General features: G+C 39.4%; 13 protein-coding genes and 1 pseudogene across 15 annotated transcripts; 3 read left to right on the top strand and 11 right to left on the bottom strand.

Moving 5' to 3' along the window:
• Positions 1-2,958: 2,958 nt before the first annotated feature.
• Positions 2,959-12,262, bottom strand: LOC140948188 (uncharacterized). The gene is made up of 7 exons (XM_073397410.1): positions 11,984-12,262; positions 10,869-10,950; positions 9,508-10,385; positions 5,725-5,826; positions 5,488-5,544; positions 4,446-4,531; positions 2,959-3,931 (listed from the first exon to the last, which is right to left on the bottom strand). The coding sequence occupies exons 1-7, from the start codon at positions 12,245-12,247 to the stop codon at positions 3,880-3,882; spliced, it is 1,521 nt and encodes a 506-aa protein (XP_073253511.1). The 5' UTR covers positions 12,248-12,262; the 3' UTR covers positions 2,959-3,879.
• A 214-nt stretch (positions 12,263-12,476) lies between these two features.
• Positions 12,477-14,597, top strand: LOC140947564 (uncharacterized). The gene has a single exon (XM_073396703.1). It carries the CDS (start codon positions 12,565-12,567, stop codon positions 13,765-13,767), a length of 1,203 nt encoding a protein of 400 aa, XP_073252804.1. The 5' UTR covers positions 12,477-12,564; the 3' UTR covers positions 13,768-14,597.
• A 403-nt stretch (positions 14,598-15,000) lies between these two features.
• On the bottom strand, positions 15,001-21,973 carry LOC140947565 (transmembrane protein 33-like). The gene is made up of 9 exons (XM_073396704.1): positions 21,729-21,973; positions 20,109-20,203; positions 19,591-19,675; positions 18,900-19,002; positions 18,276-18,343; positions 17,802-17,842; positions 17,393-17,503; positions 16,763-16,846; positions 15,001-16,542 (listed from the first exon to the last, which is right to left on the bottom strand). Exons 1-9 carry the CDS (start codon positions 21,825-21,827, stop codon positions 16,386-16,388), a joined length of 843 nt encoding a protein of 280 aa, XP_073252805.1. The 5' UTR covers positions 21,828-21,973; the 3' UTR covers positions 15,001-16,385.
• Positions 21,974-22,083: 110 nt separating this feature from the next.
• LOC140948283 (L-lactate dehydrogenase-like) lies at positions 22,084-30,268 on the top strand. Of its 2 annotated transcripts, none has more exons than XM_073397515.1 (9): positions 22,084-22,256; positions 23,541-23,704; positions 24,645-24,762; positions 25,035-25,145; positions 26,223-26,285; positions 27,029-27,202; positions 28,131-28,248; positions 28,374-28,497; positions 29,778-30,268. In XM_073397515.1, exons 2-9 carry the CDS (start codon positions 23,576-23,578, stop codon positions 29,940-29,942), a joined length of 1,002 nt encoding a protein of 333 aa, XP_073253616.1. In that variant the 5' UTR covers positions 22,084-22,256; positions 23,541-23,575; the 3' UTR covers positions 29,943-30,268. The 2 variants fall into 2 exon arrangements, with proteins under 2 accessions (XP_073253616.1, XP_073253615.1); XM_073397514.1 differs by having other exon boundaries at positions 22,251-22,378.
• A 1,693-nt stretch (positions 30,269-31,961) lies between these two features.
• On the bottom strand, positions 31,962-36,925 carry LOC140948096 (uncharacterized). Its single transcript, XM_073397322.1, has 9 exons — positions 36,888-36,925; positions 34,270-34,993; positions 34,108-34,135; positions 33,869-33,955; positions 33,311-33,394; positions 33,030-33,095; positions 32,839-32,913; positions 32,594-32,659; positions 31,962-32,157 (listed from the first exon to the last, which is right to left on the bottom strand). The coding sequence occupies exons 1-9, from the start codon at positions 36,923-36,925 to the stop codon at positions 32,015-32,017; spliced, it is 1,311 nt and encodes a 436-aa protein (XP_073253423.1). The 3' UTR covers positions 31,962-32,014.
• Positions 36,926-40,771: 3,846 nt separating this feature from the next.
• LOC140948235 (uncharacterized) lies at positions 40,772-53,477 on the bottom strand. 2 transcript variants are annotated; one of them, XM_073397459.1, is made up of 9 exons: positions 52,978-53,477; positions 43,677-44,400; positions 43,494-43,521; positions 43,264-43,350; positions 42,595-42,678; positions 42,314-42,379; positions 42,123-42,197; positions 41,879-41,944; positions 40,772-41,404 (listed from the first exon to the last, which is right to left on the bottom strand). In XM_073397459.1, exons 1-9 carry the CDS (start codon positions 53,349-53,351, stop codon positions 41,265-41,267), a joined length of 1,644 nt encoding a protein of 547 aa, XP_073253560.1. In that variant the 5' UTR covers positions 53,352-53,477; the 3' UTR covers positions 40,772-41,264. The 2 variants fall into 2 exon arrangements, with proteins under 2 accessions (XP_073253560.1, XP_073253559.1); XM_073397458.1 differs by having other exon boundaries at positions 40,772-41,407; positions 52,978-53,473.
• Positions 53,478-58,744: 5,267 nt separating this feature from the next.
• Positions 58,745-60,197, bottom strand: LOC140947806 (BTB/POZ domain-containing protein 6-like). Its single transcript, XM_073397003.1, has one exon. It carries the CDS (start codon positions 60,162-60,164, stop codon positions 58,848-58,850), a length of 1,317 nt encoding a protein of 438 aa, XP_073253104.1. The 5' UTR covers positions 60,165-60,197; the 3' UTR covers positions 58,745-58,847.
• Positions 60,198-63,140: 2,943 nt separating this feature from the next.
• On the bottom strand, positions 63,141-64,776 carry LOC140947923 (BTB/POZ domain-containing protein 6-like). The gene has a single exon (XM_073397150.1). The coding sequence runs from the start codon at positions 64,728-64,730 to the stop codon at positions 63,426-63,428; it is 1,305 nt and encodes a 434-aa protein (XP_073253251.1). The 5' UTR covers positions 64,731-64,776; the 3' UTR covers positions 63,141-63,425.
• A 2,838-nt stretch (positions 64,777-67,614) lies between these two features.
• Positions 67,615-68,836, bottom strand: LOC140948139 (BTB/POZ domain-containing protein 6-like; annotated as a pseudogene).
• Positions 68,837-71,522: 2,686 nt separating this feature from the next.
• LOC140948095 (coiled-coil domain-containing protein 138-like) lies at positions 71,523-83,033 on the bottom strand. The gene is given in 19 exon segments (XM_073397321.1): positions 71,523-71,811; positions 74,128-74,177; positions 74,179-74,267; positions 74,418-74,469; positions 74,714-74,782; positions 75,423-75,478; positions 75,997-76,126; positions 76,626-76,682; positions 77,226-77,351; positions 77,729-77,890; positions 78,040-78,068; positions 78,691-78,790; positions 79,314-79,391; positions 79,484-79,603; positions 80,324-80,476; positions 80,571-80,645; positions 81,166-81,251; positions 81,657-81,949; positions 82,866-83,033. Coding segments are annotated over 18 exon segments (1,863 nt in total). The 5' UTR covers position 81,949; positions 82,866-83,033; the 3' UTR covers positions 71,523-71,672.
• Positions 83,034-84,322: 1,289 nt separating this feature from the next.
• On the bottom strand, positions 84,323-102,928 carry LOC140947317 (protein dachsous-like). Its single transcript, XM_073396382.1, has 4 exons — positions 102,776-102,928; positions 94,062-98,033; positions 87,792-92,043; positions 84,323-87,507 (listed from the first exon to the last, which is right to left on the bottom strand). The coding sequence occupies exons 2-4, from the start codon at positions 97,737-97,739 to the stop codon at positions 85,406-85,408; spliced, it is 10,032 nt and encodes a 3,343-aa protein (XP_073252483.1). The 5' UTR covers positions 97,740-98,033; positions 102,776-102,928; the 3' UTR covers positions 84,323-85,405.
• Positions 102,929-105,335: 2,407 nt separating this feature from the next.
• Positions 105,336-121,818, bottom strand: LOC140947320 (WD repeat-containing protein 17-like). Its single transcript, XM_073396385.1, has 30 exons — positions 121,613-121,818; positions 119,989-120,658; positions 119,011-119,318; positions 118,737-118,850; positions 118,584-118,638; positions 117,444-117,535; positions 117,248-117,330; positions 116,868-116,954; positions 116,696-116,784; positions 116,288-116,363; positions 115,916-115,943; positions 115,526-115,650; positions 115,332-115,381; positions 114,735-114,887; positions 114,308-114,438; positions 113,716-113,841; positions 113,342-113,491; positions 112,688-112,752; positions 111,825-111,900; positions 111,395-111,567; positions 110,855-110,954; positions 109,964-110,100; positions 109,731-109,842; positions 109,177-109,318; positions 108,503-108,605; positions 107,926-108,027; positions 106,751-106,846; positions 106,460-106,521; positions 106,149-106,255; positions 105,336-105,908 (listed from the first exon to the last, which is right to left on the bottom strand). The coding sequence occupies exons 1-30, from the start codon at positions 121,739-121,741 to the stop codon at positions 105,789-105,791; spliced, it is 3,861 nt and encodes a 1,286-aa protein (XP_073252486.1). The 5' UTR covers positions 121,742-121,818; the 3' UTR covers positions 105,336-105,788.
• A 2,322-nt stretch (positions 121,819-124,140) lies between these two features.
• Positions 124,141-130,680, top strand: LOC140947319 (uncharacterized). Its single transcript, XM_073396384.1, has 8 exons — positions 124,141-124,215; positions 125,991-126,072; positions 126,549-126,572; positions 127,229-127,438; positions 127,810-127,832; positions 128,448-128,562; positions 129,149-129,163; positions 129,660-130,680. Exons 2-8 carry the CDS (start codon positions 126,018-126,020, stop codon positions 130,193-130,195), a joined length of 978 nt encoding a protein of 325 aa, XP_073252485.1. The 5' UTR covers positions 124,141-124,215; positions 125,991-126,017; the 3' UTR covers positions 130,196-130,680.
• Positions 130,681-131,427: 747 nt separating this feature from the next.
• LOC140947318 (protocadherin-1-like) lies at positions 131,428-140,809 on the bottom strand. The gene is made up of 2 exons (XM_073396383.1): positions 139,346-140,809; positions 131,428-134,232 (listed from the first exon to the last, which is right to left on the bottom strand). The coding sequence occupies exons 1-2, from the start codon at positions 140,354-140,356 to the stop codon at positions 132,253-132,255; spliced, it is 2,991 nt and encodes a 996-aa protein (XP_073252484.1). The 5' UTR covers positions 140,357-140,809; the 3' UTR covers positions 131,428-132,252.
• Positions 140,810-141,063: the final 254 nt, after the last annotated feature.

Here is a 141,063-nt window from a genome sequence, read left to right as displayed (position 1 = left end):
AATTTCCACAAAATATTTCTTGATAAGTGCATAAGCAACAACCCCTTCTTTGTCAGTTGCCTGGTGCTGATTGCAAACGCAAATTCAAATATTATCCAGCAAAGTCAGGTTTTGTAACTCTGGCATGCTTGCAGTTGCACACAGCGTTTTCCTCGATGAATTAGGTGGGGGAGTTCTTAAGTCGCTCTTTGGTCAAAATATATAAGAACTATATATTTAAAAAAAAGCAAAAAAAAAATTAATGTAAAAAAACTAACTGCTCCGAATTAGGAAATGATTCAAAATCAAGTGACTTCTTAAAGATAGTAAGCGACAACCTGAATCAGTTAGAAGTCTTGTCTAAGGCCACCCCTCTTATTTTTCTCCGTTTAGCGTCGTCCCACCGACCCAAATTTTTGGCATTTTCAAAAAAAAAAAGTGATGATGTAGTTCAACCATTTATCATTTGGAATAATTCTTTTAATCTATCTGAAAAATGATCATAGTAACAGCATAGAAAAAAACAGGAACATTTTTTTACAGCAAATTGTACATTTTGTTACTCCAGTTATGTGAAAGTTGACTTTAAATGTCGTCCCAGGGTACCAGGGCCTCCTATTCCAAGACTTGCTGTGATTTTTTTTAGCCTTTTTTTTCAATCCGACCGACCGACCCAATATCAGGAAATGCATTCGACGCTAAGCGAAAAAAAAAAGGGGGGGATGGCCTAAGACAAACTTAAAGGATTTGAAAACGTCGGCGCGACTTGCTCAAGATTAAATCAGTTTCCATCATGGCTATTCATACCTACTATATTATTTGCCACTGATGAAAGAGGTTCATATAATGTTACTTCGATGAAATGACAACTTCCCTTATTGAGCAGGACAATGGTTAATATTGGTGCAGAAAAATGATTCAAACCTACACTTTTTTCAACGTATGTCGGGTTAACATGTCGAATCACCTTAATCAGACCCTGAAATGAATACTCGTTTGTGAAGACCTTAAAATGCATGCATCTCATTCAAAGCAACTACCGTACGTCCGAAGCCGTGTTATTTTACGAGGATTCCTGTGAAAATTTTGTGTATGTGTGAGGTACTTTTCTAAGTTAGCCCAAAAAAAAAACGCGCGCGAGAGAAGGAGACCCCTCGCGTGTCTCCCTCGCGCTTGCCCGTTCTCTGTTTCGCCCACTACTTCCAACCGCCTGCTACGCAGGCTATTCTAAGTGAAAGTTGTAATCTTGTGGTTTTGTTTGTTCAGTACTATTTTTTTTCGAGATAATTTTTTACAGCTTTAAATCTTTTTGAATCTTCGTCAATCGTCTGGGTCTTTAAAAAGTTGGTATGTATCGATTTTTTACTCAAACGTTCACGGCAATTCCAAGTCCAATTTAGTCTCATACTACCATATTCATTCTGCAGGGTTACCATCTGAATGTCACAATGCTTTCTACTATCGATTTTTGCTGGTGTCAGTAAAGAGTTTACTGAAAATAACACGCGATAATCGTAATCTCGTTTGTAACAAGTTTCTCGCTGTATCGACGCTGTATGCCAAAACGGCATACGTATTTATATATATATGTGTATATGTTGTCTTATCAACTTTTAATTGTATTTAGCGCAACACTGAAATACAAAAAGTCAAAATTTCAGGTGATTAGATTCTACCAATTATTTACTTATATCGCTCTGACAACTTAAATACATCAGTTGAGCGAACAAAAAACCTTAAAAGAATCGTTGTAGGGAATTTTTAGTCAAAACACCTCGAGTGTGAGCAGTGGCAGAGCCAAAGATGTTGCGAAAACTATAATTGCATACTTTCCGGGGTAAACACTCGAGCATTAAAACATTTCCTGATCTGCAGTTAGACAAAACAGAGCCAGTAGCTAAACAGAACTAACCTTTTTTCCGTGTGACCTTTCTCAGACTTTTTTTCTCAAGAACCCCTATGGAAAATTAATTCTTGCAAATTTTGGAATTACGAGGAACAAAACCCCGAAACAAGCCAGATGCTCACTTGCGAGAAAAATTATATTAGTTTCAATTTTCCGACCAAATTTCTTTTAAAATTAATTAAACTCAATGTTATCAAAAAACTGCCAGGTTATGTAAATTTAAACTCTTAACAGATGGTGAACGCTGCTTAGAAGTTGACAGTTAGTCTACAAAACAGAGATTTGATCCCACAAACGTGAACAGAGTTTACGTGCAATCTAAGAAACATTTAGAAACTTAATTAATAACTTAGTTTTATGGTAAGATAAAGCTAGATTTATTTTAAGACAAACTCAGACATTTTAATAACTTGGGCTTTATTACCTTGCAAAGTTAAAAATGATTTTTTTTATGTGACAAGGAAGAAAATCTGGCCACAGTTATTTGACGTTGATTGTCACTATGAGTGGTTGTTTTTTTTCCTCGACAGGATTTGCGTTACTTTTTTGATTCAAAGATTCTTCCTATTTTTAGGGTTATCTTCCCGTTTCACCCAAATTGCTGATAAGGCTCCCAAACGTGCCTAATTGAATCATTTCTAAAAATTGCCCATCCGGTACACTATCAGCTCTTGTTGTCTAGACAGAAATATATGGAATAAAATTACAGTATTCTTATACTCAAGCACTTTTAAAAAAAATTACTAATGTTACTTTAAAATTTGGTGGGATACCAGACACTTTCCGTAAATTTCGTAAATAAGAAAACACGCCTGATCAGATGATAAATACCACAGTTTTTTCAAACTGTCTTCTTCTCCGTTCGGGGGACCAGAGGGCCCTGGGACCTAAATAGAATTCACCCTCGTTTTTCCCCTCCTTGTGGCTACTTACGTAAAATGCAGACTGCAGACTAAAGGCAAAATGCGGACTGCAGAGTATTTGGTTGGTTACGTTTTTTCCGGAAGTCTGCATTTTATCGCTGGTTTACAGGCTGCCTCTTTAGAGATTCTGTACGTGGTCAAGAACACTGCTTAAGTTTCACACCTGAATTTTAATGCATCATACCTTTGTTCAATTAATGTTGTTTGTTACACAGCGTCTATATGAACCAGTCATTCTGTTCATAATTGCTACGTTTAAACAGCCCTATAAACTTGCGGGCTTTCCAAATGCTATAGTTTTTCAGCCATTTTGGCGCCTATTTTAGTGTGGAGTGTAAACGATTGATAATAAGCGTCATTAAAACTGATGAATAATTAACTATGTTTCCATTGCCTCCGTTCTATCGCATTACTACTGTGGCCTGTGGCAAAAGCTCAATCTCTCTTGCCTGTAGAGATAGGATTGTGAGGCCGGCGCGAAGTACAAAACGCAGCAACAAACAAAAAGAAAAGAAATGAAACAAAGAAAGAAAGGAAAAAAAACAGAACGAATGAGATGAAGGTCCGCTCTGCCCCCGCTTTTTCCTTCCCACACCACCTATTTTCGCCCCGTTGTGATTCTCGCGCCGTTCTTATCAACTTATGGGACAGGTTATATATATAACTATAAGTTTGACTAAAGTAACTAATAACTTACATATTTACTGTCTTATGCTAGTTTTTTCATTCTATATTTACAAAATTGTTATCAAAGTATACGAAGTGAAAATTTTCTTTTACTTTTCACGTGCAAAAGCTTGGGTATTTTACAAAAAAAGAAACCCACTGAAAAAATCCACTTGAATTAAATCAAATGAATTTAACTTTGAGTGGCGCTAAATTCTCGCTAGCTAAGCGCTTAAAGACTTGTCCCATGACTTAAATCATATCGTTCTCGGTTGAACTAGTGATATATTTCGTTCTTTGATAATCTAAGAAACATGCCAGCAGAGGCTACTTTCTTACTCTATGCAAAAGTGGCGAGAAGTTGTTCCGTACAAAGTAAACTCTAACTAAATAACACCACGCTGATTATTGGAAGACCTGAGTTGTTAAGACACAAGGAAGCATATCTTTGTCTTTCCTAAAATAAAAAATAAAAAGACGAAAAAAGTGTTGATCAGATTTTAAACTAGGAGTGCATTTTAACCTTAAAGTCTCAAAAAGTAATGTAGAAGTTGTCTTTTCTGAGTTTAAATTTAAAGAGTAGGGCTTTATTTAAGTTATAAATACTCTTTGGTGTATAAAGATCAAGTCACTCGGAAGGAAACTCGTCCGAAACTAAATCGTTTTGTTCTCATGGACTGTTTTAACAAGTTAGGGTGCAATACGGAAAGTTTAGCAAAATCGTAAGTTCACTCTCACTTCCAGCGAATCACACCGAAAAAATTAAAGTCAACGCCCTCTTAACTGACACCTCTAAAACGGAGACTAAAACGGACACCTAGAGTTGTTGCCTGCCTTACTTTACTCCTTTCATCAAACACTCTACAAGATAAACACCTTTCTAAGACGGATACATTAAGTGCCGGTCCTACAGATGTCCGTCTGTGAGAGAGTTGACTGAATTAATTTGTACAAGGATTACTGGTTCTCACCTCAGAAATTCCAAAAGTTCGCTTAATTCTGAAAACTTTCTTGAACTCTTATGAAGGTAAATTTCTCCATCTTCTGTTAAAGAAACCTGAAAACAAAAACATTAAATCGATCAAAATGGGCTATAAGTCATTAATAATACATTGTAAAGTGTTACCACCTCTGAACCCATTCAAACAATCTTTACATTCTCTCACATGTGGCATATTGCAGCCAAAACGTACAAAATGACGCACAAATCTGCTAGACTTTCAGCAATTTACACTTCCATTGTACTGGAAACTGCATTCATTTCCATCCCGAGAATAAAATTTGAAAATTTCCTGTCGACTCTGAATTCACCCAGACAGAGAGAACAAACTCTCAGAAACAACGGTCAGATTCCAAGCAAATGATACACTCTTCCGATCAGTCTCATATGCCGGACTTCTACAATCTATCCATGATCAAACTCTTTGGAAATCCTTCCCTTTACAGCAGCAGTACACAGCCACAAAGCTTATATAGAGCCTTTTCACATGACATTATGTGCGCGATGTTGGTGTCCCAAACCAGTGCCATGGAAGTTTGACTCTTTTCTTACGTAAACGCTTTCTTTTGTTGCCATATATTTGCACAGCTGCTACTGAGCAACACGAATGAACACGCTCTATACCGGTAACTCTTTCTTCATAGACACCTAGTCTATAAAAAGGACATCTGAGCTGGTCGCTCCCATCTTTTGTTATTTAATTTGACTTTCTATAAGGTAGACACACCCCTTTGGACCCCTATTGCTGGTCCCACCCTTTTGTCACAGAGAGTTGAATGCACGAATGTAACTCTCCTTTCTTCCCTTAAATTTTTGTTTACCATTCTATGGGGTCTTCAATCCTGAATACAACACAGTATACACTGTACCAATAGCGGTAAACATAGTTTAACACGCACTCTCTCTAGGAAACAATTCATTATATTAAGGATGTTCCTTGAATTGGTATTTGTTTCAGAGTTAAAAGAAAACTAAACTAGACCAACTAGATGAATATCATGCCATTTATTAACCTTGAAGTTATAGAGCTCTTTGTTTGAGTCTGGTTTCCAGCAGTACAAAGTCAGAACCTGCAAAAAACACACAAAAAATAACTAATGCACTGCTTTCTACTTTAAAGGAACTACGAGTAATAACATAAAGATAGATCCACAGAGAAGTTGCTTCCACACGACAGATTGTTCTCCTTTGTTGTTTGTTTGTTTGCTTTGATATATTTCAGTAAATTACTGCTGTAAATTGCACCTCACCTTTGAACCAGCAGATGAAACAGAATCTCGAACAAGAAATGTCCCATTCCTTTTATTTGCAGGCATGTTCCTCACTTTTCCAAGTAACAATTCTTCAAAATACTGCAATTAAAATAAGAATCAAATCTACTATATATATGTTTTCGCTCTGCATACTCAAAGTTAGAAAACATGTAACTGTATAGTCCCTTTGGGCTAGTCCTCTACAAGCATTATAATAATAATAATAATATTATTATGCTCAACTGTTGTGACTTCCATAAGTGACAAAATTGTTCTGACACTGCCCTCAAATAAAGAAACTTCAGAGAAGAAAGCGATTAACACCCCTCCTCCTCCCCTTCTTTGAAAGTTGGGGTTTTTGCTGTTTCCTACAGATAGCTCAAACAGTTGTATGACATTAATATCTAAGTATAAACTTTAAGCTTTAAGGCTTCCTACAAAAATATTACTCTTTTCATAAACGTATCAGACCAAGGTCGTCAAAACGATTTTAAGTAGTAGGAGATTAAGAGAAAGTGACCAGCATGTGTTTCCCGGCGGGGCCGGTAGGGGATATGTATTTCCCAGATAGGAATATGTGTTTCCCAAGTGGGGGAACACATATCACTAGGGATATGTGTTTCCCAGGTAGGGGAACACATATCACTAGAGATAGGTGTTTCCCAGGTGCAGGAACACATATCACCAGAGATATGTATTTCCTAGGTAGGGGAACACATATCACTAGGCATACGTGTTTCCCAGGTGGGGGAACACATATCACTAGGGATATCTGTTTCCCAGGAAGGGAACACATATCACTAAGGATAAGTGTGTCCCAGGTAGGGAAACACATATCACTAGGGATACGTGTTTCCCAGGTGGGGGAACACATATCACTAGGGATACGTGTTTACCAGGTAAGGGAACATATATCACTAGGGGTACGTGTTTCCCAGGTGGGGGAACACATATCACTAGGGATATGTGTTTCCCAGGAAGGGGAACACATATCACTAGGGATACGTGTTTCCCAGGTGGGGGAACACATATCACTGGGGATATGTGTTTCCCAGGTGGGGGAACACATATCACTAGGGATACGTGTTTCCCAGGTGGGGGAACACATATCACTAAGGATATGTGTTTCCCAGGTAGGGGAACACATATCACTAGGGATACGTGTTTTCCAGGTGGGGGAACACATATCACTAGGAATATGTGTTACCCAGGTAGGGAAACACATATCACTAGGGATACATGTTTCCCAGGTAGGGGAACACATATCACTAGGGATACGTGTTTCCCAGGTGGGGAAACACATATCACTAGGGATACGTGTTTCCCAGGTGGGGGAACACATATCACTAGGCATACGTGTTTCCCAGGTGGGGGAACACCTATCACTAGGGATATGTGTTTCCCAGGTAGGGAAACATATATCACTAGGGATACGTGTTTCCCAGGTAGGGAAACACATATCACTAGGGATATACGTGTTTCCCAGGTGGGGGAACACATATCACTAGGGATATGTGTTTCCCAGGTAAGGGAACACATATTAGTAGGGATACGTGTTTCCCCGGTGGGGGAACACATATCACTAGGGATACGTGTTTCCCAGGTGGGGGAACACATATTATTAGGGATACGTGTTTCCCAGGTGGGGGAACACATCTCACTAGGGATATGTGTTTCCCAGGTAGGGGAACACATATCGCTAGGGATACGGGTTTCCCAGGTGGGGGAACACATATCACTAGGGATATGTGTTTCCCAGGTAGGGGAACACATATCTCTAGGGATACGTGTTTCCCAGGTGGGGGAACACATATCACTAGGGATACGTGTTTTCCAGGTGGGGAAACACATATCACTAGGGATACATGTTTCCCAGGTGGGGGAACACATATCACTAAGGATACGTGTTTCCCAGGTGGGGGAACACGTATCACTAGGGATAGGTGTGTTCCAGGTGGGGGAACACATATCACTAGGGATATGTGTTTCCCAGGTAGGGGAACACATATCGCTAGGGATACGGGTTTCCCAGGTGGGGGAACACATATCACTAGGGATATGTGTTTCCCAGGTAGGGGAACACATATCTCTAGGGATACGTGTTTTCCAGGTGGGGGAACACATATCACTAGGGATACGTGTTTTCCAGGTGGGGAAACACATATCACTAGGGATACATGTTTCCCAGGTGGGGGAACACATATCACTAAGGATACGTGTTTCCCAGGTGGGGGAACACGTATCACTAGGGATAGGTGTGTTCCAGGTGGGGGAACACATATCACTAGGGATACGTGTTTCCCAGGTGGGGGAACACATATCACTAGGGATATGTGTTTCCCAGGTGGGGGAACACATATCACTAGGGATACGTGTTTCCCAGGTGGGGGAACACATCTCACTAGGGATATGTGTTTCCCAGGTAGGGGAACACATATTACTAGGAATACATGTTTCCCAGGTGGGGAAACACTTATCACTAGGGAAATGTGTTTCCCAGGTAGGGGAACACATATCGCTAGGGATGCGGGTTTCCCAGGTGGGGGAACACATATCACTAGGGATATGTGTTTCCCAGGTAGGGGAACACATATTACTAGGGATATATGTTTCCCAGGTCACAGGAAAAAATAACGGGTTCCCATTTTTGGGTATTTAAAAAATACCCACAAAAATCCCAAATTTGGAAGAGTGAGACAAGTCCCAATCTGGGAACTTGGTTGGGAATTCCCTGGTTGGGACTTGTCTCACTTTGCCAAATTTGGGATTTTTATGGGTATTCTTTAAATACCCAAAAATATCCAAAAATGGGAATCCGTTATTTTTTCCTGTGGGTGGGGAAACACTTATCACTAGGTATATGTGTTTCCCAGGTAGGAGAACACATATCACTAGGGATATGTGTTTCCTAGGTGGGGGAACACATTTCACTAGGGATATGTGTTTCCCAGGTAGGGGAATGCATATCAGAAGGGATATGTGTTTCCCAGGTTACAGGCGGCAAAAACCTTAAAGTAGCCGGTGATAGCGAGAGTTGCCGGCGCATTTTGACAACCCCGCAGACTATAAGTGTTAAGTCAAGTGAAGAATAAGACAAGGTCAGAGGGATTTACTCTTTAAACACAACCAATGTAACCTTTGGAATTGTCCAAAGAATGTGAAAGAAGGTGCATACACAATCCTAATATGACTGAAGCTGGATTATGCAACTGCAGCTTGGGACCCATTTTTAAAGAAAGATATGAGTGCCCTGGAATGGGTTCAAGGTAAAGCAGCACGGTTCTGCTCACAGAATTATAATAGATATGTTAGTGTTACGGACATGATTAAAGACTTAGGGTGGGCCACGCTGGAAATGAGAAGAAGGCAGACTAGGTTAACACTTACGTATAAAGTAACTCATGGTCTTATTGATATAGATAGCCAAAAAATATTTAATTTAACACTCTGAGAGTCGCACGAGGGGAAGCCATCAATTTAAATTTTGCGTGCGATATGCAAATAAAGACATTTTAAATTTTCGTTTTTACCAAAAACTATAGTGGACTGGAATTGCCTCTGTGGGGCCATTGTTTCATCAGCCTCCTTAGAAACTTTTAAATATAGGTTATCAGCTTTTCTTAAATGATAGTAACTTTTATATCATTATTTTATATCTTGATATATCTGTATTTTATTCATTTATTTCTTTGTTTTTATTTTTACGGTTGGTGTGATATCTTAATGATTTGACCGACCCAACACATGTAAATATAAATGTAAAAAAAAAGACAAACTTACAGATCTTGACTTGGCAACTGATTTATCTGGTGGACTCACACTCATCTGATCAAAGTCTTCATTGGACTGAAGCAAGCCTGCATTTTCATCCAAACTTCCATTCTGTTTGGGTGGAGTAGGAGGAAGCACTGTAAGATATTTGTTTTGCAAAACAGGGCTGCCCTCTGTGTCAGCGGTTGGCTGTTTATCATCTGACAGTAAACATTGTTTCTGTTCTCTTATTGATAGGTTTTCTTGATCACCTTTAGATGCGTAATTATTAGTAGGGTAACTATCATTAGGTGATGTGTCTGGTAAAGGTTCCAAAGTGGCATACTCTGGTGATTCAGTGTGCATATTATGATCATTTCCTAGAATATCATCAGTGTCAGCTTGTTCAGCATCCTCATGTTCGGCACTGAGCCCACCTACTGCTGATGTATCAGTTAATGATGGCTGAGTGTTATGTTGTTTGTTACCTTCCAGTTCAGACTGTTCCACGTCATCGTACACATGATTTTCGGGTGTACCAGAGTTTGCATCGTACAGCACTTGCAGCCTGGGTGGTTTAGCTGGTGGCATATCTTTAGGTCCAGCCTGTTTCTGGGGTTTTGGGATATTTGTCACGACATCAACAGAGTCATAAAACTGTCCTCCCTGATCTACAGATTTTTCCTGACTATCAAGTGACAAGCGTGATGACCTTGATGACCTCCGTGGTGGCCCAGTAGACTGATTAACTCCATTCCTCTCAGCTTTATTTGCTGCTGCATTACGCTGATTCAAAGAAACATCATCGTAGGTGGGAATGATGCTTGCCCGACTTGATGCCACACTTGTAGTGTCCTTTTGATGGCTTTGTCTGTCACTCAGACTTGCTGTGGAAGCATGGCTTGGTGCTGAAAACAAAAAAAACATACAAAGCAAAGAAATTGGCTTTTAAAACAAAAAGGGCATTTTGTCTGTGTATAGATCATGTATTCTTTACATAAGGCACACATACAAACCTTATTGTCACTACAAATTGCATAGTTTTCTTAATTATTATTATGCTTTGCATTTTCTTTTAAGTATTTACTGAGACACTATGTCTTGAATGAAAAGTTATGGGGCTCATTCAAATGTTATCATTACATTATTTCAGTTTTGAACTCACCAAAATTGAGCACTGATTTTTGCTCTGGTATCACCATATGGTATCGCCTAGTATAATATTAATGTTCATTGAAAGCCCTGTAATTATCTATTACTAAATCTTGTGGCTGTTTTTAGTAACCAGCATCTGACCGTACACTGTTTGTGAATAGCAGTTTTACTCCTTTAACTAAAAAAATGTTGTAAATATGATAATCTCAGCATTCACTTCACTACGTGTCACTCACATCTTAAAGCTTGTCGCTCCTCTGTACCACTGTCTATAGCTCCATAATTGGCAAGTCTACCTTGCCCACCACCATGTAGAGGCTGAAAAAAAAAGGTAAAGTGAGGTAAAGTAAAGGTGCATACAAGCCAAAGGCACAAATGGCTGGAGCTTATCCCAGTTTCCTTAGTATGAAGCATAGCTAGGAGTATTGCTACTCCCCCCTGGACGGGATGCTAATCCATCACAGGGTTACCCCCCAGCAGTATGTCCCAAGTACCCATTTGTAAACCTGGGTGAAGAGAGACAAAGTGGAGTAAAATAAACTGTTGATTAATCCATGACTAGATCAACTTTTGGTCAAAATAACAAGGTAAAGAATCAAAACTGACAGGAGACAACCAGTTGGCCATTTACAAGCATGACAAGCATGACATTTTAAGCCGATGTGCGACAAACGCAGACTGCAGACTTGTAGACTGGCAGACTTGTAGACTGGCAGGTAAACGAGGAAAACTTTGTTGTGGAATGCTTTAACAGAGTCCCTATCCCTAAAGTTTAAGTCATTTAAAAGTTTAGTTTAGGGAATCTGTTAGAGCATTCTACAACAATGTTTAATTCGTTTATCTGCCAGTCTGCAGTCTGCATTTGTCGCACAGTGATTTTAAACTTGGGATAAGCAAGAAGAAATCCAGCTAGCAGGTTGAAGTGGAACTTGAACTTGGGACCCCAGGATTGTGAGTCTGATGTACTGGCCACTTGACAACACTTCTTTCCCCTCCTGTTGTAATAATTATGCAAATTTACGGCGAGCTGTTAAATGGCCATTTAGCTTCCGTCAATTAAAAAGAAAACCTGGAGCATGACTTTTCCTGACTACAAGGCTAAAAGCTTAACTTTTAAGAGTACTATGGTATTTTTTTAAGGAAAGGGCTGTATCTTTTAACTCAGGCACAAAGATGTACCGCTGACAGCACCCCACTTCCCCTTGGAATCAAGAAGCTATAGAAGGGCTGGAGGTTTTTACTTTTGATGCAACTAGCACTGATGAATCTCTTCTTGAACATAAATACCGACTGCTCTTTAAAATCAATGCAGGAAGTGCTCTACACAAGGTTGTAATGTTATTAAACCAACCTGGTATGGATATGCACCAGAGCTCTCATAACTGGTACTGCGTGCAAGAGCTCTTGCTCGATGTTTATTCTTCACTCGCCTCTGCACGTAGCAAATAAAGGCAACAAATGGTATTGCCGCAATAATTAACGCAACTGCTGCAAACACAGCGTATGCCCAATTTGTGTACGAGCATCCCACCACGTCATCTTTGACGGTTGGTGTGGTGAGTGGAGGACAATGTGTATTTGTTCTGTTTGCCAGTAGAGTCAGTAGATCCGTCATGATGCTCTTACAGCAAGCACTGGTTGAAAAATAAACAGATCAAAGGAAGCTTTCATTCTTGTTACTGGAAATAGCCTATGACTCTTTCATATTCGTAAACAATTTCATGCTTACATGACGCTATCACTCTTAACAAAGCCGCTAGGAATTTGCTTGCGGGCACAACGAAAGGACTCTCATGTAAGACAGCATTTTATTGGTCAAAATTATCCAATAGAAACTTCTTTTATATTCCCTGCGCGTTTTCCTCTCTCGTGTTCTGAAGAACAGAATCGTCAAAATATCAACGTATCGGTGGGGGAGTCGCAAGTTTCAACATGTATAGTAAGAAAAGTCGAAACGGTAAAACGTTACAGAGTGGGAGAAAAGTTGGCGTAGGAACTGGGGGGTTAAAAAATCCGAAAAGAACGAGAGATTTGCGGACAAATCTATCTCAAACAAGTAGGGTGACGAACCAAGGTCCAAGAAACAGTAGAAAGACGCAGGGAGGAAATATGGTTGATGCAAGACAAAAAATCGCCACGAAGAAAAGCCAGAATAAGCCTCTTGTACGGTCAATTTCTTTGCTTGAGGAGCGTAGAAAGGAACAAAGGCAAAAGTTACACCAACAAAATCGGTCACTGACACTTTCTGCTGGTGGTAATATTCAAGTTACTGCTCGACAGGAGGTACCTCCTGATCGCATGGCCACAATGATGGGAGATTCCATCCGCATTACAGCAAAGGTGGAGAGACGTAAAGAGGACATGGATCGACAGGCAAATGTGATTGCAGGATTTCTTACCATTACGGCGAAAAACGAAGATGCACAGCGGAAAGAAAAAGATCACGAGACGAGAAAACGCGCGAGACAAAACGAAGCTTATAAAAGAGAGCGAGAGAGAGATGCTAAAAGAAAGCAAAAAGAAGCCGAACATGCACTGTATAGTCAAATAGCTGAAGAGAGCGTCATCTATGCCTCAAATGTATCTCAGCTACACAGAGATAGTTTTGGAGACGGAGTTTATGAAGGAAATTTGGATCATAGTTTGCGGGCAAACACTTCACAGAGCGGAAAAACCTCATTGCCTGGAAAAGAGGAAGTAGCTTCATCAAGCACAAGGGTAACAGTATCCAATCTGCATCCAGCAGTTACTCAACAAGATGTTGAGGAACTATTTGGTGTAGTGGGTGGATTGAGGAGCTGTAAAATGCTTGGTAGGGGATGTGCCGAAGTAGTGTATGCACAGAAAAATGATGCACTGTTGGCGATTAGGAGATATCATAACCGCAAACTTGATGGCCAACCCATGGAGTGCAAGTTAGACACATTACCGTCAGCATCTTTATATTCCCCTCCTCCTGCCAGATATGCTCCACTTGCTCCTCTGCGACCCCTGGCAAAATCAACTCTCAAGCCGCTGCCAAGTAGTGTCTCTGCAGGGGCAAATCACAGAGCACCCATCCAGTCTACCATGAGTGCCAGGACTCAGAGTACCTCACAGGCTGCAAGGCCAGTTGTTTTCAAAGTCAAGATTTGATAAAACTTACACTTGGAATAAAAATTTTGGTCAACTCTCTTGAAAGAAGTTGCATCTTGTGCTAGTTGTCTGTTCCTGGCAAATAACTTCACTTAACACTTATCAAATAGGACAATATCTGTGCCTTCTAATTTCCATCTACTCTCATTTCATAATACCCTTCAAACAGAGGCTCTCTGATCTGTTCATAGGGTAATTCCAAAACAAAGTTTAAGCATCCTCATACCTCCACACAAGATGAATTCTAGTTTGTTGTTGTGGCTGGGAACTTATTTGATGGGGAGGACAAAGGAGAAAAAAAGAGAAATACTGTTGTTCCTTCTTTTTTACCTGAGCTTCAAAGAAAAGGAACTATTTGTGTTACATGTTAGCAGCCCACATCAGCATAGTCCACGTCAAAATTCATGCAAGAATGATTCTTACAAGTACGCTGGCATTTGCACGTCTTTCCACATGATGTTCATTGTTTACTTGTCAGGTTCATATCATACTGACAACTGTACATAGTTAAAGCAGTACTGTTGTTCTTTCCAAAAGTGCTCTCACTTAGAGACAATCAAATCACTGTCAATTTTGTCATGAGTAAAAACAGGTTTTCTCTTGATAAGCACAGTCTGGAGAGGAGATGCAGGGACAGCAACCAAGCAGAAACTGCCTTTTAAAAAGTTTGATAAATTTATATATATTTTTGGAAGACTACCAAGTAATAGTGTTGAACTACCTTATTAAAGTTCTTGTTGGTTTTGCTGCTTTGTTACAAAGCAATGTTGTTTCCTTTTAAGACAATAAAGACTGATGAAATAAAGTCAGAACAATCTTTTTAAAGAATATATTCTTGCCTATAATGGAAAAATATGTCAGCTGGGTAATATTTTATTTGCAAAATATAGTTATTTTTCCAAATGTTGGGATTATGGATAACTACAAGACAGTGGTCATTCATTTTCCACAGATTACAGCAAAGTGATTGGCAGTCCTTTTGTACTGTTGTGTTGCATAGGAAATCTTCAAGTCATTTTGTCACCCACAGTAACCTCCACATATTAACCCTTATTTATCTATTACCTTTATTCCCTCCACTGAGTTGTGTTGGTATTGTTTCTAACAGGTTTGTTGAACTTGCCAATGAAAAGATAGGGGTTTTTAAACAGTGATCACCCCTTACTCTCTGGGTCAGTGAGTTCCACCTTAAAAACTCCAAAATCCAGTCAGGAGAATCAAGTTTGGGTGAGGTTGAGGTTAAAAATGAATTTAATACAAAACACTTAAAGAATAAGTACTCTTACAGCAAAAAGAAAAACAAAACAATGGTGCAAGCTATGGTCTGCCTAAAGCTTCATTTAGCTTGAAATTCTCATTACAAGTTTAAGTTTTACTTTTGTCTTAGAGTTCATAGCCTGCATAGCTGGTGGGTTTTTTTTTTTGTTTGTTTTTTCTTTTGTGGTTCATAAAGTAAGAGATAAACCACACGAAAGCTGAACTGAGGTCGAACCAGAAAAAAAATGGGGGGCAGGGGAGGGGCAAGGAGAGAAGGCATCGTTTTTTTTTTGTTTGACCTTGTGGGGCTGTATAAATATGATCTACAAATGAAAATCTCACCCAAAAAACCACCAGCCACACAGGCTAAAGAATTCAATACCATAATATGGAAAAAAATTTATACAACCTGTTTTTGAGATCTCAAAATAAGGAAAATGTTTTCAAATCTGTTTTCTATTTAATGAAACTTTCAAATACAGCATGTATAAATAATAACAACTACATTTGTCATTTCAAATAAAACACAGCTGGAGAAAGGGTAAAAACCAAATAAAATGTTATCCACAAAGATCCTTTAGCAGGCTGAAACTTCCTGGGTGAAAATTATTCTCCTACCCAGTACTGTAGAGATGCTTTACATTGGGTGGTAGCATTAACATGGGTTAGGACATTGCTAATGATTTGGACTGATAAATAAATTATTTATTAGTTTACTCAGAATGTTTACAAGAACAAAAGACATAGCATTCATTTCAACACTATGAACTAAAAATGCTGTTTATGACAATGTTCCTATCTTAAAACTCTGACACTGTTGGACAATTTTTGTGGACGTGGTGGTTCAATTTTATCCTTGACTCGAATATTATTTCCCTTTCTCTTTGGGCAAAGTTACTTATAATACCAATGATGACTTTCAAACAAGGGAAGAACAATTTGATTTAAGGATAACACTAACCACAACATTGACAATAATTTGGAGAGTAACTTCCATATTAACCATTCGGCAGGCCATTTACAGTGTACACAAAATGTAAAAAAATGTAACCAAGTATTGTACTACATCATTTACAACCTGCAAAATCAAGGCAAGTGCATAATGCCTTCTTATTTTTCAATGATTTTATCAGTTAGGAAGCTTCAATAGTCAGACTGACTGGCCAGACAAAAAGAAATTACTGACCTGCCTACTTTTTTAGAAATAGACTGATCTGGTGCTGGACAGTCCTAAAAAATAGTGACTGGCCGCGGACCTGACCAGCCACTTCTGACTAATAATTGAAAGCATCCTTAACTTAGTTGATGAATATTTAAGGAACAGCTTATTCAATAATACATGTATTATATTATTTTCAAGATTATGAAGAAGCCTGAGGTGGTGGTGCTGTCATCACTGGAGGAGCCAGATTTGCAATGAAGGCAGTGACTCTGAACACCAGCGAATGTAAGAAACCAGGACAGCGAGGATGACTTACAAGCTGTTGAACTGATTGCCTTAGTTCACCAAATAGATGCCTGCAGAAAAAATCAACAGCTTTTTAACTCGAGTCTGAATGATCAAAACTGTATGCACATAATTGCTAACTAATCGCAAGCAATGTTATTATAGGGTTTACTACAGTGACTTCCAGGCCATTTTAAACATTTCCTGTAATCTGATTGGATAATACATTTAATGGGCCCCTGTAAACAACACTTGCATTATTACTCTATTATTTTCATGTCATCTACAAACCTGGTGTAAGGGTTTCGTCTGGACGCATATCTGAGTCCAAGAAATCGATAGTAAACAAATGGAATGATAATGCCGACTTGACCACTGAAACGAAAAAAAAGAAGTAGGAAAACTGGGAAGCTGCCCACCTACCCCTCCCCTAAGCCAGCATTATCACTTACTTCTGACTTAGGGCAAAATGTTGGCTTAGGGGAGGGTTAGGTAGGCAGTTTCCCAGAAACCTAGATTGATCCGTAGTCTTCTTCATCAAATTTCATCACTATTTAGAATAACAAACATAGCAGCAGCACCATAAACTTTCATAGCAATCAAAATTTGTTAAAAATACGCAATTGAATGACTTGACTTAACAGCGGTAACACCACAGACCAGCCAGTGGCAAGTGCTTAAAAGGGGCCCCCTTGTGTGGTTGGGGGGGGGGGGGCGGGGGTTGGTACATATGTCCCTTGTATGAATGTCAAAAATGGTCATTTCACTTTTGAGGAGTTAGGCCATGTCCCTGTCGGTATTCAATTTACCTTTATGTCATTTATATTTGCCATTTCATCTAGTCTTACGTCCTATTTCAAGGTCATGTCGCCTGCTGGAATTTTACCCCAGCAGAGCTTCTTCAAACAATGACATACCTACCTCAACATCATTAAAACAACAGCAGGCATTAACATGATCTCTGTACAGGCAATGAACCTCAGAAGTCCTTGCTGATGCGTCTGTACTTTCTGAATAGCTGTTTGAGCTGACCTACAGACAAAAATAACAAGAATGATGCAAAGCTCTTCCATAGCTCAGTGGTCAGAGCACAGAGCACCCAGCTGGACTTGTGAGATTTGGAACTCAGATTTGTTTCTTTGCCCCAGTCTTGTGAAATGATGAATGCACAAAGATCTCTGATAATGGACACTTCTCTTAAACTGACGCCTCTCCAGTAATTCTTTGAGTATTGACTCTATCTTTGAGGACTGGTCAATGAAAGAAGGAAAATTGAACCTGATTGGCCAAATTAAGGACACTAAATTTAAACACAAAAAGGAGTTTTTACCTCACAAGTGACATGTTTAGCATACCACCACTTCCAAGAATCTATTAAAGTAAAAAAATTATATAATGTAAAAATAACTTATATTACTAAAAGGGAAGATCTTGCAACCACTCTTCTTTACTGCAAACTCTAGAAAGGTTTTTTTTTCTCTTAAATTCCCAAATTTTCCTTCTTGTCCCCAAAGCATCCTTATAGGGGAGGTGGTAGGAAAACATTCTCAACAAAAGAGTTAAGTGTGGGTCATTGTACTGCATAATTCAGTCAGTGCAGACGAGCAAAAAAGCAAATGAGTGGTGAAAAAGCGAGCAAGCATCGTCTCTCTTCAGCGACCACATAACTTTTACTCTAGTATTCTTAATTTGCCTTCCCTAATATCTTCAGGCTTGGAACAGGCTAGGAAAAATCTTCCAGAAGAATCAAGAGTGATGAGTTCTGTCTCTCTGAATTTATAGGGTAAATGGTAAATCCACTTACATCTAGTAACTTTTTAGTAAATGACACAGTATGGAGAAGAGCAAACAATGCAACAGGAATTAAGATAACTGCAGAAGAAATGTGTTGTCAAGGAAAAACTGAGATAAGAATGTAAAATTTTATAAAAACAGTCAGACGTCAGTGTCTCAGCTAACCAATTCAAGGGCTGCATGAAACATGTTGCTTAACTTACCCTTGATATTTCTGTTTTTTAACTCATCAACACTTCATGAAAAGAAACAAAGGAAATCCTTTCTATGATGGTGGTTTGGATCCATTAATATTAATTGCCAAAAATCTTTCAAATAATTTTGAAAAGCTATATCCTTTCACTAGTCTTTCATCCGACATCCAGACAGCAGAGACAGGCTGAAAATTTGGGCATCATGTTTGTTATGTTATGTCAGATTCCCTCATCAAAACACAACAAAATTTGAAAGGAAAATCTGAAAGATTAATACTAGTAACTGATGTGTTTTTCCAGGTACCCATTATGTAGTGAACTGGAAATGTGTTAAAACCAAAGTCACACTTGGACCTAAAAAGGAGGACAAATTAATACAACTTAGCTGCAAGCATCTTTTTTCAACTTTATCTCTTTTCTGAATTAAATAAAAAGGATACTTGTAACTGGATGAGAGCTGATAAACATAACACTGAAGAGAAGGTAATGACAGCTGTCTTCAGCAAATAACAATCCCAAATATTCCCTTGAAAACTGGAATCTCTGCAAATAAATGAAAATAAAGAAAGAAAATGAAAATGACATAATGTAAACACACTGTAAACAAAGAACTAAGTCTGAGAGGATTACTTAAAAACTGAATTTAAATAGTTACAGGATCAGACCAAAAAACAAAATTTATTCTGATTTGATTCAAATATCATCAAACCTCTATAATGGTCACTTAGGCACAAGGCTGTTGTACAAGTAGAAGATGGCTGTAATGAGGAAAGTGTAATGGGATGACGAAAAAGAGTGATAAAATACATGCAAAAATGCCCAGAAATGGTTCTATGTTTTAAAAAATTCAAATCTTGGGGGAAAATGGACTAAATTCCATACAAAAGCACAGAAAAGATCAAAATTCAATTTTATCCAGGACAATTGGGTGGCTCAAATAGGTGAGCGAGAGATAGGTGCTGGGAACAAGGCACTATTATATGGATCCATGTTTAATCACCTATAATACATGACCATTTAAGTGCATTTTGCATGGTTGTCCAGGTTCAACAAGAAAAATTTTGTAGTCGTAAGAAAATGGCAAACATAATGATAAAGCAATGATGATGATGATAACGTTGATGTACTTACTGGAAGCCTTTGGTGCAACCTTAACGCTGACGTCGCCGCTGAACTTATTAGAGCTCTCTTATAGCAGTTATAGCTAAACATGGGGCTAGAGGAAAAAAGCATCAATAATCATAGGAAATAAATAAATCAAAGGTCAATAGAAACACTTCAAAGGAGTTTGCTTACATGAGATTTTTTAAAAGACTTCTGACTTTGAGTCAACTTTCCAAGGTCAAAATGTAATACCACCCTTTCTTTTTTATGCAAACATTGCTTTGTTTATAATAAATCAAAAAGTACTGGTGAATGGGAGTCTTAAGCCTGTGATTTAAAGAGTGTTAAGGTGCAGTTTCTTATGAAAGTTCCAGCACCGCTGTTTTTCATGCTGTAAAAATAACATGTGGGTTGATAATTCAGTTGACAGCTACTGAGCAGTACAATCACTGTATGCATTTAATAAAACTCAATATTTTGCCAGAAAATGATACTGGTATTTTTTTCTGCTGTCACTTTAAAATTCAAGAGGAAAACAGGCATACCTAAAGAATGGCAGCAAATAAAGAATTGCACTTATGATGGTAAATACTCTTGTGAGCCATAATGCTGAATCAATCTTGTTGTCCAAAAGATATCTCTGCAATTAATACAACATACATTTGTTAAACCACGAAAATAATTTTTAGAGAGAACTGCTTCATAGCCGGCTGTAGAGTAGTTAAGCACTATGCTGTTCTCTGAGTAACCGCCCTCTCTTTTGAGATTGGAAGGAGTGATACAAAATTGAGCATTGCCTATTAGACTTAAAAAATACAATGTATCTTGATTTTATTTTAGGATTAACAAGAACACCCAATCAAACTGGACTAAATCTGTCACCTCGTAAGAAGTCAATAAAAGGTGATAGATGATGGTAATATCATATATATTTTTCCTCAACTAATATCCCATTAAGACCATTAAATGTGGCCAATAGTAGATATTTCATTCCATGTCTCAATACTAGATGCACAGAAAAAATATTTTAGAGGATAATAATTTTTGCAAAAGGGGGATGGAAAAGTCAGCCTCAATAAAGTCAAAGTACTTCTTCCAAATTAATCAATTTTCAATACACCATAATGTTATCTTTGTGGCTTATTCAGGAACATCACTTAACATACAGGGGTTTTCATTGGTTGCTCTTGGTAGCAGTACACCTTTCCACTATACAGTCTTTTACGATGATAGCTTACTATCAGTAACAATAACACAATGCCTGTAAAAATTAACCCATTTTAGAAATCAGCCTTACAGTCGACCCAAAGTTTATTCAGGATCTGCTAAATTTAGTTGTTAAAATAGGGTTTCCTTAGAACTATAAAAAATTAATGATTTGGCTTAATGGCAATATGTTCAATAGGGAAAAACTGAGTTAAAGACAAAGACTAATAAATTTATTTCCCTAGTGGGACTCTGACAAGCAAACTCCCCATGATTTACTTTCGTAAATTGTCGTCAATTATAAGTACTATGCGTCTCAGTAGCTTTAGCTCTCTAATCGAAAACAGAAACATGAACTATAGTGCTAGATAAAAAAAACAAGGTCATTATTTTTTATAAAATAGCACACTTGAGAAAAAGAATACAGCACTAAAACCACCAAAAGTCATTACTTTTTCCATTATAAAATACAAAAAATATATACAGTTAATGTCAAACTTCGCATTCGATCAGTTTTCGTAACAACTGACACTTTGAAATGCTGAAGTTTGCATAAAACAGATAATATGATGACACAGACAGTGATTTTATGTGCAATTGTACGCGTAAGAAACAACCGACGATCGATCACGTTATCACGCAATCGAAAAAAAAATTACCATGCTTGTTCGTGACAAGTTTGTCCCTGCAAAGTGAAGTTAATGCTGATTAAAGAGAAAAATAATTTGGTCGAATTTCAATGACAGCAGATATCAAAGAAAAATAATATTGTTATCACCCAAGTTTTAAAAGTTTAAATGAAACAAAGCCGCCTCTTCGCATCCATCGAAATTGCGGGCAAAATTCAGTAAAAAAAAGTACCGGAATAGTTCTGTAGAGTAAACAGTTAACTTAAGCTTTGTAATTTTGACACATTTGTTTGATTTTACGATACTATAAAATAAATATTTCATACTTACTCTAAGCGCAGCCCAGTTAGGGCTGGCCGGCGGTGACGTATCGCTTTCGGTTTGACTGCTCGTCGCAGTATCTGCAGTTTCGTTTTCTTGTGGAGGCATGACTTTAAAATATCACTAAAGGCTGTCAAGTGTTGGGAGAAATGGACCAAAGGAGAAACAAGAAAAACACTATAAAGCTGCAAGGACTAGTCGATGCGATGCAGCAAAAAAACCGGTGAGCGCCTCACTTCCTGGCTTGCTCTGCTTGCATCAACCATCTGCTTCTCATGGGAGCTACCGCTGACTTTGTCACTTCGTTACCAGATCTTACGCGGTTGCTGAAGAGAAACCAATAATTCTTCTCTCATCGCCCTTCAAAATAGACACCACGGAAACCAGACATAATTTTCAATGAGAAAAGAACATTTTTATCACACAAAACAGTCGCCGATTTTGAGCGTTCCCCTTATAGCTGCAATAGAAATCGAAGCCTGTGGATTGCATGACTTTTGCAGCTAATTGTCACGCCCTTGAACTGTGACAGCGCAGGTGAGTGCATATTTTTATATTTGAGGCCAAACTTTGATGAAGGCGGCCGGCTAGAATTTGCATTTTTTAAAAGCATCGCCATCACAAATACAACATCCATTTGGGGTGGACAAACACATTAGGTATGATGTTCATATTTTATTGTCGGAAATACAGTGTTCTCAGTTTGTTGCCTTGGCGTCAAACAGTTGATGGCTACCACACAGCACCGTCACTTTGAGCAGTTGATGCTGCTAATGTAAACATATGTTCGCTTTCTCTGTTCAGCAGTGTTTAGTTTTGAATTTGTTCAGTTTTCATGCGGTTGACAGTGTGCTGCCGAATTCCAATGTTCAATGTTTTCTTGAACAATACATGGCTTAACAGAAACTTTGGTGGGAGGCAGTAATTTAATCTTGATTACATAATTTGTTCTCTGAGTGTACCCACTTCCTTGTAAACAACGGCAGGGAATTTATGCGGTGACAGACATCTAGTTAAGGATTTTAAATTCGCGGAATAAGAGCAGTTTTTTGTTGTTGTGAAGTACAGACCAAAGAAGGGACTTTGCCCCCCAGAAAAGGGGTTAGCAAATACAATGGCTAGCTGTTTTGTTTTCTTTCAAAAGCTAGCTGTCAACGTGACAGCTGCGTTTTCAGGCCGCTGGAATCCTGTAGACGTTTGCCGCGTTTGATTTTATTTCTTCCGGGTTTCATAAATCTGCATGCAGGAGACTGAAGAATCTTGATTATATTTTAACGAAAAGCTTTGGTTCGTTATTTTACTGAAAAGCTGCCTGTGAGATCCAATATTAAATCGTTGAAACACCATCTCAGGTAGGTTTATGACAGTTCATGTGTTTATCAAGATACACTGGCACGCAGGCGGGCCACTTTAAGCGATATAATGTCTGTGAAGAAATGACATTTTTCTGGACAGTAGTAAACTTATCCGGATAAGAAAATCTAATTTGGACGTTTAAACTTTTAATAGCACAGGGTGCAAAGAAAGTTGGTTTTACGGCTAGCCATTCGGGCAAGTTGTTGCTAGTATCTACGAGCCGAAGTGTCTTTAAAGTAGCCCTCAAAATTTTTTGATGAGTAGCATTGATTACAGTCCTTCTGTATTTTGAATTTCCCCCAAAAAAACACTTGCCCTTTGGGCAAGTTAAGAACAGGGTTCACTAGCCCGATTGCAAAATCCATTAGCCCCAGGCTATCGGACACGACTTTCTTTGCACGCCATAACTAATTTATGAAGGGTATATAAAGTGCCCATCAGATTAACTAGACTTATTTCATACAGCCCAGGTTAAAAATAAACACTGATCTGCTACTGCCATGGCAACTGTACAGGAAAAATTACTGGAGAGAGTTTTTGATGAAGAGGGAACTTTAACTGTCAGGAAAGTGACTATTGTTGGAGTAGGACAAGTTGGGATGGCTTGTGCTTACAGTATAATGCAGCAGGTAATGACAGTGTATTTAACATGTGTCAATTGGTAAAGAAGGCCAGGAGCTTATAACCCGGAGTGAGCAACTTCCATGTGCTTGGGTCACTACATTTTCATGGACCAGTTTATTTTTAGAATGGTTTTGCGCAAATTGTGAATATCTTTTAAATTCCACAAACTAGTCAGCAAAACCTACAGACCTAAAAATGATAATTTTTGCCTTTTAATAAATGTTTAGTTTTCCTTTTTTATATCTTTTCTATCTTTACTTCGAGTGGGCTCATAGATGTGGTGGAAATTCTATTTGAGTGGGAAAAAAGTGCCCTGAAATGTGTCTAAAAATAGATTTGTCTATAAAAACGCCATGGCATAGGCCTAGTATGGAAGTTGCTTGCTTCGGTTTATTGGCTCCTGAGAAGGCTCTGTTCACTTGTCAGAACTGATTTTTTGCCAACATTTGCAGTATTTTCAACTCTCTACAAATCAGGCATCAAGGCACCATACTGCATTCAGATATCATAAACAGGGACAAAAGTACCTCCTAGCCCTGATCAACAGCCAAAAATATGTTGTTTTAGATTGAGGGGAAACTGTTTGGCCTAGGTACTTACAGATAAAACAATGAGCTGTACTCATGACATCTGGAATGTGACCTACAATAGAAGCCTTTGCCAGTCTTTAATCAGAAGTGAAAATTAAACTCAAGGCTGTGAGAGTAAAAGGGAGGGGCGGGTATGTAATTTGTTTCAAGCAACTTGATCACTCTCCTCAGAAAACATCTGAACAAATAATTGTTAACCTGTTCCACCCCTGAAAAAAGAAAGACTTGTCAATAGGTCACCAGTTATCACTCTTATATAAAATTTTGCCAAAAGCATTATAGCTCTTTTATTCATGGTCAGAAGTGTATGTCCAGTGTATACCATAATGATCCTCTGTTTACAACTTCTCATTAGGGAATATGCCGAGAAATAGCATTAGTTGACATGTTAAAGGACAAGTTGCAGGGAGAGCTGTTAGACATGCAACACTGTCAGCGATTTGTGAAGCATGTTGACATTCAAGCCAGCACTGGTAAAGTTTTTAAAATATATTATTGTTGCTCCAAATCATCCAGTACTCTAAAAGCTTGACTATATAAGTTCCAACTTCCACACCAAAGTATAGAATGAACAATAATGGTATATATGCTTAAAATTATATTTGATGCTTATCCTGTCACTATGATGGAATTTATCCATTCTTCTAGTGTAGGCTGTAACAGTTTTAAATAAGTTGCCCTTTAAACACCTGAATCAGCACCAAATAATGCATCTAAAACTATAATAATCCTTTAACTTTCTAAGACTATGCTGTAACTGCTAACTCCAACTTGTGCATTGTGACTGCTGGATCACGTCAGAAGGAAGGAGAAAGCAGAAGGGACCTGGTACAGAGAAATGTTAACATCTTCAAGGGTAAGATAATAATATAGCCAAAATATGGTTTCGGATGTGGGGCCTGGGATTCCTGTGTGCACTTGTGCAGCTGATTTTCCTTCCCCTCCACTCCCCCTTCACTTTCAAAAGGCCGCTTAATAAGGAGACTTGGGAAAGTTATGTGACAGTCTGCAGAATAGTTGACTGCCTCAAGATAGTCTTAATGTGTCAAAAGATAAAGAGGTCAATACGTGTCATAAAGGGACTTAATTTAGGGCCGTTGCATTTTATATCCCCCCCTCCCCCCTATACACGAGATTCTCTGAAGGGATTGCTTGTGAGATTTTCTGAAGGGGTCGCTACTAGGAGAGTGGTTTTTCCAAAAGGGCTTGTTGTCCGAAATGTCAATTTCTGAAGGGTGCAAATACCAAGGAATAAATTTCTGAAGGGATGAAGGGAGAGCCACATCATCAATATAGGCGTGCTAGTGTACAACTTCTTTTCTGAAGGAGAAGAATAACATGGCCATATTTTCTGAAGGGAACAGAACAAAAATAATACTATTTCTGAGGGTATCTAAGAATAAATGTTAATTTCTGAAGCGGGTAACCCCAGAAATAATTTTCTGAAGGGGTCAGGCAAAAAGACTCTCATCAATGGGGGGTGTGGGTATTAAATGGAATGGCCTGTAGTCCACATCCAAGACCTTGCGAACTAAAGATAGCTACTCTATCCTCAGAAAATGATGAATGGAAGGGTTAATCAATGTGGCTGTACATAGTCTTAACTCTACTCTTATCAGTGAACAACAAAGGCATGCAACCAACACAACCCATCAAAGCTCAAGGTATCAAGAGGCTCACATAGGAAACAAGAATAAAATTAATTGAATGAAAAACGTTCATTGATTCCGGGGGAATAAGCTTCCTTTGTTGAAAGACAAAGGCTTTCCGTGTTGCTCTGATATTGTAGGGAAGAGCCAAAAGAGATTAGTATGTGCTGGTTATTGTTCCTGGTAGTTTCGCATACGCTGAAAATTCACGCGGGAAACAAATATGCACAACGAACTATCAATTTGTTATTTTACCTTTAGTGTGATTGTGATTTTTCTTGTAGGGATTATCCCTCAATTGGTAAAGTACAGCCCCAACACAATTCTGATGATTGTATCTAATCCAGGTAATAAAATAATGTTGAGATGCCAGCAGTTGTAAACAGGTTTTTAGGGTAATGCGGCGAAGGACGCAAGAGCCTCTTTCCTTCCCTCCCCCCTGCCCCCAGTTTTCCCTCCCTTTCGGCCTGCGCTTTCTAGCTTTCTCTTTTTCTTACACCCCAAAAGAGACTCTGTTCACGGGCTATACCATGCTCCAATCTCGTTCCCAGGTTCTCTCTCCTACCCTAGGAACGAGGTAGTAGCATGCTCGTCCAATATGCCATTGGAACGGAGCTTCTGGACTGTAATCCTGTAGCCGCCCACGCAGACGTTCTTGAGCTTTGTCACGCCTTCTTTCCCCACAGACGTTCGTGGGGAAGGAACGTCTGACGAACGTCTACATGGGGGGCTAGAAAGCCTCACCCCAGGGGTCAATCGGGGGTTCTAGGAACGAGGTTCTAGTACAGTGTAAATGTGATATACTTTATACGTTTTGACATGTTTTGTTGTTCATAAAAGAACCCGTAACGCCGCCTCGCTAAGTCAGATGTTGTGACACTAACGTAAGGTACGCAGCATACATGATGCGACCGTTTGCACACCCTGTTGCATCATGTTGTTGCATGTTTTTGCGTGTTGTTGGGAATTGTTGCGCAAAGTTTGAAACCAGTCAAACTTTTAGCTATGGCCAACAATGTTGGGAGTTGTTGCGTCCGTTTGCACATAGCTTTACGCAATCTTTGGTTCTTACAAATCTTTTATTACACAGTTGACATTTTGACGTACGTGGCTTGGAAAATCAGCGGTCTTCCTCGTGAGCGTGTGATCGGAAGTGGAACCAATTTGGACACTGCTCGGTTTCATTTTCTGATCAGCGAAAAACTGAATGTCGCTCCAACCAATGTACACGGCTGGATCATCGGAGAACATGGCGATGCCAGTGGTATGTTTCCCGTAGCGTTTAATGGCCTTTAATAAAATTCAAGCCGTCATTCTTCATTGGCTTGCCTTTGAAGGCTATTTTCTGTGATTCAGTTACTATGTATTAGTTTCTATTCCATCTGAAACTACAGAGTTTTCTGTGTTTTTACAGAGTTTTTAATGTGTGAAAGGTGTATAGATGTTTTGCCTTCTAACAGGAGTAGAGAAACACGGTTTCCTTCCAATTCTCTTCGCCACTTCTACACGCTTTTACAGTACAGTCCAAACCCTGTTAATAAGGACGCTGAGGGGACCATGGAGAGTGTCCGTATTAAGCGGGTTGAATTAAGAGAAAATGTGAGGGTTTTTCCCAGGGACAAGGAAAACTGTCCGTAATAACGGGGTGTCCGGGTTGAGCGGGTGTCCGTTAAGCGGGATATTGCTGTACTAAGGCAAGAATTTCACTCATTTATCCAGCAGCCTGACTTGCAACGGTTTGCTGCAAGGGGGAGGTACGGTGGGGAGCAAGGATGGCGCAGTGGTGAGAGCGCTCGCCTCGCACCAATGTGGCCCGGGTTCAAATCCCGGCGTCGACGCCATATGTGGGTTGAGTTTGCTGTTGGTTCTCTCCTTTGCTCAGAGAGGTTTTTCTCCGGGTACTCCGGTTTTCCCCTCTCCTCAAAAACCAACACTTTCAAATTCCAATTCGATCTGGAACGCACGGACACGTTTAAACGAGTTCATATGAACTCTCAAGTGCTTCGTGGGTAAAAAAGCAATTTACAATTTTTTTTTTTTAATGCAGAGGTCTCTTCTGAGAATATCCAGCATGAAATGTACCACGTCCTGCGCCGTTGAAAAGTGCTCCGGTTAAGAAGTATTACTAAGTGTCAGGCTTCTAGCTTAGCTGGCTTTGGTAAATTTAACTCAGTTTGACTTTTCATTTGCAGTTGCCGTATGGAGTGGTGTTAATATAGCAGGAGTGAATTTGAAAGATCTTAACCCAGGCATGGGTGGAAAAGACGATCCTGAAAAATGGGAAGACATTCACAAGAAAGTCATCAACAGGTAATGGTCGCATTGCTTATCTCGGCACTTCGAAAAATCGTTTTTTCACCAATGAGTTACTACGTTTTTTTTTTGAGTGAAGGCTTCCCTTTTAACAGTCAGCAACTTGTGCTTCTTTTGTTAAGTGCCTACGAGATGATCAAACTGAAAGGCTACACATCTTGGGCCATTGGACTGAGTGTCGCTCAGATGACCCAGACGATCATCCGAAATCAGAAGAATGTCCACGCTATTTCTACTCTTGTCAAGGTAGGTATAGGCACGATCATCTCCCCTCCCTCCACCCCACCCACGGATCGAGCAGGCAAAAAGAAAGGCTCTACTCGCAGGGTACCGGCAATCCTGTTTGTGACCTCGTTTCAAGTTACAAAATCGTCCGCGTCTGGTCGGTACCAGGGCATCGGCTTTAACTTATTTTTTTGTAAGGAAATGAAATCAAAACTGACGGACACATTTCGCTTTAGCTAAGTTCAGGTAAAAGATGAAAAGACACGCTGGCTAACGTTGTTAAAATTTGTTCTTTTATTCTACGGAAACTGGGTCGAGCTAACTTCCGCAAAGACTTCTGGAACTGTTACAAGGGAAAAAAATCGGCGCGGAGGACTGTAATTTACCACGGGGCGGGGCGTAGAGCGAAGGTGAGACTTGTAGACTGGCAAGTAAACCAGGTAAACATTGTTGTGAAATGCTTTAACAGATTCACTGTCCTTAAACTTTAAGTCTTCTAAAAGTCTAGTTTAGGGATATGGAATCTGTTAGGCCATTTCATGACAATGTTTACCTGGTTTATCTGCCAGTCTGCAAGCCTCATCCTCCCTCTACGCTCCTGATCGCGTCCCAAGTAACGACCCCTGAAACGATTGCGAGACACATTTCGGCACCAGTCCCCTCAGCGTTTCTATTGCTGGTTTTGACGTGACGTCACTAAAATTCAAACTACAAAACTATTCATCCTAATTTTGAAACAAATTTTCGCTGCAAAAGGTTTCTTGGTTATGTAATAGAGTACGCTTGAATTTCTAAACTTTTGCGTGACGCAGCAATTATGTGACGGCCGAGAGAGCTGTCATTTAGGTTTAAAAAGGTGACTTTTTTCGAGGAATTTTGTCATCTAAACAATTCAAGTATTAGAAAAAGTATTACTTTAATGTTTATGAGTTCCTCTACGAGTAAATTCACGCTTTTGTAGCAAAACTCGGTAACAGATGTTTCTGTTGGTTTCCGTCCGCCATGTTGGAGCTCATCCGGATGAGCTCCAGCATGACGTCTCCATACAAAGCTCTATAAATTTGGGTAAAACATTTCCTTGGACATCTCGTGTACGAATTATTCCTTCGACCCAAATCTTGGCGAGGGTCTTTGTATACTTACGTCCTTTCATTTCCCAGATTCTGGACTTTATCTATCGAAAGGTTTTGATTTTTATTTTGATCTATTTTGAATGGCGTGACCCTGAAAACCAGCAATAGTGACTCATGGTAATGGCGCTTTGCTTGTTTCCTGAACTATTTGTTTTTTTATATATTTAGGGTTTTCATGGAATTGAGGAAGACGTGTTTCTCAGCCTTCCTTGCGTGCTTGGTTCCAAAGGTGTCATGTACGTCATCAAACAAACCTTGGACGAAAACGAGGTCAAGCAGCTACAGAGCTGCGCACGCACTATGCACGAAATACAAAAGACCCTGGTGTTTTAAGTGCAGTGCAAAGAGCTTCCTTAGGTAGTCTTAATGTCCTGTTAACGGATCATGAAATAACAGGAAACTGATTACTGGAACGTCCTTAAAGTGACGCCCATAACCTAGAAAAGGCACTGGTCCTAGACCGTCTCATTTTAGCATGCGAGGTGAAAATCCCAGATGTTAGAGCGAATCCCAGCAAGACAGGTTAAAAAAAAAAAAACGTTGTTTATTTATTGGCCTTATAATGCACATAGTAGGGTACTATAAAAATAGAACTGTAATAAGGAAGTAATATAAAAGTCTGTGTGTATTATATATAAAATAAATAATCATCAAACGAATGCCACGAATGAATTATTTGTGGCGAAATTTTACAGAGCTAAAAAAATATCATCTAGTTTTCATGGGGGAAAGGTGTAATGAAAGAATAATATTATATTAATAACTATTTTAGAAAAGGTTCGTCTATCGACACACTTGAGAAAATATAACAAACGCTTGAAAACAAAACCTTACACTGAGAGGGTTTGAGTCATATTTTAGTTCAGACAACGTCAACGTTTTCTATCACGTTTCTACTTAAGACTATTAACTTGTTAGTTTGATCAAAGAGCAACCTCGTCCCCAGGGCTTTTCCCTTAAAAAATGGGTGGGGCGGGAAAAGGCCCTGGCATCGGCTGGTCACGAGTACAGCCTAAATATTCCTGAGAAGCTAATTTATATGCAACCCGCTGGTTTTGCGCTGACAGAAGTCGAACGGAGCAACAATGGAAAATAATAATATCGCAAACTGTATGTCAATATTTTCGCGTCTGTGCGATTCAAAAGCTTAAGATCCATTTAATTGTGTATTATTCAAATGCTACAAGTTTATGAAAGGGCGTACCGAATCTACGTTGTCACGTACAAAATATGTCAAATGCTTCAGAGCTGAGACAAGCTGTTATCGAGTAGTACTTCGACTGAAATTCATCGCGACTGTGGAATTGCTTACGATCATCAAGCGGAAAGTGATTTTGTCCAATGTCAAACAAAAATGCGGGCCTTTGCCTCTAGGATCTGCAGTGAATTTAAACAAATTGAACTTAATTGAAATAGAATTGTTCATCAAAATGCTTTATGGAATCTGGTCTTCTAACCCGACCATGAAACAAACAAATCTCCGCGCCGGATGCAAGTCAGCCCTCCAGCAAGGAAGGATGACAGGTCGCCGATCTGAAACATTTGAAGATCTCTTATATATTTTCTCTTCCGAGGATAAGTACAAAGGATTTTCCTTATATTAAAGGGAAGATTGACCGATCGATTGGAATCAACTACAGCTATGTCAATTTTAAATGGACCCAAGTTTTTCTTTGTTACCAGTCGTTTGATACTGCCTGGTTGCCAGAGACTATTCATGCGCGGTTTCCGGTTTCGGTCAAGTCTCGCAGAGGTCAATGAATTTTTTAAAAATACAGTCATACAAGATAAGTCTAAACCAAAGCGTATCGCTATGATGATATGGCTGAGAGTTAAGGTGAATGGAACTAGGTTGTGTATGGCGGTCTACTTCGCAAGAAATAAAATAAAATATCAAAAGAAGTCGCGAAAACGAACTTTTCCGGTGAACTTTATGCATGTACGATAGCTTGTTTGTCATTTATATCGCTCTATAAAGGAAGTTTTACAAATGTTACCACTCCCCGTCCTCTTCATAGAAATCGGAGGAAAGCAAAAAATTACCATAGCCAGTATCTGTGACAAAAAGGAAACCTTGTAAAACTTTTCGTTAATCGTCAAGAGATATAAAAGGCCGCCCAAGGTCGCGCGCTGTGAGGTTACGCATAATTTTGGCTTTTCACATAGCGCTAATTTATTACACCCAGGTTTTTAGGGTGTACGAGGGGACACTTGACCAGCCGATGCCAGGGCCTTTTTCCCGCCCCACCCATTTTTTAAGGGAAAAGCCCTGGGGACGAGGTTGATCAAAGAGGACCTCACTAAACTTATCTTTTTACTATGGTAGTTACAATCTACGCCTTTTAATTTGTTTGTTCCTTGCATCTAAGTCGTTTCCTCAGCTAGCGTAAGTACGCATTGCGTGCCTATGTAGATGTAACCATCTGCTCCTCTTTCACAACTTCTACATTCAGCTCCTCGGGTTCTTCATCTGATTGGTGCCCAGGCCCTTCCTGACTCGGATTTTCAAGAAAGTTGTGCACGAAATTCTGAATCTCGCCCCGAGCTTCTGTCACAAGAAAACAGCGAAAAAGGCTAATTATACTGAGCTCTTTATAAAGCAATAACAGATATAACACGTAAAATTCTCGAAGTTAGTTGTCAGAGAAGCCTTGCGTGAGTATAATTACAGTCAAACTTCTTTAATAAGGACACCAAAGGGACAGAACCAAGTGTCTGCTTTACAGACGTGTCCGTATTATAGAGGTAGGGAATGTATGATTTTTGGCAGTTCTGGGACCAAACGAACTGTTCGTAATAGAGAGGTGTCTGTATTGTAGAGGTGTCCGTAAGGAGAGGTTAGAGCCTAAATTAGTCAAGTAGAAAATATGCCCGGAGCCCGGAGGGGCCCGAAGCCTGTGTAGTAGGCACAAGCGCCTGCTAGGCAGGCTAATGAGCCGTAATACTGTGAAAATTCGATAAACGTTTTCGCGTGTATAGTTTACCTTTTAACTTCCTTTCGGCCTCAATCTTTGCAGTCCGCTCTCTCTCAACTTCTTGAATTAACTCATCTACAAAGGAAAAACACGTTAAGGGTCAAAATCAAGAGATTGTGTAAACGGCTAACTTTACTGGACAAGAAAACACTTCTCAAGATCTCGGCTGCAGCACACGGACTCCCACGAGCGGGAGATCAGTGTGTGAGAGAGAAGGCAGGAGAAAAACTCTTCACTTATTTCAGGTCACTTACCATTTCGCTGTTTAAGCGCATTTTGAGTGGATTCTTTCAGTTGCTCCTCCAGAAGCTCACATCGGTGCTGCTCCTCTGCAACGAGAACAAGAACAATGTTACTTAGTACTGACAGCTGGGAACGAAACAGCTGCATGAGCCATGAAGGACAAATCAAAATTTTGTGGAAGATTGAAATTGAAGCCGCCTACCCATCAGTCGCTCAGCAAGCTTACGCTTTGTCCTCTTCTCTTTTTTCAACTTCTTCTGGAGGAAAGCTGCAAGCAAATAAATGAAATTACGACATACCCCAAACCTAGGTAGTAAGCAAGAGACAAAGAAGAACAACTTTTCCTATGACTTACCCTCTCGGTTTAAATATCTGCTCAACACGTGCTTCGCCTGGCGCAGTATTTATTGTTGAAACGCTATTTACGAGGAGCACATTAGCTAGACCGTAGAAAAAAACGATGTACTTAAAGTTCAATTGTACCTTTTCCTCTCTGAAGTGCAGCTGCCTGTCTTTCAGCTTTCTCGCGAGCTTCGCGTTCACGATGAATATGCCGACGGAGTTCATCTAAACATACAACAGCTATAGTAAGTACGACAGCAAACACCGATGTATTGTTTTATGGGTTAAGTAAAGTTGTACACTTTCACAATAAATTAGAAAATGATAACGACGGGTAAAACCAAGGTTTGCTCACTTATCCTTTCTCTGGGATCATCAAGTTTTTTTGTCAACACAGGAGCCATAACTTTCACAGTATTGCTGTTTGAAAGGACAAGGACGCCGAAAATTCAAAAGCAAAGCAAACGAAGGCTTTGAAAGCCGTGTTAAAGTAACTCCTCGAGTTCGCCTTAATCTCGTTACACGTCTTTTTTTGCAATTTACGCCACTTAAAAAAAAACCCCAAGATTCTTAGTCTCGAAAGCAGTTATCGTCAAACGCAGTAGCGACAGAGCGAAGTATTATAAAAGTCTAACATTTCGCGATAAATTTGGACGTTATTCATACCAAGGTCTTAAAATGCGATGGTATTTCACTTACTCTTTTCATAAACAGCCTGTCGCTCATGTTGCCTGGTATTTTCTGCCGCCACCTTCAAAAGACCTTGAATGTTAAATAGAAGACTCTCTGCAACGAAGAACATCTCTTAATTAGCGGAATTTCCAAAGGTTTTTCTTAAAGATCTTAAAACCATTCTCTGTCGATCAGCACTAAAATTCAAATTTTATAATACTTAGGATAATTGTTTTGTCAAAAGTACAGACTATCTCGCTACTGACCTGTGGATCCAGGCTCTCTATATTCAGGCTGCAAATTCAAATGAAAGGCAAATCAGTATAAAAGTAAAGGGCACTCTTTTTTATTACTCAAACCAAGGAACACAAGCATACAAGCATTTGAAGACAAACCTCTATAATAAAAGACAATCAGATTCTACAAACCTCACGTGAGAGCACGTGCGGGGAAGACGCTGATATATCTGAACCGGTATCATTGGCTGCAGCTGCCCTAAACTCAGCTGCATGCTCTGATGTACCAGTACTGCTGACATGAGGTACTGACGCCTCACCGTTAACCGCGTCTCCAACAGCTGGCGATCGCCCTGGACTATGGGTAGCTACAGTTGACGCACCGCTTGTTGGTGGAACTCCATTGGTTTGCGGGCTTAGCACATTTCCTTGCGGGCTCAAAGTCACGTGAGGTCTAGGAGGAAAGTTGAAAGCGCATGACTGGGAATTTGGCGCCAAAATAACTCCGCTGGGCGGACTGACAATGCGCGATGATGACGTGTTAGTTGGTGAATGAATCACGTGCGTTGTTGTGAATCGCGGGCTCACGTGCAGATGAGGTGGAGTGTGATTCATAGCTGCTTGTGGTGACGTCATGTTCGCAACACGGGAGACGGGCGTTTTAAACTGCAAGTCTTTGTGTGCGGTGCTACTTGCATTGTTATTAGCATCTCGTGGACCCTCAAAAGAAATGGTAACGCCATCGCTTGGGGATGAATCGTGGGACGTGGACTTGTTTGTATCGTCTGTTTTTATTGCTTCTCCATTTGACAGGTTAACAGATCTGTCCGTGTGATTATCCACTTTGAAATGCTTGAAAGGATTGTTAAGAAGTTCCGGTGGAATGTCGGGATTTTTCTTCCGTCTCCCAGGACCCCTGTGTGACAGGTAAAAATATAACAATGAAAAAGTTTTTATGTCTTCGCAAACCGCAAAACAGTCACATACATGTAACAAGCAAAGACAGGAGCCCATCAATATGGGCTCCTGATAAAATGCGTATAAAAAAGCATCTAAAATCTCAGATTCCTACTGAATTGATTAAAACTGAAAAAGCCAACATTTTTCTAATTCTACCGACCGAACGCGCGAACGCGATTCGGTTGTAAGTTTTGCAAACCAGTCCTCTCGCTCTGTTCTTCTGTATTTCGTTTGCGTTCAGCTGCAGTTAAGATATAATTCTGATAATTTAGTGAGTTGGCAAGCATTAAAAACGCCTACCAGTGCGCGACCTCGTCGCCCCTGAAGCCTTTTGATCCCAGTCTTAATCCTAAACTTATTAAACCGTTCACTTCCAGACTCCAGACATTTTAATGTGTAGTTCTAACATTTGTGGCTTTGAACGAAATATTGTGGTTATACCTTTCAAATGAATCCTCTTCAGGAGTACTTTTACTCGGTACTACTTATTTCCTGTGCAGTTCCATCTTTTCAGTCTGTGGGGGTGAAACCCATGGTGTACTGACCCATTCATTGAAACCTCTTAACTTCTACTCGCATGGTGATATTTCTTTAGTCGGCATTTTTAACTTTTGAGTCTGTGGACGAAACCCTTTGGAGTGCCAATTCAGATGAAATCTCTCAAGTAGTAATTTTCCATGGTACCGTTGGCTTTTCATTTTTTTTACAAAATAAATAAATTGCTAGATTTTCATTCTTAGCGTGAAAAGCTAAAATTTTTAAGTCCAACTGAGATAAGAGTCCTTAAGTATGGCGGGACATCCAGCAATACTTCCTGAACGCCTGTTTGACCTTTTTTCGCTGAGTACTTTGCTTATCTTAGGTTTTATGCTCTTCTTACGAGGAAACCACTTCTGACGCGTTAATTATTTTAAATTAAAGGAGAAATTATACCCAGTGGGAGACCGCAGGTGGACATGAACTCAATGCAGATGTTTTGGGGTCTACTTCGTAATTTTTGGCAGATTCCAAGACGTTCACCTGTTACACTTCCTAGTAAAGTCAGTGGATGATTTGTACATTCCTCTAATTTCACAACTGATCCCCCTCCAACAACGCGTGTCCCCGAGAAGCTACACACCTTCACGCCGAAAAGACTCAGATATATATGCCAGCGTATGTGTGCCGAAAACACCTTTACAGCTTTAAGGATGTCCCTCCTGCAGGCTGTTATGAAATAAGGTGTTATCCAAGACGGGGGATTTGAAAAAATTCGAAAAATTAAGAAACGATGCAAAGCAATCTCAAAGCAGAAACATGAGGAGAATTCACGCGATAAGAGAATGTGCGAGTCGAAATGACAGGAACTTCCCTGTACTTACAAGAAAAGGGAATTGCAAACATTCTAACACAATAGTAACTACGGAAAATAAGGACTTAATATAAGAAGACCAAGAGACTCTTGGAAGACTGGAATCGTAAGGATGTTACCCCGCTGCAGTTTCAAGGAAGTTGCTCAGAGCGCGTGCTGTTCTGCACGAGGACCAAAATGCGAAGTGTTTGAATACTCTTTGATTCTCAAGAAAATAATGACTGGAGCGGATGAAAATTCTATAAAGACACACATGAACGGAGGAGAACAGCGTACGGCACTCACAGGTAAAACAATGCGAGGAAGTTCCTATTTTATGCGAGCTTTGCAGAACATTCAGGAGTGAACAACATCTGCTTCTTATATCACTATATAGACTGTTTTATTTTGAATTCGTTTTTTTCCATCCTCACAAAAGTTACCAGCAAATTTAGTGACCTTGGGTTCTACGATTATTTAGTGGACTAGGTTTTTATCACGTTTTAAACTTGTTCTGTACCAGTAGAACATTTCATAGCAGTAATCAATGGCAGCCATTTTGAGCTATAAGTGAAGAAAACATAATGCGAAATCCTTCGTGAAATGTTTTCGGAAAAACGTGATTTAGGAAGTCATCTACACTTGATTTTCAAAATGTTACGAAAGTGAGTCTTCTTAATAAAATAGAAATAATATTGGCTAACTTGAACATGAGCTTTTTCTTGTGTTTTTTCCACCCAACTTTTCCTAAGTGACCTTCGACTGTTATACACCGCCGAAGACACTGAGTAGAGATCTTAAACCGCTACCAGCATGCAGATCAACGGAGGTGTATATCTCGATTATCCTCAGAAAAATGTTTCATCGGGTCAAGTTTGTAGATTATGAACTTCTGCTTTCTCCAAAAGAACCGATTTCTCCCGATTTTTAGTTATTAGCATTAATATGAGATTCATGCTGCTGCCGGGGTTCACAGTCTTGTTCTACTAAGTCAAGTCAACATATAGCAAGCGATCTAAAACGCCGGACTATTTTCCAGTGCAAGAGTACTTGGTTCTTAACTTGAACAATACTCAAGCTTTAAAGGTGGAAGGACAATTAATCAAGATTTCACAGAGTAGTATGAAGCATTATTTAAGTGCATTCATGTTTGCAACAAAGTGTTCACAATTATTGAAAGGACTCGTTCCCCAAACTATACATCTGACAAAAGTTAAAAGTTCATCGGCACTGTTATGTCGAAGGTTAGAAAAAAATATAATCATAAAATTAAAGAGACAACGAGGCTGGGCAGTACCACGTACATAAAGCATTACTCTAATCCATGAAACCTAAAGTCAATGATTAATGCAACTTAAAATCCTGATCAGCAATCGCCCCACAAAGGCTGGCTTTGTCGTTCAAAGATCACGTAAAAAAACGAAAGGGAATAACTTCTCATACCAAGAATAAGACGAAAACTCCGAAGATTGGTAAAAGGCAGAATATTGGTGTCGAACAAATACGATTCAAACCAATAATTGTTAATAACTTTAAAACCAGCGTGAACTGAACAGCACTGAAATGTTCAATTCTAATCATGAAGTTATTTACTCTCTCTTCATTTCCACCTCCATTTAATCTTTCCGTAATTTCTTCTCGGACTTCAAGATAAGGTATTTTTTAAGTATAAGTCGGTATTACAGTTTGAATTGTCCATTTCTAGTCACTGAAGCTCAAACTGAACGAGTGGTGCTGTATTTTCTGAACATAAAAGTGTATATCATCTTGTCATAATTACCCATCAATTTCTTCTTTGTTTTTCCTTCTACTTGGAAAATTTCTCTCACACAAAAATCGGGAGTCATGATCACTCCATTTCACCACCAAAGAGAAGTGATGCGATATTTTTTTCGCTATTTTAAGATTTAGTTAGCTTGTTATCTCAGCGAATTAATAACTCCATTTCAGTTCTCAGGAAGGATCAACACAAGAAGGAAGGGCTATTTTATTACACTTCGTATCCGTTGAGATGAAACCTGTGAAATTTTCTCAAAATCCGGAATTGTTTACCGTTTCTATGATGCGATTTGTTCGTTCCACGGGCTTTTCTCTTTTAAACTTTCAAGTCAAGAATTGTATATATTTCGACCATCCACTGAGATGAACGAGCAAAGTACAACCGAATTCCAATTCTTAGATAAATCACTAGAAGCTTTCTCTAAAACTTCAAATGATATAATAATTGTTTTTATTATAACTTGATGTTTCTTTTTCACTCGATCCTTTTGGAATTCCAGCAGGTTGATACATAGCCTGTTTTATCCGGCATTTTCTCGTCTTTAAACTGAGCTCTTCCTTGTGTAATGGCTTCAAGTTCCGCTCTCAGTTCTGGACTTTGTAGTCACTAGGTAAGTCCCTCATTAATTAGAAAGTTGCTTTCTTCACTATTTTCTTGCCAATGAGGCTTAGATATTGATGTATGCAGTATCACACTTTGCAATTTTCCGATAGAAATCCCATTCCCGTTGGCAATGATTTGAAAAACACTTGAAGAGCTGTATTTCAAGCCAGCCCATCTCCTATTTTGTAACCCAATTATATGTTTACTTGCAAATTTACGAGCTGAAATACGGTTTGCTTTACCTTCTGTTTCGGTAAAGGTTACTATAAAAACTGGAATTCGCCGGGCCGATTGAGTTAATATAGAAAAACAAAGCTAACATACCAAAGAAAAACAAAGCTCAGTTTCAATTTAAAAGAGTCATTTTCATACCGGCCATTTTTAAATATGATGTTCGATGTTGCAGATTGTTTCAGATCTACTCTGCAAGCAAATATAATTACTTACCACGGGGACGAATGCGTTCACATATTGGCATAAAATAAAACGACGTCTTAAAACAAAAAGATATGTATCTAATTTAAATTTGTTTCCGCCATTGCATGTCAATTGCCAGAATGCTATTCATCAGTATTGGATCTCGCAAAAATGACCTCGGCATGATACTGAGTAAAATATTTTAGTAAATACAAAGGAATGTTTAGATTAAAATGCACATTGCTAAACAGTATTTTCTTGATGTTTTGCTCTTTCCTGTTCTCGTGGATGACTGAGTTTAAAATCGCCCCCTATATAAAAAAGCAAACCAGTCTGCATTGTTGGACTTTTATGTCTTCAAAAAGGCAATTACCCCGCCAGCTCCGTAAAATAACTTCCGCACATCAGGGCAACAAACGAATGAAATGTGTGTTAGATACAAAGGGCTTATTCTTACCCTGCCTCTGTCGATGAACAAATTTTAGTTAATCGTGGAGTTTACTTAACAAGCTACATTATACTTTCCGGTACATCTGGAAAATTTAACGCAAAGATAAAAACTGTCGCCTTTGGAAGGAATATGTGTGTAGCTAGGGTTTCGCAAAACAACAGCATGCAACCGCTTACATACCCTAGAGGGGAAGATTTGTCCTTACTCTGCCAGTAAAATATTTAACAAGCAAAGCATCCGGCACAGTCTTCCTAATATGATAAGAGGCGAAGTAATCACTTGAAGGCAATTTCAGGACTAAGTAACAGTCCAGAATGTTCAACTGTAAGCTAAAAGCACCGACAACATTCTTTCCCACCCAGAGTTTAACCATGAAAAGATGTAATTCTAAGTTTAATCTTTGGACAAAACCCTGAAGATTGCTCAAAGGAAACGTGTTTTTGCATGTTTTGCTGGTCTGGTGTTATTTTTGAAATCGAATTAGGGGTTTGGGGCGGCACTGTATGGGTGGTTAAATGAAGGTTATAATTACAAACGCTTGCCTGACAGTGATTCTGCTACGAAAGGACGACTTGGTTTGTATCATATTCCTTTATTTTGAAATAAGTTGAGTACTCCAAGTACACATGTCACTTCTTGGGTATTTTATTTTATTGATACAAAATCGAGTGAATATATACTTTTAGAGCCAATCTGCACCAGACAAAATGTTTGATTTTTTTGTTACTTCTTAGCAGCAAAACCTAACAGTATGGAAATAAATTGAAAATAAACGGTATCGTAAATGGTACAGGATGCCACAAAAAAAACCGAAGTTTCTGTTCCCTTGTTTTCATCGTCTTCTTGAAATCCCTGAGTAGTAAAGGATATTAAGCGGGTTCTCGTCAAGCAGCTACAGAGCTGCGCACGCACTATGCACGAAATACAAAAGACCCTGGTGTTTTAAGTGCAGTGCAAAGAGCTTCCTTAGGTAGTCTTAATGTCCTGTTAACGGATCATGAAATAACAGGAAACTGATTACTGGAACGTCCTTAAAGTGACGCCCATAACCTAGAAAAGGCACTGGTCCTAGACCGTCTCATTTTTGCATGCGAGTTGAAAATCCCAGATGTTAGAGCGAATCCCAGCAAGACAGGTTAAAAAAAAACGTTGTTTATTTATTGGCCTTATAATGCACATAGTAGGGTACTATAAAAATAGAACTGTAATAAGGAAGTAATATAAAAGTCTGTGTGTATTATATATAAAATAAATAATCATCAAACGAATGCCACGAATGAATTATTTGTGGCGAAATTTTACAGAGCTAAAAAAATATCATCTAGTTTTCATGGGGGAAAGGTGTAATGAAAGAATATTATTATATTAATAACTATTTTGGAAAAGGTTCGTCTATCGACACACTTGAGAAAATATAACAAACGCTTGAAAACAAAACCTTACACTGAGAGGGTTTGAGTCATATTTTAGTTCAGACAACGTCAACGTTTTCTATCACGTTTCTTCTTTAGACTATTAACTTGTTAGTTTGATCAAAGAGGACCTCACTAAACTTATCTTTTTACTATGGTAGTTACAATCTACGCTTTTGTTTGTTCCTTGCATCTAAGTCGTTTCCTCAGCTAGCGTAAGTGCGCATTGCGTGCCTATGTGGATGTAACCATCTGCTCCTCTTTCACAACTTCTACATTCAGTTCCTCGGGTTCTTCATCTGATTGGTGCCCAGGCCCTTCCTGACTCGGATTTTCAAGAAAGTTGTGCACGAAATTCTGAATCTCGCCCCGAGCTTCTGTCACAAGAAAACAGCGAAAAAGGCTAATTATACTGAGCTCTTTATGAAGCAATAACAGATATAACGCGTAAAATTCTCGAAGCTGTTTGTCAGAGAAGCCTTGCCTGAGTATAATCACAGTCAAACCTCTTTAATAAGGACACCAAAGGGACAGAACCAAGTGTCCGCTTTACAGAGGTGTCCGTATTATAGAGGTAGGGAATGTATGATTTTTGGCAGTTCTGGGACAAAACGAACTGTCCGTAATAGAGAGGTGTCTGTATTATAGAGGTGTACGTAAGGAGAGGTTAGACTGTATATTTTAACATCAACTCCACTCATTTGTGCAGTGATATTCAGGAGCCTAAATTAGTCAAGTAGAAAATATGCCCGGAGCCTGTGTAGCAGGCACAAGCGCCTGCTAGGCAGGCTAATGTGCCCCAACACTGTGAAAATTCGATAAACGTTTTCGTTTTTTGTATAGTTTACCTTTTAACTTCCTTTCGGCCTCAATCTTTGCAGTCCGCTCTCTCTCAACTTCTTGAATCAACTCATCTACAAAGGAAAAACACGCAAGAGTCAAAATCAAGAGATTGTGTAAACGGCTAACTTTACTGGACAAGAAAACACTTCTCAAGATCTCGGCTGCAGCACACGGACTCCCACGAGCGGGAGATCAGTGTGTGAGGGAGAAGGCAAGAGAAAAACTCTTCACTTATTTCAGATCACTTACCATTTCGCTGTTTAAGCGCATTTTGAGTGGATTCTTTCAGTTGCTCCTCCAGAAGCTCGCATCGGTGCTGCTCCTCTGCAGCGAGAACAAGAACAATGTTACTTAGTACTGACAGCTGGGAACGAAACAGCTGCATGAGCCATGAAGGACAAATCAAAATTTTGTGGATGATTGAAATTGAAGCCGCCTACCCATCAGTCGCTCAGCAAGCTTACGCTTTGCCCTCTTCTCTTTTTTCAACTTCTTCTGGAGGAAAGCTGCAACGAAAATAAATGAAATTACGACATACCCCAAACTTAGGTAGTAAACAAATGACAAAGAAGAACAACTTTTCCTATGACTTACCCTCTCGGGTTAAATATCTGCTCAACACGTGCTTCACCTAGCGCGGTATTTATTGTTGAAACGCTATTTACGAGGAGCACATTAGCTAGACCGTAAAAAAAACGATCAACCTAAAGTTCAATTGTACCTTTTCCTCTCTGAAGTGCAGCTGCCTGTCTTTCAGCTTTCTCGCGAGCTTCGCGTTCACGATGAATATGCCGACGGAGTTCATCTAAACATACAACAAATATAGTGAGTACGACAGCAAACACCAATGTATTGTTTTATGGGTTAAGTAAAGTTGTACACTTTCACAATAAACTAGAAAATGCTAACCACGGGTAAAGCCAAGGTTTGGTCACTTATCCTTTCTCTGGGATCATCAAGTTTTTTTGTCAACACAGGAGCCATAACTTTCACAGTATTGCTGTTTGAAAGGACAAGTACGCCGAAAAGTCAAAAGCAAAGCAAACGAAGGCTTTGAAAGCCGTGTTAAAGTAACTCCTCGAGTTACCTTAATCTCGTCACCCGTCTTTTTTTTTTTGCAATTTACGCCACTAAAAAAAGCACCCTTAATTTCTAAGTCTCGAAAGGAGTTATCGACAAACGTCGTAGTAGCGACAGAGCGAAGTATTATTAAAGTCTAACATTTCGCGATAAACTTGGACTTTATTCATAACAAGGTCTTATCTAAATTTCAGTTAAACCCTATATTGAGTTGAAATAACCTTTTGGATCTCTGAGGTACCGCAGATCATATAACAACTAGTTTTACGTATAATACATGCCTCTTAAAATGCGATGGTATTTCACTTACTCTTTTCATAAACAGCCTGTCGCTCATGTTGCCTGGTATTTTCTGCCGCCACCTTCAAAAGACCTTGAATGTTAAATAGAAGACTCTCTGCAACGAAGAACTTTTCTTAATTAGCGGAATTTCCAAAGATTTTTCTTAAAACCATTCTCTGTCGATAAGCACTAAAATTCCAATTTTATAATACTTAGGATAATTATTTTGTCAAAAGTACAGACTATCTCGCTACTGACCTGTGGATCCAGGCTCTCTATATTCAGGCTGCAGATTCAAATGAAGGGCAAATCAGTATATAAAAGTAAAGGGCACTCTTTTTTATTGCTCAAACCCAGGAACGCACAACTAAAGCGCACTGTCACTGATACAAGCATTTGAAGACAAACCTCTATAATAAAAGACAATCAGATTCTACAAACCTCACGTGAGAGCACGTGTGGGGAAGACGCTGATATATCTGAACCGGTATCATTGGCAGCAGTGGCCCTAAACTCAGCCGCATGCTCAGATGTACCAGTACTGCTGACATGAGGTACTGACGCCTCACCGTTCACTGCGTCTCCAACAGCCGGCGATCGCCCGGGACTATGGGTAGCTACAGTTGACGCACCGCTTGTTGGTGGAACCCCATTAGTTTGCGGGCTTAGCACATTTCCTTGCGGGCTTAAAGTCACGTGAGGTCTAGGAGGAAAGTTGAAAGCGCATGACTGGGAATTTGGCGCCAAAATAACTCCGCTGGGCGGACTGACAATGCGCGATGATGACGTGTTAGTTGGTGAATGAATCACGTGCGTTGTTGTGAATCGCGGGCTCACGTGCAGATGCGGTGGAGTGTGATTCATAGCCGCTTGTGGTGACGTCATGTTCGCAACACGGGAGACGGGCGTTTTAAACTGCAAATCTTTGTGTGCGGTGCTACTTGTATTGTTATTAGCATCTCGTGGACCCTCAAAAGAAATGGTAACGCCATCGCTTGGGGATGAATCATGGGACGTGGACTTGTTTGTATCGTCTGTTTTTATTGCTTCTCCATTTGACAGGTTAACAGATCTGTCCGTGTGATTATCCACTTTGAAATGCTTGAAAGGATTGTTAAGAAGTTCCGGTGGAATGTCGGGATTTTTCTTCCGTCTCCCAGGACCCCTGTGTGACAGGTAAAAATATTACAATGAAAAAGTTTTTATGTCTTCGCAAACCGCAAAACAGTCACGAACATGTAACGAGCAAAGACAGGAGCCCATCAATATGGGCTCATGATAAAATGCGTATAAAAAAGCATCTAAAATCTCAGATTCCTACTGAATTGATTAAAACTGAAAAAGCCAACATTTTTCTAATTCTACCGACCGAACGCGCGAACGCGATTCGGTTGTAAGTTTTGCAAACCAGTCCTCTCGCTCTGTTCTTCTGTATTTCGTTTGCGTTCAGCTGCAGTTAAGATATAATTCTGATAATTTAGTGAGTTGGCAAGTATTGAAAACGCCTACCATTGCGCGACCTCGTCGCCCCTGAAGCCTTTTGATCCCAGTCTTAATCCTAAACTTATTAAACCGTTCACTTCCAGACTCCAGACATTTTAATGTGTAGTTCTAACGTTTGTGGCTTTGAACGAAATATTGTGGTGATACCTTTCAAATGAATCCTCTTCAGGAGTACTTTTACTCGGTACTACTTATTTCCTGTGCAGTTCCATCTTTTCAGTCTGTGGAGGTGAAACCCATGGTATACTGACCCATTCATTGAAACCTCTTTTTAACTGCTACTCGCATGGTGATATTTCTTTAGTCGGCATTTTTAACTTTTGAGTCTGTGGACGAAACCCTTTGGAGTGCCAATTCAGATGAAATTTCTCAAGTAGTAATTTTCCATGGTACCGTTGGCTTTTCATTTTTTTTAACAAAATAAATAAATTGCTAGATTTTCATTCTTAGCGTGAAAAGCTAAAATTTTTAAGTCCAACTGAGATAAGAGTCCTTAAGTATGGCGAGACATCCAGCAATACTTCCTGAACGCCTGTTTGACCTTTTTTCGCTGAGAACTTTGCTTATCTTAGGTTTTATGCTCTTCTTACGAGGAAACCACTTCTGACGCGTTAATTATTTTAAATTAAAGGGGAAATTATACCCAGTGGGAGACCGCAGGTGGACATGAACTCACTGCAGATGTCTTGGGGGTCTTCTTCGTAATTTTAGGCAGACTACAAGACGTTCACCTGTTGCACTTCCTAGTAAAGTCAGTGGATGATTTGTCCACTCCCCCAATTTCACAACTGATCCCCCTCCAACAAGGCGTGTTCCCGAGAAGCTACCCACCTTCACGCCGAAAAGACTCAGATATATATGCCAGCGTATGTGTGCCGAAAACACCTTTACAGCTTTAAGGATGTCCCTCCTGCAGGCTGTTATGAAATAGGGTGTTATCCAAGACGGGGGATTTGAAAAAATTCGAAAAATTAAGAAACGATGCAAAGCAATCTCAAAGCAGAAACATGAGGAGAATTCACGCGATAAGAGAATGTGCGAGTCGAAATGACAGGAACTTCCCTGTACTTACAAGAAAAGGGAATTGCAAATATTCTAACACAATCGTAACTATAAGAAGACCAAGAGACTCTTGGAAGACTGGAATCGTAAGGATGTTACCCCGCTGCAGTTTCAAGGAAGTTGCTCAGAGCGCGTGCTGTTCTACACGAGGACCAAAATGCGAAGTGTTTGAATACTCTTTGATTCTCAAGACAATAATGACTGGAGCGGATGAAAATTCTATAAAGACACATATGAACGGAGGAGAACAGCGTACGGCACTCACAGGTAAAAACAATGCAAGGAAGTTCCTATTTTATGCGAGCTTTGCAGAAGATTCAGGAGTGAACAACATCTGCTTCTGATATCACTATATATAGATTGTTTTATTTTGAATTCGTTTTTTTCCATCCTCACAAAAGTTACCAGCAAATTTAGTGACCTTGGGTTCTACGATTATTTAGTGGACTAGGTTTTTTTTACGCGGTAGACGTGTTCTGTACCAGTAGAACATTTCATAGCAGTAATCAATGGCAGCCATTTTGAGCTATAAGTGAAGAAAACATAATGCGAAATCCTTCGTGAAATGTTTTCGGAAAAATGTGATTTAGGAAGTCATTTACACTTGATTTTCAAAATGTTACGAAAGTGAGTCTTCTTAATAAAATAGAAATAATATTGGCTAACTTGAACATGAGCTTTTTCTTGTGTTTTTTCCACCCAACTTTTCCTAAGTGACCTTCGACTGTTATACACCGCCGAAGACACTAAGTGGAGATCTTAAACCGCTACCAGCATGCCGATCAACGGAGGTGTATATCTCGATTATGCTCAGAAAAACGTCTCGTCAGGTCAAGTTTGTAGATTATGAACTTCAGCTTTCTCCAAAAGAACTGACTTCTTCCGATTTTTAGTTATTAGAATTAATATGAGATTCATGCCGCTGCCGGGGTTCCCAGTCTTGATTTACTAAGTAAAGTCAACATATGGCAAGCGATCTAAAACGCCGGACTATTTTCCAGTGCAAGAGTACTTGGTTCTTAACTTGAACAATACTCAAGCTTTAAAGGTGGAAGGACAATTAATCAAGATTTCACAGAGTAGTATGAAGCCTTACTTAAGTGCATTTATGTTTGCAACAAAGTGTTTACAATTATTAAAAGGACTCGTTCCCCACACTATACATCTGACAAAAGTTAAAAGTTCATCGGCACTGTTATGTCGAAGGTTAGAAAAAAACTAATCATGAAATTAAAGAGACAACGAGGCTGGGCAGTACCACGTACATAAAGCATTACTCTAATCCATGAAACCTCAAGTCACTGATTAATGCAACTTAAAATCCTGATCAGCAATCGCCCCACAAAGGCTGGCTTTGTCGTTCAAAGATCACGTAAAAAAACGAAAGGGAATAACTTCTCATACCCAGAATATGACGAAAACTCCGAAGATAGGTAAAAGGCAGAATATTGGTGTCGAATAAATACGATTCAAACCAATAATTGTAAATAACTTAAAAACCAGCGTGAACTGAACAGTACTGAAATGTTCAATTCTAATCATGAAGTTATTTACTCTCTCTTCAATTCCACCTTCATTTAATCTTTCCGTAATTTCTTCTCGGACTTCAAGATAAGGTATTTTTTAAGTATAAGTCGGTATTACAGTTTGAATTGTCCATTTCTAGTCACTGAAGCTCAAACTGAACGAGTGGTGCTGTATTTTCTGAACATTAAAGTGTATATCATCTTATCATTATTACCCATCAATTTCTTCTTTGTTTTTCCTTCTACTTGGAAAATTTCTCTCACATAAAAATCGGGAGTCATGATCACTCTATTTCACCACCAAAGAGAAGTGGTGCGATATTTTTTTCGCTATTTTAAGATTTAGTTAGCTTGTTATCTCAGCGAATTAATAACTCCATTTCAGTTCTCAGGAAGGATCAACACACAAGAAGGAAGGGCTATTTTATTACACTTCGTATCCGTTGAGATGAAACATGTGAAATTTTCTCAAAATCCGGAATTGTTTACCGTTTCCATGATGCGATTTGCTCGTTCCACGGGCTTTTCTCTTTTAAACTTTCAAGTCAAGAATTGTATATATTTCGACCATCCACTGAGATGAACGAGCAAAGTACAACCGAATTCCAATTCTTAGATAAATCACTAGAAGCTTTCTCTAAAACTTCAAATGATATAATAATTGTTTTTATTATAACTTGATGTTTCTTTTTCACTCGATCCTTTTGGAATTCCAGCAGGTTGATACATAGCCTGTTTTATCCGGCATTTTCTCGTCTTTAAACTGAGCTCTTCCTTGTGTAATGGCTTCAAGTTCCGCTCTCAGTTCTGGACTTTGTAGTCACTAGGTAAGTCCCTCATTAATTAGAAAGTTGCTTTCTTCACTATTTTCTTGCCAATGAGGCTTAGATATTGATGTATGCAGTATCACACTTTGCAATTTTCCGATAGAAATCCCATTCCCGTTGGCAATGATTTGAAAAACACTTGAAGAGCTGTATTTCAAGCCAGCCCATCTCCTATTTTGTAACCCAATTATATGTTTACTTGCAAATTTACGAGCTGAAATACGGTTTGCTTTACCTTCTGTTTCGGTAAAGGTTACTATAAAAACTGGAATTCGCCGGGCCGATTGAGTTAATATAGAAAAACAAAGCTAACATACCAAAGAAAAACAAAGCTCAGTTTCAATTTAAAAGAGTCATTTTCATACCGGCCATTTTTAAATATGATGTTCGATGTTGCAGATTGTTTCAGATCTACTCTGCAAGCAAATATAATTACTTACCACGGGGACGAATGCGTTCACATATTGGCATAAAATAAAACGACCTCTTAAAACAAAAAGATATGTGTCTAATTTAAATTTGTTTCCGCCATTGCATGTCAATTGCCAGAATGCTATTCATCAGTATTGGATCTCGCAAAAATGACCTCGGCATGATACTGAGTGAAATATTTCAGTAAATACAAAGGAATGTTAAGATTAAAATGCACATTACTAAACAGTATTTTCTTGATGTTTTGCTCTTTCCTGTTCTCGTGGATGACTGAGTTTAAAATCGCCCCCTATATAAAAAAGCAAACCAGTCTGCATTGTTGGACTTTTATGTCTTCAAAAAGGCAATTACCCCGCCAGCTCCGTAAAATAACTTCCGCACATCAGGGCAACAAACGAATGAAATGTGTGTTAGATACAAAGGGCTTATTCTTACCCTGCCTCTGTCGATGAACAAATTTTAGTTAATCGTGGAGTTTACTTAACAAGCTACATTATACTTTCCGGTACATCTGGAAAATTTAACGCAAAGATGAAAACTGTCGCTTTTGGAAGGAATATGTGGGTAGCTAGGGTTTCGCAAAACAACAGCATGCAACCGCTTACATACCCTAGAGGGGAAGATTTGTCCTTACTCTGCCAGTAAAATATTTAACAAGCAAAGCATCCGGCACAGTCTTCCTAATACGATAAGAGGCGAAGTATTCACTTGAACGCAATTTCAGGACTAAGTAACAGTCCAGAATGTTCAACTGTAAGCTAAAAGCACCGACAACATTCTTTCCTACCCAGAGTTTAACCATGAAAAGATGTAATTCTAAGTTTAATCTTTGGACAAAACCCTGAAGATTGCTCAAAGGAAACGTGTTTTTGCATGTTTTGCTGGTCTGGTGTTATTTTTGAAATCGAATTAGGGGTTTGGGGCTGCACTGTATGGGTGGTTAAATGAAGGTTATAATTACAAACGCTTGCCCGACAGTGATTCTGCTACGAAAGGACGACTTGGTTCGTATCATACTCCTTTATTTTGAAATAAGTTGAGTACTCCAAGTGCACATGTCACTTCTTGGGTATTTTATTTTATTGATACAAAATCGAGTGAATATATACTTTTAGAGCCAATCTGCACCAGACAAAATGTTTGATTTTTTGGTTACTTCTTAGCAGCAAAACCTAACAGTATGGAAATAAATTGAAAATAAACTGTATGGTAAATGGTACAGGATGCCACAAAAAACCGAAGTTTCTGTTCCCTTGTTTTCATCGTCTTCTTGAAATCCCTGAGTAGTAAAGGATATTAAGCGGGTTCTCGATTTAAATGATGCATTACATTCTGTCGTTAACCAGATTAGAACGACCCAAGTTGAACACTCTAAAGATTTCCGCTCGCACTTTCGCAGTAAGATAGAATTTATCTGTAAAATGATGTAACTAAACACTTTTCGATGACTACTATTCATTTCACGAAAAAAAAAACGCGAGACAAGAGAAAACAATTCTCTGAAATGCAGTGTTTGACGAGCTAAAATCAGTTTAGAGCAACAACATTTTTACCACTCAATATCAACACGTGGACACACACAAGAAAACGAATTTGCGTGATTCTATTTTTGGCACATGAAGGCGTTTCTAACTACGACCCAAATGATTTGAATTTGATAGCATCGTGGTTTAATGTAATTGCTGTATTGAAAATTTCTGTTCTTTAAAAGATTGTTAGCAATTTTAGAAACAATACGGTATTGGCACTTCGAAAAATAACTAAAAGAGCGCCTGTTTTAATTGATCGATATTGCGCGCGTCATTTTAATTCTACCATCGTTAAAGGTTTTCAGTTCTTGCACTTCTGGAGATAATAATTTATAAAATTTAAAAACCCTTGAAAGTTTGCTTAATCTGCGCAAATAGCACGCGGCTTTCAAAGTCTTCTAAGACAAGACTTGAACACTATTCTCTCGCACGATCTTCATTCTCCCAGCAATTGAAGCTAATGGTCACAACCAACTGAAGCTATTCCAAATAGATACATTTGATTCTTTAATTTACTTCGCGTACTTTTTGCTGTGCAGGCGGTCAAGAAATACTCAATTCAAACGGAAGAAGCTCTGAGATTATTGTTGATTCCCATGACCTCTCAGTTCCAGTATGGGCATCCAAATTCTCATCTCAGATATCCCCAAACTCCTTAGGATTCACAGGGAGAATTGAACTTTCAATGGCTTGCGTGTTACTGCATACTTTCAGATGACCCCATACTCTGATATCAGAACTGAATACTTCAGCCTTTCCTTTGGCTAATTAATAATTATAATGTTTAAAACTCTGCCATATTAATTTTTTTTTAACCTAAATGGTTGTGTGCTAGTTGAACTTATCACAGGAAGGCGTAAACAGCAATCCACCTGTATTTTCCCCTAACACTACCAGCCTTAAAGCTTTCGTTGCAAAATTGGCATGTTAAAAAATTTTTGTTCTGCAAAACTAAACGATACATTTCTTTTCTAGTTTCAGTAAACGTACTGTACCATGAATATGACACAAAGGACAGCCGAAATAGCGTCCTTCACTCTCAAACTCTGACTTTTGTCCAAATGAAGTCTGAGGCTTGGTGCAGATGAGACGCCGGGTAACCCCAGTCAATTAAATGTGTGCCGGTCAACGATCTAATAGCCATCCATCAAATCTTTGACGCCAAACGACAGAAAAAATTGCCCCTCTCTAAATCTGTAGGTAAATAACTTCATTTGTCTGTAGAAAGTTAATTTATGCCATGTGATAACTTACGCTTAAATTAACCCAGTTCAAAACATTCCCATTAATAGGTGATTCTAACTTCTGTATGTTGGTGGAAATAACCGAATCTATCGTGTCAAGACCTCCTTGGAGGGCAAAAACGAGAGTTTTTGTAAGCAAAATGTGGCCTCTCATTTTTTTTAACCCAGCAATATTAAACGTAATTTGTGTTAAGTTGAAATAGTTCAATCTGTATTGAACAAAATGTTATGGAAAACAGTAGAATACCATTGTCTGTATTAACCTTTGAAACATCCCACCAAAAATGATCAGCGAAACGTTAAAATTTAACGCAAGATGTTGGTCAGACACTCTTCTGAATAGTTGTTTGTTTATTATAAAGAACTGTATCGAGAGAAAGAAGACTGCATTTGACATTGCACTAGCCGCAACTTTTCTTTAGACGAAACATCAGTGACATGATCATTCCACTACCAGCTGTCATCTGTGATGACGCTGTTTGTCTTTTAGCATGTGAAAAATAGAATTTGTTGTAATTCCTTGGATTTTTATTGTGCTAGTCTTAAAAATTAAACTGTTCGAGCAAAAGTACCGAAAGTAGTAATTATTGCTCCGAAATCACTTGAAGATATAAGAAGGGAAAAATTTCGTTGTTATTCACAAACGATTACTTTGCCATTGAAGTAAGTACTTAAGTTTTTTTTCTTTTTTTTTCTCTCGCAAGTTAAATTGAACCAAATGTTATTTTTGAGTAAATTTTCTATCTTTTTACTGTATCACTGTTTCGGTTTCTTTTTCAGGAATGAGGATTTACTAGACATTTCAACAACTGAGAAATTTAAGTTCCAACGCGTGAAGCGAGAAACTTCCACTAGTTGCAGTATCTTAACTAAAAGGGTGCTATTGCGACTTCGGGGATCGCGATCGTTCCACAACGTTTGCTTACAAGCAATCTACCTCACAAAAAGGGAAACAGGTATTTAATTAAATGGACTTCCATAAATCGTGTCATACCAAGCTGTATACTTTTGATTTCATACTGTTCAATGTGAAACCAAAGGTTTGCGGTTTTTGACAAATTTTGAGAGAACTCAGACGGGGCCCTTAATAAATGCGCAAAAATTTATCAATATAACGCGCAAAAACAATTGACAATTCGCTGATATCTGTTTAACAGCAAATGATCCATTAAAACCTCTGAGCGCATTTACATAAAGACTTTGTTTTTGACTTAAGGTTTTTTTATTGCGAAATGTAAACAATATCTAAGTTCCTTTGCATCAAAGATTTAACCCCTTTTTCCTCTTGTATTTTTGCTGGAGGAGAACCAAATACAACTTTCACCAAGTTCAAACCAGTCTTAATTTGTATCAACTTAGCTCTGCCAAATAATGCACAATAGAAAATAAATCTTTTAATATTTAACAATGGCTTATTCAAAAAGTGTAATTACACATTGTGGGGGTTTCCAAATGAGAGGCAAGGATTTCAAGCCAAATGATTAATTACAGCGGACCCTTAATGTTTTTACATAAAATGTCGGAATTGATTTATAGAGCTGCGCGTAGAAATATTAGTGAACTGTAAATAATAGTAACGCGATGTTTAAAAACAATTAGAATAAATGGCGCTTTCTTACCTGTAAAGCAAACAATCCTCATACAATCTGTTGAAATCTTCTCGCGAGATCAGCTTGCAGCGATTGACAACCTGGCCGATAGCTCCTACGCTGCGCATCATACGAACTTGCTCCACGTTGCAATTTCTGCCCTGAATGTTCATTCGCTTGAGCTTCGTGTAGACAGTATGCATCCCGGACACCAGATCTTTGAGAAAATATTCGTATACCTGCGGAAAGCAAAGTAAATCTTCCCCATCGACATTGAAAGCCGCGATCTCCTCGCCGTTCAAAGTGACCATTTTAAGTTTATAATCAGTGCCAAATGGAAGTGTTGGGGTCTCAACTTCCATCGCCTCGTAATGGCCTTGTGGAGAATACACCGGCGGTTCCATAGCTGGAAACAGCTACTAGCTACTGCAATGCTACTACTGCCGTAAGTGCAAAGTACTGACTGACTGATAACAAACTTCAAGATCAACAACGTTGTTAAATTTTGACATTGTAGGACCACGTGGGTAAACTTAAACAACCGATCTACTCATGCGCGAAGACTTATCCACGCCCATCAATTACAAGCGGCCTTTATATGATTGGCGCAAATTACTGAGATTGTCAGCAATCAATCAAAATTTTGAGAATTGTGATGTTTTCTTCTGCTACCAAAGAAATGCTTTTTTTTGAAAGTCACAATCTCAGCTATGGGACAATTTGGAGATTTAATGTTGACATGCATACCGCAGCGTTGTATTGACTTGATTTTAGGCAACGGAAAACCTTCCGTGTTTCTCACAGAATTTTAATAACATTCCGCGACAAAATTGAATTGACTTACATAATTACATATCAGAAAAATGAATCATTTAGTAAATAAGTAAGTCCCGGTGGAAACGCCAAGATGTCTCACACTCTCGGGTTTTTGATAATCACAAGTAACTCTGAGACAATTAAATATGTGAAATTAGAATCCTATCTCCTTTTTCTAGCAAATTCAAGCGCGAATGGTAAAGTATGTCGGTACTAAGGCTCGAAAAATTTATGAAGGCAACAATTGATCAATATCAAACATTAACGTTTAAAAATAGAATGTTTTCGTTACCAATTGATTTGTTAAGTCAGTATGTTACAGTTTACGAATTCCTCTCTCGCGGTGCGCGATTTTATTGATAACAAAATTCTTGGACAGAAAACAGAGCTAATCTAAATACTGTAGCACTCTCTTGTTTTTTTTATATATATGTCAAACTTTGGGTATCCTCAGTCACAGTTTCTGCAACAACACGAGAACAAAATTGTGGCAAAGAATTTTTCTTTCTTGGCGTTGAACGAAAACGGGAACTGTACCAAACAAATGATGTTAAGCGGGCCACAAGTTATGACACGTTAAGATACTTAAGTGGCCGAATTTGAATTACTTCAAGACTGAATAATTTCAGTGGCCGCCGTTTTGCGGAAGCAGTTTTAAAGACATCACGTGGAAACAATTATGTAGTACTCTGAAACAAAACTCGTGCCAAGGACTAAGGGACATATTTTGTTACTATGCTCACAAGATATTACTGCTTCTAGTCTTCTCTTCGCTGCTCTAACTGTTTTGTCTTCAAATATTTAGCCAATTCAATTCCATGAATGATGCTAGAAATGTGATATTTTAACAATACGTATTCACTCAGCACTGATGTTATTATTGTTATTCATTCTATGATTTTCAGCATGATAACAGAATGACCGGCTTCCTTTGTGATTCTTATAATTACTCTGTTTTGCTCATTTGCCAAATTGAACAATAGACTAGAGTAATCAAGTAAACCCCTGAGAGGCAAAGCAGCCCCTCATAAACAAACAATAAGGCAAGGTATTTAATGAAGTCATGATCTTTACTTAAACATATCATTTAAATCGTTTCATGGCATATTGAAGCAATTAGCTTTGCTGTCAAGCAAATATCATTTAATTACTTTATTTAAGGCATGAAAATATTCAATTCTCTGTGTAGTTTAAATCAGGTTACGTTGCAGATTATAATGAGCTTCGGAAGTTTTACTGAGATAATTCTTCAAATCTTAGAAAAAAAAAGATCTGTTTTAATAAGCTTGAATATGACAATAAATGAATTTCGCTCCAGATTATTAAGAAAAGAAATGCATTAAAAATGTTAGATTTAAAATTAAAATCAGTACAAGTTCAATTAAATCAAAACAATCTAACATGAATGTTTACAGTGCCTAACAGTTGAAGAAGTCCTGAAAGAGTTGGTCCGGAATGCAAGAGTCGCGCACCTCGTACCTTATCTATGACAATTATTCCCGAAATTGAGTTGTGAAATTGAAATAAGTAAAGTAATGAGACCAGCCGGAGGCTTTCCACTCCATAAACTTAATCAAAGCAAAGACTCTGGGCTCTGTTTTACCTACTGACTAATTACCCTTGTTTCACCCCCAAAAATTGCAAGACTGAATCCTTGATCCCCACCTGCCAGCAAGCATTTTGCGACAAGCTAGTATATAGTTAACACATCTTGTTAGCGTTCCTGGAAATCATGAAAACAGTAAACTGTTGAATACCTATGCAGCAAAATAAAGAGACAATCAGTTTCGAGTCCAATTCTTTTCAGTACCGCTTTCGTAATCAAATCTACACTAGGGCTAAAACAAACGAGGCTTCCCAAAAAAGACATGCAGGGGCGACTAGGGAACTAGCCGGAGTCCGAAATGCCTTTTCAGTCCATTCCCCTTCAAACACCTGAGGGCCCAGTTGTTCGAACGCCGGTTAGCGCAAACCCGGGGTTAAATTTTAACCCGCGTTTTCTTCTTTTTATCAAAAGCACTTTCTGGGATAATTTCCTCAGTATTCTATTTGGAGTATCCAAATATCAAATTGTTGGCAAAGAGGATTTTAAAAACTGAATTTGCCTTTTAAGCTCCCATATCTGAGTTCAAATTTCGCAGTAACCCTGGGTTATCTTAACCCAGCTTCGAACAACCCGGCTCAGGTGCATAGGCTACTAGGCAACTGAATCCAACAAGAGATCTGTGCTGTCAGTCAGGACCACGAGTCATTTTATTTCTCGACCTTTCATCTAACAGAGAGGGTCATAAGAAAGAACACGCTCAATAAAATGGTTCCAACAGAAATATTTTATCTCTGGTGAAAATTAATAGCTTTGTAACAAATAAAAAGGCCATGAGAGCTGAACTGATTAGCGGCTAAATCTGCCAGAATATTAAGAAAGAAAATTAAATTCATTGATGGTAAAAGAATTCTACAAGACTGACGTTGATTTTAGCGCAACTGGTTCATGGCATACTCAAGTGATTTTCATTAAACAAATTATTCTTATATGCCGTGAGTAAAAACAAGTGTTTTTTTTATAGTTTCTTTAACAACAACCCATTCAAAGACATCACTACTACTACTACTAAGTCGACCACAGCCGAGCCTTGACAAGTGATTCCAAACTCTTCGATCGTGCATCAGCGCCTCTAACTCCTGACTAGAGTCTACTTCAGCGTCTCACTTTAAGATACCAACTAAGCTGTGGATTGATCCTCAAAGGACGAGTTTGTGTGCTGGAAGGTAGGGATGTCTTTGACAGTGCCCAGCAAGTCTCATCCTTCTTGCTTCTACTTTGTCTCCAACTACTTTGCTACTTTGTCTTCACAAGACAAAGGGATACTAAATATTGAGCAAGAAAACAGTGTTTACAGTATACATTTTCTTCAAGGTCACTGGGATCTGAACGAAGCGCGTTTTACACTGGTTTTCGAATATAGTTAATAAATCGTGCGTCGTGAGAAAAGCCAGTTATTAACCCGGCCAGCCACAGGGTAGTTTTCATCAGAAGTACAATAACCTCACGATCACTTTTTTTTACACTACTTCTCCTGTTATTGGCTAATATTCTCGCTCCATTTTCTCAGCCAATCGAAGCAACGCGTTTTCTCGGCATTACCGCGTGTCGAATGAAATAGCTTTAATTTCCATGTTCGAACTGAAGAAAGTTATTACTCTTGAATGAATTGAAGTTGAAAGGAGCTTTCGCAACACACGGCAGAGGTATTGCACAGCCATATTACGTCAAGTTTTTATTTTGCCGCGATGAAAATTTGCTTCAACCAATCAGAAGCACAACCTTGTTTTGGGTACTGACACGTCATCAGTGTGGAATTTATGCACTCGTTTCGCAGACGTCATTTCGCGATCGGGGGGAAACCAGTGGTGACGTCACGAAATGTTTGTTGTCTTCGCAGGAAAGAAACGGTATTGTTTTACAATTTCCTCTCCAAGAACGCTATTCTTAACCCTGTACCAGGGGTCAACGCTTGCGTGGCGATCCACAGTTTTGAACAAATTTACTTCTTTTGATCGCTCAAGCATGAGAAATTCCTACTTCCTACGTCAGGGAGTTCTCGGCTTGAATCTCAATTAACGTCCCAGCATCGCTCTTTCGAATTTTAATCCCCAAATTTCTGAGCTTGCGGCAAAATGGAGAACACATTCGACGCTTCTAGATGTTTCCGGAGATATTCAGTGGACTTATCAGCAAGTGAGGATATCTCGGCAAACTATAAGTCGGAAGAATATCAACGTTGCAAATGAAAAGGATTCAAATCCGTTTCGGAATTTTATTTCAACAGTTACCTAGTTAAGTTCAACTACGGCGTTATTGTCTAAAAGCCTATCTCCACTTTATTTTATTATGCAAGTCACAAAACATAAAACCAAAAAGTAATTATCATGTAAAATCACAGAGCATCTGAAATTGAATACAACGTTTATTCTCCATTTGCACATCTCCCACAATACACCTTGTTTGCTCCCCAACATTTTACATAAGCAATTTGTTTTATTTCTCTTGGGACGACTGTAATACCCAAAAGAAACAAAAGTTATGCAAAACTTTAGGGGGCAAACAAGATGTCTTATGGGAGATGTGCAAATGGTGAATGTACCAAGAGTTCCCATTTTCAGAAGTCTAAAAGGTTCTTGTATTCATTCTTTTGTTATTCACCACCTTTGTGTGGGTGAAAAAATACCACGTGAAAGGAGTCTGTATTCCGAGGGGCGGGGGTGGGGTACTTGGGTTAATTTTTGCTGCGTGTGTGCCGCTGGCCTCTCAGGGCCCCTACTCCACTTTAGTCTATTCTGTGGCCAATTATGGACCCCATCTTAGTCATATTTGGGCAGATATGTTATTTTCGCGATCCCAAGTTAGTCACTTTCTATTTTTATGAATTGAACCATCTACAGAACAAACAGTCTGGTACGTACGTTTGCTAACCGTAAATATGAAGAACTGTCTAACCCCCCCAAATCCGAAAATGTGCGACCCAATTCTAGTAACTCTGTTCAAAATGCGACCCCATTATCGTCAATCCAGTTGTGAAAATGCGACCCCATTCAGCAGCACATCTCTATTAGCCTCTTATAAGGAAGTAACACCCCCCTCCGGTCTGTATAAACATCATCATGATATTTCAAATGATATTCTTCCATAATTGTATAGTGAAAAAGCTGATTACTTTGCTATTCAGGTTATACTTCTGTAAACATGAGGCATTAAAATTGACAGCTAAAATTGTCATATTATAGCTAAAATTTTCCCCAAAACTCAAACTTAACAACACTACGGTATGGTAGAAAAACTAGGAGATGACTAAACTTAAAACTACAAAATCTAAAGTGTACACCTGCGCGACCCGAGGTCCAATTTTTGTTACATATGTTGTTCCCCAAGTTGCTAACATTACCCCCTGGCTTATTGCATTATTGCATTATTGTATTTATTATTGACAAAAGGAACGTGGGACTTATCCAGGCAATGGCAAAGGAAATTCCTCAACTCCCAGTGCCACCGCGGGAAATCAGCAAGTTCATTGAGGAATTTAACTCTACCGTAAGCTGAAAAGAAACGCAAGAAATTGTCTACCACCCACTTTAGTTCCATTAATGGAAGCAGCTGAGTCACTGAAAGAAAACTTGACTCCTTGAACCTCAACAGGATTTTTTGCCCCGTACGCAACCCACGATCTAGGGCCCTTAATAAGGGATACAATCTCATAATGTTTATATTGCTCAAGGTCAACCGGGCGATTAAACATGACATCAAATCCGTAACAGCTGTGTATGTCATCTTTCTCGGAAGAGAGTGTTCCTATTTGTTTTGCCAGAGAGCGGCCACTTAGTATATCTTTTACTTCTAGTGACACTGTATAATTACCACCTTCAGTGCCAAAATGCTTTACTCCATGTAACGTGATGGGTTTACTGACAGTTACTCCAAGAGCATCAGCGTTACCACTGTAGGTCAAAGAGCCAAACTGTAACGATGAAAATCTGTAACACCGATGTAGGGTCGAACCAGATCTGGGGGAATGAATGAAAGGCAAAGGATACTTAAAACTGGCATCGCCATAGTGTTTTATCATGACACCAAGTTCTCTTTTCGTCAGGATATCACAATCCACGACAACTGAAGCAAACTCCTTGTGTGACATCACTGGAAACCGTATTGCTTTCACAATTTCCTCTCCAAGAACTCTCCTTTTGACCTCGCCATCACGAGTCAACCCTTGCCTTTCCACTTCTTTATTGGCCCAGCGATCAACAGCTTTGAACAGATCCACTTCTTTTACAGTCAATCTCTCCCTCTTCACGAGAGACTCAACAATTGATCGCTCAAGCGTCACAAATTCATCCGACGTCACCGCTTCCTCAGTGTGCAATTCAATTACCTTCCAGCATCGTTCTTCCAAATCTTTATCCTCAAATTTCTGAGATTGCGGCAAAATGGAGAACGCATTGGACGCTTCTAGATGTTCCCGAAGATATTCAGTGCATTTATCAGCGAGTGAGGGCACCAGGTATTTCTTTGCAAAGTAGAGAACCTGCATGACATTACTTCCGGTTAGGTTCACTTCATCGCTGTACAAGTAACGAAACAGCTCCAACAGACTCTCATAATCACAGTCAGGCAGTTCAATAGTGCTTGCAGTCTCCGCCATTTCACCATAAAACATGGCATAGAACACAGGACTACTGATTGCAAGCACAAACTTATGGGCTGGAATGCTCTTCTGACTCTTTCGGCTTTCAGACCCAGGAGCTACGAACTTGACATCGCTTAGTAATTCATTATTGAAAATGAATTTGGTTCTCTCGCTGATAGTGGGACGTTTTGTCTGCCAGTTGTCATAAAAAGTAGCCATCGAAACTCTTTTAATTTCCCCGAGGAAGACCAGATAACAACTTTTCCTTCACAGCCCACGGAGGCGACCACGAGACTTTGGGGTTAGACTCAACCTAGAACCCAGTCCCCGCAGGTTTGAACATACCACAGAACACCAAGATCAAACATTGAACAAAAAGTAACCATGCAGATTATGTTCTAAGAAAGAAAAACACATGAGAAGACGAGCCAATCAATCCAATAATTTTCGGAGGGAGTAACGAATAACAACTGCCTCCAAACAAGGAGGCGTTTGAGTTTCTTGTCAAGCTGTTTATAATTACAATGAACGTTAATAAAAATAGCTTTGTGGGTTGTTGTATAATTGTAACATAAAAACTGATTCGTTATGATTTTCTTTTTAATTCAAGAGACTGAGTTAAAGGATTTTAGTCACTAGCGAAAAACGAAACAGCATTAAAAAGGAACACCCGGAACGCAGGACGTAAAACTAGTAACCAATTTGACTTTTCTTCTCTTGAAATTTTATTCATCAAATAATCTTTAATAAAACTATATTTGTTTACGTTTAACTCCCTAAAACTTGTTAGTATCTTAGAGGCTGATCATATGATTTTCCCTTTTTACATGTTTGTAAATTTCATTTTTTTCTATTTCACATCCTATCGGTTTAGCGTATCAGCAGTATAGTTTTTTTTAAAAACTTAAAAGCCTAAAATAACTTCATCATACCGGCTGTTCTTTCGAAGAAAACCTCCAGCGTTGACTTATTGCAACAAAGCTATAGTGCTATACATAGCTATAGATATTGTGTATAATGTTGCCACACGTATCGTCATCCCGGAGAGGAGAGGGATGGGTTGACTTCGATGTGAAACGGGAAGGGATTCTGATCAGAAAACTTGAATTGAACTCCTAAAAGAGACCAATATGGCCATAGCCACCCTTTCAAGGAAAACGTAAATGGAGCAAGAAAGCGTTTACGAACAACGTGTTACCGCAATCGAAATTGTTAGGCTGTTGATTTTACATCCAAATAGGAGCTATAGTAAACGACGTTGTCATTGCTCCATCGTTCTTCTTTTCTTCTCAGTTTTGTTATTTCTTCACTCACATTTCTGAACGTTCCATCGTGAACACCCTAAATGACGCCAGGAGTAATCTGCTCTTTGACGAGACAATGAGCTCCCCACCCGTTTCATATGGGAATCCACCACCCAACACATTTTCAGTTTTCAAGTCCTCAGTTGGATCCCACTATCTGCCGTTCACAAAACGCGCTGCAAGCCAAGACGTCATAAAGTTAAAAATGGCTCCTCGCGGTAAATTAAAAGCCGAAAATGGAAGATATAAATATCCAGTTTTTTTCTACTCGTGAGTCTTTCATTTCAATTGGATTTTAACTTTGATGCGGACAGTTGAACGTGGCCTCCCAAAACAACCCGCACGCGCGAATAGGGAAGTAAGCCTGTGTTTGCAATGCTTTTCCAGTCCACTCCCTTTCAAACGCATGTTGCTACGTTAGCTACTAGGGAATCAAAATCCAACAATATGGGATTTGTGCTGTCAGTCGGAACCATGGGTCATTTTATTTCGCGACCATTCATGTAACAGAGGGAATCAGAAGAGAAAAACGCTTAATAAAATGACTCCACGCGAAATATTTCGCCTCTGCCAAGACTTAATAGCTTTGTAACAAATAACAAAGCTATGAGAGCTGAAAAAATTAGTGGTTAAATGTGTCAAAATACTGGGGGAAAAACTTAAATTTACCATGGTAAATACTTCAAAGACTGGCGCTGTTTTTTGGGCAACTGGTTCATTGTCATACTCAAGTGACACTATGAAGTATACACTCTACAGTATCACGAGTCTGAACGAAGCCATTACATTGGTTTTTGAATATTGCTAATACAGTTGAACCTCCATTAAGCGGACATCCTCGGGGTGCTGGCAAGTGGCCGCTAAATGGACGATGGCTGCTCAATAGAGGTTTGTCAGAAATGAGCATAGTTTTTAGCAGAAACATCACTTGATTTTCAATTAAATACGCGACGGGAGAAGCATACTGGTCCACAATCGCTAGTCACCTTCTATCTCGGACTGTATCAAATGCTTGATGGCCGCTTAATAGAGGTGAAAACAATTGGAGAACTCTCGTTGGGACAACCAAAAGGTGGCCGCGGCCGCTTAATAGAGGTTTAATTCCCCATTCTTTTCTACAATTATTTCGGGACTTTGACTAGGTGTACTGGCCACTTAAATGAGGGTGGCCGCTTAATGAAGGTACAACTGTAAATCTTGCGAGGTGAAAAAAGTCAGTTATCACCCTGGTCAGTCACACGGTAATTTTACATCACGATCACTATAGTTTTCCATTGCTTGGCCTCTTATTGGCTAATAATCTCGCGCCATTTTCTCCGCCAATCAGTAGCAACACGCATGCGTGTACTCGAGATTACCCCGGCTTGTATGAAATTGCTTCAATTTGCTTGTCAGCTACAACAGGCGAAAGTTGTTACTCTGATATGAATTGCAGTTGACAGGAACTTCTGCAACACACGGGAGAGACTCTACACTAATACTAATTTGTTGCATGCGCATAGAGTTCAACTTACGTCACAGCGTGCAATTCTATCGTTTTCACACGTGTGGACATTTGAAAACGCATCAAAACGATAGTGTGGACACGAATCGATCGATGCGTTTGCGATGACAACGAAATCGCATACTTTTGAAAACGCATTAGTGTGGACAAGGTCTAGAGGTCTAAAGGGTTCTTGCATTCACTCTATTGTTATTCACCAGCTATCTACAAGTAAAAATATGACACATGAAAGGAGTCTGTATAAACATCATCATGATATTTCAACTGATATCCTTCCATATTTGTATAGAAAAAAAAACTAATTACTTTGGCATACAGGTCCACCCGTCTGTAAACATGAGGCATTCAAACTGAAAGCTGAAATTGCTATAGTATAACTAACTTCCACAAAAATTCAAATTTAACAACACTCTGTTGTATTAGGAAAAACTAACGACTAATTGACTAATAAATTTTTAATACAAAATCGTAAAGGTACACTTGGGCCAACCGAGGTCCAATTTTTGTTTCGCTCATGTTGTCTCCTGAGTTGCTAACATTCCCACGGGCTTATCACATGTTGTCGTATTATTGACAACAGGAGCGTGGGACTTATCCAAGCAATGATAAGGTAAATCCCTGAACTTCCTGTACCGATGCAGGAAATTTACAGTCTCATTGAAGAATTTCACTCTACCGTAAGCTAAAAAGAAGTGCAGGAAACTGGACACAATCCACATCTGACTGACTGAAAGAAAACTGCACTCCTTGAACCTCAACAGGATCTATTACAGTTTTAACACTCCACCGAGATGAGCCGCCGCTCATAAGGGATACAACTTCATATCGTTTATCTTGCTCAAGGTGAACCGGGTGATCAAAGATGACATCAAATACGTAAGGGCCGTTTCTCTCTTCTTTCGTAGGGCAGTGTCTTCCTGTTTGTTTTACAAGAGAGAGGCCACTTAGTGCATCTTTTACTTCTACTGACACTGTGTAACGACAACCTTCAAAGCCAAAATGGTGTACACCATGTAACTTGATGGGTTTGCTGACAGTTACTCCAAAAGCGTCAGCGCTTTCACCGTAGCCCCAAGAAGCCCACTGTAACGATGCAAATCTGTTACACCGATGTACGGTCCTACCAGATCTGGGGTAATGGATGAAAGGACACTTAAAACTGGCATCGCCATAGTGTTTTATCATGACACCAAGCTCTCTTTTAGTCAGGATATCACAATCCACGACAACTGAAGCAAACTCCTTGTGTGACATCACTGGAAACCGTATTGCTTTCACAATTTCCTCTCCAAGAACTCTCCTTTTGACCTCGCCATCACGAGTCAACCCTTGCCTTTCCACTTCTTTATTGGCCCAGCGATCAACAGCTTTGAACAGATCCACTTCTTTTACATTCAGTCCTTCACTCTTCACGACAGACTCAACAATTGATCGCTCAAGCGTCACAAAATCATCCGACGTCACAGCTTCTTCAGTGTGCGATTCAATTACGTTCCAGCATCGTTCTTCCAAATCTTTATCTTCAAATTTCTGAGCTTGCGGCAAAATGGAGAACACATTGGACGCTTCTAAATGTTCCCGAAGATATTCAGTGCATTTATCAGCGAGTGAGAGCACCAGGTATTTCTTTGCCAAGTAGAGAACCTGCATGACATTACTTCCGGTTAGGTTCACTTCATCGCTGTACAAGTAACGAAACAGCTGCAACAGACTCTCATAATCACAGTCAGGCAGTTCAATAGTGCTTGCAGTCTCCGCCATTTCACCATAAAACATGGCATAGAACACAGGACTGCTGATTGCAAGCACAAACTTATGGGCTGGAATGCTCTTCTGACTCTTCCGGCTTTCAGTTTCGCAATTGGACGCAGTAGCTACGAACTTGACATCGCTTAGTAATTCATTATTGAAAATGAATTTGGTTCTCTCGCTGATAGTGGGACATTTTGTCTGCCAGTTGTCATCAAAAGTAGCCATCGAAACTCTTTTAATTTCCCCGAGGAAGACCAGACAACAAAACAACTTCCAAATTTTTCCTTTACACGAAACTTTGGGGTTAGACTCAGCCTAGAACCCAGTCCGCGCAGGTTTGAACATACCACAGGACACCAAGATCAAACATCGAGCAACATAGAGCTATACATAGCTATAGATAAGTTCTGTGTAATGTTGTCACACGTAACGTCATCCCGGAGAGGAGAGGAAAGAGTTGACTCTGATGTGAAAAGGGGCGGGGATTCTGATCAGAAAACTTGAATTAAACCCCTAAAAGAGACCAATACGGCCGTAGCCACCCTCGAAGAAGAACTAAAGATGAAGCAAGAAAGCGTTTACGAACAACGTCGTTAATGCAATCGAAATTACTGTATCTTTCATTAGGCTGTCGATTTTACAGCCAAGTAACAGCTATAGAAGACTCAATAAAGTAGCCGTCTGTCAAAATACTGGGAAAAAACTTACATTTACATTGTAAAGGAATTAAAAGACTGACACTGTTTGTAACGCAACTGGTTCATTAGCATACTCAAGTGATTTTCATTAAACAAATTCTTATATGCCGTGTGTAAGAACAAGTGTCTTTTTTAATTTATGTGAAAACAAGACATTCAGAGACATCAAATGTTTTCAAGACAAAGGGATACTAAATATAGAACAAGAAAATAGTGTTAACTAAGTATGACACTCTTTAAACACAGTAATGACAGTATCACGAAATCTGAACGAAGCGATTACATTGGTTTTCGAATATTCTCAATACTGCTAATAAATCCTGCATCGTGAAAAAAGCCAGTTTTTACCCTGCAAGCAGGGCAGTTTTCATTAGAAGTAAAATAATTATACCATCACTTAAGTTTTGCATTGCTACGCCTGTTACTGGCTAATATTCTCACGCCATTTTCTCAGCTAATCAGAAGCAACGCGCATGCGTTTTCTCGAGATTAAAGCGGATTGTATGAAATTGCTTCAAATTCCTTGTTAGTTACAACAAGTTGTTACTCTTGAATGAATTGAAGCTGACAGAATATATTTCAAAATACGGCAGAGACTGATATATATCTCCACCACCCAAAAGAAGGGAATACTGAAAGGCAGTTGCATTTGTGTACGATTGTAACAGTCAGTCATTAATATCGTAACTGAATACAGAAATTCCAACTCTCAGGCAATGTGGAAAAGCCCTGAAAAGAACAAAATAATGGGTGCGCTCCCTTAATACCTGCAATGCTAGAGCACATCTCTTAATTATCCAAGATACTCTTGTGATTAATTAAAATTATCCTTTATCAGTCTCGGGGGGTACTCCTGGAAATTCTTGGTGGGGGTGTACCGCCCGGTTCTCCAAATCCTGAGCCTATTTAAGACCAAAAAATGTAATTTTCCACACCCGTTTTCAGACAGGACCTCTAAAATCCATACCCATGTTCAGACCGGGCCTTTAGGCAGAAATTGTGTCATCATCACTTAGATTAGAACGCAAACAAAAAAATTCTCCAAATGGATTTCGAATTGGCCTATTTCTATTTCGTTCTTATTCACTTGGAATTGAAACGATAAATACGTTCATACACTCCCGTAGTTCCTTCGAAAACCATACCAGATTCCAGACCAAAATGGGTAAAGTCTACACCGTTTTAAGACCAAAAACCATACCCTTTGGGGTGCACATACCTATATGGCTTATATTAGGAATGTGAGGACAAGACCACTAAAGTCGTTTCCATAGGATGCATTCGCTCTTTAATTACTTGAAAGCCTTTAGTATGACAGATGGCATGTAATTGTCTGTGCTGAAATCATAGAATTCATTGATGGTAGCTCACGACTGATGAATTGAACGGTTGAGGGTATCCCAAAGACTGTTATACTGAACACATTTTTGGGTCTTAGAGTGACTTTACTTAACCCGTGAAATAAGTAGTAGAATACTACACACTATTATGTACTAATCCTATTTATTATTTTGTAGCTATTTTGCACTAGTTGTTATTTACTGTTTCACTAGTCAAGTAAAGTCGCTCTAAGGCTTCAGCGATGTGCTGAAAACTCAAGGCACTGTTACAAACGGGCAGTTTTGTTCCCTTTGTTCTTCGTGATACTATTGCTTCACTCTGGTTAGTCACAAATAACTATCCATAACATCCATAGGAAACAAGTAACTGACTATTGAGGAAGGCCACCCTTGTCTCCCCATTTGTCCTTGAAACGCAACCCCTCTCCAATTTTTGATTTTTTACCTTAACAGTTGTGAATGAATCAGAGTAGAATAACAATGTCACGTCATCTGTTGATATTTGCGCATTTATAAACTAATGTTTCCTAGCTTTTAGTTAATGTGGAAAAAAATGAAAATTTTATACAGAGTTCAGTGCCTAGTTGAGGCAAACACATTTTAGCAAGCACCTTTGAGCTCTTAGTTGTTACGTGGTTAACCCTTAAGCCCCAATATCTACATACAAATTCTCCAAACTGATCTCCATACATTTCCTTTAAGAATCATTTGAGAGAATTTGATGGCAGATCAAAGCATTTTCTCTTTAGTGATCATTTCATAAATTCTCATAACCTAATCTCTTGACAAGGTATGAATATTGTTGGGAGAAAATTGATGTTGGTCACCATTGGGACTTAAAGAGTTAAATAAATTTGATTGATTGATTGATTGTAGGGTTTGACAAAAATAATTATTATTTTTGAGGAAATCAAGGAAAGGGAGAGAGAAATAAAGGGCTCTACCTCCCCCTGCCCCTTTCTCTTCTCCTCTCTTTGTTCTATCACACTAATTTACAGGCTGAACTAAAGTTCAGTTTTTTCTCTTCATTAAACGAGTAGCACCAAATAATGGAAAAATCAGTAACCTTGAACTAAAACTACCTTGGGCATACAAGAAATGCAGGTAATAGGCCTCTGTTAGTAGTAGTACCTGAAAAATCAAATGAAAACCGAATTCCCTGAAAATTATCAGATTCCTCTCTGTTTTCTCCATACCATGACACAGGACCCTTAGCAATAGATACAATCTTATAAACTCTGTCTTGCTCAAGGGAAACTGGGCAATTGAACATGACATCAAATCCATAAAAAGCATGTTTCTCATCTTTTACTGAGGAGCACGATACTGATTGTTGTACAAGAGAACAGCCACTTCTAGCATCTTTCACCTCTAATGAAGCTGTATACTGGCCACCTTCACTGCCAAAATGCTGTACTCCACATAACTTGACAGGTTTGTTGACTGTAAGTTTAAGGGTGTAAGGATTTCTTCCATCGTGGATCCAGGGACCTGTGCTGCCTCCTGGGGGGTTTACTATTGCAAATCTGTAACATCGATGGAAGGGCCAAATCCTGGGGGAAGCCATGAAGGGTAAAGGAGACTTAATCACTGTAGTGTTTAAACATTAGACCAATCTCTTTTTTAGTAAGAATATCAAGATCAAAAACAACTGCAGCAAACTCCTTCTGCGACATCAAAGGAAACCGCACTGACTTCACAATTTCCTCTCCAAGAATTTTTCTTTTGACCTCGCCATCAGGAGTCAACCCTTGCCTTTCAACTTCTTTACTGGCCCAGCGATCAACAGCTTTGAACAGATCCACTTCTTTTACACTCAGTCTTTCCCTCTTCACGACAGACTCAACAACTGATCGCTTAAGCGTCACAAATTCATCCGACGTCACAGCTTCCCCAGTGTGCCGCTCAATTACGTCCCAGCATAGTTCTTCCAAATCTTTATCCCCAAATTTCTGAGCTTGCGGCAAGATGGAGAACACCTCCGACGCTTTTAGATGTTCCCGAAGAAATTTAGTGCACTTATCAGCGAGTGAGGGCACCAGGTATTTCTTTGCCAAGTAGAGAACCTGCATGACATTACTTCCGGTAAGGTTCACTTCATCGCTGTACAAGTAACGAAACAGCTCCAACAGACTCTCATAATCACAGTCAGGCAGTTCGATAGTTCTTGCAGTCTCCGCCATTTCACCATAAAACATGGCATAGAACACAGGACTGCTGATTGCGAGCAAAAACTTATGGGCTGGAATGCTCTTCTGACTCTTCCGGCTTTCACTTTCTATATTCGACGCAGGAGCTACACTATGAAATTTCCGCCCACGATCTTTATAAAATTTCGGACTGCTAGATCCAGGACTTTTTTCGCTCGGCCAAACAAATGCGCACGCGTAGTTTGGTTCGCATTTCCAACATGGCGGACGCCGATATCAGTTCTTCGCGTATTGATATAGAGGACTTTGAATTTATACTGCTGCACGAGTACATGTCTGATAATCGAAAAGTTTCCAGAAAGAAACACATTTTGAACTATACGCAAGAGCAGTTATTTCTCCCAGAAGGGCACTGTTCGTGCGTTTTATGGGAGACAACTTCAACATATTCATTATGTGTTTTAAAAACGCATATTACGCATAATCTTGATCACCGGGAAACTTTGGATGATTTTTGTTCTTACTTTTTTCAAACCTTTGTATTTTCGCAACACAGCGACGGCACAAAAATGGTGGATGAATGAATGAATTGTCCGAAGCAATATCTAGGTTGTCAATTTCCTTTGCAAATTTAGCAGCAGGTTGAGGATTGTGTCTGTCATTTGAATTTTGATCAAAAGGATTTCCACATCTTCGACAAAATAACTTGATTCTCTCTTTATGAAAGTCTTCTTCACCCTGCGGGGCGGCCATGTGTCCAAGCAGTCCTTGAATACCCACTTTTCAAAGACGATTTTGAGTTTGTTCACGCGTGTGCACACAACAATAAAGGCTCTCTTGAGCTTCGTTATTGACTGGAAAATGCCCTCGAAGCAAAGATTTTAACCGGAAAAAACCGGAAAAAAATGAAAACTTGACTTCTTTGTACCTCAACTCAACTCCTCCAAGGACTCTGACTTTGATTTTCCTAAAGACGAAGCAAAATGCCCGAATAAAACAGCCACGAAGGATAAAATTTGGTTTGCAAAATCGACCCCGCTGAAGCACATGGTGCCCACTGCGCATGTGTCATACTAGTGGATTTTCTTCCAGGCGTTCCGCGCATCAGTGCGCCCGTTGAATTCAAAGAATTTGGCCGGGACTTTTTGGACTGAAAGGAAACTGGGCATTAACAATTAGCATATTTGAAATTTAATAAGAACTTTTCATAGTGAGCTACGAACTTGACATCGCTTAGTAATTCATTATTGAAAATGAATTTTGTTCTCTTGCTGATAGTGGGACGTTTTGTCTGCCAGTTGTCATCAAAAGTAGCCATCGAAACTCTTTAAATTTCCACGAGGAAGACCGGACAACACAACAACTTCAAACCTTTTCCTTCACAGAACACGGAGTCAACTACAGATAGACTTTGGGGTTAGACTCGACCTAGAACCCAGTCCGCGCAGGTTTGAACATACCTCAAATATTGAACAAAAAGTAACCGTGCCAATTATCTTTTAATAACAACCGCCTCTAAACAAGGAGGCCTTTTAATTTCTTGCCAAGCTGCTTATAATTATAATGAACGTTAATAAAATTGCTTTGACTGAGCTTTGTGGGTTGTTATAACAACTGATTCCTTATGATTTTCTTTTTAATTCAAGAGACTGAGTTAAAGGATTTTAGTCACTAGCTAAAAACGAAATAGCAAAAAGGAACACCCGAAACGCAGGACGTAAAACTAGTGGCCAGTTTGACTTTTCTACGCTTGAAATTTTATTCTGTCAAATATTCTTTAATGAGACTACATTTCTTTATCTTTAACTCCCTAAAACTTTTGTTAGTATACCTTAGAGGCTGATTACACAATTTTTCTTTTTTACACTGTTTGTAACTGTCATATTTTTCTATTTCACACCCTATCCGTTTAGTGTATCAGCAGTACAATTAAAAAAAAACTGAAAAGCGTAAAATAACTTCAACATAAGGGTTGTTCTTTCGAAGAAAACCTCCGGTGGGGTTGACTTATTGCAACAAATTGACGTGTACTGTATAAGCAATAAAGCTCTAGTGCTATACATAGCTATAGATATTCTGTATAATGTTGTCACACGTACCGTCATCCCAGAGGAGAGGGATGGGTTGACACCGATATGAAACGGGCACGAATACTGATCAGAAAACTTGAATCAAACCCCTAACAGAGACCAATATGACCGTAGCCACCCTTTCAAGAAGAACTAAAGATGGAGCAAGAAAGCGTTTACGAACAACGTCGTTAATGCAATCGAAATTACTGTATCTCTTATTAAGCTGTCGACTTTACAGCCAAATGAGAGCTGTAGTAAACCACCTTGTCATTGCTCCATCGTTCTTCTTTTCTTCTCAGTTTTGTTTTGTTATTTCTTCACGCTAATTTCTCAGCGTTCCACCGTGAACACTCTAGATGACGCCAGGAGTAATGCGCTACTTAAGGAGACAATAAGCTCCCCACCCATCTCATATGGGAATCCACCAACCCACAGATTTTCAGTTTTCAAGTCCTTAGATGGTTCCCGCTAGAACCGTTTACAAAACGTTGCAAGCCAATGACGTCATAAAATTCAAAATGGCTCCTCGCGGGAAATTAAAAACCGAAAATGGAAGATATCTATATCCACTATTTTTTCTACTCGTAAGTCTTTTGTCCCAACTCGATAGAAAATATTTGGAATTTAGCTTTAATGCTGACAGTTTAACGTTTAACTGTTATCTGACCTGTGTGGATCCTGTATCTCGACATTTTGCTTTTTGCCACCGAAAAAAGAGCACGAGGAAACACTTCCAGTTTCTTTCTACTTCTAGTCATTCGTTTTTCTTGTCCATCGGATCCACTACCTCTTCGCTGTATCCCTTGTCATATCAAATGCCTAGTGACATATCGGCAATCGTCACTGACCCTTAATCCTGACTGCACGAAGTTGGTGAATTCGCTCTAAACCGTTTCAGCATAGTATGTCACGTCTTCCCCTGGCCGAGGTTAAAGATGATAGATCGAAGGTTTAAAGCAAGAAAAGCATTTTGTGGATCGCAAGTCCGTAACATTTCTTGTACTAGAGGAGAGATCTGAAAAGCCTCAAAGTATCGACGATTGGATCTGCAAATCAAATATAAAAAAGGTTTACCTGAAACTCCTTCGTTTTGGCGAGTTTAAGAGCGCCAGGAATAAGGTAAGAAATTCTACAGTCTAAAACAAATTCTTTTAACCTTTTCTTAGCCATTCCGGTCGGAGACCAAAGGATCTGGCCTTTGCTACCAATTCAAGCGCTACTTCTCCTTCAGAAAAACAAAAGCGAACAGTTGCATGTCCGGAGACTGATGATCAGACCATGACAAAAAACTTTCTTTCGTTGTTATCGCAACTTTATTTTGAACAGCCAGTAAACTTTCTTGAAAAGTAAAATAATATGGCCTTTTTAACTGAACTTTGGGTTGTGCATTTTCACTTTGTTTCCATAGGTATGATTCTTGAAAAGACAAGGATCATATGTTTTTCCATGAACCGGTCTACGAGCAAATCAATCCGACGTCTAGTTTACTGTTAGAAAAAAAAGACGTACCCTGATTGGAACTCATGCTTAGGGACCGGTCATTATTTTCCACCTGGGGGGGGTCGGAGGATTTTGGGGGGGATCACTTGATTTTTAGGAGAACAGAGGGGGGGATCAGTCGTAACTGAGAGCCCAAAAGGGGGGGATCACTGAAAATTTTGGAAGGATTCAGAGGGGGGGCCACTCAAATCTGCTTGAACAATGCCAGTTGAAAGCATACAACATAAATGTGCCCATTCTGCTGGGAGATGATGGCATTTGCAATCTCAATTTGTTCTATTAACACAACTTTATTTAAAAAACGGAAGTCTGTCACACTGGCGAATGTGTGCATTTCAATTTATATCGAGAAAGCTTTGTTTTAACGCTTTTATATTTTTCCTTTTATAACGTGCTCATGACTTAGCTAATATTCATCTTTAAACATGACAGGTGAATTCTAACTTGTGAACTATATAAACTTCTGATAACTGAAACATTGTAAAAAGCGTGTTTGTTTAAACATATACCATTTATCGCCTCTCCAGGAATGGGCGTCCTGTGTCAGCTCTATACTAAATTCGATTCAACTGCTTTATCTGCCTCATCTTGAGCCTCATCATCCCATTCAACAACTTCATTTGCCTCTTGAGCCTCGTCATCCGATTCAACAGCAACATTTAGTCCCCTTCGGCAGGTTGACCCTGGACTTTGTGCCCTTAAAATGGCCGCTACTTGCTCTAGATTTTTTGCTAGGGTCGTGCTAAAAATACCCTTTTCTAGTAGCCATAGCAAAGGGTCTAGATGCAAACGCCTTGTTAGTTTCTTAGCAAAGTCAGCATTGATGCTATCTACAGGAGTAACTCTATCATTCTCTTCGATTGAACCGAAAATTTGCCCCGCGACCTCGATTGAGGTCAAGTTTCCTAAGAGATGACGTGCCCTCTGCTTGAGTCGCTTGTCCTTGGTTTTTCGGACCTTCCTCTTATTTTCCTTCTTTCTTCTTGACATTGTTGATTGTCTCGCGCACAAAGGAAACTTCTTTGACAGGTTAATATGCTGATAGGGACTTGGCGGACTGCTATTTGGCACTCTAAAAAAAGTAACTTTGCAGTTTCAAGCACTGATTGCAGTTTCAAGCACTTTGCAGTTTTAAGCAAGATTGCTTGTATGTCAACTGAATTCAGATGTCTGGATCCAGACTAGAAAAAGACACGGATCAAGAGACACTTTTAAAAAAAGACTGCGCGATAACGGCTTTATTATGCTGTAAGTACATCATAGTTAGAAATACTACCTGTATATGAACGTTTAAAACACTAAATATACACGTTGAAAGGTGAATATGGGTACAAAGACATGGGGGGGGGGGGGGATCACGAAAGTTATATATAGTTATGAGGGGGGGATCACTTCAATAAAATAACATTTAAAGGGGGGATCGGCTAAATTTCATCGTGTTTAGCCCAAAATCCTCCGACCCCCCCCCCCCCCCCCCCCCCCCCCCACCCCCAAGGCGATAAATAATGACCGGTCCCTTATTTGCCGACTGTGAAGGAAGGCATAAAGCAATCAATAATGGCCCCAGAATTTACTATGGAGGCTTTGCAATGTCATGGTATTGCAAGTTCGTCTGATTTGCGAGCTCAAACCTACACAGCATTTCGGCCTAAAATCTTGGCGAGTAAAACAACGTTCCCGACCCGAAAAGTTATCGGGACTTTCGAGAAACGTGCCCAATAACACGAAATTGATCATTAGCAGAACCGAGTACTTTTCTATCATGGATGATTACTAATAATCCTGTTTCCTTAGGTAAATTGATCATCACACCACCGACCTGATTTGTAAAATATCGGAGTCGTCGTTATACATGTACTTACTTGATTTTGGAAAGTCTCTGTAAAACAATGCTTAGCTTTTCCAGTATTTTTAGGGTCCAGTCCTTTATGCTGAAGCAGATTCACGGCCGTCCTGAACCACAGCTCATTTGAGCAACTGTCAAGAAACGCCGCTGTGAAAGCTGAAAAAAGAAAACAGAACCAGAAGCTTGACAAAACGCTCCGCATTTAGTAGGAAAAACGTTGTAAAGCGAGTAATAGACAATCTTGTGAACTTGAGTTGATTTGCAGTTTCACCGAAAAAAAAAAAACAACAACAGAACATTTCTTACGTGAATCAACAGACATCAGCAACATTACATCCACAGCGCTACTGAGAAGAGCCTGGTAGGGAGAGAACACAATCTGGTTGGCTATGAACTTAACTGGCTAAAAGGACAACCCCGTCTAGACTCCTCCAATATTATGTTTGAATCATCTTGCTCCCTTATCAGCCTTTTCGCCGGCCTGGGCGGGACAGGCGGGAGTTTCTAGAGGTGGGAATGTAATTTGGACCTCCTCGCCAACTTCTCTCGACTCTAGGGAACAATGTGCTCTCTGCACTGCGGAAAAATTCCAGTTAACGTACCTTCTGAACAGGCTTCATGTAAGACAATACCACGTTTACACCCTCATAGGTCAGAAATATTTGTTTGCCCTGTAGTATAAAAAACCTTTCTTCAGTAAAGATATAAAATAAAATAAAAAAATTACTACCGTGATCGTGAGACTAATATTTGACCCTTAGGATATCCCATATAATGAGAAGGGCTACTGTAGTTTGTAGTAAAACGTCGAAGCCAATTTAATTTTCAAAAAGGACTCAAACTTCAGGCAAATTTTTCGCTGAGTAGAAATTAGGGCTAGGTCACCATCAGGGTGCAAAGAAAGTCATTTTTACAGCTTGCCATTCGGGCAAGTTGAAGCTAACATCTACTAGCCCAAACATTTCATTTCAACTAGCCCCAAAAACGTTTTGATCAGCAGATTAATTTCACAGTTCTTCTGTAATTTGAATTCCTCAAAAAACTTCACTTGCCCGTCGGGCAAGTTAATAACAGAATTCACTAGCCCAATACCAAAATACGTTAGCCCCGGGCTATCGGACACTACTTTCTTTGCACGCTGGCCACCATACGTACGGTAAATTGTCAACTTCACCATCGAAGATTTTTTCTGTCCAAATTTTCAACAGAAAAATAATTCACATTAAAAAGGGAAGGACTGTTCTATTAGATAGTGGATTAGAAAATTCCTAGAATCTACCTCAGATCAGAATAGCAAGAGATAACACTAACCACATCATCCTTCAAATCAGTCTTCAGGACATCGAACACCTGAGCCAAGTAATCAACTACAAAACAACACAACATGAAACAAGATTCAAAACCATACTATCACTAAGCGTCACTTTAAGAACGTAGACGTCTGTCACAAGATCAGTCGGCAAGATTAGTCGTTGAACTGATGCCCTGTTATTAAACAAGAGGCAAGCTTGTTTGAAACGTGCTGAGGCTACTTTACGGCTGGCCACACTAGAAGAAAGTCGCTGGGACGCGACGCGCCAGTGACAGGTCACAGCGTTGCGCACTTGGTCTCAATCACTTCATCGGCTTGAAGTTTTCCCGCGCTTTATAACCGTTGCAAATCTTCTGATAATAAACACCAACTCTGTCTTTTTCCCGCGCTTTGCAAGGGTTTCACGAGTTTTCTCGCGCTTGACAAAGGTTCCACGTGTTTTACCGCCCTCGGTACTGGCTGCACATTTTCAGCAGCTTCTTTTGCCGCACTTCCAAAAGCTTAATATAAGCATAAGCTACCTTTAATGACGGCATTATTTTACTGCAACTACCATTATCTAGTAGCTCTGACCTCGAGAAAGAGTCTTGAGAATGATGAGAGAAGATAGAATTCTGACAGCAATGTTTGGACTGTGGAAATATATATCAGCTTTGTGCCTTTCGCCTTTTGGAGTAGCTCCTTCCTCTGCAACCTTGGTTACCTGAAAAGCAGTACGATCAGCAACAGGTTATGTGTTACGTCGCTAGGCGCCAGTTTTCGCACCAAAATCGAGTCAAACTGGTGGCGGATTCATATCAACAAGGACGTGGGGGGGGGGGGGGGGGGGGAGGGAGGAGCCCTCTCATCCAGACCCTAAGAAAAGAGGGAGTCTTGGCCTCGAAAAAATTTTTCCCGGCCCTGAGGGCTTCAGTTTGTCCTAACTGAAGGTCAAAGTTCAAAGTTTATTGAGAGATTTTGCAAAGTATTCAAGGATACAGACAACAACACTAGGGGACTATGGGACCCGAACCACCCAGGCCTCTTCCCTAGTTCCGCCAATGCGAAAAAACATCGCCAAAACCGAGAAAAAAGAGGAGCACATTTGTCTGTGCTGTGTGGAATCGTCTGAATACGTCCGAGGCTGGCAGCTTCCGATAGTGTCGCAGACTGTTACAGATTATATGGAATCTAGTAGGAATCATTGTAGAGAATGACATTACCTGAGGTCTGTAGAGTTCTTCGCCAATATGACGTAATGTGGAAGCTAAAGCAGTTCTCTAAAAAGAGAGAAAAAAATATAATTCAATCCACAACCTCGTTGCTGACACTTCTTGGCGTGGTCATCTTGAAAAAAAAGGCAAAAAGTAAAAAAATACATAGTCAAACGTTTCGATTTTTTTTTGTTCTAAGAACAACATGAATCTCGGTGGAAAGCAAGTCTTTCAGGGAAATAGACTAAGGTATAAAGTTACAGGTTGTAACAAGAATCCAGCGTTGTACCAAATTCTCTACTTTTCTCCAAAGGGTGGTCAAGGAGAAAAATAAAAACAGAGAAATCTGTTTTATTACATAAACACCAAAGAAATACCAGGTGAGCTTTCGCGTGAAAACTTGATATCTTCACATGTGAAAATAACATGTTATCTTCACATGTGAAAATATCACCGTTGCTGTGGCTACATAATAAATCACGCCTTTCACACCAAAAAACTATTAAAGTGAAATGGTTTGGTATTCATTGGTGTTTATATAATAAATAGAACATTACACGGCCACTTGGAGAAATATCCTCTATTTATTATACTTGCAGTTAGCATCACCTGTGAACCTTGTACTGTCTGTTCCATAAACACAACACTCCAGTAAGTGAACTGCAAACAAGGCTGTTGTACACGAGGATTCATGCTTGGTACATAACTCAATATGTCTGACATTCCTGGTAAAATCTGCCAACAAAGACAAAGTAAACAACACCATACAAAGCACTTCTGCTCAGTCATTATTGAGCAGAATTCATATTGGAGCTCACTAGCTATGCAAAACACTATGTAAACCATTGTTATAGAACTTTATCTTCCCTGAGAGTTTGTTTACTGTTATGCTGTTTTCCTGAACCCAAACTTTCACAGACCTCAACTACCCTTCAAGACAAATTACCAAAAGTTCAGGGTTGAGACAGTTTCTTTGATTAATATCAGATCTATCCTGGCTTTCTATTACATTTACTGCAAAAATATAATACTATTACTGAGCATGCATGGCAAAAATCAAATTTAATTTAATTCAAAGCATGCACATACACTTTCTGCTTGTCAAGACGTACTTTTAAACACTTTTCATGCACAAGAGCCGATGGGAAGTCCAACTGTTGTTCTTGTAGCCTTCCCTGAGGAGAGTCCTGAAATGTCGGCACCCTCTGCAGATGTGACTCTGATGTCCATTCCAGTAACACTGACAGAACTTCAAACAAACCGGAAAAATTCACCTGGAAACATCATTGGAATGTTAACATAAATCGGTACAAGATTCATCTATCTATTGACCTATTTATTTATTTACTTATTCGTTTAGTTTTTTTTGTATCTATTGAAAGGGTATTTTTATGTATTTATTTATTTTTCTACAGGTATGTACCTTGTTTTGAGAGAAAGACACTGACTTGGCTGATATATCTGAAATAAAAAAGTAAAAGAAGGGAAAAAGGAAGAATTTCCAAAGGAAAATAATAAAAAAAGATGTACGATTGCTTGATAACTAAAGCTTTCTTGAACAGCGATGATAAAGAATGGTAGTCCCATAAACCTACAGCCAAGCTCTAATTTTGTTTTACTGTTGTTTTACTGTACAGTAGGGTTATATGTAAGCTTGTGCTTAATGATATTCTTATGTCCTTTTTTACATTGTAAAGCGCTTAGAACAGCGATGTATAAGTGCTATATAAATTCCATTATTATTATTATTGTTATTATCATTATTATTATTATTATTATTACTGAATGAATGATATTATCCTCCTTCAAAGGAACCAACCACAAAAGATCCACTTTACACCTGGGCAGTGAACAACAAACAGCCAGTTACATAGCAAGACTGCTATGTTCTGGTGGATCAAAGCTGTGAGAGGGAAGATGACAATCCCCCTACATGAATGTACAACTTTGTCAACGAGGAGTGTGAATATGAAGGGCCTGAAGCTACGGGTGATCATCAGTGATGAGCACGGCAACTTTGGGCATGATACCAGCTTTTTGTCAAAAAGAATTCCTTAAGCTAGAGACAACATACCAGTTCCTTCCATTCCCTGTGACATGAGCTTGATGTTTCGAGATTTTTCAAGCTGCTTATCATCTGGTTTAGTGTTTCTTTGTAAAATCTCATTCTTTCTCTGATAAAAAAAAAGAAAAGGATGAATGATTAGGCTATGAGGAAATGGAAAGTATTGAGTTAGCAGGAAATTCAAGACCTACTGCAATTGACACATTTATTTATAAATAATGTGTTGAATAATGTGGATACTTAATGGTCCAGAAACTAGTCACCTTCAGAAGCATGTAAAGGCATCCTATCAAGTAACAGTGGAACAATAGTATTTTCAGATTTCCAATCCAAGACTGAACTCTAAGAAAAATTGAAATCTGTGAAATCCAGGGTGCCCAGCATATGCTTTCTCTGAAAAAAAAACCCTGAGATTTTCTAGTTGCCTGGGAGCAAAAGTTAGGTGCCAGGGCCCACTGGGTTCTGTTAGAGGTCAGTTATGTAGTAATGCCGCCACAGACATTGAAACCTTCCATCTTCATGAATGTAAACTAGGATTACCATTGTCTCCATTATCATAATCATCATCATCATTGCCTTAATCTGGAACAACATTTTCTTCATTATCATCATCATCACCATCACCACCTAACCTGTAAGTTCGCAAGTCTGCTTTGTACACTCAGAGCCTGTGTCTCCAGTCTTCTATTTTGTTGCTCTAAATCAGTGATCTAGGAAGTTGTGATATAATATTAAGAAAATTCAATAAACAACAACTTTGCTAATTGCCAAAAAAACTGTTGATACTGGCTAAAAATGTCACCTGCTTTTTCAGGGAGTCGTTTGCAGTCTTTATTGTGTCAAATGAATCCCTCAAGCGCTTGGTTTCTCTTGCTTTCTTGTTGATTACATCTTCCAGTTCTACAAGTTTGTTTTCATATTTCTGTTAAGATATATAATGAGAGATGTGGAAAATCATATCACTGGCACAACTAACAGGAAATCATTTAAAACTACAATTTATATCTTTTCAACAATTTCATTCACTTATTATTTCATTCTGTTTAAACACCATGAATCCCTCCACCCCCGAATCAATGTTGTTTGTAGTAAAATAAAGAACAGAGTACTAAAGTGATGATGTCATAAAAAATTAAATTTCTGAAATTAGGGGATTTGTCATGATATTCTGAAAGAACAAAGTCCAAGAGGCCTACTTGCCAAAAATGAGCATTTTGGGGCAAATTTTTTTGGGTCGACCCCAAAAAATTTAGAAGGGTGGGTCTGTATGGAGTTTTCTTAGCATAACTGGGATAATATCTCAGAAACAATTTGCTCCCAAATGCTCATTTTTGGCAAGTAGGCCTCTTGGACTTTGTTCTTTCAGAATACCCTGACAAATCCCATTTATTTCAGAAATATAACAATAAGTTATTGTTATTATGTCACACTTTAGTACTCTATTGAGGGTCTAAAATGCAACATTGATTTTGGGGAAAAGGATGGGGATACACAGGGGAGGGGATAGGTATGTCCATTAAGCAAAAAGGGACCATTTTATAGACGTGTCTCAACACTTTTATCCCTCATTGTACCTTAAATCTTAGACATCAACAATGTACTTTTTACTGATACAAAAAAACTAGAAAGCCAAATTTTTCACCTCTACAATAGCTTGGCAGCGATTGTCTACTTCTTGCGTCACTACTCTATCAATAATGATATCAGTTGTGTGACTGAGCTTCTCAGCATCTCGCAGAGCTTTCTCTCGTTCACGAAGTTGAACTTCTCGTTTGTGAAGAGTTTCACTTTCCCTCTGCAGAAAAACAACAATGTAAGTGACTTAAGACTAGGACAGACTTGGAAAGATTACTCCACCAAGAATAATGTCAAAAAATCAGTTGTCTGACCTGCAACATAGCATTTATCTTCATCAGTTCTGTGTGGATTCGCTTCACATTATCCGCGTCTAGCTGATGTTGAACCTTAGTTTGCAAAATATACACAAACATTGTAGAAGATTCCAAAAATACAATTATTTCTCCCATGTGCAGCCATCAAAAATGCCACAAATTCAAATAAAGACAAAAGAAGCAGCCTTAAGTTTTATTTTGAAATGCATTGTGTTTTTCAGTACACTATTGTCTGGTGATCAGATTTTATACCTGGAAAGACTGGTCTCACATCAATAAAGCGAGAGCCCAAGAAAATTATTCGCTGTATGATAATTTAACCCTTCAAGCCCTAAGAGTGATCAGCATCAAATTTCTCCATGTAATATCACTGCTTTGTAAAACACAGTGGTCATGAGAATTAAGGCCATGATCACACAAGATGAATCTAATTGATACTTCAACAAATTCTCCCCACTACTTCTATTGAAAACGTATAGGGATAACAAATGAGAATTTGAATTTTGATGTTAGGGTTTAAAGGGTTAAGATTGAAATTTCAAAAGACAAAGGTAAGGATCATTCCTTTTATTATAGAGATATCTATTCTCACCTGCTTTTCGTACATTTTGGACGTCAGTTTCTTTTTTGTATGGGAATTTGCAAGGGTCACATGATCGGAATATCGATTACCTCCTCCTACAAATCAAGAAACAAAAGGTTTCCGTAATACACAATTCAAAATAATAAGTACGATAACATACAATTTTAGAGTCATAAGGAGTTTTAAATTATCATATTGCCCCAAAATAACGGCACTCCTTGCTTCTAAAAAGACATAGTGCCATGATAACTATTCATGTTTCTACAAAAGAAAATTTTCCACAAAGATGTGGCATTTTCTGCATTAAGAACTTAAGACAGTCAGACAGCTAACTTGGACTGTCAAGTCAGGTGATTTAACCAATGAGCTTAACGGGTATTCACGCTAAGCTCCATTATTTACGATAGATTTCTTCTACACATAATCAAAAGGTGCATTAAATAGAATCAAGTATTTAAGGCCAATCAAAATAGCAAGTGAATAAAAATAAAATAACAAACCACTTAGGTCTTCTTCAGTTTCAGATGTTTCTGTCACTGTTTCTGGAATCATGTCATCATCATCATCATCATCATCATCATCATGGTCACCATCAGTCACAGGTTTCTCCAAACGTTTTGATCCCAACCGAACAATTTCATACATGGCTTTCAATGCCTTGTTATACTGTTGCCTCTCCGAGCTAGAAATCTCTCTGGCTGCATCTTGACCAGAGTGGTGTGGGGTGAAAAGGTTTTGATCAGGGGAGGAGGGGTAGGGTTTTTCAGATGTTTCAGGAGATAAGCCATTCATCCTAAAATTTCAAATTAAGTTCATATTAACAATAACTAAAAATGCAGTAAGCATCTGGTTACTGGTCTGAGTGACACTTCAGGACTGATTTGGGGACGTTTTGAATATTAGGTGAATTTGATTTTGTGGAGCAAGCCAGTGATTATTTAAGCTTAATAGTTAAACTAAAGTCTTATGGCAAAAATGTTAGAAAATAAATTTATGATACTTTTCCTATGCTGACAAAAGGGTCGAGGCATATGCACAAACAGGGTTGTCAACTCTCTCGGATGTTCCGGAAGACTCCAGATTTTGGACTGTATCTCCTGGTATCCAGACTGGAGTCTGATACCTCCCGGATAATTGCTAAAGTTGCTATTTCTTGTAGACTCTTTCTGACCATAAAATTTCTAATATTTTGTGTTGTTTGAGCTACCGTTAACATGGAACGTTTCCCCATAAATTCTGGTATGCCACTGTCATTTAAGCAATATGGCTAAATATGAACTGTTTCTGTGCTATATATGTCGATCAGAATCAACGAACATTTTTTGCACAAAGGAATAAAATTTGTCGTGCGGTATGACGTCATCTATCATTTCTCCCCTACCAATTCTCAATATTTGATGACGTAGGGGATTGACAGCCCTGCACAAAGTCGGTAAAGATTTCCACCGTGCAGATTTTTGGGTCTTTCTGCAGGTACCGTCATTTACGAAAGAATCAAACGAACCAAACAATAGAGTTCTCTTAGGAGCTTTGTTGTTTGGTTGTATTGTTCCTTTTGTTGCACGAAATCTGTGCCTCGGTATCTACAGATTTTTGTTGATATCAATCCACTCTCGTAAGGTTAAGCGTTAGACAGATGACAAATTTGAACAACATACGCTGACACTAAAAGTTCAAAGAGATCTCTGATAGAAAACTGGTTTTCCTACCTTTAGGAATGAGAAGAAACAGAATCAATAGAGTGCCTTCCTCACACTCAAGCCCGTAAAGCTAAAGGAAACAGCAAACCATGCTCAGAAACAAATCAAATATGGCGGCAAAACCAGTAGCTTTGTAACCTAGCCAGACAATCCACGCGTGTTGCGCGCCCGGCGCGCGTTAAAATATCACGTTGATGCACTTCGCCCTTCTTTGACAGAGAACCTATAAGGCGCGATCCATTCAACCAAAATTTTCGGAAATTTCGGTCCAAAACTCAATGGATCGGTTCAGTCCAACCGGAAAAGTTTCGAAAAAATTGGTCCACCCTTTGAGGTGGACCACTTTTCCCGGTCGGACCGGTCTGAATTTTGGTTGAATGGATCGCGCCCATAAATATGGTGTATTTACCGAGTTATGAAATATAATCGTGGCTGATATTTTTGCGTAAGTCCGTTTCGAAAGGGTCGACACGGAGGGAGAGTGTGAAGAAGGACTGCCACAGTTACATTTCACTGAGGCGGACAGGAGTACAATCACTATTTCGTCCCTTTAACCTAGAACCCAAACTATTCCTTTTTAATTTGATTTCTTTGATCATTATGAAGACCAATGAGTTGTTGTACATGACTCAGTTACTCCAAGTATTAGCTGAGTATTCTTCAAGACCAGAGCATGAAGCTATTAAAGGAGTTTAGCTAGTATTTCACGTGGTCCCCCTCTCTATGCACTTGAACCAGAATTAATAGAAAAAAAAAAAAAAAAAAAAAGCACTTTATTTGAGTGTCAATGTATTTAGCACGAAAGTGCTAATTGGGGACACTATTTTTTACGTCTCCTGATGGAGACGGGACCGCCATTTTACGTGGTCATCCGAGCCACGCGACGGTCTCGCCGCTTGCAGTGCAAAGGAAGTAACTTCATTTCTCAGTCATTTTAAGACCCTGAGTAATGGTCCGGCCCCGGGAATCGAACCCGCGACCTCCCGCTCTGCAGTCAAACGCTCTACCAACTGAGCTAATCCTGCCACGGTTAGATAGCATTTTTAATAAAAATTTGTTGGTTAGAAGGACGTATAGAGAAAATGAAGATGGTAAATTGCGAACAGGCGTTCTTTTAATGGTTAAGTAAGAAATCCACACAGGAAAGCAATCTTAGTTACTTTACCTTCTGCAGGTTTATTTCGCCCCGAAATGATCCCTATTTCTCTTTCCGTCGACCCCGATATGATCCCCGATTTGGCAGAAAGAAGAAGACGTCAAAACGAAACGAAACTATTTTTTGCGTGTTTTGTCGTTTTCTGGTCTTTTACAAAAAATATCTGTTTAAAGAAGGGTGAAGTTTGGTGAAAGGTTTCTTCAAATGAAATCAATGTCACGCTTGTCACACAAGTTTTGCCGCCTTCTTTCCTCTCCTGTCCTGTTGCGTTAGTTCACTGATTACAAAACAAGAAGAGAAAACAACTGTCTTATTACAAAAACGGTTTATATTATAGAGTAAAATCTTATCATTTTACAAGCTATAAAACGCTGCCTTTAGCGCGGTTACATATTTTTTCACTATTTCGAGTCTCCATCAAGTAAATAAAATGAAAACTAAAAAGCAAGTTATAATTTGATTCCTTTCCTTACATGGTTTCCATTCTTGAGAAACTGAATCTTAAAACCGCGCTAAAACTTTTTATTGCTTTCCACAGCCTTATGTACAAAAATAGAAAAAATATCTGTATGTAGTTATATGTACAATAAAACAAACGCTTTGTAAACTCTTAACACAATAATTCTTTCGATATTTTCGTCTAAATTTCCTATCTACGCAACGATAGTTTCTAGTTAGTTGAATTACTGCGCCATCTTTATATTAAACTGAATTATGCATTCGTATAAAAGCTCGATTATGACTCACACCCCTTTAAACCAAAACGTGTTCAAAACTTTAGTAAGACTTAGCTTTGTAAAAACGCCTCAAAAAGAAAATTTTTTCATGCTTAGCGACTTCAAATTTCCATGAGTGAAACCTTAACAAAGACACAAGTTTAAGCCTGTGTAAAATTTAGAATGTTGACAGCATTCTTTTCAGTCATTTCTTAGAAATTACAGTTGAAATTTCCATACGCGACCACCACTGCACTGAGACGAGAAAAATTGTTCGCTCAGCAGAGGTGCCCGCTGAGGAAAAGTCAACCTCGTTCCCGGGCTCTCCAGCACAAGGAGACAGAGCCTGGGAACGGAGTTGAAGGAAATTTATAAAATGCAAAGGGTTTTCATGTCGCTGCCACAATCACTACATGTCCGCTTGCAGGAAGTGTCCATAAGCGGTAGTTCTACTTTAGAACGAATGATCTAATTAAAAAGAACAGAAAGGCCGGGACTCTAGAGAGAAAAGGAGGTGCAAGCAGTCCATGTAGGATGTTAATAAGTCCTCTTTTCTTTTCAGGATAGTTACGTAAGAAGTATCGCAAAAAGCTCATGGAGAATAACCTCACTGAGAGAAAAGGGAACTTGTCTTTAATAAGCCTTAAGACTACGGTTTGATAGTAAAATGTAGTCCACTATACGTCGACCTCTAGATTCGATTCATTGTCTGATATTGACGGCGAATGAGTTAAGTCTGAATTCGATCCATCGTGCGAGTCTCTTCTTAGTTGCAACACATGCATTGAAGATGGCCTGGATCCTGATTTGGGCGTGGTCCCCGCTGGAGAAGGAGTTCCCGTGTCCAGGGGAGAAACTGACGGAGAACGAGTCACTAACGGTGTAATGGCGGGAGTAAAGTTGGGAGAAAAAGCAGGAGATGAGTAGCGGGTGGAAGGAGGACTGATGGGTGAGCGAGGTAAGGAGGACACTGAAGATAGCATATCTGTTGTTAACATTCCAGTGGGAGGATTCCGCGAATCACGGCTTGAAGGTAAACTCAAACTCATCGTTTTCTTGGGAGGATTATCGTCTTTCATTTTGCCGATTTCTAAGAAAACGTCAGCTAACGGCTGGAACTGAGGGCCCCAGTCCAACAAGTAATCCCAGTTGTAACTTCCGGTTAGTTCCTCACGACTTCCTACGATCGAACTTAACGAACCTCCGTAAGAAGGATGATCGTGACCTTCGTCAATGTACGGCTGCATACCATCGATAATCGATTCATCTTCGTCAGCGTCAACTTCGGAAAGCTTCGCGTACAACAAGTTACCGACATCAACTCCACCATCGGCTTCTCCACCTCCCTCTTCACCAAACACGTGAAGACTTTCTTGACTTACAATCCGAGCGAATATTCTTCTGTCGATTTTATCGCTCTGCTTATCAATTGCGAGGCCTTCTCCCTGTGTCATACTACTTCCATCGCTGATCGTAAGTTGAGAAACTTGATCAGAATCTTGCTGAATGCCAGAATCAGGTCCCATCACGGTTTTAACGTAATTCTCCGAGTGAAGGCTTCCTATATCTCCGTTCACAAGTATTGGCGGATGATCGACCTCGAAATCTACACCTTCGGAAGACCCTCGGCCACTTGACGCGCTGTTCGGAGTGTCCGAAGACTCCGTTCCGCGCGCAGGAGAGTCGCTGGGACCGTTTAATGGGGAGCATTCTTGAGAGTAACCGCGCGGAGTAGAGACGTTTTCAAGTGAAGAGTCCACGTGGTTGATGTTTCCGTTCGGAGGCGACGGGTGCACAGTGATCTCATCAAACGAACCATCGAACCCCAAGCGACCATTCTGACGATTTCTCCTCTTTTTCTTCTTCCGCGTGAAGAGAGCTGCTATAAAAATGATAAAAGCGATTAAAATAACTCCAGCTACGACAGCTAAGACAATGATAATAATCCTTTCGGACGTTCCGTTATCTTCAAACTGTTCCTTTGTAGTCCCACATCCGGAACATGAGAAATCGATGTCCACGTACACCGAAGCAATGTCGGATTTCGAATCAGATTTCCCGCTATCGGCTCGTATCCGTAGCGTGACAGGTGTCACGCCAGTCTCTCGTCTGACTCTCCGAGTTGAGTGCTGTTCTTTACTTTCCTCGATACTTCTTCGGCGGCGCTTATTATCATTATTACCATCTCCTTTAAGGGAATCGTTCACAAAGATCTCCCCAGAAATTTCATTTATTCCGAAGACATTCTTACTACTGAAATCCACCTTGTAACGTATCACGCCGTCTTCTCCACCGTCTTCATCCGTCGCATTGACAAAGCCGACGCGGTGTCCAATTTCCGCGTTACCGGGAATAGCAGAAAATGAATAACTGGCTTTCGCAAACACGGGTGCCTTCTCGTCAACACTCTTCACGTGAACTGTCAAGTTAAGTTTGTTCGAGAGGGGAGGGTTTCCTAAATCTACAGCAGTAATTTCCAAGACGTAAAGCGACCGGGCCTCGTAGTCAAAAGAAACGTTGGTACTAAGCATTCCGCTGGACTGATCGATGACAAAAAGCCCGTATCCACTCCCCCCTGTGATGCTATACATGACTCTACCATTGCTAGCTGAGTCTTTATCTATAGCGACGACCTTATAGAACGGGGTACCCACGGGAGAGTTCTCTTCCACTGCCACCTCCCCAGGGAGAGGAATTTTGAACACCGGTTTGTTGTCGTTGAGATCACCTACTATGATGGTTACAGATGCATGTGAACTCCTAGCCTTTGGATTGAGACCTGAAAAAATAACAAAGGAAAAGTAACGTCAACGCCCAAAATCGAAAGACAGATTACAGGCTTACCGCCGGGTAGAGTTGGAACCGAGAGACGAGTGAAAAAAATCAGTATGTCTGTGGTTGAGATCCTCAAGTGTGACCATGTAAAACTGAGGCAATTGAGCCGTACCAAAACAAATATTGTCGCATTTTTCTTAAGATGTAAAGCCTTTGGTTGTTCCGTCTTACAAAAAGAAAAGGCGCGAAATTAAGAGAAAAACTGCGACAAATAAAATGGTATCTGACCTTGATCTTTGGCTTCTACTGATAGCAGATGCTTCTTCGCACTCTCATGATCCAAGCTCTTGATTGTGCTGATTTCACCGCTTGTGCTGTCAATGTCAAAAGACTGCTTATCATTTCCTGACACAATAGAATAACTCACTAGTCCGTTAGTTCCCGAGTCCTCGTCCGAGGCAGTCACTCGGAGAAGTGACGTGCCAACCGATATATCTTCGTTGACTTCCATCTTGTATTTTTTGGGATCAAAGACTGGTGAATTGTCATTGACATCTGTGATTGTAATATTAACTCTCACAACAACGCTTTTATTGGTGCTGTCGTCTCTCGCTTCTACGCCAAGCAAATGGCTCTTTATTTTTTCGTAGTCTAGGCCTCGCTTATTGACTTCAATAATTCCACTTCGGCGCCCGATTCGGAAGAGCGATTGAGAGTTGCCATATTTAATAGAATAACTGATCTTCGCTACGTTAATCCCCGAATCATCTTCAGCAGTTTTGACCGTAAGGACTGAAGTGCCAGGTTCGGTGTCTTCGGGAATGCTTGCTTCGTACGCAGCCTCCGCGAACTTCGGTATTCGGTTGATTCGAATCTGCACAGCGACAAAGGCACGCTGAGGGGGGACCCCATGATCGGTTGCAGACACACCAATGACGAGAAGAGAATCGCGCATGCTCACTTCGATTTTTTTCGCCGTGTAGATAACACCGGAAGTTGCGTTGATCCTGAAATCGTCAACGAAAGAAACGAATGCGTAGCTTAGCTGACCGTTTGTGCCGCTGTCTCGGTCTTCGGCGCTGACTTGCAGGATTGAAGTTCCGGCCGCGGTTTCCTCAGATAACGTGGCGTGATAGGAGCTGTTCAGGAAACTGGGAGCGTTGTCATTAACGTCATTAACATCAACCGTTAAAGTTGTCTGTGATTGATAGGTTCCATCAGTGACATTGATGTACAGCAAATGGTATCGTGTAAGTTCGTAATCGAGTGATCTGCGCAGAGTTACATCTCCAGTGAAACCATCAATGTTAAATACACTCTGACTGAACGTACCGTCACTGAAGGAATAAACCAGGTTTGGGTTCTCATCCCTGTCAACTGCAATGACTCGCTTCACAACAGATCCAACTTTGAGATCTTCATTAACGTTCACCGTGTAAGGCCCTGTGAATGCTGGGATGTTATCGTTCACGTCGATGATATTTATAACCACGTGACTAAAACTGGATTGAGGTGGGCTTCCTCGATCAGTTGCCTTGACAACTAAGTCGTAAGAAGAATGATCTTCACGGTTAATGAAGCCTTGAGTAGATATCACGCCTGTTTGTGAATTTATGTTGAATTTGTTGTTTTCGTTCCCGGCGGTCAGTTCATAAGTCATTCTTTCGGTGTTCCCAGAATCCTTATCTGTTGCCGTCACTGTGGCAACTGTTCTTGGCAAAAAACCGCTGGACAGTAACGCATTATCCTCTTGGAGTTGAACAGACTTATTGGCAGGATAAAATACCGGTTTGTTGTCATTTACATCTGTCAAGTTCACGTACAGTGTTAAGTAGGCGTTGCGTGACGACGGTAGTGACGCAATAATATGAAGGCGAATGGAGCGAAGTTTTTCAAAGTCGAGTTGAGATGGATTAGCAACTGTCACGACACCACTTTGAGGATGAATATAAAAGGCGTTACCCGCGTTACCATCGACTATACTATAGGTGATAGCAGCTGACCCAGTCGAGGTAGCAAGTACTCGTGTTACTTCGTGATTCCTCGCGCTGTTCTCGGCAAGGGAGACGTACGCTGGTGTACTGTTTAGGAACCTTGGTTGGGCACCTGTGATTGGACCGACGAAAATCTCTACAATCCCTCTACCTGTGAAGTTACCATCATCTGCGAGGATGTTTAAAATATAAGCTCCGTTTGGAACGTTTGAAACGCCTTGTTTGACTCTCAGCTCTCCAAAGTTGCTTGACAGTTCAAAATACTGTTGCGACGAACTGTTTATGAGTCTGTAGGTCAGATGAGTTACAGACACAGAATCCCTGTCTGTGGCGCGTACTCTTACGAGCAGCTCCCCTGGTGAAACAGACTGCACCACTTTTTTATAGGGTAGCATCTCAAACACAGGGGCGTGGTTGTTCTCATCAACGATAGAAACCTTCACTTCAACTGACGCTTGCCTCGGTACAACGCCCTGGTCCGTTGCATAACAGTTAAAGAAGTACTCCTGCTTGACCGAGAAGTCAAACTCCTGCAGAGTGTAGATCACTCCAGTTTTGGAATCTATCCTGAAGATACCAAACGTTTTATTGCTTAGGGAATACACCACTTGTCCGTTTAGTCCCAAGTCGCTATCGGTAGCTGTCACGTTGATAATAGCAGTGTTAACAGGTGTAAGCTCCGGAATGCTAACCTCATAAGATGATTTCAGGAACCTTGGGGTTTGGTCATTCTCGTCTCCGACGAAAATTGTCACGAAAGCGCTGGAATTGTGGAATGGCGAGGCAAGGTCGCTTGCTTCGATCTCAAGATTATACTGAGCTTTTCTTTCTCTGTCAAGGCTAGCTGTCGAAGAAAGCTCCCCAGTAAACCCATCAATCTTAAATTTTCCATCTTCGTTGCCACGTTTTATAACATAGCGTAAGCGGCCATTTTGGCCCACATCAGGATCTTGAGCCGCTAAGACATGAAACATGTACGGGCTGCGGTTTTCCATCACAGTTAAATTCAAGCGCGTGGGGTTAAATGCAGGCGCGTGATCATTCTCATCCAACACTGTTATTTTCACGGTGCATGTAGCCACATGGAAAGGAAACGCGTTGTCTGTTGCATACACTGTCAGGAAGTATTCATCTTTTTCTTCGCGATCCAGCGTAAAATTCGTGTAAATTACACCACTATTTCCGTCAATAGCGAAGTTGGACTTCACTGCACCCCTTGGGATGCTGTAGCTTAACGCGCCGTTTGAACCACTGTCTGCGTCATAAGCGCTAATCTGCATCACAGAAGTACCAACTGGTACATTCTCCCTAACGTCACCGAGGTACAGACTCTGGTTAAACTGCGGCGCATTATCGTTTACGTCCACGAGATATATGGTCAGCAGCTGATAGGAGGAAAGAGCTGGGGTACCTTGATCTGTAGCAGAAATGTTCAAGATGTACTTGGGTTTGCTTTCATAGTCCAGCCTGCGGTTCAGTTTTAACAGACCAGTGACAGGATCTAAGCCAAACTCCCCGTTGTCTCCGTGCTCTATTCTGTATCTTACTAGTGCATTTTCACCAGAATCTTGGTCTATAGCGGTAATGGTAATTATGGGGTAACTGAAGGGTTCGTCTTCCATCACGAACGTAAAATTTGGTGACACAAAATCTGGCTTATTGTCATTCCTGTCTGACACAATGATAAACAGCGTTATAGTACTAGATAAACGCTCGGATTCAGTAAAAGCTTGATCAGTCGCTCGGATGGTTAATGTGTACTCGTCAACCGACTCACGATTGATTTCTCCGATGGTCTGGACCACACCACTCGATGAATCGACTGTGAATTTTGTGCCTGGCGATTGAGAATCGATTGAATACCGAATCCAGCTGTTCTGACCGGAATCGTAATCGTGTGCTATGATTTGCGTCACATTGTGGTTCTTAGGAACGCCTTCATACAAGGATACAGTGACCGGGTTCTTATCAAAAGTGGGCATGTTGTCATTGGAATCCAACACGTAAACAGTCACGAACAGGAAGCTGCTGCGGCTGTTTAGACCTTGGTCTCTGGCTACAACCCTCAACAGATACTTGTTCTTTCGCTCAAAATCCAGCTGCTTTTGAAGGGTGATAACCCCGGAAGTCGCGTTGATTTGAAATACTGACCCACTATTACCTTGATCAATTGTGTAACGCACCTCACCATTGTTGCCTGCATCGATATCTTTAGCTGTCACACTGGTCACGACAGTTCCAACCGGAAGCTTCTCCTGGACGTTCACAAAGAAACTGTTGTTGAGGAAGCGCGGAGGGTTGTCATTCTCATCCAGCACATGAATAATGACCGTAACAATGTTATCATTTGGTGGGGATCCGTGGTCTTTTGCTACGATATACAGAGTATATCGGTCCTTTTTCTCGCGGTCCAACCCCGCTGCGGTTGTAATATCACCTGTTTGAGCATCCACATTAAACATGGTGGTGTCCGAATGAATGTGACCACTTGCTGTGTCATATCTGATGTCACCATTTGAACCTTCATCTGGATCATCCGCGATAACCTGCAATAATATTTTGAGAAATTTAACGGAACTGTGTCACGAAATTCGAACGATGGGAACTGTCATCAAATTGAGCAAAACAAAAAAAAAAAAAACAGATCAAAACATTAAAAGAAGGCATGGATAACACGGCATCTACAAAACAAGCACCGATGGAGATAAATAAAGAAGATTAAAACGGATTGCAAGTGTGGTTTATGAAAGCCTGTTAGCCTTACATTCTTTTAAAGTTCATTTTTCAGTGTTGTTTACTATGACGTTTCACTGTTAAAATGCTTGGAAGACATATTTGTTTGACATGAAGCTAAGATTTTGCCATAATTGGCAAGTATTTTTTTTTGCTTTTAATCCTAAAAGACCCACTACTTAAATCAAGGTACCCAAAAATATTTGCCAAATTTTCCTACCCAAAAGAATTCCAAACTGGAAAATTTGAAATCCCCCAAAAAGCCCTTCGATTATCTCCGTCATTTTCATTCCGGAGTACCGCCCCCCTCCCCCTTTCCCTCTAGGCTCCACCCCCGGTCTTGATATCTTTTAACGAAATTGTATTACAACCGGCTACAACAAGCAAAATAGTTCACATTTGACTAACTACAAAATCAATGAATAGCTTAAAAACCCTTTTTTTGGCTGTCTCCATATGCTCAAAGACTTCTTTACCAACAAGGTTTGTACTATTTTGAGCTGTTCAGATCCAATGACTTTCAACGACTTTTTCCATGACCTTTCCAAGTTTTCCGTGATTCTAAGTATAATTCTGTCACTTTCGACTTTGTGAGCCCCCTCGATGAGTTGTTTTTTTGTTACTCTTAACGCAAAACTTCGTCAATTAAATATTTTTAACTAAAAAAATAAACAATAGACAAAAATTTCAAAACTTTCCTTATTTTTTAACCTAACTCGGTTCAACAGACAAAAACTTTGTCTCCACCAAAATGGATGCCGTTTGCGGTGTTTAATGACTCCTCTCTATCGTACATCGTCCTTGCTTGACATCTGCAGTTAAACTAATCTACCAAACATAACTTTAATTTTCCATGGCATGACTTTCCAGGCCTGGAAAATGGTTTTCCATGACCTGTACGAACCCTGATAAAGGTTTGGTGATTTTTTGACGTTTGATAAAATGCTTGGGAGTCATATTTGGTTGACATGCAGCCGTGATTCTATTATTTTGTCAGTAATCTTTTCGCTGACACTTCAATAAGGACATGTTTTTAGTACTATCAACAAAGTGAACCAGACAGCCGTGTCACAGACAGCCTCTTTAAAACGTGACCCTGCATTCTAATGTGATCAGCCAGAAAACACGCACTACAGCTACAACTAGGTTTAAAGATATTTGCAAAGCCAGTTGTAATACAACTTGTCAAGACACATCAAGACTAGGGACGGAGCCCAGGGGGAGGTACTCCAGAGTTAAAGTGACGGAGAGAATGATCGAAGGATATTTTGCGGTTTCAAATTTCCCACAAGTTTAGACCAGCAAAGTAATTTTGATTTTCATTTTGATCATTTTCATTTCCTCTTCCAAGACAAGGGACACTACCAAAGAATTTAGATTTGGTTGACTACGAATCCATTAAATGGCTTAAAAACGCTTTATTTCGCCGTCTTCATGCTTAAAATACTTCGTGACTTTTGGAGATTTTCGCCGCAAACGTCTGAGGACATAATTAAGCCTCATTTTTATCTGATATCAAAGACAGCCGTTAAACATTAATAATACTTGTTTTGCATTTTCCAAAGATTGAATTTTGAAGTTTTGAATAATTCTGAAGAATAAGGACGATACATTTTTTTGTGGGCTTTGACTTTTGTTTAACCTGTACTGTTGTGCCAGTGACAAGCTAATAATTGTTCCTACTAATAATTCTGTCTAAACTAACATATGGTATTGAGAAAAAAGAAAATGATCACTGAAACTAATTCCCTCATTAGCACCACTGGAAATGTACAGAGAACATACATCTTGATATCAGTTAATGGATAATTATGAAAGGATATTTCCTCACCTTGATAACAAAGGATCCGGCTGGGATATTTTCAGCCACTGCTTTCTCATATGAAAGTTTCCTGAAGGTGGGTTTGTTGTCATTGAGGTCATCAACACGCACTGTGATACTGGTCTTCTCTCTTCTGGCACTCACTCCTTGGTCACTTGCCACAACTGTCATGACATAGGATGCGCGGGTCTCCCTGTCAAGGACTTGGTTGGTTCTTATGACTCCTGTATCATGATCAATCACAAACTGCTGACTTGAAAATTCAAAAGTGTAAGATATTTTGGCATTGCTTCCAGCATCACTATCTGTTGCTGACACCTGACCAACACGTGTTCTGTTGCTTGAGTTCTCCGAGACTTGAAAAAAGTAAGATGGCAATGTAAATCTAGGGTCATTGTCATTGATATCATCAACATAAATTGTAACATCTGCTGTAGAACTTTTGGGTGGATTTCCCTGGTCAGTGGCAACAACTCGGAACTGATACACAGCATTCTGTTCACGATCTAGATCTTTTTTACGGAAGATAGTCCCATCAGATTTTATGCCAAACAAGCTGGTGTCCACACCTGCTTGAAAACTGTACGAAATCCTGGCATTATCACCGGTATCAGCATCTGTCGCCAAAACATTTAGTATGTCTGTCACACCGCCTGCACCCTCGCTTACATGAGCAATATAAGATGAATTGGGAAATCTTGGAGGATGGTCATTCACATCAACAACAGTTAACTTGAAAGTAGCAGTTGCATTTAATGATGGGGACCCCCCATCTTCTGCCAAGACTTGGATTGTGTATTGTCTGGGTCCTTCAAAGTCAATAGCATGTGTAAGAGACAAGGCTCCACTGTAAGGATCCAACTTGAATGTATTATTGGGATTGAAAAGAAGTGTATAATGCACTTGACCAAATATTCCACTATCAGAGTCTTGTGCAGTCACATTGTAAAACACTTGTCCCACTCTGGTATCTTCCAAAATATTGACATCAATTTGATTGCTCGAAAACGATGGGCTGTTGTCGTTGAGATCAATGACTGTTACACTAACGTTTGCAAACCCAAACAGGGGTGGGAAACCACCATCCTTGGCCTGTATGGTTACCAACAGGTAGGGGGTCTTTTCATGGTCAATGTTACCCTGCGTAAAAATTGTACCAGTTGAGTTGATTGTGAACACATTGTCCACATTCCCACCTACGATTGAGTAGTAAATGTCGGCATTTGTTCCAAGGTCTTTGCTTGAAGCATGGACTGATCCCAAGACTGTATTAACATCAGAATTTTCAATGATGGTGAAGTTGTAAAAACTGGGCTGAAACACAGGAGGCTCATCATTCACATCTAAAACTGTCACTCGTACAATGGCAGAATGTTTGGATTTTAATCCACCACCATCAGTAACCTCTACTTCAAACTGATGAAAGTCCTCTGTTTCACGATCAAGTGGTTTTAAAAGAGTCACTACTCCAGTGGATGAATTGATGTAAAAGTTGCCATTACCATTCCCACTGGAAAAAGCAAAGGTTAAACGCGAGAAAATACCACTGTCAGAGTCGTTTGCCATGACATTTACCACAGTATCTGAGACAGTTAAGTTTTCATACACTGTGACGTTATAAGATGCTGGACTGATTATTGGATAGTTGTCATTTACATCTACGACAGAGACATTCAGATCAGACCTTGAAACACGGCCTCCACCATCTGTTGCTAGTACTCTCACATGGTATGAGGAATGAAGTTCGTAGTCAATAGGACCAGATGTTGTTACAACTCCAGTACTAGGATTTATTGCAAATGGGAATTCCTTTTGGAAATCTTCTAAGGAATATTGCACAACTCCATTTAAACCACTATCAATGTCTTTTGCTGAAACTTGAATGACTAGTGTGCCATTGGCTGTATTTTCATCGACAGAAGCAAGGTATACGGGCTTGGTAAACTCTGGATCATTATCATTAGTATCACTTATGTTAATGAACACTGTACAGTTACCACTTAATGACGGAACACCAGAATCAGTCACCGTGACATGAAGCACGGGCCTTGAAACTTTCTCACGATCTAACAATGCCATTGTTTTTATTTCACCAGTTGATGAATTAATTTGGAACCACGTAAAGTATAGAGAATCCTCTAGCGGGTAAGTCATGTTATAGGTTAACTTGGCGTTTAAGCCAGCATCTCTATCAGTGGCATGGGCAACAACAGCAGTGGTGCCAATGGTGGCATTTTCAGACACAACAGCGGTGAATACAGCTTGATCAAATTTGGGTGAATTATCATTAACATCTCCAACATTTGCTATAAAGCCATCTTGTGAAACTTGCTGGGGTTGCCCGCGGTCTTTGGCAAAAATTCTCACTTTGTATGATGACTGTGTTTCCCGGTCCAGTTCCTTTGCCACAGCGATAATATCAACATTATTAGCTGGGTCTGATCTTAAACTAAAATGGCCATTTCCTGCTTCTATTTCTACATCAACTTCTCCATTTACACCAGAATCCTTGTCAGAAACATAAATTCGTGCCACCGTTGTTCCAATGGTAGCATTTTCCAAAACTTGATAATAGTCGTTGATCGCAAATTCAATTCGAATATCAGGTTTGTTGTCGTTCTCGTCCAGAACATGAATTGACACTGGCACTTCGTCGTTCATGAATGGAGCACCAGCGTTCTCTGCTTGAACATAGATCTTGTACTCACGAACGCTTTCATAATCAAGCCACCTAATATTATACAAAACACCAGTGTTAGCATCAATATTAAAGACGCTATTAGGATCCGAGCGCGAACTGCGATCGATCGAATACACGACTTGAGCAAACGCGCCAATATCCTCATCAGAAGCGAAAACTTTACCAATCGAAGTGCCCACAGGTGAATTTTCTTTAACGTAGATTGAATATGACCTGTTTGTAAAGATCGGTCTGTTATCATTCGCATCTCCTACTGTAATATTTAGCAGCGTGAAGCCCCGTCGAGGGGGGTTGCCTCCATCGCTTGCTGAAATGTTCAACATATACGAGTCACGCGTTTCACGATCAAGTTCTTTTCCGGCCGCTAAAACTAAATTTGCGCATGTTGCTCCATACCGATCGGTGAAAAGTTTTAACACAAAAACACCTCCAATATTTCCTGATAAAATTGAGTACTGTTGCGTGGAGTTTGAGCCAAAATCTCTGTCCGTGGCCTTGAGAATTCGAAGTACACTCCTGCCCTCGGTAAATTCCAAATTGTAAACAGCGCGTAAGAAGGAAGGACTGTTATCGTTCAAATCGGTTACATTGACCCAAACAGTAGACGAAGCTCCAGTGGAAGAATCGAGTAACGAGATGGTGTAAATTGGAACCTTTTCACGATCTAAAACAGCTTCGGTTGTGATTATGTTCTGTACTGTGTCAACGCGCAAATCAGTAGAAAACTTACTACCCACCAGTACAGACACAAAATCGAAAGTGAAGTGTGACACGCTGCCGACAAAAGATCCGTTAGGCAGCCCCTCAGAAATATAATAAGTGGTCGTGACCACCGTTGATGCATTTGAGTAACGAGGATGAGGATCAAACACACTTGTCGCCCATAATAACACCATATACCATAGCCAAAGTTTAGTTCTGAAGAGACAAACATTCCACGGACTGATACACGTCCCTTCGGAACAATAGTGCGTATAACGACACATCGTTCATTTCTCAAGCATTTAAGCTAATCCACTGTACGTTTACACTCCATATTATTCTTCTTCTACCTCCGGAGTACTTGGATCACATCCTTCAGTTGCTTAAACAGAAATCTAAGCTTTAAATTTACTAAACGACGCCATGTTGGACTCGACTCACCAGTTCTCAACAATAGACCAACATGTACCCACAACGGACCAAAGTTTGAAGCTGTAAGCGATGATAAAAATCCTTTCAGATGCGTTGTTCAACTATTTATCTGCACGGGGAGTCCTTGGCGGTCAGTCAAAAAGGTCCTGGAATGAAATTATTCACGTAAAACTAAGTGCTCTTCCACTCAACGGATGCAATTGTACCGACCTGGTTGGTCAGCGTTCTGTATGAATTGAAATGCACACCACATCACGTGATCAATCCGTAGCTTTGTTATTTCAACACTTGACTGGCTTTCTAGGATTTCTCTTTTCTTGCAGTAAACGACTGTTAGAAAGGAAACAGCCTCATTATTTAGTAATTATTGTAATCTCCAACTGAGAATTTCTTAAATTTCTGGCTCATAAAGACGTCCTCTTTTTTGTCCTTTTTGGGAGAGGACCGTTAAAAACGTGATAATGGAGTAGTGGTTTTTTTCTTTATTTTTAAAACGCTCGTTTTGATGGGTACAACAACAAAAATATCCAGGTAAAGACATAACTTGACGAAGGAAGAATTTTGAAAGGTGTATTGATCAACCATTAGAAGTTGTTATTACTTTAACAAACCCTCTACATCGAAGACAAAAGCTGTCAATGAGATTATTCCTATTGGCTAAATGAGCTTTCATACCGTCATGAAATCTAAATTGTAAATTGCTTTGTTCCTACGCAACTGATCTTTATGTACATTTGCGGCGGAAATGCAAACAGAATAAGAGACAAAGTATTCATTTTTTTATGCAAAAAACGGGAAGGAATGCTGTATTCAATTACGAGAAAAGGTCGTGTTGCAGTCCTTGAAAATAGCTCGTTTTTTCTTAAGTTCAAAACCCATGATCGAAAAATAGCTCTTGTAACACATGAGGGCATTGAGAAAGATTTAGATTTGCGCCGACTTATTAAGTGATGGCTTATAAATATAAACTGCTTTGCAGTGTTTTTGAGTCAACCTGTCATTCGGGCGGGACCAAAACTACAACACTTTAAGGCCTGTCGTTCGTTTTGGAACAAGGAGAAGACATATAACGCTATTTTGAAGTATTTCATCCTTTTTAGCAAGTGAAAACGACTAGACAAGGGTAAGAAAATTCACATTTGTAAGTCATGTGAAGTTTATCTAACGCCATCGCGATTTCCCATCGCTGACGCGACGTGCTAATTGTTCCCATAATTTTAGTCAAAAATCCAAAAAGGGTTACTTTGCTGTTTTCAAAATATCAAATTACTTAGAGGGAAATTGCCTTCTCTTTCTTCAGCGGAAAGCAACTCAGAGCAGCCTTTGCAAACCGTTGAGTGAATCAATATTAAAATTTTTAACAAGTACCTTTTGTTTCAATCCAGGTCTGATATAAGAGCTTTTATCACATAGACATTGTATTAAAACTAACCGCTTGTGGAGCTCTGAACAAAGCAATAACAAATATTGAAATTGCTTTAGAATCTATTGCACATATATTATTCACGATAGTGTACAATGCAACACTGTAAAAGGTATTTCAAGCATGACTTGTATAAATAGAAAAAACTCTTTCAACGAAGCAATTTTGTGGTTCATTTACATTGGACTGGATTCAAAAAAATATCTCCCGGACTTGCTGCTCAAGCTGATGTAGAATTAAACCATTTTTCGAGATCAATACAGCATGAGATTTATCCCCTATAAATAAACCTTTATATATTATGACTCCTTTGAACGAACATGTACTGCAAACATGCCTAGTAAAATAATGAATTTGCGAGGATGGTGATCTTTTTCGGACAGTGAACAAAGAGTCAAACGGTACTTGAGTTTAATAAACATGGCGTTTATTGAAATGACACATTGGCAACAGTGCATTTAGCGTGCGGCCGTGCGTACAGTCCGCTCACAAGATATAAGGCCGCCGATATCTTATTTGCAAGCTTTAATTAATCACATTAACGGGGAGCTAATTTGATCACGCAAACTAATGCAATTTTTTGCGGCTTTACGAGAAGCTCAATGGAGAAAAACCAAAAATAATGGAAGGGGAACGTTATTTGGCAAGGCTATGATATTCCCAAGTTTTGATTGGAGTGAATTGGAGTAAAGGAAATGCTAAACTTGAATTGAAGACTCTTATCAAATACATAACGGCATTAACTATATTGGGTAGTTACCGAGGTCACTAAAAATGACTTGCTGTTAAGTTTGCATGAGTTCAATTCAGACGTTAAATATAGTTGTCGATAATAAATAAATAATAAAAATGACCGTGTAGAAACTTTAAGTCGTTTCTAAGTAAGAAAAGAATTTATCGCGCGGCCAGTTTCGGCCGGCGTCACAGCTAATCAGCGACTTCCGCTTCGTGGATTTACCCAGCTTCCGGATCCCTATTCTGTGTCAACCGGGTTGTCAACTCAGTCAGAAATGTATCTACTCAGTCCTTTATCACAAAACAAAGTTTGCCGTTAGAAAGCTGTCGAAGCCAAAAGTTCGCCCTGGATATGAACGTTTTTCTTGCCCAAATCAGCCGTTTACAACCCGGGGTAAAACTGACATGCGAACTTAGAGCGAGATCAGCTTCTTTGACATTTGGTTATCAAATTAGGGCTGGTGTTCAGTTGAGTGAGAAAACAGACCCACTGTATAGGATATCATATTCGGAAAACATACCACATGCAAGCAGACAAAGACAAAAAATAGACAAAAAAATAATCATCATCATCGCAGAGAATTGACGCCGACGCGATGGATTTTGTTTCCGCTTCCAACCTTTAGACGATTTTAGACGCCGAATATGTAGGATCAATGGCTGACAATTCCGGGTTTTGATCATGATTGGCTTTATAACACGAGATGCCATACATTTTTCATAGCCCTTGAAATGTCAGATTTTATAGCTTAGAAAAGCTCAAACCAAAGGAAACACTTTCAACTGGGTTTAATCAGGGAAAATCTTCATATAACATTTAGGTTATCATCCAAATTTTTTTTGTCATTCGGAAAACGATCCAGGGTGGGAATCGCTTTGTAGAAGAAAAGAATTGTAAGCTATTTCCTGATTCTCGTCCAAAAAAAAACGAAGAAAACGGTGAGAGCGAGGAGATGCGTGACTTTATGCCGTTAAAAATTTATTCAATGGCCAGACTAGCTTGAATTATATAAGAGCGATTAAAAAGGTAATGCATACGGTATGTATTCTATTCATTTAAAAGAATCCAGACAAAAGCAGTAGTGTATTGTTTTAAAACAGCTGTATTTCCATTTTAATCATAGTGATATTTTTCAGCCTGTGTTTAGTTGTAGTTGCAGTACTAGCTATATATAGTCTTTATGCAGTTTACCGCGCATTAATTTCATTAAAGTTTGTGGTTTTCTAATGGCTTTTATTACATCCTGAGCTTGTTCAACTTATCTGATTTTGTCTGGTTGGGAAGTTGGAAAAGTTTAATGTTGGGTTTCCAGATGCCACAGTGAACCTGGAGCTCAGTTACTCAGACTTTGGTCCTGATTTCAATCAGTTCCAGACAAAAAGGTGATATATATAGTACGTCCTGCCTTTAGAATAAACACATTTAGTAGCAAAACGTACGGAAAAACTTGGGTACAAAACTTGGGTACAGTTGTCATCTTTTTCGGTGCCGTTGTTGTCTTTTTACTCACCGTAGTTTTAGTTCATTGTTACTGTACATCAACGTTTGGAACATTTATTTTCCGTTTTAATATTGGACTTTGCAATTCTTGGCAGCGCAGGGCATTCAATATGTCTCAAAGAAGTGTGTTCAACTGTACTGAAACATTGCTAATACCTATTTTTAACACTGGAAATTACAAGCAATGTTTACAGATTTAGAATTTTGTTAGTTTTAGTTGACTCTTGTCCACGACATAGCAAAAATGCAGCGTTACATACAAAGTAACAAAATCTCTTAATCGCTGGTCAGACACCGATACTTAAGGCAATCGCGGTCTTGAAGGTTCGCGTTTTGTTCTTGGCAAACGACACGGAAAGGTTTGTCCGCAGGAAAGTACGTGCCTTTTTTGAACGATTAAGCGCCAAATGTCATGAAACCTGAGCACAAGCACTGAGCTCGTGCTAAATTTCCAGTGGGCATTACACCTGATTTTCAGCTTATCTTTCCTGCTTAAACTGTTTACAGGAATGTAGTAATACACATGAATAACAAAGCAGGAACGGTCAGGTTCTTGCTCATGCATAGGACAGAACAACCCAAGTGATACATTATCCTAAGCCACAGACATGTTTGTGTTTATTGTCCATCTCTGCCGCTCATGTTGTGTTATTCATTTTATTATTTTTTTGACAGCATTGCTAAACAAAGTAATTCATGAATCCAGTCAGACAAGGAACTAACAAGAAACAGACCTACAGTAGGTGTCCCTGCGCTTGCTGAAAGGGACCTCGCAATTCGTCACCTAAAGCTGAAAAGGAAACTGCATGTAAAACAAGATTTTTACTTGGAACAATTAGTAATTGGAGTTTGTATCTGATTAAAGTTGCCGCGAGGACTAAATAAAGGAACCTCAGATAGATACCTCTGAAAATTTATCAACCTCTTGTGGAGACAAGCAATGGAGTGCATACATTTTTGTGCAAAGGGCAAAACAGGCTCTACTTTGTCAATCAAATATATAGAATCCTTTTTGACCCCTTTTAAAATTTTTCCAATTGCAGCCAAATGGGCTGAATCAAAGAGCACTTTGACTGCTCGAACCGGGGGATCCTCGAGGCTGTGGGGGAGGAGGATGAGTGGCCGGTGAGGGTGGTGGGCGTAACAGATCGCTTGCCAGCAAGTAAGCTCTATCAATTCGCCCGCAATGTGTAATCTGTCTATTAAAAAATTAGTGAAATTGTACGCACCTCAACTGGGAGCTGCATTTTCTGCCCCGGTCTCCAAGTTGTTTCCTTTCACGGCAAGGCAATCAAAACCTCAGAAAGTACGCAAGTGACAAAAAGCGCGGAGTTTTTTCAACTGAAATCTCTCCAGTTCGGCCTCCTTTATCAAACTCAACATCAAACATTTTTTCTCAATTGTTTCAGAGCAGAAGTTAACTCTTTTCAACAGCAAGTAATAGTCCCTTAACAATGTGCTGTTTGAATATCGGTGGTAATTTAACAATTGACACTTGGCTCACTTATGGTTCTTTAACACAAGTATCTCTATATTAAGTTCAATGAAGCGTTAATTTGTGATTAAAAGCTAAAAATATTGGGTGAAAACAAGCTGAAAATATAATTAGAACAGCATTAGTCAGATTTATATAGAAAACAACAAGCCACCAACCGTGCAAACCTTTACACTCGCAGTTCTGTAACACATTTTGTCAATATCTGTTATTATGCCTTGGAAGAACCTATAGAACATAATACCTGTTTCATTACGTGTCATGAACGATCTCAAAATCTATACTCCTTTCTGTGTTGCAAAATACAAGAGAGAAAAAGTTGTTCCTGTAGTTAATTTTTCATGGCCAAATTTTGAAAAAAATATTATCGTGATAACTTTGAAAAGATGTAACTTACTTAAGAACTATTAAAAAGCTACTTTCACTTGATAAAGTTTTAGGTATAAATAGCACTGACCATCGATCAGTTCTGCACGCGGTATATTGAGCATTAAGGAAAGACGGGAGGCCCCTGTAACGTAGATGAAAGTTTCCCACAAGAAAAAGGTACTTATCGACGGGAATTGGTTGAAAGGGTAATGGAACCAGATAGATTGATATGGGACTGGAGTCTTGTTTTCCAAGCAAAATAACCTTTCACAAAGCTTTCCTAGCGTACCTACATCGGCAATCTCAAGCTAAATTGATTTCAAATGAAATGATGAAACAAACTTACAGGTTTGATCAACAATAGTAAAGTAATGTAGCTAAGTTGGCACTGCATGAATGCTCTGTCTGCATGTACGTGTAGGAATACAATACAAGGGCCTATATACTACTACTTATTACCCATACGAAAACTGGAGTCGATAAGTAAACAAAATTGCCTTTTTCCACAGTCTTCAGCAGCATAATACTGTGAACAAAACCTGAAGAATTTATACGTGCACAAAACAATCTCTTTACTGTACTTTTAATTTTCACAAACACTTTACACATAAAAATATCTAAAAAGGTTTTCATGCCAGACCAAACCGAGAAAGCTTCATGTTCACGGTACTTTCTGATCTGTGCTATCTAGATGTAACATTGTGTAATAACGTAACTAAAGAAACAATTTAGAAAGATATTGAATTCGAATGCGCGAATACTATTAATAACCTAGTGTGACCTATCAGTTCTATTAACAGGAATCTGCATACCAAAAAAATAATTGTAGAGTGGTATTCAATTGACTTGCTAGAGTCATTTGTATTTTCTATTGTTTACCGACAATACGAAGTTATTTTTAGAGCGCCACTTTGTAGACTAATCAGAAGTTTTACAATCAGTGAATTGTGCACACTTTCACTCAATAAAAATAGCTTTGCCGAAAAAGCAAACTATGTCCATTAAATATATCTCAAGCTAAGAGAATGTCGATAACAACTACTCCGTTCTTAGCAGGACAATAAATAAGCCTACCTAATAATATCCCAATGTTGTTTATATAATGTAAAAACAATATTTTGGCGAAAATTAGACGCGCCAACTTATATCACCAGAAAATCAGTCAGTAAAGTATACTGCTCTACGTTTGGCGTTTTAATCACAGATATTCTATAAAAAAAATGTAGTTTGAGTAAATCTTTTTAATAAGCCAATACATCAGAGCGTTTTTTTTTTCTTGATTGTCGTAAGTAGTTTCAAAATTCCACTTGTTTTAGTACTGCTAGGTGATTGCATAAAGACAAAATCACGTGCCAGTTTATCAACCAATCACTGAACTATTTGTAACTTCTGCAATCCCCCAGACTGATTTTAGTTTTCCTTTAAACAACTACTCAAAAATGATACATCGTTTGTGATAATCTCACGTACGTATGGGGGAAAGTGACTGAATTTTTTCAACACACGGATGAATTTGTAAGAATGGCACAATTACGCAAGAACAAAACAAAAGTCAAAACAGGCATCGGGCTGGTTATAAAACGCCTAATACAAACCAACTTTACAGTATTTGAAATCCTATCATCTACTGTATAGTGTTAATTTAAAGACCAGCTTTAAATTCTTCTTGCTTCAAACCGGCACGAATTTCTTAATTCTCCACAGGAGAAATTACGTTTGGATCACAATATTCCTCCTGATATACTCAGAGGGAAGTTCACTTAAATATTCAACAAAACGCCTAAGTCTTGTCCCAAGATAAGATCTGATCTTCAGCCCTCGTATATCTAGCCTGCGTAGCATGGCGGTTTTGTCGAGCCAGGCACAAGAGCGGCGAAGCCGCGAAATTCGCTTGCTCCCGCCCCAGTCTCCTCGCGGCTTCTCTGCCCTCACCCGCCTTTATTACTTAGCGCGCCCAACCAAAACCGCCATGCTACGCAGGCTATCGTATATCTAGTGGATCAGATATCTGACAAAAGACGGGAGGGGGCGGGAAGCCGAAGTTCCATCATTAGAGCCACGCCTCCTTTAACAAGGTTTTGCAATCAACGTATTTCTAGTATATCTTGAGCTTACATGCGCACTTATCTAGTCTACTCTAGCCATCTTATGAAGCTGTCGTAACGCTGCCATGGGGATAAGGTGGCAGTTCTTCTGAGATCGGGGTAACAACTACATCCCAGGCACGTTTTGTTGCAGTAGTCATTACATCCCTCGAGACACTAACAATGAAAGGATTCGTCTATTGATTTATCGCAGTAGTTCCGCGACACTATCGTGACAGAAGCCGTGACGTCTTTCATGACATCTGTCACGATACTGCCGTCATAGTTCATTCTTCAGAAGGGCTCAAGACGCACTCCAGCACCTACTAGTGAAAAGGCGTTTACCTTGGCCCACATCAGTGCATTGTTTAATGACATTACAGAGCGTCCGTCATTCAAAAAAAACGCCTGGCCCTGAAAAAGGAAGAAACATATAAATGACAAAGTGACAACAGTCTTTATTTTTCTCAGTCTTTCTTGTTTTTATATTATTTACTCGACAGCCTTTAACAAGAGCCCTGGACGCAAGAAATTGTGCAACAACACCCTCACCCCCCACCACCCCTTTCATCTATTGTCAAGCTTTATTACACTCAGTATATGCAAGCACCAGATTCAACGGAAGTAACTACTGGTACGTCTAATTATTTATACCTTGATTCGCTCTCCTGTGAGGCAAGACAATTGAACATCAGAATGGCTGGGAAGCAAAGAACCTGTAACCATATCCACACCCGTCAAGTATATCGATGGCTCTTTCCCTGGAGGAAGCAGAAATTGAAAAAAAAAGTCGAATCGTTCTTCCTTAAAACAAGCAAGAGTGGTCAGTGCACGGTCAAGAACATAAAGCGTCCATAGCGGCCTTAAAGTGTCGACAAATAATTCTTAATCCTCTCCAGTCCGCCACAAATCAAAGATAACAATCCTAAACTTTCTTTTTTTTTTCGACAGAGAACGTATCTTACCAACTCGATTTAGCAGAGAGTCCCACACGGCTTTCTGTTCTTGAGAAGGCGTCACCGACGGACTGGAAATAAAGAATATCAGACAGCGAATCAGAAAATATACCAGAGGTGCCTCTGCGATCGACTAGCCTACCATCCAGGTGTAGGGAGGAGGGTAGCGCAATACTGATACCTGCTTTATACTACAACACAGGGTCACCCTCCTGTAATGTAGGTGTCCTGTGACTCTGCAATATACAAACCAGGAACAATGAATCTTTTAAGAGAATTCAGTGGAGACTGGCTACTCACTTGAGAGGTTGTTTGTATGCGAGCCAGGCTTCGGATTCCATTTCAAGTTGAGAAGTTGTGACCGCCAAGTCCACTTTGTCCGTGTGAAACAGTTGCCTTGAACAGAAAGAAATCAAATGAATTTGACAATATGGTTTTCAGTTCTAACCAACAAAAAAATGCCCTGTGGGCAGAGGTTTCTTTCCAGGATGGCTGTTAGCATTTGCGAAGCCGTCCCAAGTAGCGTATTAGAGAGCTTTAGATTCAAAGATGAGAACTATGAGAACGAGATTTTCTCAATACTAAGTGGTGCGCGTGCGCGAACCAACGTCATTTTGGCGGGAAAATGTGACAGCCATCGTCATTCTTCTACGAGTTTTAACGAGAATGTCTTAGTGGCCAAAACAAGTTATCAAATGTTCGGAATTTTATCATTTTGCTATCGGCGGAGTATAAATAACCGTACTAATAATGACATTTTTTGGTGAAATAAAGTAAAATGAAGCTGTCCGGCAGTTTTTTTTTTTGAGAATACGCGCAAAAACTTTAAGTTAAATCTCATACTCGATCTCGTCCTCAAATCAAAAGCTCTCAATTAACTGCTCGCAGGGTAACAAAACAGAGGCTTTTAGGACAGTGGTCAGAGGAACTGCTTTGGGCGTCGTGCTACTTTGCGCACAGAAATAAAAATGTGCAAACTGTTAATAAGCGTTAGAATGGAAAGCGAAATCCACTTCGATATACGAAGACAGTGACGGTTGAGTCAAAGCAAGGTCATTGCCAGCCTTGATTCTCTTCGAAACCAGCTCGCTAAGCACTCACGGTTTCATTGGAAAACGAACGTCAGATAAAAAGGAGTTAACATTGCCCTTTGAATTTTTAATGAAAACTGACATTTAAACACAAAAATCGATGAACAAATTATGCTGGAACTGTTTACCAATTGCGCTTGAAAACTAAATTCAGTCAATTCAATTCAATTCAATTCAATTCTTTATTCACACTATAGAAGATATTTACATAAGTGTACATAGTAGGAAAATAAAGTAGCTACAAATAATAATTAACTAAAAGATATTAAGTTCATTTGTGTACGGTGTCCAAAGTAGCAAGGGCTTTCTTGTTGGACACCGTCATATTGAAATAATTGGCAGCAGTAAAGAGAGGAATAAAATCTCAAATAATATCAGTCTTACCTAGCGTGTTTAAACAGAGGATGGACGATTGGATCGTACTTTCTCCTTATTGCTAACAGCGCTCCAACGTATGCACTCAGTGCAAGAAGTTCTTGTCTTTGCCTATACGGAGGAACGACAAAAATTATCGCCGTGGGTTAAAATTATCTTGAACGCTCCTTCAGTGTAGATATTCAAGGTGATACCAATAGAATCAAAGACAAGATCCTCCAGTCCTACTGGGTGTTTTTTTTTTTAAACACAGTTTTGTTTTGTTTTGTTTCCTTCTTTAAAAAAACGCATGAAGTCAGCTATCAAGCTGGGTGGATGAATGGTCACACTGAATTAAAAGGATACCCATCCAAAAAGTCTCTTTACTTTCATGGCAATCTTGGATATAAACAACATGATCTTTGAGGGAAGGTTGCATTACCGCAGACATCAATGATCCACAGCCTTTTTTTTAACTGTTAGTGAGAAATGCGGGCATTTGTGAGACGAAAGGTCTGGATGTCAAGTCGTGTTTACGATAAAACAGTACAACTGGGCTAGTTCCGTGTAAATACCAGTAATGTATTTTCCGCTAAAAATGTCTTACTTGGAAATCCTGTTTTGCTGTAAGCGGTCTGTCCTAATACACGACATTAATTGGACCACACCTAGTATTTCATCCAGCACCCAATAGGGTTTTCTCATGGCATCTAAAACAAGTAAAAAGATTACTTACATACCGGGAAACCTTTACATTAAAAATAGATATGGCAAAGTTCGAAGAAAATATAACGCCGATAAATGGTAAATGCTTTGTTTACGGTGGAAGTACGTTTCGCTGTAGACTTTCCCAAAGTCCTACGCTTTTCATTTCCGGTTACGGTAGTAGGCCCGCTTCGCTTTGCGCTCGGGAAAAATTTTGATCTCGACTTGTAGGCAAGTCTAACCTCGCTGCTCTAACTAGTTTTCAGGCACTCCTATCAGAGCTCATCCTCGGTGTAAGAACCTGTTAAACTTCTAAGGATGACGTAAAAACAATGAAAAAAAGAAGTCAGCACAAAAGAGCCTAGAAAAACATACGGTGCAAAACAAAGTTCTTACCCTGTGGTAAACTCCCTATCAGGCAATAACAAAGAAATCATGCAAACAGAACAACCCAAACTGACAAGAGGCAACCAGATAGCAAATAACAAACATGGGTCAAGATTTGAACCAGGAACGACCGAGAATACTGTTGTTGGCGGAAGCGAATCTCGAACCTAGGACCGCCGGCAATCTTACCTCGCACAAGATTCAGGCCGATATCAAGCGCTAACTCAGGTGAAGAAGAAACAAGGTAATACTTCATGGCTTCCAGGAATTTGTTCTCATCACAAAACTGTTCTGCTTTCTGTAAACATTCCTCCACACTTGGTAACCCCGCCTGATAAGTGATCACACAAAAACAAAAGAAAGTTACACTACATCACTTATGAAGTTGATACTGACCGCATCACCACCGTAAGAGATTCAGTATTAGTTTTTATCATAAGCCCATATATTTGTCTCGCTGCAGCCGTTAAGAGGATAAGATCCAAAGTATTACCATCAAAATATCAAGGCTACTGAGCAGTATCTATCTGCGTAGCTGTGCAAAGTGCGGGTTCTACCTTTTGAGTTCAAATATGAAATCTTGAACTGGGATCATTGAAAGTTTGTTTGTTTATTTGTTTGATGTTGCATATGTTCGATACTCTGGAGGCTGAAACTCCGAGTGACTAGTTCTTTTCTGTGGCAGTGTTTGCATGCTGATGCATTGAAATATGCCAACTGTAACAGTAGCGAGGTTACGCTACCTTTTCGTGCAATTCGTTTAATTCCGTAACTGTTCCCTGGCATCTCGCGCATGACTTGACCAGGTAGTTTCCGCTGGATGGTAATAACTTCAGTAAGGCAATACAAGAGTCCCTAAAATAAATAGAGACAAAAATAGCATCTCAGTCACCGAACTGGCAAGAGGTCGGAACAGCAACGACAAATACATTCTGCTTTTAACGTATAAAACGGTGTAGATGATTAAAGCTCTTACCATTTGCCCAATCTTTCACATTTTCTTGCCAAAAATTCCACAGCTAAGTGATGCATTTGGCTGTCATCATTTAGTACCATTCCTATGCTGACAGCGAGTTCAAGCTCGTTGCCTCGAATGAGCTTGGATAACGCAAACTGAAAACAAACAGGGCATCATGCTAATGACGTCAACATACAAGAACATAAACATGTCTATATTTGGTAGCCGGGTCCAGGGGCGGGATCCAGACTTTAAGATCAGGTGGGGGGGGGGGGGGGGGGGTCATCTAGACCCTGACAATAGGGGGGCGGTCTCAAAAAAATTTTTTCGGCACTTTGGGCCTTAGTTTGGTCCAAAAATAAGGGGCCCCAGCCCCCCCCCCCCCCCCGGGCTCCTCCCCTGGATCCGCCCCTGGGGTCATATCTGTGACATTTTCAAGTAACTGTTGAATAAAATGTGCAAATAATTAATCTTAATAATGCAAAATAACATTTTAGAATTATTAGAGAATTTAAGTTATAAAGAATTATAATTGTTAAGGATAAGAAATACACGTTGGTGGTAATGTATTCCACAAAGATACATCTTAAAGTAACAAATCAAATCCAACTGAAAAGAATGACTTTACTTCTAAACAAGGAAATCGCTTTTTCTCATGTGGGCCCTACTTTTGTTAATCCAGTTAATTCAGTTCTTGGGGGAGAGGTTACAGGCGGATAGAGACTTAAGAGTTTTGGAAAAGTGAAAACGTGTTTGCTAGAGTTTTGAAAGAACAAAAAGTTGTGGAAAGGCCGGTATAGCGAAAACTACCCATGGAGAGTTGTGGCTTCAACTCATAGTACTTAGTAAGGTTTCATGATAAGACTACACAATAAGGCAATTTACATAAAATCTTTCATGAGCTCTAACCTTGACATCACCAACAGCCAGATGACAACAAGCAGCCAACACAGGCTGCCCACTGTAGAAATACCAGTCTGCTAATGCTGTGCTCGTGGACTGAAGCAGCCTACAAAATGTAGCAACAAACGATGAATTCCCAGTATTGTCCCATGAATTTCTAATAGTTCAGTGGTAAGGCATCCGGACTAGCATCCACAGGAGTTACTAGGATCTCTCAGGCGGGCTTTAGGGCGAGCTTAAAGGATCTGTAATAACGTCTCTTGTGTACGTTATTGGTTCTACTTCTGTTGGGAAAACTTGGATTTTTGATTTTCGAGTCTCCCGTTTCCCTTACTAAAAAAACTTCAAAAGTCGACCTGAACGACAAGAAGAGTAACGTTGCAACCATCACTAAGGAATCGTCGCTTGCAGATATTTCACTTACGAAATCGTTTATGCGGCAACTAAACACCACCGATTTTTCAACTGGGTTAGAAAACTGTTATTTGCGGCATGAAAGAAGCCTTGCTTCCAGCACTAAAACATCACTGCATTACAATTGCTCACCCTTTGTTCTCATCGGTCATAAAGTTTGTCAGCGAGGGTAAAATGTCGTTTTTCTTAAGATCCAGAGGTGTCGTTTCTTTCTTCGGCGGTAATGAAATACCTCCCTCACACGCCACCTGAGCAACCAATAGTGCGTCATGAAGCTGGCCACGTGATGTAAAGAATGAAACCAACTGGAAATGAAAAGAACGAGCAAAACTTGAGCTAGGATATCGTATCGCTAATGAAACGTTATTCTGCTGGATTAACTGGGTTTTTGTTTCTTTGTTTGTTTGTTGGTGCTGTTGTTGTTTTTCGAGTTGTAAAATGAGAACCTTCTAAAGTGAAGAAGTGAATTCATATGCAGAAAGTCCGAGAAAAAGAATAAAAATGAATAAAGAAAACAAAATGTGAGAAAAAGTCAATCAAGTCATTGTGTGATGGCCGGTACCTTGTTTGCATCTCCCAAAGCAGCGCAGTAAGGAACAGCTGCATCATTATCCTCCCTCATGAGCTGAGCAGTGCGTCTACGACAAAGTTCAAAAGCGGACAAACAGGGATTAACTCAGCATAGCCATACTAATGTAGTTAACGAAGACACAAGCAAAAACGCTTAGATTTGCATCACAGATGTTCGCATTAAAAATTCAACTTGCTTTTTTTTGGAACTTTAGAAAAGAGAAGGCGACTGTAGCCGAAATGTGCCGCGCAGTTGTTTCTGGGATGGTTGCTGGGGACGCGCCGGTCAGCTGTTGGCCAATTTTTCCCCTCTGCCTAGTAACAGTCCCAGAAGTCTTTGCGAACGTTAACTCGGCCCCTGGTTGCTTAAGTGGCGAATTCTAGTGATGCATACTTTTTGCGTGGCTACATCCCAACGAAATACTATATTACTAACGGCAAAAGTGAAAGGAACTCAGATGGACTTGCTTCCACGAAAGGGTTAGGCAGACTGAGTTACCGTTTAGAGTGGTTTTCGTTTGAGTGTCGTAAAACCAAAACCACAGTAATTACTCTGGCCAATCACATAGGACACAGACAAGACATTGAACCAATCAAAACTCGAAGTAATTACATGTGGCTGACGCAAAGCGCGGGAAAATGCATGCGAGCGCGTCACAATTGGCTTTGGTTTTACTTCTGATTGGATGAAAAGGTGGCGCCAATCTTTTAAGCCAATCGCATCGTGTAGAAAGTGCAAAACCAATTACTTTTCGACACTCAAATGAAAACCGCTCTAGTCTACTTTACCAATAATCAAGGCATTAAAGCTTGAAAAGATGACCAAAAAAAGGAATTTGAGAATTGTTTCCGCACCTTTCCGTCAGCTCTCTCCAGTAATCCATCGACACCCCTGGCGCCATTGCCAAAGCCCTGTCCCACTATCGAGTAAACAAATAATAAAGATAGACTGCAAAACAGTCCGTATTTTTGGGTATTCAAGTACCTACGCGCGAGCAGTCAAACAAAAGGTCTGGAACGACGCTGAAAACAGAGAGCGAGACTGGGGAGAGACGCTAAGAATCCGTTTTTTTTTTGCTACGCGCGCGTAAGACTCTTACGCCACGCTTTAACGATTTCTTTACTGATTTTGAGAAAAACCCCGACTGTTTTGCAGTCTATAATAAAGAGTACTGAGAAAAAGAGTCTATACAGACGGCCAGGGTGAAATAATTGTCTGCAAAAGACAGAGGTAATGGTATTGAAGACGACAGCGACGGTGAACTCGACAATGCTGATGATAAGATAATACATTCATGATGATCGTTTCAGGGTGCGACCAAAACGGTGTCCACTTGCCCCAGACAAGTGGTTTTGATCAGTGGACAAGTAGGTCATCAACCTTGCTTATCCTTTGGACAAGTAAATCCTCAAAAAGTATACAGCCAGGTTTTCAAGCATAAAACAGATCGCTTTTCGTTTTTTGTCTCTCGTACGATGTAGGGAGCGCTTAAGTGTCCTAAGGTTTACCTCGCCCAGTTCAACCATAAGTTCACAGTATCTTTGCAGCTGACCGATCTTGACTTGCAAACTGGCAGCTTCTCTTATTCTGTCTTCCCTCTTGGCCATCATCCTTCCTGCTCTGCTTGTTCGTACTGTTTCTAATTCCTGTGCTTCGGACTTAAAAACACAATAAAGTTAGTCACTGAAAGCTTCTCTCTGTCAGCACGGTTTTGAGTACATCTATCACATGCACAAGTTTGTTACCCTTTTTTCGAGTTGATCAAACAAAGAAAGCGACCTAAAGAGTGATCAGTATCATCTGTAATATGAACAAAGAAAGGTGAGAAAGCGAGTTAATGATGAAAAACCTGAGCTTGAACTAACAGCAGTAGCATACTCACTGCTTTATACTTGATTAGATGTTTGCTGTGAATAATTCCTTTACTGTAAGATGCTGGTAATGAACTTTCTTCACCATCGCACAATACTAATACCAAGTCCCACAAGTTCCGCCCTCCACAAGGAGGCTGAGGAATAAAAAATTGAAAGACAAAAAGGAACAATATTCATTTCTACTGAACGAAAATCAGGCAGGTTATAAAGCAGGGAGGTTTTCGTCTTTCTTGGCAGCTAGCAAATGTTAAAGAGGGGAGTGAATAAAACTGTCAAGTGACGTTGAAGACTAATTTTCAAACTACAGAAATTCCAATAGCATCCTCTGTTGTAACATTACTCCAGCAAACAGCTGACAAAAAGTACATACAGTAAGTTAAAAAGTTACGAAAACCCTTTCTTATTTTGTTAAAAAAAAAACTCATTTCGCGAGAGAAATTTCCTGGCGCAAGAGTCTTTGAAGGAGGAGTATTCTCTTTAAGTAAAGCAACGGACCCACAACTTTAGGAGTTTCATGTAATAAAGAACAGCATTCTTCTCATGCAAAGGCACAAGACAGGGTAGCAATATTAACGAGAAAGAAATTGCAGCTGGAATTACCGTAAAGAAATCCGAAAGAAGTTTGATTGCTGACATATGAGACTTGTCGCCTTTAGTCGCAACAGTCGCTTTCAATTCACGAGAGACTCGTCCATTTAACAGCGGCGGACCTCCACTGGACATGGCCGTTTCTATGGAAACCAAAAACGTCCGTTAAATTCTTCTACCTTACACAACGTTTTATTTAGTTATTTAATCATTTATTTATGCTCGTTTAATAAGCTTCGAGGGAAGTGATGTTCTTCGATTAAAGATCGTGACCGAAGCGATTTATACCCGTAGTCAGTTTTCAAAACTGTTGAGTCGTTTTTACAAGAGGCAAAACGTCGTCAATTAAAATTTGCGAGTTCCTAAGTAATTTTGTTTTGCAACGAAATTACTTTTCTTCAAACACACAAAATCTCTGATATCTGTGCAGATACCATACCAGTATTGGGTGTGACGATCTCTTCCAAAGGTTTTTTGGCCAGGACGTCAATCTGTAAGGAGCAGGCCAAATGCGACAAAGACCAGATCCGGACAGTTGAGTCACGCGAACAAGATGCTACAGTGAACGGCCTGAATCTATGACAAGTAAGGCCTACAATTAACAAAATGTATAGTAAGTTACTAAAAAACCTGTTATGGTAAACAATATATATATATATATAGAACGCAGGTTCACAAAGATTTATCCAGCCAAGCTGCTGCAACAAGGTGACCTCTAAGCCGGAGTAGAGAATACGCAAAAGAAATTCAGAAACAAGACAACATAATGCGTATCTCGGAAGGCTGTGGCTAGCATGAAGCAAAATGAAGAATTCATTAAAAATTATTATCTTCTCTCCGAACTTGTTTGGAAAAAATCCTCTTAGAACAATAAAAAAGTTTCTAGAGATGAGGTAAGCATTGGTGGAGCTTTATATGAATGAAGGGCGTGGCATTGGACAAGGAAAATAATCTCAGTTCGTTGATTCACACGCTCCCTCTATAGACCCCCTATAAGTAACTTTAGCCTGTGGGTGATGAAAGTATGGCTACATACCGTACACATCTGCTCCATGATCCAACACGGTTTCTAAGCAAGATCCATCTCTTAAAAATATGAAATGAAGTGTTATTTCATACAGATATAAAGAATATAATAACTATTTGTTAATTCCTTTGTAAGGGAATCAAAGTTCATCGAACTTTCCAAGTTGACCTTCTTTTGCATACAGAAAGAATTATGTCCAGTACCTTGTATCCCATATTCTAATCGCATGATCCCAGCTTCCAGATATCAACAGGTATGGGATCTCTGGACTCCAGAGTAGACCTCTAACAGGGGCTTTGTGTCCTTGAAGCGTGTTAATGCAGGAGTCCTATGGAGAAAATGGGAGCAATGTCAATCCAATTCAAATGTAAAGTGTTACAATAATCAAAGAAATTAAGTATTCTGTGCTCTCTATACAGTTTAGAACCAGCTCTGGTTACTTTCTGTGAAAACTTATGGTTTTTGTCTCCTACTCAACACTGTGCAAATATGAGGCAGCCTCATTGTATCAAGGTAGGAGAATTTTTTGGCAATCTAACATTTTCGTTTAGCTAAAAATACAAATTATGTTGAAGACAGTATTAGTGTCTTACCTCAGTATAATCCCAGATTTTTATGGTGCTGCTCAAAACAAGAAAATGAATAAATAAATTACTACAGCTTGTTAAGGCTGCCTTTAAGTCATAATTTGCTTATCATTGTTCTACAAATCAAAACTGCTTTAATATTCACTAAAAGTCACAAATATCTGAACATCACGAAGTACAGGCCAGGTGGGGTGCAATTGATTTTATTATTTAATAATTACTGTTTTATTGCAATCTTTACAAGAACAAGTACTTACAGTGCTTACAGACATAAAACAGATTACATAAAGACAATACTATGAACAGTGCTTACAAATTGATACTAGAAATTTAACAGCCCACAATGAAAGTTAGAAATAAGAAAACAAAGTTTATTACCCATCATCTGACCCGCTGCAGAGAATAGCTTCACGTATGGGACTCCATTTCACATGAAAAATCTTTGCCGTGTGACCTAAGGAAATGAACCTCCAAATCAACAATAGAACAACAAAATATAACTTTCTCTGTACAAAAACATATTTTTAGATTTTTTTTTCACTGCCTGACCAGTACAGAGTAGTTAAAAACTTTTGCCATTCTTACGAATTAACTTGACTGAAAGGGAAACTAATAATCAACCAATTTATATTTGATAATGATTAATATGTATCAATGAATTCAAGGACAAGCAAGATATGCCTCAATATGAAATATCTCCCCAAGGATTACAGTATATCATCTCTACATGCTTCTTTACTTTATTTAAATTCAGTTTAGTTTTGGCAAATTAAAAAATATGCATACCAGAGAAGATCTTTAAAGGAAGATCAGTGCTTGCAGCCACATAAAACACTCTGACACATTTATCTTCACAGCCTGTCGCAATCATGTCCCTGAAATCAGATAAAAGCATCAAGTTTGATACTGATAACTACATATTATTAATTCGTTTCGTGAAATATATTTGCATCTTTACCTGTTGTTCAAACTCCAGTCACAGCCATAAACTGATCCAGGGTGCTTATATCTCTTGACCAAAGTGCCATCAACATGTCGCACAACACTAAAAAGTGAACATTATTTACAGTGTGATGTAATCATAATTTATACTGTACTATTACCTCGAATAGCATATCGAGTTCAAAAAATAAGGTATTTTTTTATTTTATTTACAACTCGAATTGCAGTAACTAAGCAGAAAAAAATGCACTTTACGTGAAGTCACTTTTCAGTTGTTTCACTTAAAAGTGAAAATTAACATTTTGCAGAACACAACTTATAATTATTGACTACTTCTCCAATTTGACTTACCACCAAAAAAACCTTTCTATCAAATGCCCAGTAAATATGGCTCACCATGATTTGTCAGAACTACAGGATGCTATCCTTCGTGAATCCTTGTGATTCCAGCTCACATTGTAAATGTTGTGTTTACCATGCTATTGAAAAAAAAATTAACAGCAAGCTAATTACCTGTAACTTTACATGCATGCATCAATATTCTGCAAACTCAACTTTGCTATCTGTGGTAACAATTTTTGGGTTAACTTACCTCAGTAAACCTCTTGATTATTTTCCCTTTGTTTATATCCCAGATAAAGACACCATTTTTTGCTGTTGCTCCACAAATGCAATTCACATCTCCTATAAAACAGTTTTTAAGTTAAATGCTGCATTTGAAAATTTACCCAGAAAGTTAGCCATTACAATCTTTTTATTATTATTTTTACACAATTTTATTAGCAAACAATATGCAATAACTACAAATGACAACAACAACAACAGCACAAAAAGTAAAAAGTAAGTATTGTTCAACGAGTCATTATAATCTTACAAAACCATGGATCATACTGGCTATGTGGGGACCCTGAACAGGTGGAGCTGGCAGAGAGATTTAACTCTTTAAGCCCCAATATCCACATATGAATTCTCCAAACTGAACTCCATACATTTCCTTAAAGAATGTGTTGAGAGAATTTGATACAAGATCGAAGCATTTTCTCTTAGGTCAGGGTGCAAAGAAAATCAGTTTTACAGCTTGCCATTCGGGCTATCTGAAGATAATATTTACTAGCCCAGACATCATTTCAACTAGCCCCAAAAGCTTTTTGAAGAGCAGAATTGATCTCACAGTTCTTCTATTATTTGAATTCCTCAAGAAAGATCACTTGCTCGTCGGGCAAGTTAACAACAAGATTCACTAGCCCGATAGCAAAATCCACTAGCCCCAGGCTATCAGACACCACTTTCTTTGCACGCTGCTTAGGTGATCAATTTATTAATTCTCATAACCTAATCTCTTGACAATCTTTGAAATATGGTTAAGAAAAAATTGATGTTGATCACCATTGGGACTTAGAGGGTTAACAGAGTTCTATTCTAGCAATGTTAGAGGATTTGAGCTACAAACCGTTGTTATTGCGTTTGCAAAAGGACAAAGTCAGGTGACCATTTTTGGGGGATTCTCGGAAGGGTCACGTGACCTAATTTCAACTTCAAATGCAATCAATCATACTTTGGGGGAGCCAATACTTTACTGATTTTAGCACTACTGTAAGACCTCAGATTAACCCTACAAGTGTAATGCTTATCACAATAATTCATTATAATAAATAACAGTACTTATAATCTTTTTTTTTTAAATTGATTACATAATTTAAGAATTAAACTATAATGCCTTACAAAGTCTTACCAGGAGCCCAGGAAAGGGCATAAATTATTCCTTCATTTCCAGGAGAAGAATGTACCTGTAAAGCAAAAAAAACACAGTCATTGGTGAGTACAGTAAGAAAACCTCATAATTGTAGAAAACAAGGCCTGAGACTGAGTGAGTTCAAATACTTACTGCAGTCATGGTGTTGACATCCCAGACCTTTATTGTTCCATCAAATGATGCTGTAGCCAACAAATCTGGATTTTCAGGTTTAAACTTGCAGTCAAATATTGTCTCAATATGACCCTAACAAAATTCAACATAGATCAAATTAATAAGGGATAACAAGGCATACAGACATTAATTATTGCTAAATCAGATCAAGAAATGTATCACTTAACTAGTAACACAACAATCACCCTTAGGCATTTGATCTAATTCTAAGGGATACAGAAACTAGACTCACCATATCACGAAGGAAGCTCCATTTCCTTTTCCCTAAATCATACAATCCAACACCACCATCAAGAAATGTGCAAAGAATTCTGGCAGGAGGCAGAGCATATGCAATTTGATTGGGTGAAGATGGAGCTTCACTTGCAGCAGAAGTTGAAGACAATCCAACAAAGCTATGATCATTATTATTGGTTGGCGATATGCTCTGTGATGGTTCCACTACAATAAGTGCATGAAAACCAGTCATTTTAAGCTTAATGTTTGTCATAGAGGTGCTTTTTGACACATTCCATATGCGCAAAATTCCAGCTTGGGAGTCTGAAATAAATGATAAGAAATTAATGTTCATTGAACTTCCTGGCACACTCTCCATAGGTCCTTCCCACGTTTGGTCTATTAATCAATAACAAAATGATCTTCAGGATAGAGAGTACTTTATATTTGACTAGGTTCAAAGCTGAGCTGTGCTTTAGAGAAAAATTGTAGGGAGCTCAAAACTATTACTCCATAATGCTAGGGCACAGCCCAGCTGTAATTACTTGTCATTTTTTTTAATTTTCAATATATTTGTCTGATGTATGCATGTATAGCGGAAACTTTCATCTACCACCATCAAAAGAAAGCTTGTTTAACAGCTTTTATGAGTCACTGAGTTATGAGTCAAGTTATGAGTCAGTGTAGCGTTACGAATGAGGTTAGGGTTAGGGTTATAGTTCATTAACACTTATATAATTCTCTCTTGATGATCACCACATTGCCAATTTTTTCCTAGGCTATAAATAGAACCACCTATCATTGCTTACTGCCACAAGGAACTCTTTCTAATGAACTGTCGCTGATGGTGGGGTGGGATGAGAGGGGCTTTTGTAGACATGCTAATTCAATCCTAAACATGTCTACAGTAGGCCTACTACGTTTCCTGTACTGCAAAACTGTTCAGTCAAAACAATGTAAGTATGATTACATAAACTCATGATATTATATCTACCTCCTGTCACAAATATCCCGGGTGCTGAGGGAACCCAAGCCAAAGTGTGAATTTTTGTTGCTGAACTTGGTAATTTAAAATTCATGATCACCGTCATGGAGTCAGTATCAATCAGTCTTGTTCCTTGATAGGCATTGGAAACTAACAAGTAATCCACTGATAGCGGGTCCCATTCAAGACTCGTCACAGGGTCCTCTTCATCCTGATCTTCAACAGTCTCGGGTCTTAAATAATGCTTGAAAGGTTTCTGGCCAGGATTTATAACAGTTATACTGCCATCAACATGACCAAAAACAAGTTTTCCTTGCTTTTTATGGTTCCAGCGAAATTGGCTTACATCAGAAAAAAATGTCACAGATTCTAGATACTTTGACACTATCTTTTCAGCAGGGGCAGTGTAGCTCCATATTTGCATCGGTCCACGCCCATTAATGTAAGCTATTGAATCCTGGTCATGAGGACACCATCCAATACATACTGGCACAGAGTTGAAGCTGTCCAAGGTGCTGATCACTTTTTGTTGTGAGACACTCCATATACAAATTCTACAATCATTGCTGGATGTTGCAAGAATGTCAGAGTTTTTGGAATGCCAAACAAGGCATGTAATTGTCTTCTTGTGCTGTGCTAAAATGGCTGACAGACGAAACTCATTGAACTGGCGATCCAACTGACAAAAAAAAAAAAGCAGGATTAGGTGGTCATAATATTATTCTTCAAGCTCCAGGTATGCATAAGATGCCCCCCAGAATGTCGAGAAGACAACTTCCAAGGGAGTCTACAAAACACTATGCCGTAGTATGAATAAGTCACCAAACCTATCAGATAATTTAAATAAATGTGAAAAATTATAATATTACTCTTCTACCTGATAACGGATAACCTCCAAAGATGCTATAATTAAGTATGCCTACTGCATAGGATGTGCAAAATGTAACAATAATATTCCAATAAGAATCACCAATTTTACTGAAAAATTGGAACAAGTGGGAATAGGGATAATGGAAATGTGCTCATCAATGAGGGGCGGGAGACGAAGCTATCACTTCATATAAGAAGCGAGCTAAACGCAACATTTCAAAATGGAACCCTTCCGTTGTCTCAAAATGTTTCTACAAGAGAACAAATAGCACGAACTTTTAAGCCGCTGTTTAATAAAGAAAAATTTGTCTGCCAGAGAACGTCGCCTTGCTTCCACATTTCGGTAAAGTTAAGCTTTAATCTAGAAGAGTAGAATTTGGAAGTAAATAAACTTATCAAGATAAAATGATTCCCAAATTAACGATGACAATTTGTTTATTTAACCATCTTCTCAGAAGAGAGTATCAGCTCCTCTTAAAAGACGGTGAGATGGGAAGGTGTTTACCTAGTAACATCGGAATACTGAGCAGTCATACGCATTCCACAAACCGCGACCGCGGATTAATGTAACCAATGGCAAATATAAACATTCAACAATGCAAAGTCACTACAACAAGTGAATCAAGTTTTAACGAATCAAATTAATACCATTTTCCTCTTTATCCAAAATATAAACAGAGTGAAAAAACACTGAAATCGGGGATAAACTGAAGATAGAAAGGGAACCGCGGTTTTGGAACGCAAAACGACTTCTCCGTCATACCTCGTAAACGTAAACCGCCAGGGTCGCGCAGTAGGCAAATCGATCCCCATTACAGCTCGCTGCGCACACATCAAGGTTCCATGGCTGGCAGCCAGCTGCCAGAAGGCTTACTTGTCTCATAAGACTCATAACCCCGGTAAAAAGTGGAAACTTTTAGCGGATTTTTACAGACATTTTCCTGCTCCAACTTTGCCCGCCATCTTTGCATAAACACTTGCTACCAGTCTTCCGTGATCGAGGTTTCGCACGGTTGAACAGTTATTTTCCGCTTTCAGGTCCAAAAAGCACTGAAATATAAATGGGAAAAATTGGCGAGGTATTAACAAAATTGATTTTACGAGACAGTAAAGAATATCTACTCTCAAGCGCGCTGTAGCACCTTTAATATTGACAGAAAATCGGTTCAGCTGTTTCTGTCAAATGTAAAAAATTAAAGATCCAGGCGCCGCTCATTTGTTTTTTCAATCAGGTCGGTGTCGAACAGAGAAGTAAATAAAGAATAGAATATAGCTGCTAACAAAACTACTTTGAGTTAACAAAAACCTCCATCAAGTTAAATGCATATAAATCGAACTTTTGAGTGATTTAAAAACTTTTTAATGCACTCATGTCTTTATTTAGATTTTTATCTGTTTCCGCTTTTATCACAAGTTTAACAGTTGCTATAAAAAAATTGAACGTCATATGTCTAACTCAAAGATTTAAAAAACTAGAGAACTGAAACATCTTAGTTAAAAGGCAAAGGACTATTATAATTATTTTGCTTCCTTGCCGGAAAAACCTGAAAACTTCTGGTTGAACTTCGGTGACAATCGATTTGTATTTCAGCAACTTGCGTCATTTCAATAACACAGTAAATCTGAATAGTAGTGGATGGAATGAGCAAACAACATCAGATTCTATCAGAATAAATACAAGATGGAGTGTAAATCAATCAAATGGGTGAAAAAAATTTTAGGCCAAAAAAAAATTCGTCATTTTTAGACTTAAAAATAATAAAAAACGACTGTCAAGTATAAGACAAAGATACGTAAATATAATTCTGAATTTTTAAATCAAAGCAATGAACAATTGAGGCTAGAATTCAGTTCTCGCTCTACCAGTGCTTCAAAGTTCCTCTTAGTTTTCTTTTTTTTGCGCAAAAACTTAATGATTTCAATTAAGTATGCTCAAAGAGAATTCGGTGAGTTTCACTTTGACGATGGAAAGCTAAATCTGGTTTATCTGCGGTCGTGATGTTCAAGGATTCGATTCTTTCTGAAAATTGCGATCATGTGGACTCGATCAGTTTATTTATTTATTCATTTATTTCCTTTTTGACGTTTATTATAAAATCATTTGGGTAAAAATAGTTTAAACAGAAATTTTAAGAGATCACCATCTAGTTCATAGAGCTGGCTGTGAGTTAATGATGCTGCTAGCTGTATTAAATATAGGTAAATACATGCAAGATCTCTGACGACGTTTTGAGTCCGCCATGTATATCCCAGATGGATTCGTATAACCAGGTGTTCATGAGTCATATCAGTGAGATTGAAGACACCATTTGGTGTATCGCTTATCCATTTTTGGATTCACAAGACAGTTATTTCCTGGGCGAACTGACAATATAGTGGTAATTAGCAATATAAGGGGAAATTTATAAGAATAAGCTGTCACACCAAGGGTTTTGTTTATCTTTAATTTTTAAAAAAGACGGGAAGAAGTTAAAACTGCTGTATCATGTATCAAAATAAGAGAGTACTTCAGGAAAGTGAACTGAAAATACTTGGAGTAGCTGCAAAAAAAAAACCTACCGCTACGTTAACTGCGTTACTGAAAAACAATAGATACGCGGTTCGCAATACACAAAAAAAATTACTTCAAAATGGAAAGCTGTCTTATATGCCGTAGTAGCTATCTCCGATGGACGCGGTACGCGGGATACCACATGTATAGAATGAGCATTCATTTAGAAATATATTTTTCACTGAGTGAATTTTATTTGTCACTGCTTACCGGGGTGAGGACGCCATTTTGAATTTACAGCGGTTTAAGTCAAATTCACGCTAAGAAAGAAATAATTTTTCTCAGAGCTTCTTTTCGCTTCGATGACGATAAATTTTAGCAATTTTTGTTTACAAATGGTAATTAAGTTTCTCGAAATTAAAAAAGGAAAAATATCTGAAATACAACCAAAAACAGAAAAATGTTAAATAACATTATATGCCACGATTAAGTTAGTTATTTTCAGCCCTCTTTAATTCAAGTCCGAGCTATAATTAAAATGTTTAAAAAAACTACTATCTCGCCCACAGACAACACCCGGTAACAATTTTAACGTAGAGATCCTTAGCATTGTTCATAATGTTGAAGCGAACCTCGCAAGATAACTTTCACAACTGTGTAAAGTTCATCAAGCTGGTAGTGGCGAAGAAATAAATCAATTAAGGCAAAAAAAACACTCTTGTCCGACGCCTTTTTGATGATGTGAAATTCCTTTGGTCAGCGGTAAATAGTGTGATTCTCTAATTTTCAAGAAATGAGGTAATTGGGGAAATTATTTTTGCACGGAGGAAGAAAGGCAAGAAAATAGGGAAATTTTAAAAGTTGTTCTCTAAAAGGTAAGGTAAATTTTTCCGTGATTCATTTGTGCATGGTTTTTATGGGTTAAGTAAAATTCTTCCTTAAAAACTTCATATTGTGCTATAAAAAACCAAAAAAATAGACAGATATAATAACAATTTGATCAAGTTGCAATGTCTATTTGCGGTTTTATGGCAATTTCAGCTATCACTTATCTCGAGAGAAACGTAAATATCTTAGCATAAGTAGCAGTTACAATAATATAATTTACAACAGAAAATTTTGATGCGATCTTAGTACAAGATATGCGCATGGAACACAAGTTGTCTGGCACAAACATAGTGGTCCGTTATCATTAGCTTCTGTTATAATAGAATTATTCGCTGCATCCAATTTTTGAAGAGTACAACGCGGTTTGGTTTTAAGGTAAAAGATGAAATTACTGAAGATTTTAAGTCCTTCGTCTCAACTGTTTTAGATCCACTCATGTGCAAAATATCAACAACCTGCCATTGATACCAGCGGGTACCCATTCTGATAAGGCGAACTTTCACTTCTGATATAACGAACGAAGAGTTAAACAATCAAGGAAAATATTTAATCACTTTTCTTTGGCGTTCAACTGGACAGCTAAAAGAGAGAATTGTCGATCTGCTTAGGTAGTCATAAAAAAAAAAAAATCTAAATCATAAAAAAAATGAAATCACATTTAATTAAGAAAAAAATTCAGAATAAGACAAATTGGAGCAAGAAGCTGATTAAGAAACAATGGTGCATGATAATGCAATAACGGAATATCTGGATAGTCCGGCGATGCCAGTCGCGAACTGGGCCCTCGTTCTAGCTGACTCTCATCCCTCGCCCCCATAAGAGACGTCCTCGCCTAGTTTTTCACGTCACTATCTCCTAGAGTCCTCCAAGTACTAAATTTCAGTGAATTAATTAGATGTAATATTGGGCTGCTACGGATAAATACAAAGTTCTTTTTAAATTCTAAACAACCGTAAGGACAGTAAGCAGTGTGCCAAATGCGTCATTTTTGTGCAATCCTCGGCTTTAGTCAATCAAACTACGTAGTCCTTCAGTATTAAGCAGTACTCTCTCGTGTGAGGGGTACTAACAACCTCGTTACTAGGGATTTTGCCCACCTACCCCTCCCCTAAGCCAACATTTTGCCCTAAGTGAGAAGAAAGTGTTAACGTATAATGATCCTTTTTCTCTAAGAAAAAAGCCCTGAGGACGAGATCGGGGGACCAGGTACGGCTTATCGCTAACGGACCCTGCATTCTAGTCCCCACTTGGTTATTCCTGGTTTATTTTACCTCTCATGACCCCTTACAGTGACAAGCACATAACAACAGCTGAGAATTTCACAATGGGAATTTTGAATGGTTCTTTCTATACATCTACATGTTAAATTTTTTATGAGGGCCTTCCCCGTCCATTTTCTAGAATACAATCAGTGTTAGCTCAGCCAAGAAGGTAGCGTGATCGAGCGTTTAATTGTAATCTGCGATGCCTTGAGTTCAACCCACGCCCACTAGCCTAACCACTAGCTGGATTTGCTCTCAGTAGTTCCCGAGTGCAACTCCTGGGTCAAATTGGTAAAAAGCCAACTGGTTTGCCTCCTGCCAGCTGGAATTCTTAACCGTTTTGGCCACAATGAAAACTACTGGTTTACCAGTGATTGTGTTACCCCAATTACTTCATTTTTAAGCGTCAAAAAGCTAGTACACAGAGAGTTTGTTTGAGAGATATCGGCATTTTACTTCGGTATATCTTTCTTAATGTTAGCTCCCCTTCTTTTTAACAGATCAACAAGCTGTGGATGAGTTGAATAATGAGGGCATTTGTAGTTTTACTTTTAGCTGGAATTGCTGTATTATGTCAGTCAGGTAACGTCTCTCCTCCTATCCACTATATACATTTAACTTGAAAAAAATTACTTAATTCATTAAATTAGTTCTCTTTTCTTAAACAGAGTGGTAAAATGAATGATTTTTGTCTTAAACGGGGTCAGGGTTTGAAGGGTTCGGCGGCACACCTCTATCCAAACTCCGCCGGGGGACGTTAAGCCCCAACTCAATGAACTCACAACCAAATGCAGATGACTTGTTTGCGCGTGTTTTTTTTTTTTTTTTTTTCGCATGTACAGTATCTGCTATAATATGCCAGAAAGATAACCTTAAATTTTCATGTATATTTTTTAAAATTACAAAGTGATTCTGAGATACTATATATAAAATATGATTTCAATGCTTCCTTTTGGTGGATTATTGAAATAATTAAGAGGTTTCAGGAGCCCATCTGGTAGTTTAACGATTTTCCACTAATATCATTATATGCCTAACAAATATTTTTCCATTCACAGGGTCAATACAAAGAAACAAAAGAGGTAAGCTGGACATCTTCCTGTACGTAATTATGGACAAAACGAATTTCCAATTTCCGTGTTTGTCAGATACTGAAAAACAAGTGATATAAAAGCCAAAGAGGGTTCATTTGAATCAGCTCCGAACTCTATTTTTTTGCCCACAGACTCGAAAGTTAGTGCAATATGACATTTCTTTATCTACAACAGACTCTATTTATACTACTATATTTTATAGCACTAATGCTACTGGGGCCGAGCAAATACCTGAAATAAAAAATTCAAATTGAACTTAACAGGGTTAAGAATCACAACTGGCCGGAGGCAAACCAGCTGGCTATTTACAAGCGTGGTCGAGGATTTGAACTCGAGACTACCGTGAACAAATCCAGCTAGCGGTCAGGGGGGGACTTGAAGTCGGGACCTCTGAATTGTAAGTCCAGCGCTCTAACCACTCAGCCACGCTGCCTCCTTGAAAATGTTCAAATGGTTAAAAAAAATGTATTTTACACCATTGCCTTTTAATTAACAAAATATACTATTCGAGGAAGGAAAACTAAAGAAGCAAAAATGGCTGTTCTGCTGTGGGAACGTACATACTTTTCTTTCTTTCCAATAATTCGTCAGACTTTATAGCGAGGATATAATCAACATAATTAAAAGATTTGCTATTATTCCAGGTTATCTCTCGCGAACTGGATTGTGCGTTAATCCTGCGGAGAACTTTAAAATCAAGGACCCTCGCCTGAACTTCTGGGGCGTGGCTTATGTACTTCCAGATGACGCTAATCCCAAATGCACTGAGTCTGAGTGTTCAGAGGACAGCCACTGTGACGCTGACCGGAAGTGCTGCAAGAACTACTGTGGTGGCATGGTGTGCACACCTACAAGTAGGTAGAACTTGCTACATTTCCAGTACTGTACTGGAAATAGTCCCTTGTATATGAAACGGACCATGCCTAAAATTTTAGAAGCGAAAAATACAGAAGCGCCAAGTACTTATGGTAGTTAATGCCAGTATATAACCCCGAAAGACGCACTGCATGGTTTAAATGCCTTTCGGTCCTAATTGTCTTTACGTTTACCATTACCAGTACCACATCGATTGTTGTGATACATGTGTGAAACAAGTACATTTGCATTTCATGTAAAGCTCTTTTTAGAATAACCAATATAACTTACCTGTTGTCTTGCATTTCAACAGCTTTTTAACCCACAATAACGAAAGATAAATAATTAGATTGCATTTAATTTTTTTCAGTGCGAGATCCAAATCCATGCAAGGTAAGATGAAGCCAACGCACCTTTTAACTGCGCCGTCCCAAAAACCGTTTTCTGGAGAGCAACATTTGTAATTTATTTGATTTAATTACCTTGGGAAAAATCCCATTTTATGCATTACTAACTGCAAAAGGTAACATGAAGGAATTTATATTAGAGTCTAGAGATTGAGTCAAGGTACGGCCATGTACTGGTCACTGGTTGTAGAATGGAACTTAATATATTAATTTACGGCATGAGCACTTGTCCTTAATCTGGAAACATTCTTGTGCCCCGAGCCCGTCTTTTGTCTCGTTAGAAACGAGCCCAGTAGCTCTGGGGACGAGAATATCTTGAAGGTCCAGGCAATGGAAATAGATAATCCTTATCTATAGGGCGTGAAGGCCTGAACTTCTGTGCATTTCATAAATTGAATAGTTCTCAGTGAGCTCAAGAAGAAGTAAGTCATCAATTTTAACAGCATTTGCAATAACACCTTTATAGCAGCTAAATATGCTAGTAACGGCTAATTTTAAGTGATCGTTGTTATTTTTTGCGCTTATAATTGGCAATAGGTCCAGCTTGGTAAATATTAAAACTAGTATAATTTAACGTTTTTTTTTTTAACCTGGACAACAGAAATTCCAGTGCCCCGTTGGTCAAACCTGTAAGATTCAATACGTACCATGTGTGATGCCAAAATGTAAGGATGCTATCGCCGTCAACAGACCGACATGTGTCAAGGACCCAAATGGTACGAAAAAAATTTTAATCTAATAATTGGTGTGGGAGAGGGTAGACAGAGCTTGAGAACAGGTGAGGGGAAGGGAGGGGAGGGAAAGGGAGAGGACAGGAGGGGGGGAGAATCTTCTCTCAGATAACAATGTAAAATTTTGTCTGATCGCCATGGAAATGTTTAGTGTCAGAGTCCCGATGATTGTTCGAGAAGAAATAGGAAGCCGAATATAAAAGCACTAACAGGGAAGGAAAACAGGAAAACTAAGAGTTAACCACGAGGACAAAACTTGATATGGTAAACAGGCAAAGAAAAGGAAAAAAAATAAGTCGGCAATCCTAACAATTAGGTTAAGACCATGGTCACTAATAAGCCGATCATAAATGGAGGAGTGTTTTGAGAAGCGGTAGCTAGCCTACTAAGAATTATAACAACTCCCCATGGGAGATTATAACTAAATGTATCACTTATAGCAAAACGAGAGACGGAAAGCACTCAAGCTGTCACGACGAAAGTTGGATGAATTTAATATTCATTTATGCTATATTTTGTTTCTCTTACACTTACTTTTACCGTTTGGACCTGGATCCGTTTGTTGATGCAGCTGTTCCTCTTCCAGGTAAGTGATTATTTTAATGAAAACTTTCTTAGTCCGCAACTATTTTAAAGCAAGCGGCGCAACCATATGGTCTTCTTCTCGCAGTTTTTATTTTTACGCGCACTCGACGACCTCTTAAGAGAAAGTAGAAAGTTTGTGAACAGGCTAAAGCTGTCCATTTTTTTATTTTTCCCTATAAACTCCATTTCCCATTGCTAATAGCTGGGCTAAAGGGACATTATTTGGCCCCTTATCTATTGTTTACCGAAGATTTTGCGTAACCATTGTCTCCGATTTCTCATGGGACGACTGCAATACCCAGGAGAAATTGAAAACCATGGTTATGCAAAATTTTGGGCGGTAAACAAGGTACATTATGGTCTCGTTGAAAGTTGACACTAGCTTTAAAAACTACATTGGGAAATTCCTTAGTTAGATCACGAATACCTATATTCCTTGTTCAGCCATCATGTGAAGTCAATCAATAAAAATAATTAAATCATATTTTTTCCAACAGCACCTCCAGCAGCACCCCCTGCAGTGCCTCCAGCATCACCCCCTGTGTTACCTCCTGTAGCACCAGGGTACCCCGAACAGTCCAGCTTTGCACCCTCGCTTTACAATCAACAACCACTGGCGTATCAACCGCAGCCGCAGCAATATCCACAGGCTCCCCAGGCGTCTTTCATGCCACAGCAACCCATGGCACCCTTGCCACCCCCAATGGCTCCTATGTCACCTATGAGTGCATATCAAAATGACCAACCTGGTGGTGAAGCCAATGCGCCAGCTGGTTTTACAGGAAATCAACCTGATCTAGAAACTGGTGTTAACGATGCTCCTTTGGCCAAAGCATTACAAAACGAAAATCAGCCGCTGGCCTTTCAGAACGACTCCCCACTTCCCAGTGATCAAAGTAATTTTCTTCCGCCACCGCCAGAGGCAAGGGAACAACAGCAGCCTTTAGTTAATGAGCAAGCAATCGCGCCCCCTGCGGCTAATCCTATGATCGCTCCTCAGCCTCGCTGGGACCGAAGCACCACACTCCAATAAATACGTCATTTAACCCTCTGGATCAGTAACTTCTGTCCAACCCGTTGTAAACGTTCATTAGCAAATTGCTGTAGCAGTTTCTGTCTTAAAGAAACTGGAAAGCTGCTGTTGAGGCCAGGAAAAGACAACTGATTTTCTTAAACCTTTAGGAAATTACATAAAATACCTTTCCTGTTTTATATCGGTAGAATAGAATTGAAAAATAATCAACGAATGGCTTGTCAAACTTGAACTAGGCAGTCAAGCCAGACCCAAACTTGAGATACGATAACGAGAGCCGATTAGAGACATCTCCGGAATAAAGACATCGGTGGAAGCGAATGTTCGAAATGCAAGATTCAGTGCATGTGTATATAATCCATAGGAGAGACGAGTTAATTACTAAACAAACTTGTGTAGTCTTCATGTACAGAAAACAGCACATAGCCAAGACAATGTGATAGCGACTTATTGAAAAAGACAATAAACCAAATTTATTTGCACTTTTCTTTCCATTCACTGTCTAAGGTCCGCCCGAACTCGGAGACCGTTCCCCTCATACTCGTTGCTGCGCGCGCGCATTCACGTTCGGAAATTAGCGGTAGGTCTACAGATCGTTTTCAAAACTGGATCAAACTGAGCTGACGTCACTGACGGATTGCCACTGGCCAAGCTTACGGTATGTAATTGATGCGTATTGCATAACAAATGTTGCACTGAAATCATAGCCTTCACTAAAGAGAATCACAGAATTGTTTTGCTGACGGCCTTTATTGTTTCTAGTGTCACTCCGGTTTTGTTGTAACGAAACTACACGACCAAAATAAATGACGGGCACTGGGGCAGGAATCAATCTATGCGTTCTTGCATGGGTGCCAGCCTGGGAACGAGACACACTTGGCAAGGTTAAAAAAGGACATCTCCAAGTTACCCTAAACCTCTGTTTCAAATTGAGGCTAAGTGCGAAGCTATTGATATGAAAATGATTTTTATTCTCATGCAAATAAAAATTATTTTCACACAAGAAAGGTTTCGCACTTGGCTTTCTTTTTCTTTTTCCTGGAGCTCGGAAAAGGCCAATTCAAGTTTCTTAACCAGAGCATCGAGCAGCATTGAACAGCATCCACGGGTTCGAAAACTAATACCCAGTCTCTTTTCTCTTTCTCTCTCCTTCGGCTTGCAACGAGATAAAGAGATATGTCCGCATCGTCCGCGACGATTTGAAATTAGTGAAAGGTAAAAACTAAAACTGGTTGAGAATAACAAATGTTTCATTTTGCCTTTTTATTTCACTGGTTAAACTTACTGACTACAATATCAAACTTTTTCATTCGTATATTGGTCGTGAATTACTTACAAAATATTAACATTCTACTTAACGCTTTCCCGAGACAAGAAAACTCAGAAAACTTGATATAACATATTTGATATAGCAGTATAAATCTAGTACAATTCCAAATCAGCTATTTTTCCTTTTGACCTAAATGTTTGTTTCGGCGTTTGCCTCTGGCAACTGAGGTGAATAGCTTTTCAAGTTCATGCTGGCTCACCTACCTAAATTTCTCAAAACAAGTAAACGTTCGCAAAGACTTCTGGGATTGTTACGGAGGACAGGAAAACAAATTGGCCAATAGATGACCAGCGCGTCCCTAGTAACCATCCCAGAAGACTTTGCGAATGCTCGGTCCAGTTTCCTCTCGTTTTTAAAGTAATCGAAAGTTGGGTGAATGTAAACAGTAACGGACGTATATATACAATATTTCAAGAAAGAACGCGATGATCGATAGGGGTGAAATAATGTAGACGTTCCAAACTAGCGCGTCGTCCAAAGCTCAGGATACTGCTTTTTAATTTATGTGTGTGTTTGTACCCTGGCGTGGCAGGCGTTTAAAAGGGAAGGATAAGGGGATTACGAACGCGCAAGAAGTGTGAGCGCGAAAGGCGCGCGTGGGGGAGGAATAGGACTGCGTACCTCTACTCCCTTCTGCCTCGCGCACGGTCTCTCGACCAAATTCCCTTCCCCTTCCCTTTTGAATGCCTGCCACGCAGGCTAATGTGTGCGCTAAGGATACATGTATCTAGAGATCCGTAGTGGAATGCGTGATTCCTGAAATGGTCACGAATTCTGGTCGCCTTTGAACTTCTTCGTAAGGGGGAGGGGATGGGGGAAGAGCAGGACCACGAGCCCTGTAAGGCGCAGGGGCGTTATATCGCACGTGAGGGTGTGACCAATTCTCCTTCTTCTTGGATGGTGGACTGTGAGTGCAATATGGACTTGAGCGAGAGCTCCCACCACGTCCACTGTCTAGTTCATCGTCACTGCTACCATACTCTATCATTTCCTGTTCAACCGGGTAGTACATATCCGGTTTGACCGGTCCGGTGGGAGACCCTGTCCCTGCGGCTTGATACGGCATTGAGTGCATCTTTTTAATAGGGTAGGGTGAGACGTTGACTGTTTTTTGTCGTGTACTAGGTGACTGGCGCTGTTTAGCGGTAGCTTGGTGGAACATTTTCTTGGACGCCATGAGCGCGTCCTCGCGACTGATATCTGGTTCATGATAGCTCCCGCGATTACCCACTTCATCCGGTTTCTTTTCTCCTTTGCGCCTGTGCCTAATGCAGAATACCGCTGTCAGAAAAATAGTCAATAACAAGACGCCCGCAGCAACCGCGATAATAATGATCATTTTCGTATCCTCGAAGAAGCCGCCCTTCCTGCTATCTACTACCCCCACATTTTTTGTCGTTGGGGGTGAGGAGGGAGGGGCAGGTGTTATGGACTTGACGGAGATGCTCAAGCGGAGAAAACTTTCTTCTTCAATGACACCAGAATCCGAAGCTTTGATCGTCAGTTTATACAATGCCTTATTCAGTTGTTTTCGAAGCGTGATTCTCCCGTTTCGCGTGTTTATGCGAAACACTTGATTGTCATTCCCACCGACAATGGAGTATTGCACTTGCCCGTTTGACCCAGAATCTTCGTCCACAGCCTGTACTTTCAAAATTGTTTCTCCGATAAAAACCGGTTTTGTAAGTGTTATGTTATCGTGGTCCCTTAAACCTATGAACACTGGAGTGTTATCATTCTCATCCACAATCTTTATGTTCACCGCGAGTTTCATTTCCGCGCTTCCATCTGATAAAACAGCTGTTAGCAAGTATGAGGACACATCTTCTCGGTCAAGTAGCCTCTTTGTAGTGAGGACGCCTGTTTTTTCATCAATGGCGAACTCTTGATTACCGTCCGAGAGCAATCTTATCTGAAGTGGCCTCTCCGGTATAACATTGGAAAAACGGATTTTTCCAACTTCAGTCCCTTCAGGTTCATTCTCTGTTACACTGAAGTTGAACAAATGTTTAGAACACCGAACGGAAATATTAAGTGTTGTTTTCCCATGAAAAGGCACGCGGCCTTTATCCTTCACGTCAATTTGGAGACGAAAGGATGGAGTAAAAGCACACCACAACTCCGACACAACGCGCACTTGACCAGTTGTGGGATCAATCGAAAACCACTTGCTCTTATCCTCTTCAGTTCCGTTAAGTTTCCCGATGCTTAAACTCTCTATGTTGTATGTCAACTCTGCGTTTCTCCCCTGATCTTCGTCAGTTGCCGTTACCATGGTGACCACTTCACTAACTGTGACGTCATCACGGACTTCTAACTTATATACGTCCTGAGAGAATACAGGAGCATTTCTGTTACTGTCCGCCAACTTAACCACAAACACACGACTGTTCCGCCGTGACGTCGGGACACCTTGATCCTCAGCGACAATTTTTATCTTGTATTGCTTGTGGCGGTCGAGGCTCAAAGGATTCTTTACTTCAAGTATGTATGACCCAGGGAACATTTCCGCTAGGTCGAAATCCTGCTTGTGGTGCTGTAGCGTGACCGTCACGCGACCGTTTTGGCCACTGTCCCTGTCATTTACTGTCACCATAGCAAGACCAGTTTTTGGTAGGGTGTCCTCTGGAAGCCGTCCTTTTCCGTCAAATACCCTTGAGATGTTGGCCACGGTTATTTCTGGCGTGTTATCGTTTTCGTCAAGCACCTAGAAGAGTGTCAAAGAACTAACTTGTTAGTAAAAGAAGTTTTTGAAGGCGCTTCGTCGAATTGTCTGGGCAAACACGAAGACCAACATAGTAACTTGGGACAATTTATGTACAGCAATCCCTCCCCTAAATATTTTCACGTGTACCCGCAATTTATGCACTATCAACGAATCAAGGCCTTCGTTGTTTGAGCCTACGTGTTTGAGTTGAGAGTTAAAAATGCATGGCAAACTTCTAACGCTCATCTCCTTCGGTCTCCAGTGCTTTTTGGGAGGAATATGGGATGGACAAAGCAATGTCGAGTTTGGAGTCCTTTAGTTTTTCAAAGTGTTACTGGATAAAATAGACCAGTGCTGTTCCACCTTTACGATAATGGTATGGCACTGTCTACTCATGCCACTATTCACCAATAGCAAGTCACATGCTAATAAGTGCATACTTTGTTCACTACCTGGCTACACAGAACACCCGGAATCATTAAGTTCTCAGAAACCTCTATTTTCATTGGCTTCTGAAAACACACCCACACAGCACTGTTTGTACGGATAGGAACATTATTTGGGTCATTCACTTTTAGCGTCATTAGCCAATAGAACAAGGTATATTCTAAGAGCTTCCTCGCGCCCTTACTTGACTGGATGCAGGTTGAACTACCGTATTGCATCATCGGAATGCTTGGGGAGGCACTGCTTACTCTCAAAGTTGCGAGAGAAAGAGCTAAATCAAACTTCCACCCAGCACTCAAAATGACCACCAGAAGATTCTAAATAACACCAATTTTCGTGCACTACTGTTTCTACAACATCAATTACTTTATGTTTACAAATAATTTATTTCTATCTTTCACGATTGTAAAGCAACTCAAGTTTATTGGAATCAGCCGAAAACGAGGTCGTTAACAGTTTTGATTACACTATCACTAACTCCTGGTTTGATTTTAAGAGCAAACTAAGAGAACAATATTTGTCATTTTCTGGCCAGCTTAAAAATTCGACTACGTGCTTGAGACTAAAACGCTCAAATTAAATACAAACATATCATAGTCATTTCTTCACAACAAAGATGGAAAACTGTTACCGAAGCGACTAGAAAGTTGTGCTTATCAATTGAAGCTCAGGGACCCGTTTCTCGAAAGTCCCGATAATTAACGGGCCCGGTAAGCTGTCTCCGTTTACATTAAAGATCGAGGTTTCAATAGTTTTGCATCTAGCATGATAAAACTATCAGTTGGTGAAACAAAATGGAGTAGTTTGCTAGCCAGGACCCGCGCTCTTATTCTTTATATTTCGATCTGAATATTTGATTTCGGGCCCGAAAAGTTACCGGGACTTTCGAGAAACGGGCCCCAGATTCGGTCTTAACTCTCAACGTATTAGAAACAATGCTCACTGTTGTTCCTATTGCTCTCGTTAGAAAACTCATTGATTTTTCACTCCAGACAAAACCGTGGAATCCAAAACATATCAAAGCTATTTTTATGCAGATTTAATAATAATCGCATCATACTTTTTTTGGGCGTCAAGTGTGGGCTTCGTGGGTGAACGTGCACCTAACATCGAGAGGAAAATTCTGGTAAAACGGAGTACATGTTGATAAATATCAACAATTTCCGTAAATTAGACAAGTTTTGGTTGATGTTTCATTACTTTCTATACTTTTGCTTTCATTAGAAGTCATTCAGATGAACAAATCAAAACGTTATGCAATTACTCAGGCGCGATTCCGATGACTTATCACTTGGCTCTCGCCGGTTCATGGTCACATATCACTTTAAAACCACGCTAAAGACGTATTCCTATCAGCAGGATTCACCTCAACAACTTACAAATAGCTTCTAAACAAATGAAACAACAAAAAGCGAAAGAATCGCTTGATATAAACAACTTTGTGTTCATTCTCAATGACACCACACCAGTTTGTTTTAAATAAATCGGCGTAACGAGTTCATGACGAAAAAGAAAGCCAAAAACGCGAACTTCCTGCATAACATGCCAATATTAGATCTTCATTTTTTGTTTTCCAGCCAATTCAAGAAAAACCATGAAGCCTCCATTTAAGGCGCGATTTTGTCCGGAAAAAATAAAATCATTAAGATGCAAAATTTTTCAATTGCACTACAAACTTCGGATGTTTTGCTAGCGTTCGCATAACCAAATAGGGAAAATGCAAAGCAACTAAAAGCGAACAAAACCCAATAACGTCTTTCGTGTGTTACTCACGGCTTGTGTATCAAAAATGTGTATCTTCTTTTAGTATATACTAAAACAGTGGATAGTGTTTTTCGAGCGCTCTGATTGGCTACCCAATCAGTGAATATCCTGCACTATTCACTGATTCACCTCCAGTTCCTCCGAGCGAGCAACGCCAAACTCGCGTAAGTTGCGAGCAAAATGCCTTCCCGGTTTTCTGCCGTAAACAAACAAACAAATTTCACAACTAATCAAGCAAGCTGTTCCTGAAATACACGAAGAAGGTGACGAAGTTCGGATTGGAAGTTTTAACAGGTAAAGCTTTGTCTTTTTGACACTAATTTATCGATAAAACTGGTGAAAAAGTTTTTGTTTACAAATGCAAATTAAGTTTAAGTCTTGCTTACTTTATTTAGTTGAGTTGTTCATAAATAAGCTTCATTGATTCATAAATAAGCTTCATTGATTTTAAATACAGAAAGAATTCACAACTCCTTTTGAAGAAATTTCCCCGCAAGAGCTAAACAAATGCCTTGAAAAGTTTTAATTGTCCGCAAGAATAAAGCGACGGCCGCAGCCGCCCGGTCATTACGCGCCAAAATTGTAATCGTTGGCAACAGTATTTGAGTTAAAAATCATCATTTTTGTGCTCAATGATCTCACTGTTTTAGTATATACTAAAACAATTATTCACCTCAGTGTCGGTGGCTAGTCGTGGATATTTACCTCACTGCTTCGCAGTTCGGTAAATATCCAGGACTAGCCACCTCCACTTCGGTGAATAATTGTTATTTATCTTGACTAGAGGTAAAAATAATTAACGCTGTTCATGATGGTGAAATCCTCTTTCTTTCTTTCTTTTTTTCATCTTTCCTTCCGAACATTTTATACCTCAGGTTTTTTATCATTTCAAAAAAAACCTGGTGACCTTGGAATATTTAATTAGAATAGGCTCTGTTTAGTTTCTTAAACGGGATATTTTATTCACTAAAAGCTGCTAATAACCCTAAGCTTTTAAAGTGGAAATCTGGTTTAAGTGAGATTAAAACAAAGTATATTTACTATTCTGGAATGAAATTGAATTACCCCACAAGGTTGACTTCACCGAGGAACAAGAAAATGGCTGTTGAGGAGAACAGGATAAATGAAACAGAACCCAACTTTCAGGATCCACGCTGGAGACAATTTAAATATTTTACTTTCTTAGTGATGAATGTAAACAAACATTTCAGGTCGCACAGATTTCAAGGGTTCTCTATGAATAGATGAAATAGCACACCGAAACAGTAAAATTAGCAAACATAATTGAAACATATCCGGCTGCAAGAGCGGATTTTTTAATTACACCAAAACTCATGGAAATATGAAGTTTATTAATTTCTGTTAGCACGGATGTTTTTAATTTTCAGTGATTTAGACGCTAATAAAAAATCATAGCTGGAATGCTTGGAAGAGGACCACACACGTGAATCTTGAGCAAAGCTTTGAGAGATAAAAAGACAGCTGTCTCAGAAGATGGGTTAATTTGCTAGCTAAAGTCATACACCTTCGAGATAAACACGGTCCGATTTCAGAGGCTTTTAACACGAGAAAACACTGAACAAACGTTTTATAATGACTTGCGGAGGCAAGTTGAAAGTATTTACATTCGTGAAAATCATATGCAAATACGATTAGTCTGTTTCAATGGGCCTTTTTAAAGTCAATGTAAATCTTAAGAGCGGTGTCATTTAGGATTAGACCGCTGTGGAAAAGCCTTCGAAACAATAGTGACAAACACAAAGAAGATAGGAAATACAGATAGACCGCCGGTGTTAAATCATAAATAGGCACGTTGCAAGCAAGTATAGTGAAACATGTGAACTTTTCATTTCTGATTCATAGCAATATATAATGAAAAGTCTTTCAGTAAAGCTTAATCTAAAAGATGATGGAAAGCTATTGTGTATCTTTGAAAGTGATACGCTGTTTGACAAAGAAAATTTAGGATTTTAATCACAAAGGCAGGTCACCAAAAGAGACTGTATTGTGTCTAATAAACCACTATCATTGGACTCACAGCGGGGAAGTTTAAGGATTCGCATGATAAGAGTTAATCAACGACTGATGTTTATCTCTTTCGTTTACAAACACAATCTATCTACACTGTATTTACTGAATCAAAAGTGAACTTAAAATGTAACACAGCAAGCTTCAACAACCTGCTGGAGAACAGACTCTCGCTACTATTTAAGTCTCGATCAAAACAAAAACCATCAAAAATTACTGCCTCAATATCTCATAAAGCGATCTATAATCTAAATTTAATTTCTTATAACTTTAAAAGCAATAATTCTTGCTGAGTCGAGTAGGAGGCTAAGTGAAGTAATATAACAACATAACGCGAGACCCTTGCTTGCGATTCAAAGAGAATTCTTCAGAATCAACTGTTCATTTTCGCGTATCTCAGTTTTAGGCAACGTTTTAACAAAGGGTCTTTGTTTAAATTAGCAGGCTTCCAGCAATTAAAGATTAAGAAATAAAAGATGCTCTAACGTTTTAGTTCTTAAACCGAGGCAAAGAAACGAGGTTTCAATTCGTTTAGGGCAAGCGGGGTAATCATAAAACAATTTCATGTCTGGTTCTCCTTTCAACAGTCTTTTTTGTTCGTCTGTCAACTGCTGTTATCATAACATGTAAATCTCTTTGTAAATTTCAACATAAGCGTACCAAGACTAAAAAGTCAACCATTTACGGACAATAGAGATGAAAGGCAACATAATGATGTATAGTTATAAAATTAAGAGACTGTTTGGCCTAAAAATAAAATCGCGACAAATTGCAAAACAATGAGCCTTCCTATTCCTCGAACATGGCATTTGTTCACAAAATTGGACTCTGAGTCCTCTAACTCTATTAAAGCAAGTAAACATTTTACACTAACCTGGATTCTAACAGCAGCACTTGAAGGGATTGAGTCTGGACCTTTGTCTCTTGCTGTAACTTCCAACTGGTAAACCTTAGAGAGCTCGTAATCCAAAACAGCGTTAGTTCGCAACTCGCCAGTTTGCGCGTCCAACGTGAAGAGGTTTTCATATTGTGGTGGAGATTTTAAAGAAAAGACGATTTCGGCATTCGTACCCAAGTCCTTATCAGAAGCATTAACTTGAAGCACAAATGTCCCATTAGGTGAATTTTCTCTTATTTCACCGGTGAAGAGATCCTTGCTAAATTTTGGGATGTGATCATTTGAGTCAAGAACAGTTATGTCGAGACCTTTGGTCGCAAATCTAGACGGGTTACCTGCATCTCTGGCTTCTATCACCAAATAATAGCTGTCGTTGTTTTCGCGGTCTAGCTTTTTCGCCACCACAAGTTTGACTTTCGTGAGTTCCGAAGTAGGACGAGAAACTCTTAGCTTAAAATCACCCCGCTCGTTTCCACTGATGATTTTGTAACTTTGAACTGTGTTGCTGCCGATGTCTTTGTCTTCGGCAACCGTTACTTCCAGCTCAGCGCCCAACGGAGCAGATTCCAAGATTTCAATGTTCTGAACTGTTTCCTGAAAATATGGACTGTTATCATTAATATCCAAAACTTTAATCGCTATCGGCATATTCACGATTCCAAAACCTTTGGATACTCGCACTTGAGTTTGAAAAGTATCGTCGACAAGTGATAAGTCTTCCCTATCCAACTTAGTTTTGGTGCGAATTATTCCTGTACTTGCGTTTATTCTGAATGCTACTTGATTCACAAGGAACTGAAACCTGAGAATAAACTGTTTAAAATTCTCATTCGCGTTCAGTGCCTTAACTGTTGTACTGTTTGAAATATCTCCCACAAATGTTCCTGGTTCGAGTTCCTCGAAAACTTCAAATGTTACAGAGTCCGAAGCTTCACAAGAGAAGAGTAGTGAAAATAAGATTAAACTCCTCCATAGTGTTCGCGCCATGATGTTCCGTTCCACAAAAAGTAAACTTCAACTTGAGCACGCTGATTTTAAATAAGACTGTCTGATGTCGCCGACTGTGAGAAAATGTTGAGTAATCCTCGCGTCTTCATGAAAAATGTAAACTATGCACGGTTTAATTGTGATGTTCCCTCGAACACAAAGCATAGGAAAATGCGCGACGTACTGGCTAGCGGAATATTTCAAGGAGTTAACGTTTACACATGAGTGCGCACGCCCCCTTCGGTGGATATTTCCTTTTTTTGCTGTTGGGTTATTCTTTGATCTCTTATCTGCACGCCAAATCCTTAAAACTTCTGTCAGCAGGCCGGCTGTTCTAGGATCTGTATCTCTCTGAGGTCACTTTCAGGAACATACAATTTTCCGTTTCTTTCACGACTCATTGAAAAGGTGTTGACTTGTTCATCATGTTTAAATTCCCCTGGGGGAATTTTAACACAATTAACGCACACAATGAACGTCACACAACGGAAGCGTGTAGAACTAACTTGTAAATAAAAACTCCGCAGAGTTTAATGGCTAATTGTATGTCAAACATTCTAAAATGTCTTCGTTTATTCAGTGGTTGTCGCAAGGATTCCGGGAAGGCACCCTTTTCCTGCTTTTACACACCTTTTCTTTTTCTTTTCTTAATTTTCAGAACCACTTATGAACAATAACACTGATACCAATATAATTCCCCATTAAAA

The sequence above is a fragment of the Porites lutea genome, chromosome 9 (genome assembly GCF_958299795.1).
Source record: "Porites lutea chromosome 9, jaPorLute2.1, whole genome shotgun sequence".
Taxonomy (NCBI): domain Eukaryota; kingdom Metazoa; phylum Cnidaria; class Anthozoa; order Scleractinia; family Poritidae; genus Porites; species Porites lutea.
Note: the sequence above shows the minus strand (reverse complement) of the source record. Positions and strands in the feature narration are given on the sequence as shown.

Coding starts and splice junctions, on each gene's coding strand:
- LOC140948235 (XM_073397458.1), bottom strand. CDS start 53,351: ATGGAACCGCCGGTGTATTCTCCACAAGGCCATTACGAGGCGATGGAA. Junction 42,679..43,263: donor ACAGGCTGTTTATGAAAAGA/GTAAGTGAAATA, acceptor TTGTATGTTTAG/ATGAACTCCGTCGGCATATT. Junction 41,408..41,878: donor GGCCGAAAGGAAGTTAAAAG/GTAAACTATACA, acceptor TTCTTGTGACAG/AAGCTCGGGGCGAGATTCAG.
- LOC140948283 (XM_073397515.1), top strand. CDS start 23,576: ATGGCAACTGTACAGGAAAAATTACTGGAGAGAGTTTTTGATGAAGAG. Junction 24,763..25,034: donor TGACATTCAAGCCAGCACTG/GTAAAGTTTTTA, acceptor TAACTTTCTAAG/ACTATGCTGTAACTGCTAAC. Junction 28,498..29,777: donor CTATTTCTACTCTTGTCAAG/GTAGGTATAGGC, acceptor TTATATATTTAG/GGTTTTCATGGAATTGAGGA.
- LOC140947320 (XM_073396385.1), bottom strand. CDS start 121,741: ATGAGTCTTATGAGACAAGTAAGCCTTCTGGCAGCTGGCTGCCAGCCA. Junction 111,901..112,687: donor TGGAGAGAGCTGACGGAAAG/GTGCGGAAACAA, acceptor ACTTTGTCGTAG/ACGCACTGCTCAGCTCATGA. Junction 110,101..110,854: donor TGGCTGTTGGTGATGTCAAG/GTTAGAGCTCAT, acceptor GTTTGTTTTCAG/TTTGCGTTATCCAAGCTCAT.
- LOC140948188 (XM_073397410.1), bottom strand. CDS start 12,247: ATGACGGATCTACTGACTCTACTGGCAAACAGAACAAATACACATTGT. Junction 10,386..10,868: donor GGAGCGACAAGCTTTAAGAT/GTGAGTGACACG, acceptor TTTTGTTTTCAG/CACCAAGCCATGCTTCCACA. Junction 5,827..9,507: donor CAGTTGCCAAGTCAAGATCT/GTAAGTTTGTCT, acceptor TTTTAATTGCAG/TATTTTGAAGAATTGTTACT.
- LOC140947923 (XM_073397150.1), bottom strand. CDS start 64,730: ATGGCTACTTTTGATGACAACTGGCAGACAAAATGTCCCACTATCAGC.
- LOC140947564 (XM_073396703.1), top strand. CDS start 12,565: ATGTATAGTAAGAAAAGTCGAAACGGTAAAACGTTACAGAGTGGGAGA.
- LOC140947319 (XM_073396384.1), top strand. CDS start 126,018: ATGAGGGCATTTGTAGTTTTACTTTTAGCTGGAATTGCTGTATTATGT. Junction 126,073..126,548: donor TGCTGTATTATGTCAGTCAG/GTAACGTCTCTC, acceptor TTCCATTCACAG/GGTCAATACAAAGAAACAAA. Junction 127,439..127,809: donor CATGGTGTGCACACCTACAA/GTAGGTAGAACT, acceptor AATTTTTTTCAG/TGCGAGATCCAAATCCATGC.
- LOC140947565 (XM_073396704.1), bottom strand. CDS start 21,827: ATGCCTCCACAAGAAAACGAAACTGCAGATACTGCGACGAGCAGTCAA. Junction 17,504..17,801: donor CTAAACATGTCACTTGTGAG/GTAAAAACTCCT, acceptor TTTTGTCTGTAG/GTCAGCTCAAACAGCTATTC. Junction 16,847..17,392: donor GTTGTTTTAATGATGTTGAG/GTAGGTATGTCA, acceptor TTTTCGTTTCAG/TGGTCAAGTCGGCATTATCA.
- LOC140947318 (XM_073396383.1), bottom strand. CDS start 140,356: ATGGCGCGAACACTATGGAGGAGTTTAATCTTATTTTCACTACTCTTC. Junction 134,233..139,345: donor GTGCTGCTGTTAGAATCCAG/GTTAGTGTAAAA, acceptor ACACTCTTCTAG/GTGCTTGACGAAAACGATAA.
- LOC140947806 (XM_073397003.1), bottom strand. CDS start 60,164: ATGGCTACTTTTTATGACAACTGGCAGACAAAACGTCCCACTATCAGC.
- LOC140947317 (XM_073396382.1), bottom strand. CDS start 97,739: ATGTGTCGTTATACGCACTATTGTTCCGAAGGGACGTGTATCAGTCCG. Junction 92,044..94,061: donor CCGGATCCTTTGTTATCAAG/GTGAGGAAATAT, acceptor ATATTATTGCAG/GTTATCGCGGATGATCCAGA. Junction 87,508..87,791: donor AGTAGAAGCCAAAGATCAAG/GTCAGATACCAT, acceptor TTATTTTTTCAG/GTCTCAATCCAAAGGCTAGG.
- LOC140948096 (XM_073397322.1), bottom strand. CDS start 36,925: ATGGCTGCCATTGATTACTGCTATGAAATGTTCTACTG. Junction 33,096..33,310: donor TGCACTTCAGAGAGGAAAAG/GTACAATTGAAC, acceptor ATTTGCTTGCAG/CTTTCCTCCAGAAGAAGTTG. Junction 32,158..32,593: donor GGCCGAAAGGAAGTTAAAAG/GTAAACTATACA, acceptor TTCTTGTGACAG/AAGCTCGGGGCGAGATTCAG.